Raw genomic sequence first — 143,618 nt, 5'->3', positions numbered from 1 at the left:
GTGTTATCTGACCTGAAATATATATAAATGAGGTATTTATTTACTGACCCTAAGGCATCTGTGCAAATGCTTCCACTGAAGATGAATTAGCCACGTGTCAAACAAGTAAACCTCCATTTGTCCTTATTTTGAGGGACATGGTTTCATTTTTACCATTGTTCTTCTTCCTGAATAGCCTGCCTACTCATGCTTCTTTAGGCCTCTCAATCTTTCACCACTTGAATAGCAGCTGGGCTTCTGTCAAATGGGAGTTGACTCTCAGAGGGACGGAGAAAAGGCAAAGGTATGCAGTGCTGACAGCCACATAATCTTGTTTGCATGAGAGAAATTTGCCATCATAAAAAACTCTCCCCCATCACCCCTGGAGTCTTCATGAAACACTGGAGAATATGTGTTTTTCACTGAAGGCCCATTGGCTCTAAACACGGCATTTCTTCTCAATGTCTTCAGAGGATGGATTTTATACAGTGCTCTCTCTCTGTGTGTAGAGAGAGATACCTCCCATTCATGTCTGCTGTGACTGCTACATTGCATCTGGGAGATGGTAGGCTCAGGCTGAGAGAGGGGTGTTGCCATCTTGCCAAATGAGTCCACATCAGAGGCAAGATTTCAGCCAGAGACGACCTGGTCCAGAGTTTACCTGCTGCAGTGCTATACACACTAAGAGCACAATCTAAACCCAAAGCACGCCAGTATGAGAGAATTTAGATTGGGAAGATTTTGGGCTTTTCTGGCTCAGCTGGGCTCAGTGTTAAGTCCCTCACTCTGGCTTAGCCAGGGCTTAGAAAGTGGAACTTAAGCCAGTGGACCTCCTGCCAGTGCAAATCCCCACAAAAGGGGTGTGGTGGAATGGGGGAAGGAGGGGCTTACACCTACTCCAAAACTTGTTCAGTTCAATCATGTGACCTAGGGCCCAATCCTGTAAGCTCTGGCCCACACTCACCTGCTGGTTCAGTCATCATCAGCCCCTCCCAAAGGTTCCTGAATGGAGTTTGGAATTGGGGTAACTTATACTGATGAAATTATGGGATGCTAGCTTCCCATAGTTAGGATTGCTCTTTAACCTGGAAGTAAGTCCCATTGGGTTAAAGCTATGGTTTTCCCAGTAGTGATGTATGGAAATGAGAGCTGGACCATAAAGAAGGCTGATTGCCGAAGAATTGATGCTTTTGAATTATGGTGCTGGAGGAGACTCTTGAGAGTCCCATGGAAGATCAAACCTCTCCATTCTTAAGGAAATCAGCCCTGAGTGCTCACTGGAAGGACAGATCATGAAGCTGAGGCTCCAATACTTTGGCCACCTCATGAGAAGAGAAGACTTCCTGGAAAAGACCCTGTTGTTGGGAAAGATGGAGGGCACAAGGAGAAGGGGACGACAGAGGACGATATGGTTGGATAGTGTTCTCAAAAATACCAGCATGAGTTTGACCAAACTGTGGGAGGCAGTGGAAGACAGGAGTGCCTGGCGTGCTCTGGTCCAGGGGGTCACAAAGAGTCGGACATGACTAAACAACTAAACAACAAAACAAGTCCCATTGGACTCACTGGGTCTAATTTCTGAGTTAGCATGTATAGGATTGTGCTACATTAGCTTAAGGGTTTTTCCCTTCTTGTGGCAATATCATTGCATTATTCTTCCTTACTATCTGCATTTTGAGCTAGGGAAATGTGTTAAACACACACCAACTAATAGAAAGGAATTTCACAGCAAAGTAATGGAATTCACGGTAGATTCTAACAAAATGCCTCTACAGTATGTAACATGCTAGTCTTACCACAGTTGTTGCACACTGATTCGTATCAGAGCAATAGATGAGTTTCAGATTGACCACTTCCCATGATAAAAGGGTTTCTTGTGGGGAAGGAGAGTTATGTTATTTTGTGTTTGGGGTTAGGATTTAGAATTCATCGAGTCTGACATTCTTTTGGTGAACTGGAGATTATTATTTTTCTGTATTACTTCTTAAATTATGACTTTATTTGAAGACCTACCTCTTGATTGTATTGCAAAATGAGTGCAGCAGATAGTCACAACTGCTTTTAATACTTTCAGATAGAAACGTGAGGAATATATCTATTGAAAGAAACTGACAACCCATTCCTGTTTCCTAGAAGTCAATTTCTATGGGTAAGTTCTACAAGCCATATTAACCCAGCACCATAACTAGAGAATTATGGGTAAGTTAAAATATATGCTACTACACAATATAGATATTTTAACTTACTCCTAATTCTCTAGTTATGGACCATAAAGAAGGCTGATCGCTGAAGGATTGATGCTTTTGAATTATGGTGCTGGAGGAGACTCTTGAGAGTCCCATGGACTGCAGGAAGATCAAACCTATCCATTCTGAAGGAAATCAGCCCTGAGTGCTTACTGGAAGGACAGATCCTGAAGCTGATGCTCCAATACTTTGGCCACCTCATCAGAAGAGAAGACTCCCTGGAAAAGACCCTGATGCTGTGAAAGATTGAGGGCACAAGGAGAAGGGGACGACAGAGGGCGAGATGGTTGGACAGTGTTCTCGAAGCTACCAACATGAGTTTGACCAAACTGCAGGAGGCAGTGGAAGACAGGAGAGCCTGGCGTGCTCTGGTCCATGGGGTCACGAAGAGTCGTACATGACTAAATGACTAAACAACAACACAATACAGTGGTACTTCAGGTTACAGATACTTCAGGTTACAGATGCTTCAGGTTACAGACTCTGCTAACCCAGAAATAGTACCTCGGGTTAAGAACTTTGCTTCAGGATGAGAACAGAAATTGTGCGGTGGCGGCGCAGCGGCAGTGGGAGGACCCACTAGCTAAAGTGGTGTCTCAGGTTAAGAACAGTTTCAGGTTAAGAATGGACCTCCAGAATGAATTAAGTTCTTAACCCGAGGTATCACTGTATAGATAATGCCCTGCAAGCATTTTCTAAAGTTATGGCATTTTACGAATAGAAGGTACTGTAAAAATATTCACCTGCCTTCATCAAAACAGTAAAGAAAATTAAGAAAGGAATGAAATTGCTTAAATATTGGCTTGCTAAATTACAATATAACAGTTGCTTGCTTCAAGTCAGAGGTCAATGTCTTTTCCCTTTTGCTAAATGCTGGCTTAGGTGAAAGACTATGTATACTGAATTTACTCAGAACAAGGTTTCCATTAGCAGAAATGTCATTGTTTCCACAAGATTCTTTTGCAGTAGTATATGGCAGCTATGCTTACTAGCCTTAGATCTTTCAAAGTGTGTAACTCCCCTTTCAAGCTAAAGTTGCCTTGAACTTAAAATGTCACTGTACATAAATAGAAACTCTTCCTTTTTAACTTGTGGATTTTTATTACTTCCCCCATTTACAGATTCCTGTTCTTCATAATGTCTGTAACGATCTTTACTATCACATGTGGATTAATAATAATAATAATAATAATAATAATAATAATAATAATAGATTATTATCTGTACCCCGCCTATCTGACTGGATTTCCCTAGCCACTCTGGATGGCTTCTAGCATATATAAAAACATAGTAAAACATTAAGCCTTAAAAAGCTTCCCTGTACCGGGCTGCCTTCAGATGTCTCCTAAAGGTTATATAATTACTCATTTCCTTGACATCTGAAGGGAGGACATTCCACAGAGTGGGTGGCACTATCAAGAAGGCACTCTGCCTACTTCCCTGTAGCTTCACTTCTTGCAGCAAGGGAAATTCCAGAAAGTCCTCGGTGCTGGACCTTAGTCTCTGGGCTGAACAATGGGGGTGGAGATGCTCCTTCAGGTATACAGGGATGAAGCCATTTAGGGCTTTAAAAGCCAACAATTTGAATTGTGCTCAGAAACATATTGGAAGCCAATGTAGGTCTTTCGGGACCGGTGTTATATGGTCTTGGTGGCTGCTCCCAGTCACCAGTCTAGCTGTAGGGGTATGCAGATACTTACAAAGTGTGTATCAGCCTCCTGTATCATGCTGTTGTGGATAAGCAACTGTGCAGACCTAGGATGCTTCTAGACTGTTAGTATTTTTGGGTGGGATACAATCACATGCCAGCAAATTTAAGTTGCAGAATTACAGTTAATTGGGAGATCTTGTGCATCAAATCCACTTCCCCCGAAGACTGATCTTTCTGCCATTAGGAAGGTAACAGGGAAATGCACTGGATAACATGTAGGATAACATTTGCTTTGATGCAAGATCATCTAAACTTGGCCGCCCTGATGGATGACCTTTATCAGGAGGAAGGCGGTGTGTGTTTGTGTGTGAAAAGTGTGACACTGTTATTCTTTCCTGATCTCTCCATGGCCTTTGACACCATTGACCATGGCATCCTCTAGAACCAGCTCTGTGAGATGGGCATTGAGGAGAAACCTCATTCCTGCAAACAAGTCAGAATGAATGTTTGTTAAGTGGCCAATATCATCTAATCTCCCTACAAGAAAACATGGATGGAGGCTCAGTAAACAGGTCATCTGGAAGTACCTTCTGACTGATCACTGTAACTTTCTTCCTGTGTTTAATTGATACTTTCCCAGAAGGTGATATACAGCCAAAATTTAAATGCAGATATGTTTTTGGTGGAACTTACACTGAACTGGCAGCTGTACCCACATGTGTAGATGTTTGATGGGGAACTCTACCTGAATAGTGGTGCTGTGCTCATAATAGCTGAGTACACTGCTCACCAGGTGGTCAAATGTTGCTGGCTCTGATAGCGCTGTTCAGCAGACTGACTGACTGACTGAATTCAGGGCATGTGGCTTCTTTGTTCCTTCCCAAAAAGTGAAGAGAAGGGAAGCAGGTGTGCACAAGAGCACCTCTAGATTGTAAGCCTTGTGTTTTCTCCACTCAGTGTTCCCTGAATGACACTTTTAAAGCAATGGAAGCACCCGTGGGAATTGTCACTAGTGTAACTATTTTTTAAAATAATCAAATTCATTTCATACATGAAAGTAAAATCAATTTTAAAAAAATTACTAAATAGACAAAAGGCAAGTAGAATTTAAACTTCCTTTGCTGCAATGGAGGGCTTGGGTTGTTATGGTGTTGTTGGGAATCTTTTCTCCTGGGTAACAATGTAAGGGTGTATGTTTCTAACAAAAGCTTTCCCAACAAAATGTGGAGTGATTCAAAGCCAAGGTAAAGGGGTCTTATGTCAGAGGGAGCTTTCTTAGTTGCTAGATCTCTGCAGTCACAGTTTAATTAATTCTTTCCATTAAGAAAAGGATGCTATTCATGTTTTAGCGTATTGACAGTGACAGCTCTAAGTGGAAGTATTCAACACATTGTATGGGAGACCACAGAATGAGATCTGCTCCACTTTTTATGAAAAGCAGCACAATACCATGAGAATAAAAGAGCTATGAACCTGATCTGTCCTTGTGGATGTTGTTATCAAATCAAGCTTGTTTACACATTCAGTATATTTATGTGCATAGATGGTATCCTTTTATAACTCAGACACTAGGTGGCACTGGACTTAGTTGTACCTAGGTTGAGTCAGGAGTTTCTTGTTCTACACTTGTTTAGGAAAGTTATTGTGCAGTTAGTTTCCTGACTAGTGTGCTTCCTAAGCCTTCCATGACTCCATGCATATTTTGTTACCCCACCCCAAATATCTAAGTGAGAGATTCCAGGGGTCCCAACACATACCTTGGGTTTGGTTTCATTGAAATGAAGGTGGCTCTTGGGCTCTGATGTAGCAGATGGACCTGGTGGCTTCCTTTTTTCTGTCGCAGTGGATTTGCAGCACTCCAAATCCAGCTCATTTGAGAGGAAAGAATCACCGGGGAGGCCTATCACACTCCACAGTCCCACTGGCATACCATGAAAGTTCTCACTGCACCCGTGGCATTGAAGAGGTTTCAAGATGGCAGTATGTGCCTTGTCCAAAATGGTGGTATTCTACAGGAACCAATGCAGCTATGTTCAGAATAGCTGCATTGACTCCTGGGGGGCAAACCAGTTGGAACGAGATGGCTCGTTTGTGAAGTACCAGTTAGCAACTGCTCTAGGCACCTCCTACCACTCAGTTAGTTTCTTCTGCTTCAACCGCCAAAAAAAGAAAAGAAAAGAAAAGAAGTGACGGTAGCAGTACAAGTGGGAGGACAGTGGCCAGAGTCAGGAAGGATGGAAGAAGGAGGCAGGAGGACATGAATGGCATGGCAAAATTAGGGCCAGACTAGCCACGAGGTGAAGTGAGACAGTTGCCTCAGGGTGACAGGCTTCAGATAGCTGGGAGGGGCAGCAGATCCAGCACCGCCGGCCACCTTTCTGTGCTTGTTGGCCTCCTCACCCTGCATGCCTACTGTGTGTCCACTGCCCTGTGTCGACTGCTGCTGCCAGCTGGGAGCAGACGGGGCATGAGACAATGGGTGTGTGGGTGGGATGCAGTGGGTGTGCACAGCAGAGGAGGAGGTGCGGGGCTGGGGGTGGTGGTAAACAGTCCAAGGCCAGCCCTGGATGAAATGTCTCCTTCTGGATGAGTACTGTACTGTGTCAGCGCATCTCAGAAGGGCTCACCTAGTTTTAGAACTTCTCCCCTGTCCACTTTCCTGAAAACATGATCCTCTCACCCAATGAGAGGGCGATTTTATCCTGGTTTCTAGCAAGGGGAAGGAACCCATCTGATCTTTTCGGGGAGTGGGGGGTTTCTGCTTATTTTCCTGGATCTCGCAGGAAATGTGCGTGTTGGTAAACTGTGGATAGAGAGCCAACTGCACTTCCTGGGCTGCCTCCCTGAAAGAGGAGCTTGCTTCCAGGATATGCAGGCTGATGGGAAACTGACCCACAAAACCACCCCTATTTTTTTATTACTACTAAAAATTGGCTCAACTCTAGTTTTTAATTAAGCAGATGAGGGCAATGGATTGCTTAATAATAATAAAAAAATGCTGCAGTTTATGCAAATAACCCTCCCTGATTTCTTACAGAGCAGTCATTTTCAGTAATTCTAAGCTTCCACCATAAACATCTTTTTCTTCAGGTCCAACATTCAACACTTGTTATTGTTGGGTTGTTTTAACACAAGACTTTGCCAAATAAATCTTCATTTTAGTTTGCTTGTGATAGTATTATTACCCCCTAAGAAAACAAATAGATAAAACAGCAACACACCACGCCAATTGCAGTTCAGGTGCCTCAAGGTGTTGAGAGGAGAACACACTATTTTTGTAAGTGGCAATAGCAGGCAGCAGACATTAAGCCAGAGGAAGTCTAGGAAGATTTCCTCCTCTGATCAGAAGGTGAGATAAGCTTGAAACTCTACCTGTCAGGAAGGGTCTTTATCCCAGTAGAAGGATCCTGAATACAAACACATCTAGCTAATGAATCTTCGCCTTTTCTCAAAAAGTGAAAGGTTTTAAAGTGTCATCACTGTGAATAAAGCCAATATGCCAATATCAGAAGTCATGCATTGTTCATTAGACTTATAGGAGAAATAGCTCTCTCCTGACTCTTTCTAAAATAAGTAATGGTGACTTGTAGGGATAGACAAATCTGTTAAGTTTGGTTCTCCAAGTTTCTCATTTTTTTCAGTCTTAAATTGAAGTCTTGGGATATTTGTTCAGGGGCAGTTCCAAGAGTTTGAGTGTTTTTGTGTAAACACAGAACACTTATAACTGAACCCTCACATAAGATGTGATTGTCCAGGAAAATGTATTTTATTGGGTATTTGTGTGCGCATGGTTTCTCTTTCTCTCTGCAAAGCTTGGGCTGGTATAACAATGGAGACTGGTGACAGTTCCATAAATTGCATTAGGATTGCAGGGGGAAGCCTTCCTCTTAACAAAGGGATAATAAGGTAGCAGTTTAATAGGTTGCCCTGTGTTCAGAAATACCAACAAGCTTTAAGTACATGCTTAAGGACAGTCCTGAGAATAGCTGGATTTAAGCATGTATTTAAATTAGGCTGGAGTGGAGGAGATGCTGGATTATATAGTGGACAGAAGCTATTTTTATCCTTCTGTTGTGGAGACCAACTTGATATGTATGGCCCATAAATTCCAATGGAATGTCATTTACAGCTCTGGAATTCCAAATGGATCAAAGTGAACAAGGGTGCAACAACTGATACAATTTAAACAATAAGATAGGTAGATGCATTACTGGCTCTAAAATCCAAGTTCTGTCACTATTTATTTTTTTCTCCTTTCCATGTTCTATAAACCTTAAAGTAATGTTTTTTTTTTTAAAAAAAATGATACTGCCATTTTGATGGGGCTCTTTCTCTTGTTTCCCTCCCTGTCAATAGGTTTCATGTCCTATTAACATGGCTGCTAATCTTTCTGCCCTTTCACTAAGCATTGTAAGTAAGTCCCACCACAGCTGTTCCATATAAGTTTAATCTACCTTACTATATATACGTACGGATGAGAAACTCCAAATGCCAGTTTCTGCTCAGATGTTAGCAGAAAGACATAGTGGCCTTGACCTTTCACGTAACTTTGTTGGACATGAAAGGTGGCAATCCCAGATTCTCAGCCACATAAATTTCATGCCTGTTACATCAGCTGCTCTAGTGTAGAAGAGTACATTATCCCCTCCTTCTGACATCTTCATTTGCCTACAGAGCTATCCTAGCCTGGCTTCAGGCAACCAGGCTTTTCCCAAGAAAAGCTTTTCCACATGGAATCTCTTCAGAGAACCTTGTTCCACTGCATTCATCCCATTTGGAGGTTACAAAAGCTACTACATACAGTCTGTATCTACCCAGTACAAGACTCCATGTGGATGTGCAAAAACTGGTACTGGGTAAAGTAGTAATCGGTCCTGTATGGGATGAGAGGCCCCTCTCTCTTTACCACATCTACACTTTTGTCCTCCTCCCTTTAATTCTTTTTTTTTGGGGGGGGGGGAGCCAGCAAAAAAGGCAGAGGTTGTTGCCTTAGGTGTCAGGTGCTAAGGGACAGGGGACCAGTAGTAAGTTGTTGGCAGACAAAGCTGGGTTTGCCATCTGGCCCCTAAACCATCCTATTGCCCTTCGCTTTGGTAGTGGATGCTGTGCTGTCCCTAGTGCTGAAGTTAAGTTTCAGTATCAGCCCAGCTGGCTTCTATATGTGGAATGGGGAGGAGTCTCTATCTCAGCCTTTGCCTTCTGGGCTGTGCTTATCTGGAAACTCCCACTTTATGAACTTTCCAGGGAAGGTGGATTTAGATGATGAACATGTAAGGTAATGCTTGTTGTAGTGATATCTCTCTTTAGAGTGGTGATCTGTTATTCAGTGCTGTGTCATCTACTGCCACAAGGCAAGTATGCAAGTATGCAGAGGTAGCTTAGGAAATCTGTTCTAGAACCAGAAAAGTTTAAGCATCCATATGCTTGCCCATTTCCTAGTAGTGTCACTACATCCATCACCAACTCTATTATTTATCTGAAACCTTCTTGCAAAGGTTGCTGCTATGCAAAGTTAGATGCACCACCACAATGTGGGTTCCAGGAGTCCTAGGGGGTGTGCCTGCTTCCGAGCCAGTGTGAGCCACATCACTTTGACTGAAGCGCGTTGGGCTTGAGAAGTGGTCAGAAGCCAAGTGCAGTGCCGGATTGAACCCTGTGGAGGCTCCTCGGCAGTCAATTATGTAGTTCAGCATGCAATTCTGTCTTATATTTTAGCCCCAGCAACTTGGGGGTATGATATACAAATTACATTAGGAAAACTCATTTGGGTATTTTCTATATCTGCAAAGATCCAGGAGCATTGTGGGAGGTAGCAAAGAGGAGGTCTCTCTATCAGAAATTTATTGACACAGCTAAGGCTGAATTCTCACACTAGCCTGTTCTTCTTCAATGGGCATGACAACTGATGCCACATAAGTTAAGCCACACATATATAATTTTTAAAGTATGATCACACATATTTTTAATCTGTGTTATATTTAGATTTTCTCTCAATCCCTATAGGGAGATGCAGTGTGATGCAATTTTATGACGAAGAGTTACTTTTGATTTCTTAATCCCTTGAAATGTAGTACTGTATGTGTTAGATGGTTTACATGTTTGATATTAATTGAGGGGAAGCAGATGGAATCTGTCAACATCAGAAAAGCACTGTGCTAAAGCCTCTGAGCCAGTAAAGAGATTCTTAGCCTGTATAAAAACACTGCATGTAAACTATTATATCGGGACTGCCTTTCTCTTGCAATTTGACATAACACAGCCTTAATCAACTATGTCATTAATAGCAGCATGTTTAAATGCATTATAACTCTCTTGCTAAGGTGCCAGTTATCAGTAAAACATTGTCAAAAGACCAGAAGAGTGCCAGAAGACCACCTGGTCATTCCAACATTATGGTCCTGTCCATGTGCAAGTCATATCTACATTACAGTCTTTTGATTGGCTGTTGTGGTGACAAAGAATCATGCAAATTTTAGTTATGTGGAAGGCTGTGAATTGTCTCTGAGCCACGGTTCCCTGAGAAGTGGGAGTAACCAGTTCAAATCTGTAGTATGGCTATGCCCAAACTGGTTTTGTGGCTTTTCTTGGATCATGGTGGTACCAATGATCACAGGGCATAAAGGGGCTGAGGACTGGGCTTAACATTGATACATCATTGAACCTATTCCTGTGATTTCCATGGGTGGAAAGAGTACACTTATAACTGCAGAACAGGCTGTGGACTTTCTCTGTACACACCCCATAAAAACAGTTCCCCTTGAAGTCATGGTGCTATGGTGACCAACACACAGGACTCACACTTCCCAGCATTCAGTCGGAAGCCCTTATACCTCTCCCTAAGGCTGAGGCCAAAGTCATACATTCAATGCACTATGATACCATTTTAACAGCCATGGCTTCTTCCAAAGAATTCTGGAAGCTGTAGTTTGTTAAAATTTCTGGGAGTTGTTAGAAGACCCCTCTTCCCCTCCCCGAGCTCCCAGACTCTGTAACTCCCTCCCTTGAGAAGTGTGACTGGCTCCCTCCTTGTTGTCCTTCTGCCAGCAGGCTTTTGGGAACTGACTGTTTTTCATGACAGGGGTGGTGTCATGTTGTTTTATGCAATTATTGGTATGTGAATGCTGCAGTTTTGTTAAGGGTGCTGAGAGTTGTTAGGAGATATATTTCCCTCCCAGAGCTACAATTCCCAGAGTGTGCTGTGAATTGGTTGTTAAACCACTCTGAAAATTATACGTTTATGTATTGCACCTTGCCTTTTAGTCTGATGGGACTCAAGGAAGCTTACAGATAAAAAGAACCACTAAAAACATAGAAGAAAAAATAATAATTTAAAAAAATGAAACATTGATAGAAGCTGTATATTTACTAGGAGTTAGGTACCAATGATACATCATTTTCATATAGTTCTCCTTCAAAGTGTAGCAAGCTGTAAATTTTAAGCCCAGTGAATCATAACCGATTTGACCTGTTCATCTTTCGTTTGCCAGTTTAATAAAAGTTTGTACATTTTAGAAATTAGCTTAGTTTTATTTTCTAACAGTTCCCTTTCAAACTGAGAGGTTTAATTTTTTTTTCAAACACTTCTTTTTGTCCAACTTAAACACTTCATTAAGTTTGTGATATTGCAGCCAATCAGTTACTAATTCTTTTATATCTTCAAACCTCCTTAATTTTAAATCTTTACCTACTTTTATTAATAGTTTTTATATGTTGCCCAATCATTTCTCATATTCTTTTTTTCCACCGATATTGCTTCAAGTGGAGAGAGCCACTATGGTGTTTTGAGTTCCAATAAATTTTTATATTTGTCCCATACATCATACATTGGTTTGCTCATAACATGATTCAAAAAAGTTTTATGAACTTTAACCTTGTTATACTACAAATAGGCATGCCAACTAAATCTGTTATTGTGTCCTTCAAGATCTAAAATGGAACGGTTTCCCAACGATATCCATTCCGTTAATCAGCAAAGACAAGACACCTCAAAATATAATCTCAGACCTGGTAAGGAGAATCCACATCTTTATTTGGCATCTGTCAGTAATGTATACTTTATTCTTGGTTTTTTTCCCTGCCAGATGAACTATGCCGAGATGGCAAAACTTGCAGAAACAATTAGAAACCAGGAAGAGGTGGACTTTAATAAAGAATGGGGAAAGTTTATAATCTATTTGAAAAACAATTGTAAACAATTGCACATATTGGTAGAATTGACAGAAAACTTGTAGTAAAAAATTGAACTATGGAATGATAAAGGATTTGTAAGAATAGAGATGCAGAGGGGGAAATCGTTATATTAAGATCCACAATGGGGGGAGGGAAGTCAAAGGGGATTTTCTGTTTATGTTTTTATTTTGTTTGCATATGTAAAATAGAAAATGCAAAACTAAAATTTAAGTAAGTAAGTAAGTAAGTAAGTAAGTAAGCAAATAAATAAATAAAGTGAGTGGCTGGGGCAACCCAGTAAGATGTGTGGGCTATAAATAGTAAAATTATCATTATGGAATGGGACATCCCTATTTTCAACTGAGAAATGTTAGAGGGTATGCATTACCCCCACAAGGGAATGGAAACATATTTTCATAAAATGGGCATTTGCTAATGTATTAAGAAAGGTTTATGTATTAAGGTGTGCATTAAGAAATAAGGACTACACATTACTAAAAATGAAAAATGCACCGTTAAAAAGAGGACTGAAAGGAACAACAATTTGCATAAAATTTGCATATTATGATCTATATTTACAGTTGCAGATTTAGTAATAATTACCATAATAATTTACAATATAAATGCAATGCATTTTATCCTATTAGGGAAGACTGTTTCTCCTGAGGCTGCTGCCCAGGTAATGGACAACTTCAAGGCCTCCATTCTCCTTCCTTATGGTTCTTTATCTTCAATCTGGACTTGGATTTGATAGCTCTTCAGAGAGAAGACTCCTTCAAATAAATAATGTCCTCTGGCAGCCCTTCAAACAGAGGACGGCCTTTCTGAACACATGACCACCCAAAAGACAACCCAACAGCAGATGCAATATTTAAGGCTGTTGCTGTATGCAGGGACAGTTTGTAAGAAAAAATGATAGATATGAATGCTCAGTTTAACTATTTTGCCCTGAATAATATTGCTTTACCTCCTTTCTGAATAGCATGGCCTTAGAGACGACTGTTTTCACACCAAATTACAATCTATTATCTCAAAGATGAGGTGCGGTAGGATTGTTTATTTAAACGGAGAGGCTCCCAGAGCTTTTTATAGCTCTTTGAATTCTTGTAAAGTAGACAGTTTTCTGAACAGCGGAGCCATTACTCTGTGGCATCACACAAAACAGCATGTTTGGTAAACAGAAGGAAAGAATGGGAATAAGCTCTCACTTCCTGGGCCTTTTTGAATGCATGACTGGATTTCACTAGTCCAAAGCCAAAACAAGAGCCTCATGGGTCTCCGAAACAATTTATGCTCTGACAATGTGCTCCTCCTGTGCAAGTCTTGTTCTAAGTGGAAATAAAGGTAAAGGTAAAGGTACCCCTGCCCGTACGGGCCAGTCTTGACAGACTCTGGGGTTGTGCGCTCATCTCACTTAAGAGGCCAGGGGCCAGCGCTGTCCGGAGACACTTCCGGGTCACGTGGCCAGCGTGACATCGCTGCTCTGGCAAGCCAGAGCCGCACACGGAAACGCCGTTTACCTTCCCGCTGGTAAGCGGTCCCTATTTATCTACTTGCACCCGGAGGTGCTTTCGAACTGCTAGGTTGGCAGGCGCTGGGACCAAGCAGCGGGAGCTCACCCCGCCGCAGGGATTCGAACCGCCGACCTTTCGTTCGGCAAGTCCTAGGCGCTGAGGCTTTAACCCACAGCGCCACCTGCGTCCCTTCTAAGTGGAAATACTGAAGTAGAAAAAATAGGTCTCAACATAGTTCTTTCTTGACAAATCCCTGCAATTTGGATGGTTTCTTACTAATTTGATGCTGATTTAGATCTTTACAGGAATCACGATGCCAGGGACTGGCAGGCTGCTGATGATTGTGTGTTGGGGGAAGGGTGGCTTGAGTTTGGCTGAGGAGAGGGGGCTAGTGGTTTCTGGGGAACTGTACTGGCCAGAAGGCAAGAGTCAGAGTCAGAGAAACTTCAGAGCTGGAGGGTGGAGTGCAGGATGGGGGGGAGGGAAGGAAGAGGAGGAAGGAGCAGGTCAGACACGAGAAGGGCCATGTGCTTCTCCACCCTCTCTTGCACTACTGTCTTCCAGAACCAGGAGGTGTTTGAAAGGGGATGAGCAGAGGAAGTTTCCATGCAGGTGTAGACTCCAGCTGCACTCATCGGGGGAAGGTACACAAACTGGTGGAGGGGTTCCCCGTTTCTGCAACTGCTCCATAGAGCGTGGACTTGGGAATGGCTGCCTAGAACCTAGACTGGTGGGCGTAGGTATCCAGAGATGTCGAAGCAACTGTGTCATCTTTGACAAGAAAGAGTTAACTATCTCTCCTGGTGTTCTTGGACTCCCATCAGCTCAGCCAGTGTAGCCAATAGCCATGGATGATAGGAGTTGTAGCCCAGCAACATCTCCAAAGCAACACACTTAGCTTCCGCTGATCTACTGGTGTTCAGAGAGTGGTTTTCCCCACCCCTACCTGGAGATGTCAGGAATGGAACCTGAGACCAGGAGATGCAGTGAGGCAGCAGTGCTCACTTGATCTTTGCTCAGGAATGTTGCTGGTGCTCATCAGGAGATGAGGGCAAAGCCAAACAGTAGCAAGGTTGGCATGGTGTAAACACACCAGCTGAGCCAAACTGGTGCTCCTTACCTCTCCCATTCTACCCCCTGGTAAGCAGCAGTAATACAATTGACTGGTGGTCAAGTGAGCCCCACCAGCACAACACACCATCTGCTACTGCCCAGGGCATCAAAGTATGCGCTGTACCACTGAACTACCTCTCCCTAAGGAAATCATACAAAAATACATCAGTTAAAACTCCCTGTCATTCAACATATTTTGCCTTAATTCTTGAATAAAATTGTTGCATTTTCATCTTCAGGCATAGATAATAGATGGATATATCACTTCCTTCCCCAAAGATCAGCATATAAAGACATCTATTTCAATAATGTTCAAATCTCCACACTTCAAAGAAAACAAACTTTAAGCCACACTTAATAAGGGTAAGACTAAAATTGGAACAGCATTCTAGTTTCCAAGGACACTTAAAATCATTTTCCTAATTGTCCTTGGCAATCTTTTCATTATAGGTACCAACATTAATTATTGATGTACTACCAGTTTTTTTAAAATCCATTATGCCTTCCTCACACAATAGGCATTTTAATCTCCAAGCATTCTTTGCAAGGGCTGTATCTACAGCAGGAGTAATTCACATTTACAAGTGTTGCCTAGATGGCTTCTACTATGTGGAGCACTCAATTGTTTGGGGATTGGATGGGATGAAGCCAACATTGATAATGCTATAAAATAGTCCTTTTCAAAGGGAGATTTTATGCCTAGATTAGTATCAGTGTTTAATTGACAGCCTCTTCAGTTAATTTATTACTGGGGTTATTGTGGCAGGAGGGAGAATTTGTACAAAGGCATTTGTGTTATGCCTATCACTATCAAAACAAAGATGGCAGGGTATGGTGCCCAAGGTGGGTGGGTGGGGGGAATCTCTCTGCATTTCCATGTAAGTACATGAATTTTCTTTTATGACTGTCAAAGGGAAGAAAGAATTTTCACAACAATGCAACATTTTCAAAGGAGAGCAGGCTGAATGTGTTTATGTTTTCAGATCCCTATTGAAAGAAACTCTTAGTTGAAGGCTACAGTTCAGCCTTTGTTACATGAAAACACAGAGGAAGAAATTGCCAATATGCACTCTCATAGGTGCACACACACAAAGTCAGATAAAAAGAGAAACATTGCTGGAAGCCTGCAGCCAAATAATTGACTGGTTAGTTCAAACTGATTCAACCCATGCTGCTCCCACACCATCTTTTGGTCCTTGCCATCCCCTTAGTGTTGCCATGTCACAATATGGCAGGGAGGGTAGCAGACACGACTGGCATATTTCCCTTGCCATGGTTTAAATTGTAGAGTAGGGGTAGACAACCTGTGGCCCTCCAGATGATGCTGGACTCCAGATCCCATCATCCCTTATCATTGGCCCTGCTGGCTGGAGATGATGGGAGGTGCAGTGCAATAACAACTGGAGGGGGACATGGGAGAATGATCTGAATTGCAAATTTGGAGAGAAAGACTGGGATATGGATGTGGCAAAGCAAGCCCTTCACGTCAATCTCAGCAGGATGAAAGTCTATCATGGATGGTTACTAACACCATGAAAATCAAACATGACATAGCCAGAGGAGTATCTAGGGGTTAACCAAGTTGGTCCCCACCAAGGGAATCATATAATTGTAGAGATGGAAGGTACCATGAGGATCATCGAGTCCAACCCCCGCAACACAGAAATCTCAACTAGTTCATCCATGACAGATGGCCATCCAACCTCTGCTTGAAAACCTCCAGGGAAGGAGAGTCCACAACCTCCTGAGGGAGACAGCTCCACTGTCGAACAGCTCTTACTGCCAGAAAGTTCTTCTTGGTGTTTAGTTGGAATCTCCTTTCTTGTAACCTGAATCCATTGGTTTGGGTCCTAGCCTCTGGAGCAGGAGAAAGCAAGCTTGATTCATCCTCCATCTGACAACCCTTGAGATATTTGAAGATGGCTATCATATCTCCTCTCAGTCTTCTCTTATCCAGGCTTTAGCCAATTCCCTCAACTGTTCCTCATACAACTTGGTTTTTAGACCCTTTTTATCATCTTATTTTGCTATCATTGCCAGCCTCTGTAACATCACTCTGCCAAGCCTTCTCTTACTTATTGGGCAATGCACATTCTGAATATAGTGCAAAGATTGCAACCCGTAGCAACACCACAATGATATTTTTCTCTTGTTTGGGTCTTTTGCATGGTTGGAGAGCAGTGCCGACTTGACTAGACAATGTAAAAATCCTGTCTTTTGCTTCTCCCCCTTTGGCTTCTGATCCTGCCCACCCCGGCATGAGATCCTTGAAAGCTTGTCTACAAGGGAAGGCAGCCCTTTGCCAAAAAGGAAGTTCCTCACCCCTGACTTACACCAATGATTAGAAATAATCCATTAGCTTGGAGGAGCTTGGCATTCCTCCGGAATAACAATTTGCCAGATGTTGAGTGAGCTTATACAGCTTTCTGCCCTGTTCGCCATGTTGCCGGCTCTTATATTATTTGCGCTCTCTAAATCTTGCCCATTTTGGAAATGCACAAGATTAGCTTCCCTATCAAATGTAGGAAGAGGGCTGTGCCCATCAATTTATGGGTCCCGTCTATTGCAGAGGCCTAGAATTCCACAAGTGCGTGCTTCTTAACCTGAAATGTGCGGCAGGTCACTCATTCTGTGTGGAGAGTTCCCCAGCAGACATTGCCGGCATTTCTCTCATCAGTGGTAAATATCTGGGAAATCACTCTCCACATTTTTTGGCACAGTAAATCTTGCAGCCAGCTATGTTTTAGAGATAAATTACAGCACATTCAATTGCTATTCAGTCCAATGCATCTGCATTGTATATTTTTAAAGCAAACTTTGCAAAGAGTATTAATGCCAAAGGATAGGCCATATATTAACTGTGTTTACTAATCCAGAAAAGATCCGGCTTTCTCATTCATGGGGATTTAGGATTGTTATCAGTGATTAAAGTAGGTTTATTGCTTGAAATACTAAGCTATATTGTTGACGACTGATTATTTTAGAAAAAAACAAACATACCAACATTTCTTCTCCTTATGTATGCACAATTGGTCTCGAGGGGCAGCAGAGAAATATCACAGGGTTTGGTAACAGTTTTAACCATTCTGAAAAATAAGCAAGCTTGTGGCCATATGAAACTATTGTGTGATTGTTCTGCCTTGAAATCAGGCTGAATGTAAGGTTGACATCTTGCAACATGGACCCCACACATAGACTTGAAAACATGAAGGCTTTCAACCCTTTACAGACCAATGGTCCAGAGTCAGGCCAATGGCTCAGAACTGACTGGCAGCAAAGGTTCACATAATTGTGTGAAGCAATTTCCCATAATATAAAGCATGTTTGTATGTTATATTCACTAATATTTGCATTTGTAAACACACTTTAATAGATGCATCTTTGTACACATTACTTGACTGGAGAACTGCACTGAAAAATTCAGAGAAGTGTGATTTTCAGAAGATGTGTTTGGTTTGTGTGTTATTCTGGAGTGTGTGAAATAGGTAGGTTCACCTTTTAATGCGAACTGAATTGAATTCCCCCTCCCATCCTTAGCTGTTCCCTAGCAATAGCAGAGTTTAAAGACAGATAGAAAAAAAGCAGCACAGTAAGTTCACATTTTATGCAAGGGTTTGGTTCCAGGGGTTCACGTGTAAATGCAAAACTGCATAAAACCAGGAACCCCCAGAACTGGGATCCCTGCAAGGTGGTGCAAAGGCTCTAAGATTCTTAAAGCCAGGTAAGCCTGGATCACAGTTATGTACTGGTGGGGGTAGTGGGAAGTAAATAAACAGAGAGTGGATTTATTCCCCCCATCCACCCATGCAAAGCTGCAATTGTGTAAATTAAATAAGCATAAGATGCAGGCTTACTGTACATCCTTACTGCCCCTCTTGAGAAAGATGTTTGCACCATGGCAGCAGAAGCTAATTTATAGGACTATGCTGCTGTCCATAGCATGAAGTTCTTTTGAAGCAGGACTACTACAGCAACTCTTGCCAGCCATTTTAGAAATGGGGAGGGGGGGGTTGTTCTCTCATCTGATGCCCTCTTCTAATGCTTCTGTTATAATCTAGCTGAAACCAAGTGTTAATTCCTTTAAAATGTAACTATGTTACAATACAGATCAACATTACTGCGTAATTTGAAATTAAAATAATAGGAGGACAAGCAGGCAAGTTTTGCTTGGCATCTGCTGTTGTGTCCTATTGAATCTGGCAAGCCCTCATCTAAGCAGGCACAAGGCCATCCTCAACAGATGGCCATGAGCTGAGCCTGCCAAAAGACCATGTATGATCATCAGACGTGTTTGCTAAGGGCAGGATTCCAGGCTGGGAATGTTGAAATTGTTTTCTATCCCAAGCTTACATGCCTATGGCTAAAAGAGCCATACATTCGCTGCCATCTCTCTCTCTCTCTCTCTCTCTCTCTCTCTCTCTCTGACGGGCAACCAGTCGAAATGATAAAATTGGTTCCATGATCAGAGGATGTGGCAGGTGATTATTAGCATCCTGGGAAAGGATGAAGATAAAAGCTATTAACAGCTTCAAGTGTTCCACTCCCTTTTGGGATCTTTGAAAGACTTCATGGCATTGGCTTCTAAAGCAGCCAAACCGGATGGTCTAAACTTGTTACACAGCTTTAACTACCAGGGCCAGATAAAGGATTGGGGGGGGGGAGCCAGTAATGACCATTAGGTGTTCTGGAATATAGGGACAAGTCCATAGTGCAGCCTGTATGCTAGCAATTTGGAGCATCAACACACAGCCAGATAAACCTGCCCTATTGTGAGGAGTCCAGTCCCTGGCTTGATAACACAGTGAGCGCAGTGAATTACAAATGATGCTTTGTTGTCAAACAAATAGATAGCTCTGGACAGCTTTAACACAGCCTCCGCCATCATCAATCAAGATGACCCTTCCCTGGGAGCTGGCTGCAAACCTTCCCTGGGAGCTAGCTCCTTCATGACACCTATAAACCTATGACTCTCCAAATCTTTTTGGACTCCAACTCCCATCATTTCCAGCTAGCATGGCCAGTGGTCAAGAATGTCAAGAGTGCTTGTCCAGCATTTTCTGGAAACCAACAGGTTAGCCACCCCTGCTGTAAACTCTAGAAAGTTGATTATACAAAGTACAGTATTGCAACTGCTTTTCAAAATAAATCCTGCCCGGATGTGCTCTAGATCTTATTCTATCACTCATAAGGTTTGTCTTTGGCTATTCTTAATCTGTTTTTGTCTTCATCTTTCCAGCTGATTCTTAGATTGTTTTGATTGGTAGGGGCTTTGATTAAAAAATAAAATTGGCACAGTAGAGATTGAGGAGAACTTCAGAAAGGGAAGATAAAATTTAAGATCCATTTCCTGCTTGGAGAATCAATTGCATACTTATGCACATGAAAAACACACACATCCATTTGTTTAAGCATGCCTGCAGATCATTCTCTGACCAAGTGTTTAGCAAATCGTGTGTGCTGGAGTGGGGGGAATGTACATCTATGCTAAGAATTGCTTAACTCATCACTGAAATGTGCAATCACCTCACCATGAGTTGTGGCACCTCTTCAACAATGTGCAGCAGAATAGCACAACAATTTAGGCCAGGAAGTAAGGAATGCCACATTGAATGAAACCCCCTGGAGGGGGTGCTAAACTTGGCCAAGCAAACACTGACAGTATTGGGGAGAAATCTTGGGAGAGGGCAAAATAAGGGTGAAGTAGATCCTGATGGTCAAATTCCCATTTCACATATTAAACTGTCTATTCCCCAAAAGAATGACCCTTTTATCTCCCACTATCAAGTTGGTCCTAAGTTATTATCTTCTCCAAAGCAAATTATGCTGAAATAAGATTTAGATCCAGCTAATTATATTCATTGTGCAGTCTTCCTTAATTTAAAATTCTAATTTAAGGTTGTATTATTATTATTATTATTATTATTATTATTATTATTATTTAGTTGTAAATGCAATTTAGTGCAAAGGTAAGCCTACCAAATCAAGACTTTCCAAAACAATACATGAAATTCACAGTAGTTTTGCAGTGTCATTCTTCAGCCAAGTAAAGTATGCAATAATGCATGTACTGGAGTAAAGTGTGTAAATAGCAAGAGAAAAGGTGTAAAATGTGTATATTAGGCAAAATTACATATAAAAATGTGTGCATTAGAAGAAATTCATACTCAAATTGGTTTAAGACTGGGAAAATAAGAAATAAGTCACAGATTAACCTAACACAGGCTGTGTGTAGGTGTTAGGAGGTGAAAGGTTTCCCCACCCGTGAGCAGTACAGTGGTACCTCGGGTTAAGTACTTAATTTGTTCCGGAGGTCCGTACTTAACCTGAAACTGTTCTTAACCTGAAGCACCACTTTAGCTAATGGGGCCTCCAGCTGCTGTGCCGCCACCAGAGCATGATTTCTGTTCTCATCCTGAAGCAAAGTTCTTAACCTAAAGCACTATTTCTGGGTTAGCGGAGTCTGTAACCTGAAGCATATGTAACCTGAAGCGTATGTAACCTGAGGTACCACTGTAAAAATTAATTGGAAGCCTTCCTTATCTGTGCTGTGTAAGTAGGCTTCATTGAGATAGAAATGGTTGACTAACAGCTACAAGGCAGAAATTCAAGCGGAGATGCCTTTCCTGGTATAGAGATAAGATGTGATGATGGAATCTGTCACCTGTTTAGTTTTGGGCTGTGACGCAGGAGTTCAGGAGACTGCTGTGCAGGCTTGTGATTTCCCCTTAGCAATGGCTAGGACAAAAACGATTTTAAAGAAAGCAGCAGAAAGCGTATGAGACCCTAGATTCAAAAGCAGCCAGATTCTATTGGAGTTCCTGCTGTGGAAACTTCAGAGGGTCCTTTGCCTCACGAAGAGTTTCTATCTGCATGAATCACATAGCATCCTATCGCCAATGTCCCTCTAGGTTTTCTGGGCTAGGACTCTATGGTCAGAAAAAGCGAGCAGCATTTTGTACCAGCTTTGAACATTTTTCAAAGTTCTGAACATTTCCAAGGGCAGCTGCACGCATTATGGAAAACACATTCAGATGTGCCGAAGACACATGTAGCCATTGTCCCTAAAGTAAGGATGCATATAGTAAAATACAATGCAGATGTTTCACACACCGTCCTTGCCAAATTGCAAGGCCTTATTTCACTGTATTAAGCAGAAATATGTGCCTGTGGCTGTAAGTGATTGATGGCGACTTCTGCTGCAGGGGCTTCCATACGGCCAAGGCAGTACTGCCATCTAGCGGTATGGTGGCTGCTTTCTAAAAGCTTTCCTCCATATTTTTTTAAAAACCTATCATTAATGATCTGTGGCAAGGCCTGCATGAACACATTATTGTCCAATCCTGCTGTAACCTAGTAAAAGAAATCAGAGACACCACATGATATGTCTAGTGTGACAGGCAATAGGACATAACTCGCATTGCAAGTGTGGATGGTATTGAATATGTTCCTGACAGCAGCAGCATCTGCGATAGAATAACGGCCGGCTAGACACACTCCAAATAGTTTGAACTTCCTTTCCTGTCTGGCCTGCATGAGAGTCTGGAGCTGTTTATATGGAAGTAATTTCATGTCACTCTTGGAAACAGATTTGATTATTACACACCTCTGAATGAGGAGCTGAAGACATTTCTGCACCAGTCACCACAATGATGATGGTGCAGAAAGGATCTTTCTGCAGATTAGAGCTGGCAATTGCCTTGTGCTTATTATTTATTTGTTTTATTTTACATTTCTGCCCACCACCCCACCTTCCCAGCAGATGTTCTCCAATGCAGCTTGCATTATTTACTTATTTATGTTAAATATTTGTAAACTGTTTCAATAGTTGCTTTTTTAAAAAAAAAGAAACACCCATGTTACAAGAGAAAAAGCATGCAATACATGATACCATGATATAAAAGCAAGATAAAATACCATCTCACAGTCGCACAGTGACCAGTAATATATGTGACCAACATTGCTACTCTTGACAATGCTTGGGTGAACAAAAACATTTTTTTTGCATAGGCTGAAAACATAAAATCGTCATGAGATGTATTTCTAAATTTATAAATGCTGGAAATGTATAAATAAATACTGCTGTATAGTAGTTTACTGGGGTGACTATTTCCATTGCTAGTGATAGTTCATGTCAACTAGATTGTGGGTTGGGCTCCAAACCAGTAGAGGGAGCCCAAGTATTGCTTTGCCCTCTTCCTAGGACAATGGAGCAAATACAGCCCCTCCATGCATGGCACACTCTGCCATATTTTGTCAGTTTGTCACTTGCTTATTTCCATTGAAGGAAATAATATTTGAAGCAATCTGTAAAATTGCTAAAACGGTCTGAAATCTCCTCAGCTATTAATAAAAGCAAATTTCATATTTTAAAGACCCCCCCTTGATATCAGACCATTGACCAAAATCCATTGGTATGTGATCTAAGGCCTTGAATAGAAAATGATAAGGTTTTAGGACAAAATCAGAGGGATTTCTCTTAACGAATGCTTATATTTTCACAGATATACACAGATGGTGGTCAGCATCATAGGCTTCCAGTTAGGAAAATGCATGGCTAGCAAGATGCACAAGGAACCACCAAATGCTTTTTCTCTTGGGTATATGGACTGAGCAGCCAATATTCAGGGCTCCCCCCCCCCCAGCCAGAACTCGCCAGAACTGAGTTCCAGCACCTCCGGTGGGCACCATTTCCCATCAAAGAGAACAAGGGAGGTGTTCATGGTGAGTTCTGGCACCTCTCTTTCTAGAAAAACAGCACTGAGTGCCAGTGAATCTGTGTGGGGAAGTAGTTAGTAGCTGCAGTATCAGCCACTTTTGTGTTCTGATCTGTATTTTCACAGCGACAGACGCAATACGAAGGCATGCACTTTGGCTTCTCTCTAATGTGGTAGTAAAAATTTAATAGAAATGTTAATACCTCTGCTACACGATGATTTGAAGTGCTAAAGTAATAGTTGGTGGGACATAGGACAGGTGGCAATATCTAAAAACCCTGCGATAACAGCCCCATTGACATCTGTTTAATGTCTTCTACGCATCCTCCTGTTGCTAGTCCATTTCCTCCAGCACCACTTCCCGACCAAGACATTTGGAGAGGAAAGGAAACATGAAAGAACCCAACATGTTTAATTTAAAAACAGATATAAATTTTAATATTGGCCATGAGAAGATGCATTTGTTCAGAGAATGCTTTATTGCAGGCTTCAATAGTTTTGTTGCCAACATTAACAGAAAGCTTTGCAAACCAAAGGCTTTTAAAACAGAATTATGGACCCTCTACAGCCATATCTCACCACATTAAGCACTTTTTAATGGTTTAAACAAGTCGGCGGGTCATGACACATTTTGGAGTAAGTGCTTGTTGGATAAACGGAAAAGTAGCAATGATCCACTAAGAGCAGTTCTCTACAAAATCCGGTCCTCTTCTTTTACTCAAGTTGTATGCAAGCTTATTCATATGTTGCCATTGCACTGTGGTCAGGTACCACACTGGCCTGGCAATCACAAAGGACCGCATGAAGTGGTTGAATGATGTGATTATTTCCCCTCATAAAGAGAAAAATAATAAAGTCCAAGAAGAATACTAAGTGATTAACAGTAGCTGGAATTTTCAGAGAGCGTTTCAGAATTGAGTACATAACACCCAAAAATGGTCAACCAGTATTCCCCTTAAAAATGATTTGGTTTTTCCTTCTTTCGCTGCACTTGCAAGTAGCAGTGAGACTAAGTTTATAGTTAAGTTTTATTATATGTATCTTATTTGTTATTATGTGTTTTCTATCTGGAAAAAAAATACTTTTAAAAAAACCCTCAAACGTATTAATTAAATAGGAAACTATTTAAGCTTGATCTGCACCTCCCTTGAGTCCTTTTTCCTGGCTGCAAAGTGTCCTTGAACAGTGGCAAACCCTCTTTCCTCCCTGCCTAGAGGGAAGAGTTGTGTATTTGTGTGTGTGTGTGTAGAAATTTCTGACATTACTTCAAAGACACATAGACTACTGCACAAATGTAAGAGCCCCATTTATACTCAAGCCACCTTTTTGTTTCTGGCCCTTGCCTGCTTCTACCACTGCCAGGCAGCCCTCGGAAAATCACCCCAAAGCAGTTCCCTGCTTCTGCTGCAAAATGTATTTGTCCTATCCTCTTTGGGTATCTGGAAGCAGCAGTGGTGCAGTGGCAAGATGGAGGAACCAGCATTGCTGCTGCTTACCATGTGGGTATACCAGCAGGAGTGTTGGATTGGCAGTGGAACTCCTTGACACACCTAGACAGCCCTAACCTTGCTCCCGCCCCAGTCCTGTTCAAGAAAGTAGCAGTTCTGGCAGCACTGAGTGGGCAGCTACATGACTTGACTCCACTACCAACCTGTCACTGTTGTCTGGCAGTAACACTCCAGTGTCTCAAGAAAAGGTGTCACCCAGCTCTAAAATTTAACTGAAGAGGCCAGAGACATCTGTATAGAAACCACTTGCTCTCCCGCTCCAGTTACAGCACCTCCTCTGAACCGAGACAGTGTTTTGGGTGAGGCCACTTCCCAGATACCTTCGTACAATTGTGCAATGGTGTTAAATGCTGCCCCCATGCACAGTGTTTTTGGATGGAAGAAACCCTTCCTTGTCGCAGAAACAGGAAGTCATTCTCATTTCCCCTGCAACTGGCCGAGGATTACGTGCTGAAGAACAGGGATTGTGAAGTCCTCAGAGCTGTGGGTTACAAAACAGAACGCAGGGGGTTTCTTTAGGCTTTGAAAAGAGAAAGTCAACCCCCAGCTATGGACCAGATGGTTTAAATATGGTGATTACCAAATCCTGAAGTTAAAATAGTTTAATTACAAAGTCAATACTGCGGCCAACCTCAACTAAGCCTTTAACATAAAAACAACAGACGGCCTAGAGCAAACGGTAAGGCAATGTTTAACCAGAACTTTGCATTAGCTACTGCAGTTGCCTTTTCCTGAAGATCAACTCATTTCCCAGTTTATGTTTGTTAATCATCCCTGTTGTGGTCCCAAGTCGTCATGGACAGCATGAATGAAGTGCATCTCATGAAAACAGTCTCCTGCAAGTACAATGTTATGTTCTATCTTCTCTAGCAGTGGAAAGGTGGCTGTGCTGCATCTGCCAATAGGGAAATTACAGGTTAAAGCCAGCTATGTTCTGCCCAGAATAGACCCACTGAAATTAATGGATGCAGCTAAGATAGATCCATTAATTTCAATGAATTTGCTTTGAGTAGAACTTAGTTGGACGTATGATTTTCTTATTAGTTGAAAAAGCACAGCCACCTTTGCACTGGTATAAAAGATTCTCTGCTACTGCTCTCCTAGTCATTTGATCACTGAGAGCACCTCTGCTGGTACCTGGTTCCATGAAGGAATTGGTGGTGAGGGATATGGATGGGAGAGAGGACTATTTAATGGCCCCTGCCACTTGCCAGAATGACCCCCTGGTTGCATCCAGTTCCTCAACCCTGGTTTATGGTAAACCTTTCCTTTCTGTTGTGATAGGAATTTTATGGTCTTAGATATATGGTAATGTTCATAAGTGTCCCAACCAAGCACATACATAGATCAGCACAGGAAAGCCAACCTGGAACCATTTTGATTCCTAAACTGACCAAATGTTTTCTCTGCAAGGTCAAAGTGGGAAACCTCCCCATTGTCTCTTTCCTAACAAATCCTGTCTTAAGGACACATTTAAGATATGAATAGGATGTGGGCCTGTGACCTGGCCCAAGAACTAAGTATTTATCACTACAAAAGAATGGCCGGGCTCCCTAGGCAATCCAATAAAGTAACCTGCCAGGCAGGAGATAAACAACAACAGGAGAAAAACAATATTCAAATGTTCTGTTTTGTGATGTAGGTGTGATGTATCTGAGGGGTGGTCTTAGGTAACACCCCTTCTGTGAGGTATGTATGATGTTTCTGGGAGTGGTCTTGATCTACAGGGTGACAATTTCAAAAGTCTTTAGAAGGCCTTGCACACTATTTTTCTAGGTCCCTCCTCTCTCCTGTGGGTGAGGGGAGCACCCTGTTGCAACAGATCAATAAAGATCAAGCTTACTAGCTGCTTTGTTTCTCAATATTCTCTGGTTGGCCTCTGTTATTCTCTCCTACCAATAGGGAACCTATGTAAGGACTCTATATGGGCTCTTTCCCCCCCCCCTCAAAGTTTTCCTTTCCCATGACTGCTTTTTTGTTTTGTTTTTGCAGGGAGGAAAAATAAGGGCACACAGCAGCCAGCCAGACACCTACGATTCCTAGGCTGCAGCTGGCAGCTTCGGAGGCTGCTCCCTGTTTTAGAACAGGCAAGGACAGAGAAAGGCTGCAAGCAGCCGCAACATTTGGCCCTAAGAAAAGATGTGCATTTTGAAAAAGGTTCTGAAATATGCTGAGGGGTGGATAAGTAAAGCATTCTATGTGGTTGCACTTTAACAAATTGCCTCTCCTGTGTTTTATCCTTTTGCATTGTCTGGTACTGAAGCCGTTCCTATCAGGGCAGATAAAATTGGGGGAAATCAGATTTGGCCAGTGGTGCGTGCCCATGGGTATCAGGTATCCAATTGTTCTCCCCACAGATGTCATAGTCACATGTAACACAGAGAGAACTCTGCTTTGATCTCTCCCTCCACTGCTTGTTTGGCTTTTGAGTCTCAGGAGCTCTTCTTGAGAAGAGCAGATAAAGTGGTGCTTAAGGGAGACAGGCTTTTTGTGGGCAGACAATGCAGGTGTTAAAGTAGAAATCCTAGACATTCATGATTGCCCACGGTGGGACACACACACATCACTGTTAAATCTTACCCAGACTGCTTCATGTTCAGATCCACTTTGCAGAATGCCGACAAAGACGAAAACAAAGTTTTTTGGGACCTGAGGAAAAGGTGAGCAGTGTAACCCAAGAACGCCGTCTTTAAAATCCCGCCCAGATGAATGGCAAAGTTCAATCCCTCATAAACCACGAAGGTGCCACTCTGGGTTCGTTGACAGGCGGAGGAAGATTAACAGCAAGATTCAAATAGCTGTTCTGAGTTAAACTTCCAAAAACAGAAGCAAAAAGCAGCATGTGTGGAGATTTTTGTACCTACATTTTTGTACTGATTCTTACTAGAGATGAATGCAAGTGGTGTTCCCCTCCCTGCCATCACAGATGTAATGCCAGTAAATAACACTTGCCGGCTTTACAGGACTATTGTAAGAGTGGCTAAGTTTGTATACAAGAATTGCTTTGAACACTCAAAATGTGCCATATCAATGTCCATCATTTAGTTACTTCAACAAAATGACCATTGTGTCAGAGACACATGCCTTGGAGATATCCAGCCTGGATCACTGCAATGTTCTCTACATGTGACAATGTTCTCTACATGTGACTGTCCTTAAAAATGACCCAGAAGCTTCAAGAGGAGCAGAGTGCGGCATCAAGAACACTTGTAGGACTTATTAGCACACCTATTCTCTGCCAGTTGCTCTGGCCGACTCTTGGCCGCTGAGCCCAATTTAAGGTGCTAGCTTTGGCCTTTAAAGCCCTAAGCAGTTTGACATGAGGCTATCTGAATGATCACCTACACTCATATGTACCTTCCTTGGCTTTAAGAATGCAATCAATCTCCTGGGCCAGGCTTGCTAAGTACCAGGGACAGCGCCTTCTTTGTGGTGGCCCCATCTATCTGGCCTGTCCTCCCCAGGGGAGTTTGTAAACTCCCTGCCTCTGCTGTCGTTTGGAAAACCCTAAAATTCCAGTCTGCATTTAGGTAAATCTTTAGCTATTATATTTAAGAATTAAGGATTTTAATTTTTTTTAATTGATGTTATTGCATATTGCAAGATTTGACTCTTGGGATTTTAACTGAATTTGTTGTAACCCACATTGGGAGGGCACGCACTCTAAAAGGCAGGTAGGTTAGGCTAACAGGCGGTGACTGGCCCAAGGTCACCTTGTGAGCTTCAGGACTGAGTGGAGATGTGAATCCTGGACTCAACACTCTTTGCATGGCACCATTCTGGTCACTACTACAACATCACTGAGATTTTCTTACAATGAAAGATACGCAAAAGCCTATTAGCATCAGGTAGGAATGATTCTATGGCATTTTATTATAAACACCATCATCATTCCCAAAGATGGCTTGCAATAATAAAAATTCAATAAAATTACACGGAGCACAATGGCAAATGTACATTATTCATTTTAGTTTCAAGCGTGAAAATTGACTCCATATTAGTTTCCTGTCAGAGCCTGATGTTTGTTTGACACTCGGCATATAAGTATATTTGTATGTGTATTTGACAGGGTTTTTTTTTTCTCCTTTGCCTTATGAGCTGACAAAGATGTGAGCCTTTTGTAGAGCAAATCTCCTGAGTAAAGCTTCTCATACAATGGGAGAAATACTCCTATTAACTTGCCACCACTGTGGGGTATACAGCGCATGAAGGAGACAAAAAGACTCTCAATATCAATCTCTTTTTAAATGCAGAATTTAACTGTGTATCTACCTTCACCATAGCAACCAGGGCATGGGGCAACCCGAACATGTGGCCTTTTATTTGATCAGGGATAATAATCAACTAAGCCAAGAGGAAGGGAAGTAGATTTTCCTATTTCAGCTGCTTACTAGAATCTTTCTGCTATTTCCAGGTGCCTATCTCAAGACCATTCTAAAAAGCATTTGGATGCTAAATAACTTGAATTCTAGAAGGAAGGTACCCAGCAGCTTGTAAAAATCTCATGTTCTCCTAAGCAGTTCCCTAGCTTCCTTGTTTTGTATTGGGAAAGTGTGACCTGCCCTGATCTCACCATTCTCCCCCAGTATCTAATGAATGGAGGTGCTAACACTTTAATCTCCTGGCCTCTGCAATACTTCTTCACATCCTAGCAAACTTATTCCACTGGTGTGAGAAATATTTAATATTGTTGGAAGATTGTTATTATTGGAACAAGCCTACTGGGATGGGGTAGGATTATAGAGGCCAGAAAAGGAAGCCATCTGCCTCAGACTGGAAGTCAGAGGGGCATGGTGAGATGATAGCTGGGGCAGCTTGTGGCCATCATAGAACTTGTGTAACACTGGCAAACTCAGTCTCTATCTGCAGAGATCCATCTCATGGTTCACCTCCCATTAATCTGAACAACACAGTCATTCCTTACATAAATACACACACATACACAGGTGTTTCCAGGCCCTCTCTCCTTGGATCTCTCCAAAACACACACACACACACACACACACACACACACACACCTTATCATGATGATGACACTCCATTAGCTTGTACATAAAACCTCAAAAGATTTGGTTGACACTGATGGGCTAAGAACAGAACAGAGCATGGTGTTCCATATGTACTAGTTGCAGGACTTAATTTAAAGCCTTTTAAAGGGGATTCTAAATTTAATGTTTGCAGAGCTAGGGTGATCTATCTTTGCAGCCTTACACTATGGATAAAACAGATGTGGTGCTGTGTGTCAGAACATCTGAGGATGAGGCAGTCAACAATTCATCCTCTGATCACATGCGCTGCAGGCCATCAAGCAGGTAAGGAGCTTGCCTTTCTATTATAATGCTAGAGATAGGCAGATGCATGTGCCAGCAGGATGCTGCTGTTTCTTTTCAGGGTAATAATAATAATAATAATAATAATAATAATAATAATTTGTACCCTGCCCATCTGTGGCTTCCAACAAAAGATTAAGAATACATTAAAACATCAAACATTAAAAACTTCCCTAAACAGGGCAGCCTTCAGATGTCTTTTAAAAGTCAGATAGTTGTTTATTTCCTTGACATCTAATGGGAAGGCATTCCACAGGATGAGCACCACTACTGAGAAGGCCCTCTGCCTGGTTCCCTGTAACCTCACTTCTTGCAGTGAGGGAACTACCAGAAGGCCCTTGGAGCTGGACCTCAGTGTCCTGGCTGAATGATGCGGGCAGAGACACTTCTTCAGGTATACAGGGCTGAGGCCATTTAGGGCTTTAAAGGTCAGCACCAATACTTTGAATTGTGCTCAGAAGTGTACTCAGTAGAGAGGTATGTATACACATCAGAACCATAAACTATGGTGATACCATGTAAGGCTACGGAAATATTGGCAAGGTGACTTGGGCATGGTTCAATGCAGTCAGGATTTTAGACTCTAACAGTGTTTCTCAAACTTAGGTCCCCAGCTGTTGCTGGACTCTAACTCCCATCATTCCCACTAGCTAAGGATAATAGGGTGTCTAAGGTGACTAAGGTCAAAGGGGCCCAAAGGAAGACATGTAGAATGCCTGGTTTGGACAAACCCTGGATACCCTTCATTTCATGCAGCATGTGGTAGTGCAGCTGAAAGATTCAGAAGTGAGGAATGTTTTCAGTTATGAAGGAACTCTGAGATTTATCAGTCACTGGAACTGAGAGACAATTTAACACATGGTGAATACAATTGTACCATGAGGGATTCAGAAGAAATGCTGAGCATGAAAAATGATGGCTAAAGATATTTTTTCCATGTGAAATATATGCTCAAACAGCCTGCCCTGTTCTGGTGCCCTCTACAAGTTCTGAAGTACAACTTATGATCCAAAACACCTAGTGGGCCTCAGGTTGGAAAAGAGTTAGGTCTGAACCAATCAGAGAACAACAAAATAACAAATGAGGCTGCCACTTGATAGCATTTGAAATAAACCCTTTAATCCACAAGATTAGAAAATGCAAGTTTGGTCCAGATAGGTTTGAAGTAATAAAATGAAACGATGAACTTGTGGCTCTGCAGATGTTATTGGACTACAACTCCCATAATCCCCAGCCACTGCTCTGTGTTGTCTGGGGCTGATGGGAAGTGGAGTCCCACAACATCTGGATGACTACAGGTTCTCCACCCCATCATAAAAAATGACCCTGTAAACATTTCCATAGGAGGTAGAACACATACATTTGACAATCTGCCAAACAGAATTGCAACTTGCAAAGAACTCTGCAACTCCAATAAATAAAGGTAAATAACATGCATTAAATAATGTTTCTTTGCTTTTACAAAATAAACAAAATGTATGTATGAAGATACAGGACAACTGCTTTTTAAATATAAATTAGAGGAATAATGAGGCAGTGGATTGTTCCCCCCCACAATTCATTGGAACTTATCGCTGGTTTTTCTTGCTTCAAAGACATGGCACAACAAAGCAGAGCAGAAAGACAAAAAAACAAGCAAATATTTCAGTGCTTTATGGAGAAATACTGTGAAAATTTCATCAGCTCACATGGATCATGGACTGGAATTCTGATTTTATATATTGAAAGGCTGACTCATATGGTAGGTGTGTTCATGTACACATGGGATGTTACATAGGCAAGCACTACAGTTCATGGCTGCTGTCACATTACTCAGGCACCAGATGTTTCACGTAAGTGCACCACTGTCACAGTCACACTGCTTCATGGACTTTGTGGTGTGGGAACATAGGAAGCTGCCTTCTGCTGCATCAGACCATTGATCCATCTAGCTCAGAATCTTCTACTCTGTGCTGACTGGCAATTGTTCTTCAAGGCAGGGGTTGTATCCAGGCCTACCTGGAGCCAGTAGCGGGCAGAGTGGTGGGGTTGTGCTGCTCACCTGACCTCCTTCCAGTTCAGTTGCTGGATGCCAACTGTGAGCAGTATGTACATACTAAAGATAACTAGGGCCGGTGCACAAAAGCTAGCAGACCTCCAGGTGTAAAATAAAGCTACTCTTCACTATGCATGCAGCAAATATAGATTACAAAGCACTTGGTATAATACAGTAGTGAACAAAGTGCATATTGGCACATATCCAGTGCCTGTACAAAATTAATTAGAGAAAGGATGGTAACTAGGACATTTAAGTTGAACAAGAGAGTTCACTCTGATTATGCCTTCTTTATAGGTTGGAGAGCAGCAACTGCTGCCTCAGAGCAACACCAGAACTCTGTGATTTAGGAGTGTTGTTGTTAGATGATCTAGAACAGTGTTTCCCAACCTTGGGTCCCCAGCTGTTTTTGGACTACAATTCCCATCATCCCTGACCAATGATATTGCTAGCTAGGGATGATGGGAGTTGTAGTCCAAAACCAGCTGGGGACCCAAGGTTGGGAAACACTGATCTAGAACATCATAATGGTGCAGCAAAGCTGTAAACCCATTGTCAGGTGTGAACCTGCACACTGTTGTAACCACGAGGTGGTGCATATGGTACACCATGCATCAAGGGGCAGCAAAGTGATCACCAAGAAAGGACAGCATCCTGATTACACGGAAAAAAGCAAGAATATTGGTTATAATTGTGACAAGGAGAGAAAATGCAATGGACAATCTCTTTTCCTGTGTTGAAGACCAGAGACACTTGAGACAGGATGGACTCTGCAACCAGCTGTAGTTGCTTTTTCAGTGCATCGTAAAATCTTCTTGGTAGTCTTAAAAAATTATGTGTAATACTTTTTCATCCCTATTCGCCATCAAGTCCTGGGACTGAAGATTGGGTGTGGCCACTTCTGGAAGTCAGGTGCCTCCAGCAGCAGTTCCCATGAAAACAGTATTGATTGGTGGCAAGGTGGAGACCATCTCACTGTTACCTTGCCCAGAAGAGTCCATTGCTTCCTGAGAAGGGCATTGTCTAGAATGCCCATACATACATTGGGAGGAGGATGTAGATATAGCAGGCTGCAGATCTGAAGCTACAAAGAAAATGGCAACAGTTACTACTTCCAGTGCTTAATTTCTAGGGGGAAAAGGAGACATAGGCTATGGCTTTAGTTTGCTTGTAAATAGCATCCTCTGATCTGCATGTTCCACCCTGCTATGGGAGGACTTGTTCTACTTAGTAGAGCAAGAAGTACAATGTGCGTAAGTTCGGAGCCCTTTCATCTATTACTTTCAAGGTGCAGTCCTGGGCCTATGAAGAATTCTGGCATAAATTAAGCCTTCTTCATTCTTCCTGCCTTAAGATTAAGTAAGGAACAGGGAGTTAACACTCTTGGGTGTGTGTGATGGTCATGAGGCCCTGTTGGGTTCCTCTGAACCCCAGCTTTTATTAAAAAGACATTTCTGACCATAACAACATTTCTGAAGAATGTTCGTGAGAAAATGTCCAGCATTTCCAAAGGGGAGCCCCAGAGGACGTCTTTGAACAGAAAAGTGGGAGTGGGTGTGATGCAGAGGAACCACCATCCCACCATAGCTTTCCAAATCACATAATCAATGGGCCCTACTTAGAGCTTGGGGGAAGGGGAAATCAACCATTCATTAGTTGTGATTAATTTCTAAAGAGACGAATGACAGCATTTCAGCCTTCCTAGACATTACGTCCTCTGAGCTGAAAGTCCTATGTCTGAGATACATGGGGATGGGAGAGGAAATGTACAATGCCTCCATTCTAAAGCTGGGGTCTGGCCCTGGCTGCAGGTTTTGCAGCTGAGATTCCCATGTAAGTTAAAACATAAACCCATTTTTCATGCTTGGATCTAAGGCTTGTATCCAATGTAGAAGGCATCCAGTCAGTGCAAAGGTTCTTCTACAATGGGACTCTCCCCAATCGCTTCTGGAGTTTTGGAGTTTCCCCCAGACATTTAGGTGCAGATTTGGGGAGGGAGTAGGAAGTGTATGTGGGGGAGATGGGAAGTCCCATTGCCCAAGTGAGAACTCTTGCACTGATAATATGCTTACTTAGAGCTGCACTGGATACAAGCCCATGCGTGGAGCAAATGCATGGAGACAAAGTAAGTTTGCGCTGACTGACTCCATTCTTGACCTCTACTTGTCTGCTGGCATTACACCTCAACTTTGGCATTTGGCCAAAAGTGAGAACAGACCCAACTCATATACTGTTGTATGTGCGCAGGCTTTACCAGTGCAGGTGGGCTCCACCATTCCAAGTACTACAAGTCCTATGCGCATACAGCTGTGCATGCACAGAACCTGCTCTCACTTTTGGTCAATGTGCATGGCCAGTCAGTACTATTCTTCTCCCCGTCCAGGTGTTGGCCCAGTCCAAAACATGAGAAGATTTAGAGTTCTTGTTCTGCCATCAGACCTACTTACTTAGCGGGTTCTGACAGGCTATCGAGGCATCTGCATAATATGATGCTCCCTGTTTCCTTCCAGCATCCTCTAAGATGCTAAGTGGATCGTGAATGTCACTGTATGGAGGCAATGGTCGAATGCTGCTGATGCTGCTGATGACCGAAACATGCTGATCTACCATTGACCCGAGTCGATGGGATTCCGGGTAATTTATATTATTCCCATAGAACCCTGTTGACAGAAAATAAGTGTATATTAGGTATACAGTAATAGACAACTGTTATATGAGCATTAGATCATCTAGAATTCTCCCTTATAGCACCCAAATAAAATTAAAGTTCCATGTCTACAGTGAATGTGTACAGATATTGATATGGAGATATAGTTATGGAGATGGAGATGTAGTTATGGATACAAGAAAGACAAAAATCTGGACAAGCTGCAGAAGCTAAACAGCATCACCCCTCCATCTGGTAGCTGCTTATGTGAAGTAGCATCCCTGTGATTTGCGGTAGTTTTAACTAGGGAAACTTGTGTACCAGTAACTTCTAAATACTGGAGCAGCAATGGCTAGTGAGATGATTTGCTGGAGGATACCAGCATCTGAATGGGGGGAGAGAGACCTGTTACCCTTACCAGAGGGTGACCAATGGTGGCAGAGAATAAATTGGGCATAGGAGGCTAAATTAACATTGTGTAGGTATGTGGCTGTTGAGAAGCTACCATAAGATCACAATTGGGCATAAGATCAGAGAGAGAGAGCTGTACTCAATTATGCTAGCCTCCAAGCAGCTGAATGTTTGCTTTCTCCATCATCTCATGATGCTGTCCAGTATTACCACCTGGTCTCCCTACACCATGCTGGGGACTCAAAGGCAGAGGCAGCATGCCTCACAGTCCCAACTGCTTGGGAACAACAGTGGAAGAAGGTAATTGGTTTTATGTCCTGCATGTTGGCTTCCTGGAGGAGGCTTTTGGTTGGCTGCTTTGAGAAACAGGATGTTCAACTATATATGGACTTTTGCCCTGATCCAGTTGGGCTCTTCTTAAGTTCTTACTCAGCAGCAGACAGTGGTATTATCTAGAAATCTATCCTATGAGCTCCTGCTGCATAGAAATCAGGGACCTTTTATTCATTTCTGTTTTGTTTTGAGCAGAGAACCATGAAAGAGAATTCTTGTCCTCAAAAACTTACTTTACAATACAAGCCTGGAAGATGCTACAAGACTCACGGCTGTTTATGCTGCTAGAGACTAACAAAGCAATCCAAACCACCCTTTATGCCAGGCTGGCTTGGACTGAGCAGAAGTGTCCCTCCACTGAGCTCTGTGGGCTAAGATGGCCTCTTGTCAGCACTGCTCTCCCTCTTCCACCCAGCAAATGGGCAAGTGGAAGGTCTATTGAAGACTCATTGCCACCAGGACCCAGAGGACAACCCAAAAATGGGTCCCAGGGGCAGGGAGAAGATGGGGTTCAGCTGGCCCAGGATCCACTGGACCCTGAGCTCACTGCTGATGCACAATTGTGTTAGGTCCAATTGTCTTGCCTCCATGAGCAGCAGGGTTGCAGATGCCATGGTGGCCCCACCACTCCACAAATCCCACCAGCAGGGAGGTCAGGTTAAGAATGTGTCCCAACATGCCTATCACTTCCAGAAGTTGTATTAGAGAGAACATACATAAATTTTGGAGCACTAGGGAAGAAGTACAGATCAATGGAAATCGATGATTTTAAAAATCTGAACATTTTAGTACCATTGGAAGCATTTGAGGAATATGATGATCCTTGACCAGAGCTAGCTGCTGGACTGTTCATGAAGTTGTAGCTCCCACTGTTCAGAAATTGCATGCTGTGTGCCTCCTGTACTGTCGAAGAGGACCCATAGTTAGGGGGTGACCTTGTGCTGTATGGAGATACAGCACAGCTGCTGCTGAAGTAGTCTCTGGAGAAGCGCTGCTGCTCATTGCTGGCTGCAAAATGGCTGGCCTCTGCCCTGTGCTGATAGGGTGCAGAAGATGGGTGAGTCTGGGTCCTGAACATGACTGGGTAACCAGCACTGACTCCATAAAAGTTTTGGTTGGTTTGTGGCACAGTCTGGTACAGGGGCTCCGGATAAGAAGCACAGTGGGAGTGAGATGACAGCGGTGGACCTACACTAGGAGGCCTGCCTGCCATCGGTCCCTGGTTGATGACGCTTCCTCGGCCAACCATGGCTGGAGATATGGGCGGAGTCATGAGATGACCTGTGCTTTGAGAGAGCTCCGTTTGACCTGGGGAAACAAACAGTAGAGTAGAGGAATGGTTTGCATGGTATACAGCTCCTTTCCATAGCACTGCCCACTACTACACAGGGAAAATATGAGGAAAGGATAAAGGGTGGGTGGTGGGGATTTGTTTCCTACCTGTTAGCTGCATATTTTCAGGGTTCCCCATGGAGAAAGGATTCAGACCAGAGGACATGCCACTGTGCTGATTGCTTGGCAGAGGGAAATAGGCTTGCTCCACTAGGCATTCATTTTTCACTGAAGCATCACTGGAAAGCGTACCAGCCTTGCTGCGGTTTGCTAGGAAGCAAGAGCTCGGGGATGCAGTAAAAGCAGCTTTACTGGCATCTGGAAAAATAAGACGGGATTCATAAAGTGTGAAATAAGAGTATGCACTGCTGTGTGTGTATACTGCTATATATTTATATGAATTATGAAGATGTAAGAATGGGTCGATCATTCAGGGACGCTTCTTAAATATCTGCTGTGAAAGAGCACACACTTGAAGTGTACAGTGGGCAGTGTTAAGTGAGGTTTTCCCTTGAGGGGAGACGCATGAGCAACCCTGTGTCTTTGGGACTCAGGCATATCACCAGAGAATCATAGAATTGTAGAGCTGGAAGGGACCACTAAGATCATCTAGTCCAATCCTCTGCAATGCAGGAATCTTTTGCCCAATGTGGGACTTGAACCCACAACCCTGAGATTATGAGTCACATGCTCTAGTGACTGAGCTATACAGCTAGCAGTGAACCAGAGAGGATTGTGCACAGTAATAAAACGTAATAGGAACAGAGTTGTTGGACAATATAAACCGGTTAGGTATATTTAAAAAGAACCATATTGCTTGGTGCCTGAATATTTTTTAAGTACTCTTTTACATATCATATACTACTTTTTAAGGGTTTACAACGGGTACCTATTCTCCCCAGGGTATTATTTAAAGGCTCAATATATCCAAGAGATGGCCTTCTTCTCTATGACCAGCTAGGATTTTCTCGAAGGTTACCTTTTTTGATTCATCATCCCTCTGCCATTTCCAAAAGTTGTTTTCAGAATCAGCCTCTGCAACTTGGAATTCCTCCCACCCCCAGAGGCTCACCAAAGCCTTAGCTCAAGCACCAACATGACATTTTGTAAGACCTTTTTAGGGTTGGCATTTTGTGACTGAAAGTGAATTAACAGGAACAAGCGGGGAGCAATCTGTTTTAATTTTAGTTTAGCTTTATAACAACAGTCCTATGCATGCCTGCTCAGAAACGTGTGTAGACACTGAGTTCAGTGAGACTTATGCCCCAATAAGTGTGTTTAAGACTGCAGCCTCAATCTCTCATTCATCCCAAGAGAAATTTAAATAAACAAATCACCCTGCCAATATTAGGTATGGAAGAATAATTGTTTAAATATGTCAAAACAACCAATCAGCTTGGCTACCGTTGCCTAATCACAAACAAGTCTGAACATCTTCAAAGCTTCAGAACTCTCAGGGTTATAAACGACCAATCCTAGTTACCCAGATTCTTCATATACTTGTCCAACAGATTCTGGAGTTCTTGTTCTTTGTCGTTGTTAAACTGGGTCTCCATGGCAAGCAAGATGTATTCGTCTAATAGCATGCGGACCAAATGAAATGAACCTTTGCAGGGGGAGAAAAGAGGAGAGAGAGAGAGTATGTCATAAAGTTATCTTGGTGACCATCTCTCAACACTCTACAAGAAGCAAATGAAACAAACAAATAATTGTTGGACTTTCAATGACCTGCTAAGACCAACAAGAAGCAGTGCTTAACTTCTCACTCTAATCTTGCTCTGCACTGGCCCCCCAAGCTCAATATGTTGACTGTCCTGTAGGTTATTTGGCCACTAATGACATCAAAGTACAACACTGATGAAAGTGAGATATGCTTGATATTTGAAGAGGGCATACATTAGAGTAAGATAAAGCTGAACTCTGTAGACAGAGTCCGGGTTTGCTATATTTCAGTTTCCCTTATACTAAACAACAAGAAAGTAGTTGGCAGACTTGCTAGCAAACTTCTGTAGAATAAGAGTAAGAAAATGAGCACATTGTCATGAAATCTTGACTTAGCAACACTTTAAAGATAATTCCCAGCAGTGGCTAGGGGCTCTTTGAGATGATAGAGCTGTCATTAAAAAAACAAAAACAATCATTTATTCCTGGTAGGGATTGAAGGATCTATCAAGATTGGTTCTCTCAGTTTCTCATTTCTCCAATCTTAAATTCAGTTCCCCAATTTTGGAGCAATTTTCAGTTTAAAAGTATGAAAAATTCATCAGCAATTTCTTCTTATAAACACGTTGATTCACAGTTTTTACTAACATGCAAGCAATTTTCCCTAACATGATTTATTTTTGTATTTTGTGTATTATTTGTATTCTTTTCACTAATATATTCCTTTTTGTGCATACATTACATGCATTTAGGCACCCAAATATATGCATTTTTTTGTAAATGCTGGTTTGTTGCAGAACTGCATCACAACATTCAGGTAAGTTTGAATTTTGAAGGGTAAATGAATCGAGTTTCTCCATCCCTAACTCCAGGGTTTGTATAAGAATTATAAAGGAAAAAGTGCCCGTGAACATGTAGAGAATAAAATGCTCTCTGAGGTGAAATCACCTCTTCTCTATACACTTAGGTATATAGGGAATGATTGAGGCCCATCTTGGTTGTGAGTCCTGGAAGACCTGCTCCCTGCCTTGCAGGCCTTTTCCTGCCTGGACTGGGAGGGTGGGGCTCTGACTGACTCCAGCTACAAAAGCTGAGGCTGCAGGGTGTTGCTTACGGCTGTAATTTTGTATCTTATTATTTATGTGGAAATTATTCAATTGGGTTGTGTAACATTTGATGTTTTGCTTATTATTTATGACTACTTTTGATATGTTTGTAGTTATTTTTGGATATGTTGTAAGCCACCTTGAGCATGATTTTAACTTTGGAAAGGCGGCATACAAACAATTGATTGATTGATTGATTGATTGATTGACTGGACATAGAAAAAACACAGTATATGGTTTGCATACAAAAGGTGACAGGTTTCTCCAGGCAGGGTTGGAAAATCCTCTTGCCTAAACCCCTGGAAAGCCACTGGCTGTCATTGTAGACAATACTCAGCTATATGAGCCAATAGTCTGACTTGGTCTAAGACAAATCCTATGTACACATATGTAAATAGGGAGGGACTTCTGTATGAGAGGTTGTGAGCACAAGTTCCAGACAAAGCTTAGTCCCATCACCTCTCATGTAGAAATTAAACATGGCATGAATCCTGGCATCTGTGCCTTTTAATGGAATAAATACAAACCCATTGCCAAAAAGCAATAACATAAGTACACCAACAGAAACATCAAGAAAAACTTGCTTCTAGTTACATAGAGGTAAAAGAAAATCACTCAGCATCTCTACAACAAAATCACTTTTTTCTCTAAAATTAAAAGAACCAATTATATAAACCACACAGATAAAGACAAAAGTTTGGTTGGAGCCAGGGCCTACCAGAGCCTAACATTAGAATTTATTTTTAATGCCATGGCTCAGTCCTAGAAAAGTAATGTAAGAACCACTGACCATGTGTAGAAAATACTTCTCACCACTGAATAATTACTACTAGTCTCTATATGTCTGGATTCGAGAGGACTGCTGTTTGGCTTCTGGGAAAATAGGCTTAGCTGTGTGACTTTGAGACCACCTAAATGGACTTCCCACCTCATTTCATTTGGTGGAGCCCCTGGTTACACCTTGCCATAACTTAAATAGGAAAACAAAGAATTTGAATAAAATCAAATACCAAAACTTGATGCGTTGTTCAAAGTGAGAGTGTGCATTACTCGGGCTCCAAAAAAGCTCCATTTGAGAAGAAAGTCTTGTGCCCTCTTCTTTAGGGATCGACCATTCTGCTTACTTGCCTAAACAAAATGGCAGGGAGATGGGGGGGGGGGGAGAGAAAAGAAATGAAAACCAAATCCACATATAGTGGACACTAGAACATACCCATCCTGCTGTGCAGTACAGTATTTCTGGAGGCCAATGCCTATGTATCTTGCTTATAGTGAGCTTGCTTGAAGACTGTGTGTTGACAACTGGCCTTATCAAAAACCAGTTATCATTAGTATAGACCAGGGGGTGACAACATGGTTGCCCTGTGGATGTTGTTGGACTCCAACTCCCATCAATCCCAACCAGTAAGGAACCTATGGTCAAGGATTATGGGAGATGTCGTTCAAAGCATCTGGAGGGTACCATGGTGGCTGTGTCTCATACAGGCCATAATTTTGTAACCTACTGCAGCAAGGTGAACATTAGTCAAGAGTGTATTCACTTGATGTTGGGAGAAAACAATGTTTTCTAAGAAGTGGAGAGCACATTCCAGGTCCCAAACTAAGGACCTTCAAGGCTGTGATCTTACACACGTTTATCCCACTGAGCACAGAGGGATTTGCTTCTGTGTAAACCCCACTGCATCATTAAGGCTGCAACAGCCTAAGCACTTTTACACTCCATTCTAAATAATGGTTATAGCATCACCGATGCGCCTGCAGAGACACTTAACAGATATCAGGGCCTGCTTCTGTCTCTTGTCATGCATGCATGCATGCATGCATACACATATACATACCGGTGCATACTTTTATTTGTATGCTACCTTTCCACAGTTTAAACCAAGAAGGCTTACAACATGAAAAAATATGCAACTACAACATAGCAAAAGCAGTCATAAACAATAAACAAAACATCAAAAAATACAAAACCAACCCAAATAAATCACAAAAAATCTAAAATAAAGATACAAAAAACCCACAGCAACAAGCCCTGCCCAGCAAAACCCCACAATACCCCCACAAGAAATTGTGCTATCAATCTGTCAGTCCTTTCTGTGTCCAGGCATTGAAAGAGGCTCTGACACTGCCTCCCTTGCCAGGATCCAGCAGCAGCTTGTGGTAACATGACGAGCTGCCCCTTTTTCAATCAGCAAACAAAAGGAAGCCATTTGGTGTGACGGAGAGAGGCCCTGCACTTTTAACTGAACAGAAGGTAGAGGGCAATGGAAGGATTACGTGTTCTGTAAATCATTACCTCTTACTCAGCTAATCTTGATTCATACAGTAAATTGTTCAGCATTTTTTTTCCAGACGTGGGAGGAAAACACTGGAAACGATACCTGTTTGCCTTAGAACAATGTTCTGCAACAGATGCTGAATGGTGGACAATTCTACCCCTCCCTTACTTCCTCTGTTTAACAGTGATTATCTAAAGATTAGCTAAACAGAGCTGAAAATGCCATTCTACTCTGCAATATTTCAATTCGTTCTTGAATCAGAAGAACGATCATTTGAATTAATGATCATTTGAATTGTATAGTGATAGTGTATGGATTTCCAGGTCTTAAGGTCTTCTCACAAAGTACAGGCATACCTCATTGACCCTTATGAGGATGCTGGTGCAACTGCAGTCAGCCCACCCCCCTGCTGCTGTTGCCCCCCCCCCTGACCATAGGGCTGGAGGTGGATAGGGCTGAAGCTGGGTTTTCCCCCTCCTGCCCCTGCAGGCAGGGAGCCCTGGCTTAATAGACTACAGTATAGTGTAAACATAAAATTTATATGTACTGGAACATACACAAAGAATTGGGTGACTTGCTTTATTGAAATATTTGGCCTGGAACCAAACCTGCAATATCTCTGACGTACGCCTGACTTATTTCTATCGTTGAAGCCTAACAATACATTGGATTCAGTTCAGATGTAATAGTGCCAGTCCAACAAACTGTTACCTTGTGCGCCCTCATCCAGTGTGTCTTAATGCATTGCTTTCTGGTTTGTTAAACCCAGGGCTTCCCCCCCAAAAATGTTTAGGGGTACTCTCATTTTGGCTGCTCCCCATCCCCTCTCCCCTTCCTCCCCCCAACCCCCGAATGAGGGACTCAAGGTGGCGGCGGCACTGAGAGGACAGGAAGGCCCCCGGCAATGGCGGGGTCAGCTTGAGCGAGGAGGGGCAAGTGCTCGCTGGCTGGCTCTAGCCCGGCAAGAGGAGGAGGAGAAGCGCCATTGCCTCCACTGCAGCAGCCCCAGACTCCCCTCCCCAGGCACTGGTGGGGAGAATGACGGAGCTCCAGTCCGTGCTGCTATTGAGGAGACAGCTGGCATGTCGATCAGTCGGTTGGTTGGTCAGAGCAACACAAAATGTTTAGGGGTATGTACCCCTGCATCCCCCCAGAAAAAAGCACTGGTTAAACCACAGTTTCCCATTGTATCCCCACCCCCAGGAAGGGAAGGTGCCAGTTGGCCACCATGAGAGGGAAGAATGCTGTTCACAAGAGGAATAGACTTTGTCAGGAACAATTTGATTTCAGTTGGGGCTTACCTTGATAACCCTTTGCTCAACCACAGTATCCAGCCATTCAATAAAGGACTCCACAGTGGCATTCTTCTTTAAAAGGTCCTTCAGTTCTTGGAACACTGTAATAGAGTCATCTACCATGTAAAAAGGAAAACATATAGTTGCATTCTACTCTGAACAGGAGAGAAAGCCACTCACCCATCATTGATAGTTTTGGAGCATGTAAAGGAAAGGAAAAGGAAGAATTAGAGCTGCAGAGGTGAAGTGAGAAGACAGCATCTTGAGTTCATCAAAATAAAGTCTATTGAATTCAATGGGCCTATTTTGAGTATGTCTTAGCTGGATGCAACCCAGTAGTTTTAGCTGTTGCTTGGAATACACCCTTATAGCAATTTTGAGAAACACAGGAATAAAATACCATAAACTCTTGATGGTTTAGTTGTACCCAGTCTTATACCAGCTACCCTGACTAAGTAGACTTTAATGCCTTGCCACTTTGGCATGTGGTCTCCAGAGGGTTTGTAACATGTCAATGTGACCTTCAGGCCAAAAATGGTTAGGCCACTCCTCTTGATTTTGAGCACCCTGTGGAATTTTTCTCCTGTGGATTAACCAGTCTTTTCCTGTCTCACAGCAATGATAAAGCTATGCAAGCAGAACAGAAGAATGGAGTAAAAAAAGAAGAGGAAAAGAAATGGCACTGAAAATGTAAACGTGTCTTAAAAAGAGAAAAAACTTTACTTTAAAAAAGGAAACAAAAACCAGTTCATAAACTATGAAACTTATTATTCCTTAGTGAAATACTTTTAACGACCACACAAAGATCACAGAGTGTAGCCAGACAAAAGGAAAAACTAGCCAGGTCGTCATAACAAGCAATCACCAAGGATAAAATCAGGATGCCAATGATCCTGTAATGATTTCAGCAAAAGTCTGAAATATCAAAAGTGGTGGTTCAGGAATAGAATGAAGCTGATTTTTTCCAAATATTATTTTCAGTTGTATACAATCAGCTGCCTCTATCACATTCCCAAACCAGGTTCTTCAATATCAGTGGCCACCATGTGCATGGAATGAGAAAGAGCTTCTCCCAACATTTAAGTGAACTGAGAAGCTCTTGCTTCCATGCAGCTTCAGGCATCTGTAGTAAACATCTACAGGTTAAGGCCTATTTTCACACATGAGACACAAATCACCTTAGGCTTAAGCTGTTGGATAAAGCAAAATTAAACCTATATTGCCTGGAAATCATTTGATTTTTCTTCTGACTTCTCTCGGACATTATTAACATCATTATTAGTATTTCTTTCTTTCTTTAAAACATTTCTATACCACTTAAGATTTCAAAAATCTCTTAAGTGGTGAAACGATTGTTACAGGACAGAAAAGGTTTAAATGTGATTTTTAATGTAACATATTTTAAAAGAAATTCCCTGGGTGTGGAGAACAGCAATGATTCCTCCCTTGACCAGCAACTTACATTCAACGTAGCCCTCTCCCTCAGAAACCATGCTTCCTGAGACTGTGAGCAATGCCTGAGATCCAATGCTGTGCAGATCTACTTTCTCAATATCAGCAACCATGGCGTTCACTATATGTTGATCAAAAAGAGCTGGTCGAGCAATCTGTGAATAGGCAACAGGGGAAAAAAACTATGCTGAAAATGCTAATGGGGATGGGTGGGGAGATGGCACTACTGTTTCTCTTTATGTTTATGTTCAGAAGACCATACAGAATCAGTATTATTATTTTTGGCCCCCTTAATGTTTTCTGACATAGAAAAAAATAATGGAATGAACACTGAAATAGCAAGCACAGTTCTTATAACTGGTGTCTGCTCAGTTTCAGATGCAATGAAATTAGCTGGGGGTTAAGCTGCACCATCAGAAAACACAGAGCAGGTCTGGGCTGCCTGAAAGCACTCAATCAGTGGCAGCAACTGTTCTTACCAGCTCTTGCTTGTGAATCTACAGCCCTGAGAGAGGTAGGTGGGTTGGTAAATAGCAATGTGTTAGTGAACATGGTCAGTTGGCCAGGACCAATTCAGAGGGGAATGAGCAAAGAGGGCTCCCCTGAGCGAAGAGCACCTTCGCCACAATGGTTTGTTACCCTTTCTGCCTAGAAGTGTTCCTTCCTCTCTTTGCCATTATTGCACATTCACCAAATGCATGGAGAGGAGCAGTTCTCTCTTAACCTACAGATAGCCACCTCAAGCTTTGTGAAGAATCCAAGCACAAATATATAATGGGTTGCAGGGTGGCCAACCTCTGATGTCTGCATGCTTCATAACACATTAAACAGAACACTACACATTAAAAACGTCCGAATACAGGGATGCTTTCAGATTTCTATGGAAGGTTGTATAATTATTTATCTTTTTGATATCTGATGGGATGGCATTTCACAGGGTGGGCACCATTACTGAGAAGGTTCTCTGCCTGGTTCCCTGTAACTTCACTTCTCGGAATGGTCTATCACCACTACTCAATGGATCTAAATGGTTTGAAAAGTGGTAGGGGATATATTATCCCATATGGATGGCCTTTGCTGATTCCCTGGTAGCCCACTGGAATGTGGAGTTAACCAGGGGCATTGACTGTCTGGCTCCAAAGTGCCCTCTCAGATGGAGCCTAGATGGAGCCCAGGTGGCCCCATGGGCTGAGGGCAATGAAGCAATTGCTGAGATAACTAGAGCACCAGTGGCAAAAAACAATGTCTCTTGTCAAAACTTTCAGGTCACTCTCTTCATCATGCATGCAATGCTATGACCTTTATTCTAGATTTACCTGAGCTAAGTGCAGAAAGGAGGTTTGACGCTTCAGCGAAGATACAAATCTTCGTGCTATGGGTAATTTCTTTGTTGCAAGGTCTTCTGGTAGATTTTCTAGTGATGAAACAATCCAGTGTTCCCAGTTTTTAGCAAAATTTCTTATATCAGCCAACAAACTAATGAAAAGGAAAATAGTAGAATGGAATCAACTTCTGTATTGATTTTTGTCATAATCAGGAATGACTGAACAAAAATGTTGGACAATCTAAGCTGCATACTTGATAAACCAACACAAGCCAAACTAGTTGCTTGAAGTCTCAAAAGCCACGTGGCCAAAACTCAAGACCCATTGCATTTGCAAATAAATGCACAAGACTAGCAACACTGTGGGAAGCAACTGCAAGTGTCACATGGTGTTATTCTGCACCAGCATAACAAGATGGGCCAAATCTAGTGTCCCAGCAGCCCAACTGCTATTGCCTGACATGGCAAAGTAGCAATGGGTTCTGGCTGTAGCTAAATCAACATTTGCCACTGCAATCCTATCCAATCAAAATATATTAAGCCTTCAACCATACTTGACACTGCATTAAACAACAGGGAATGAAACCATACAAAACAATTCAGCCTAAATAAATATATCCAACAGACACCATTAAAAAAACTATATTAATACTGCATATCACGGTATAGATAATGAACACTGAGACAGCTGTTTAGGAAGGGAAGGCTGAATGATTTTTTCCTTAGCTAGCAATCAGCATTGGCAAAGCTGAAAGTGCGAACTAACTCTTTGTTTTGTGGTATGTGTACAGTCCAAAACTAGCAAGGGGGAACTTGTGTACAGCTCTGTCTGCTGATGGCGGAGATTCAGCATAAGGAACCACTCACATACTGCCCTTTTGTACATAGAGAATTTGATTGTCCTTGCTGGATGAGAAGAAATAAATGCAACTGAAATTAGCAAGTGAAACACTACTATCCATCAAGCTCTTCCCTGTTCAACTACAATAATTCACGTCATTAGGTGTCGAAAGATCAACGTTTTTTAAAAATGGTAATTCCTCCCCCCCTTCCATATCAGTTATCAAAATGTCCACCTTTTTTATTCAATCAACATCATCTTATGCAAGTAATTGCTCACCTTTCTGGCATTTCTTGCATAGTTGCAGGGATGAGTACATCTGTAAGGACCTTGAATAAAATGGCAGGAAAATGAAAAGTTCTCAAACACCAACGCATTCTGATGTAGGAGGAATAAACTGGTGCTTACTAAAGCTTCCTTAAAATTGCTTCCTTAAAATAAGAGATTATTTCAACAACCATTCACAATCATTAAAAGTTAACAGACTGAAGAATTTGTAGAAACTTTAACACTTCACTTCCCTCCCCATCTACCATTCCACTATATGTGGTACTCCTAATAAAAAACTAGAAAGGAACCCTGACACTCCTGTTTTCTATCTGCGGTGATTTTAATGATTTTTGTATGGAGGAGTATTCAGTCACATGAGCCCTGTATGGATACTGAAGCTTCTCACTTCAGTGAGGACTTAGTTTGGGACAAGATTTCCATTCTCCACTTTAGTTAACATGGAACACACCTTGTATAGTATTGAGTCGCAAACACAGAAGATGTCAATGATCACAGGGTTTTCAAGCAGGGGGAGGAGGTGGTCAGGCATTCCTTGCCAAAAATGTAATAGGAAATGTTGGATCTATGGAAGAGCAAGCAGAGCACAGATATGAATGACATGGTGGCCATGACCTTGTACAGGTAAGTGCTAGGTGTGTACTCAAGTGAGCCTTACCTCTTCAAAGTTTCCATTAATGGCATTGTCGAGGACACACTGACAGTGGGTTTTGTACATCATGATAAGGGTATCTACCTATTTCAGGAATTAAAAAAAATAAAAATTAGAATCAAATGAAATTCAGAGACATAAGAAGCCACTTTATACTATCAGGCCATTGGTCCTTCAATCTCAGTATTGTTGACACCGAGTGCCAGAAATTCTCCTGGGTTTCAGGTAGGAATGCTTCCCATTCTTCCCTGGAGATGCCGGGACTGAACCTGGAATCTTCTGCATCTAGAGCATGTTTTCTACCACCGAGCTATGACCCTTCACACAAACTTTCACCTCTTCTATGGGAATTTAGTAAGTATCACAGTCCATTTCTGCACTAACTGTGAAAGCTGATCTAATACAAAATAATAATGTATGGAATTCAGCATTGCATTTAACATATATATGGGGTGAGGCAATCACTGAGTTGTTAATTTATTTGATTTACCATTTATGAAAGATTTTCAAAGTGCCTTGGAAGCCTCAGTTGCCCTCACAGCAAACCTATCCAACTATCATAAGCACATAGGACATTGCCTTCTACTTTATCAGACCATTGGTCCATCTATTGCTAGCATTGAGTGGTAGCATCTCTCATGGGCTTCAAAAACAAATCTTTTGCATGGAGATAAATGACTTAAGAAGGCTAAAGAGTGATTTGTCATGGCTAAGCCATTATTTCAATCCAGCACTCTCTACTGCAACACTCAGGCTGGAGCTAAAGCTTTGCCATGCTTTGTCATTCTGCTTCTTGATGTAATACAAAATAGAGTTAAAAGTATAGAGCAATAGTGTTTAACATGCCAAGATAAACTGTCTAATCAAAGTGACTAGCATTTGAAACTAAACATTCCAAGTTGGGTTCTTCTGTTAAAATGCTGATTTCTGACTTTGATCTCCAAAGTGGGCATTTTGGTAATTGAATGTTATACATCATCTTGCTGTAAAGGTTGATCTGAACCACCCAATCAAATAGAATCATAAAGATTTTGTCAAAGCTATAAAATTATTTTAAACACTAATTTGCCTGGCATATGCAGACTGTATCTTCTACAACAAGGACATGTTGTATGCTTTAGGTAGAGCACCTTTCCAAGCTAAACCGTCTCAATAGAAACCAGTGTCTACATTTTCATGGACTCCTGTGGGATCCAAAGCATATCTGAGACTTTTAATGGAGATTGGGAAAGTCTGGGAGATCCCAATGATCAAATGGACAATAAGCCAAAATTGTGAAACATTTTCAGTGAGATTGTTCATAAAGGTCTACATTTTATGTGATTGTTCACAAAGGTCTACAAAGAAATGAACCCGATCTGCTAGCTGAAATGCCCAGTGCTCTTTTCTGTCATGTAAACTCCACATGTACATAATTTAAAAATAATCAGTAAGTACAAGTGTGCTATCTTCTGTTCATTGACAAAACTAGGCAGGAGGAAAAATCCACTTAATAATTTGCCCCAATTGTTTGCTCCTATCTTATCAGTGCTAAATTAATCCATTGGTATTTCGAATGGATAGTACTCCTAACTATTTCTTTGTTTTGCCCTTCTTAAGGCAAATACCACCTGTTTGTAAAATATTAGGCAAGTTAATATGTAAATAATTTAACCACTTTCCACCGGAGAGCCAGTTAAAAGGAGATAATAGAGGTTTGCTCCCACTATAAATCAGTCAAGTTTGTTTGATTATAGATATTTCTACTTGTTTCATGTCACTACTACTGTGAAGCCTTCAAGGGAAGAGGCAGATTAAAAGGACCTGATTTAGTTCAATATATTATCACTTTACATTTTTACCTTGTCTTTGGAGATGCACCCATCCAATACAAGGTGTTGGGCGCTGGGGAATTCTGGAAGAAGAGTCCCAGTTTTGGAGCTCAGTGAATATTTACGAGTGAATCCACCCTATAAGATGGAAAACAATATTACATCTTCACGCCAACAACCAGCCGCAATTTTAGCAGGATAAAAGTTGGGCATTATGAAACTTTTTGCTTTTGTTTTGAGCAGTATTTTGTTTTTATATTTAGATTCCATTATTTTTATTTAAAGTATGTTTCTCTCTCTTTTATTTATTTGTACTTCAGATTTGGGTTTCCCCTCAAGTTTCTACTTTGCAAACCACTTCCAGATTGCTTATATTAAGTTGTGAATAAATCAATTAAATTAATAATAAATCTATGCATATGAAGACTAAATCAGAAATATATATATGGTGGTGCTTTAGAACACCGGAAAACACACACACACACACACACACACACACAGAGAGAGAGAGAGAGAGAGAGAGAGAGAGAGAGAGAGAGAGAGATTGAATTACAATAATAAATCTGCCCAGGCATTTTCTGGATCAACCAGATAGCTCCAAGTTCCCCACCTGCCTATGTTTCTACACTAACCCTAAGCATTAAAAGAACAGAAGGAGAGGGAAAAGGGGAACAGATTTTCTAAAAAAAAACCTGGATGCTTCTTCCTGAAATGATTCCAAAAACTGTGTTTTCTCCTTGTTGCCTTCTTTTGCATACCTCCCTTTAAAATGTTTGCATTATATTTTAATTTGTTTTTCTTTCTTTCTGTGTTGTTTTTTTAAAAAAATAAAATATTTTGAAACTGAAAAAAGTACTTTCCACAGCAAGGAAACTCATATTCTCGGGATAAATGATCAGAATCTGTATATTATGTGTAAATTATCCATTTTGTAGCTTTTGCAGACTTTTTAATTTGTAAGAGGGATTTGGGTGGGATCAGAGGTGGGAGGATTGAGAGCCATAGAGGAAGGCTCCCTTTGATTTCTGGGCCCTTAGCAGATGCTGGGATACAACATTTGTATGGAGTGTGGGTAACTATGTGTTGGTAACTACTGAAAGCTAAATTTATTTGGATCCCATATTTTCGATCCTACAGTTTACAACATGGAACCAGGAGCACAGAATGTGAATAACGGCAAAACATTGAAGAAGTGCAACATTAGTCTGGCTTGAACATTGCACCCCTTTATATTTATTCCAGTGACCCCAGCTTTTGACTTTGTTATATATCGGCACTCTCAGAATTAGCATGCTGGGTGACACAAATCAGGCCATCTAACTAAGCAGTCTATCCATGGCCAGTCTCATGATTCAAGGATAATAGTCAATGGATATTTTAAATCAGAAATTCCCAAACTGTAGTCTGAGAACCATCAGTGGTCCACAAGCTTCATTCAGGTGGTCCATGGCTTGTCTGTGGATTTGTGGTTTAAGACCACAAATGGCACATCCATCACATTAAATATTTGTGAAATATTTGTTAAATATAATGTGATGGCACATCCATCACATTAAATATTTTTATTTTATTTTTAATGGTTTATTATTGCTTCATTTACTTCTTATATTGTGTTTTATTGTGTTCCATGGAATTCAAATTGTAATGCCATAAAATGCAATATAAAAGAAATAAACAAAGCTCTAAAAATACTATTAAAGCATCTGGCACATTACGATTTCTATGAGAGGTGGAAAAATCAGGAAGTGGTCTACCAAGACCCTCAGCAATTTTCAAATGGTCCATAGAGGTAAAGATTGGGGAACCATTGTTTTAGATTTTCAACAATTTAAAGTAAAATAAAGTGAGCATGGATAGAAATATAGATAGTCAGGCTGCACCTCACCTAAGAATCAGGCTACACAAACACAGATAAAGAGCTAAATGAAAGAAGTGATGTGTTCACATTCTGTATTGACACAAACATTAGGTGGTTTAAAAGACTGTCATGAGTCAACATGGTTGCAGTTGAACAATTACCTATCAGCATTTGGAGACTGTTTTTTGTGTGTTTTTTTAAAAAAGAGTAATTTGGGAAACATCATGATGCAAGTACCCATCAAACATTCAAAAATGAGGGGCAAGGGGAGCTGAGGGAGGAGGTGTAGTGTGTGGGTTTGTGTCGAATGCAGAGAAAACATTGGCATGATGAATTCAATAATGAATCTGGAGACTTGGGTCTCAGCCGCACATTTGCCATGGGTGTCTTTCCCTTCGAAGGAACTCGTTGTAAGCCCGCTTAACGTCAGAGTCTATGACAGCAATTATTTGTGGCTCAATTAATCACAGAGTCTTGAATGGCACAATAAATGCTTTAGATAAAGGAGTTTGCTGATACTGCTGCCTTTGTGGTGAGTGAGGGGAGCCAACCATTTGCAAATCTGTGTGCTGCAGTGAAGCAAAAAAGGTTGTAGACGTGGGAGGCTTGGGAAAGTTCTGCCTATAATCAATTAGCATAATCTAATGAACATTATTGACTGTAGTTCTGTAAAATATTCATACTTTATGTTACCTAGGGGACATACTGCTAAACAATCTAAAATTTTGGTCCTCCCCAAACTTGGGGAAGCTGGCACTGAGAAGAGCTTCGTTAATGCCCCACATATATGGATTATGCTATTGTACAGTTTAGTTGTTAGGTCACCTTGAACTTGGTTGTATCTGAGTGGAGTCAAAAGTTTCCTGTAGCTGTTCTGTTCTTAAATCTCTAATTTGAGTTCACTCCCCCCTCTGGATCAAGAGCCTGCATTTTCTAGTCTTCTTACCAAGTATAAACAACAGGCCACAACTACATGAGGTTTTGAAGCAGACATCAAAAGACTGTGGAACTTCCACTATGGGATCAGCGGGGCTCTGTGTATCTGATGTTCCCACCACATTACAAAAGCATATGAAATATTACTCACCTCATTCTTCAACTTGCTTCCAGAAAACCTTTGAAAACAAAGATATTTCACATTTGCATTAGGATGTAAAATTTAGGAAATGTTGAGAAAAATACTACCACCCACTAGTTATCATGTTTCACAAAAGGGAGGGTGGTGCTTTTTTGAGGAGAGTGAAGCAACATCTATTTCCACTTGGTTAATAATAATAATAATAATAATAATAATAATAATAATAATAATGCAGATATATATTCAGCTATACTGAAATTCTGGTGGTGATGGAGACTGAAACATTATGTGACAACTTGCCCACTCAAACCAATGCACTAGCTTGCTTTCATACCACTGGTGACTGCAGACATATAGAGGTCTGTTTTTCCTTAAGAGGTTTTCTGCAGTCAGAGGAAATGTGGATTAAATGCAACAAAAATTATGGCCTGGCATTTTGATGTGAATGTTGCAAAAAGCTTTTGTGCATGAGTAGCAGTGGTTCCACAAGAAATTCCTGTCTGCAAGCAGCCTAACTCAGTCCCAGAATAGCTAAAAGGTTGCCACTTTTTTGATGACTGTGCCTTTTCTGTGGTGACTCCTTGCCTTTGGAATGCCCTCCCCAAGAGCACCTACTAGAGACCTCATTTCTCTCATTTAGGTGCTAGACAACACAATTCTGCTTTCCCAGGCATTTAAGAGCATGTTCCCCAAAGTGTCCCCAATAAGGGGTGTGTTGTAGAGTTATGCAATTATCCCTGTTGGCTTCAACCCCACCCACTGTCAGGATGTTCCTCCCACACACAGACTGCCCACAAGGCAATGAGCCCATAAACCAGTTGTTCTCAAAGGGTGTGATACATCACACTGGTATGGCCGGAGAGGGTAGCCATTAGTTATATGTTACTTATAACATATAACACAAATAGGGTCTGAATGCACACCCCTCCCCTGTCCACACTTTGAGCATTTGCATGTTCAAGCAAACACCTGATCATGTAATATAATAATCAAGTGGTGAAAAATCAAGTGTACATGTGTGAACTAGTCCAAGGTGATTTTTGAACATCATTCAACACTATATCAGTTATACTTCAAATGTTATTTTACCATACCTTGTCAAACCTTTTCCAGAATACACTGAGTGATAGTATGCACTGCTTTCTTTAATGCCAATTCCATAATAGTGATATCTGTAGCAGGGAAGAAGCCAACAAACAGATATAGAGATGATATATAAATAGATATAGATAGATGATATATAGATAGATAGACAGACAGATAGATAGATGATAGATAGATAGATAGATAGATAGATAGATAGATGATAGATAGATAGATATAGATAGATAGATGATAGATGATGATAGATGATGATAGATGCTAGATGCTAGATGCTAGATGCTAGATGATAGATAGATAGATAGATAGATAGATAGATAGATAGATAGATAGATAGATAGATAGATGATAGATAGATATAGATAGATGATAGATAGATAGATAGATAGATAGATAGATAGATAGATAGATAGATGATAGATAGATATGCTGTTAAAAGGGGCACAAAAAGTTGAGGACAAAGCAGAACTCAGACTTTCAAGTTTTATTTTTTTATGTTCATTAGGTAACCTTCATTCAGTAATCCTGTCCCCCAAGACAGAACATTATTAAAAGCTAAGATTTGAACTTAGGACCATGACTAGTCAAGGTGATGAAAGACCCCAAAGTGTTATCACAATAAGAAGTTTCACCAGTGTCCCTGAAAACAGGGTGCATGCCTTTCCTTAAGACTCATAAGCAAATAAGAGAAAAACAAGACAGTATATATGATAGCATCCATTTTGTCATTAGGTATTGACATTTAAGCCAGGAACCCAACTTATTTGGATTTTTAGAAACTGCTTATTTCCAGCAGTCTGAGGTGTGCAGAAGCAAGCTCACTCGCCATAGTGAACTTTAGCTATTGAATAGTTTACTATCTGTAACATAAAAAGTAATTTTTTTATATAAAATATAGTATGATAGAAGAGGGAGGATCAAGAAGAGGGAAACTGATTTATAGGATGGATAAGAGAGATTGATAGGTTTATTTAGTGTCTAATTGTTTTTATTGTACTGAAAATAAATAAAAGCTGTGATGACAATCTTCATATATGTATTTTTCATCAAAAATTACTGTAAGAACCACAACAATCTCTCTCCCTCTGTTTCTTCACTCTCCCATTTTCATGTGCATGGACATATGCTCCTGTGCGGCAAGTAGCCCTGGCCTGAGCATATGCTGACACAAATGATGGCTGATAAGGGCAATGATAGGATTAAGCTGCTCAGGCACTTGCAATAACTCATTATCGCAAGGCCAGCTGCCATATCAGTTTTATTAACCCCCTAAATCACTTTTAATAAATAAGATAATGCCTTTCAGAAATGGTGCAGGGAAGCTAAGATTTAGCATTGATCAAAGTCTACAAAGAAATTAAACTGTAACTCGAGCTCAAACAGCTCACAGCATCTGCCCTCCATGACACCTAAACAGGTCATCCCTCAACAGGAACCGCAGCTGCACAGCAGACCTTGGCCTTGGTCCAGAGGAAGTTACTTGTGTGGCTTAATTTAAGCACAACTAATTTATCTGTCACGTTGATTTCAATAGGGCTTATGTCCAACCGGCTTTCTCTGCGCTGGGCCATTTGTTTAATGGTTCCTACTAAGTTAACTGCCTGCGGGATTTCATGGACAACAGTTGTGTGGAAGGGCCTCTTCCTCCTGGGCTTTCCATCACTTTTGCCATTTCGCTACGCTTACTCTAACCTCTTCCATCTTTCACTCCCTCCCCCTCTTGTTCACCCAGCCTATTCATTCTGTCTTTTGTAAACCACTTTGTGGTTTTATTACAGTCAAGAGGCATATAAATGTTGGGAGAAATAAATACAATTTTCAGCCTTTTCATTAAACATCAAAGTAAATAAGGCTCAGTTATAGGAAATCAGTAGGAAATGAACCTCACCTGGGCTCACACAAAGGTATTTTTAAAATATCAGACCCAGAGTACATGGATCTGGCTGCCAATTAGTTTCTGGGCCTAATTCAAACTGCTGGCTTTGAGCTATAGAGCTTTAAATGGCTCAGACAGTAGCAGAGAACAGGCGGGGACGTGGCTGGCATGTGTCCCGGGGGCGTGGTGCGCCGCCTGTGGGAGCATGGTGCGCATCCTGGGGGCGTGGCGCACATCCTGGGGGCATGGAGCCCCGTCTGTGGGGGCGTGGTGCCCAGTGTGGGGTGGTGGTGCTGGGGACGGTGCGCTCCCCCTGCCCCCCTCTTCCTCTGCCTGTAGGCTCAGGGCTGCAATACCTCAAGGACTGATTCTCCCTATATGAACCAACCCAAACTTGCAACTATCATTGGAGGCCCTTATTCTGGTGCCGCCTCCATGAGAGGTCCAGAGAGTGGTGATATGAGAATGGGTCTTTTCTGTGGCGGCTCTCCATTTGTGGAATGCTCTCCCTAGGGAATGAGCCTGGACAGCTCAGTTGGTTAGACCACGGTGCTGATAACACCAAGGTTGCAGGTTCGATCCCTGTATGGACCAGCTGCATATTCCTGCATTGCAGGGGGTTGGACTAGATGATCCTCAGGGTCACTTCCAACTCTACAGTTCTATGATTCTATGGGAAGATCATCTGACACCATTTTTGTCTAGTTTTAGGCACTAAGCAAAAACTTTCCTTTTTACCCAGACTTTTGTCATTTAATCTGAAGGTTTTTAAGTACTCGTGGCCTTTTTTAGTGGGACAGGGTCTGCCAATGCTTGTGAATCATCCTAAAGACATTTTGATTTGCTAATCTGTTGCACCCCAGAATTTTCCATGTTGATATCCTGGTTGGGTTTTTTGTTTTCTTCAGACCTCATTTTGTTTCCTTCAGACCTGTTTTAGAGACTATTTATTAATTCATCTCATATGAGAATTCCCCGTTGTCTGATGAATGATTTTATGGCTTAACACACACATTTATAGATTGAGAAATCACAGCTCTGAAGCACTAGAGGTGGAATATCTCTTACTTTGAGTGGCCTCTGGTGCCCAGCCGCCTTGTGGTGAGAAGAGGAAATTTCTGACGAATAGTCTAGAGTGAAAGATCAGAAATTAAATATCTATAATGGGAGGGAAAAGGCTGTGGCATTGTGTTCATCTCCCCTGCTGCTCTCATTTCCCACATTATGAAACCTGAATGTAAAACCTCCATAGCTTAAGATTTACATCTAGGAACACAGGAAGCTGTTTTAAGCCAAGTCAAGCCAATAGTCCATCTACAACAGCAGGAAGAGATTTCCAGAGTTCCAGGCAGATGAATCTTCCATCCCTACCTGAAGTTTCTGGGGATTGAACCTGGGACACTCTGCACACAAGGCAGATGTTCTTCCACATTCTGTGCCACAAGAACAAGAATCAAACAATTTTGGACAAGTGGCACAAGAAAAGCCCAGTGTCACTTTTAGCATCCCACATGAATTGCCCTGGAAGCATCAACAAGACAACTGGGCAATAAGAGTAGCTGGACAGTTACCAAAAAGCCAGGTGGGCTTTAAAACAAGGGTTTTTTTTTTTTTAGCTTGGAGAACCAATTTATTCAATGTGGTTTGAGATAAGGAACTCTGAACTTGAGATGTGCCGATACTGGGTTGTTGTTTTTCAGTTCAGCAGCATAGCTAATCTTGTTTTGAAAAGGCCCTCCTTCGAACTGACTTCTGCAACCGCACAACTAAGGGTGAGCCAAGCTGCCAAAAGTCACAGACACCACAGCTCAGCAGCCAACAACAGAGCAAATACCCTGGAGCCGGAAAGCCCCGCATCTAATAGAAAGAGATAATCCCACTGTTGCCAAAATTCGGAAAAGGAAGTAATGTAGTTGGGGGTAGGAATTAAGGTTAATTCACTCTTGTTGGTACTGAAGTCATTTAATATCATTGGGAGACATGGACCCCCTCCCCCATTTCATTAAACTAATGTGTTTCAGCTCCACAAAGCAATTGGGAGATATCATGGGTGTTTTTTTGAACTCTGAAGCTTTCTTGGTATTTAGTTTCACTAGTTCCTAGTAGTTTGGATTTAATTTGGAAAGCCCACCTCTCACTTTGATTAAATAAGTTCAACATTAAAGTGTGGGTGGATTTTTGTCAATTGGGGGTAGGAGGGAAGAGGAAAGATCTGCCACCTGCAACTCTATCCTTTTCAATCTCTTTCATTAACTGTGCCCTGTTCTCACAGTAATTATTACAAAAGTTACATGCCTTTCAACTTTGCTGACTCCAGCAATCCTTTTCCTCTACCCTGCACCTCTTCAGGTGAAGGACTGATTATATCCTCCTGCAAACCCCCAGCTTCTACTACTGCCCCTTCTCAGTCCCATGTTGCAAAACAAAGAAGGACATTGAGCATATCCTACCAGGAGTAAGATTTAAAATAACGTTTCACTGAAAGCACAGAGGGCTTTGCTCAGTCCTGTTATCATGGGAGAAATCAGAGGCTCAAATCAAACGCCTCTTGAAGAAAATGAGGGAACTGGTTTTGTTTATTTCAAAAAAGCAATGAAATGAAAACAGGTGAATCAAATGCCTTATTTACCTTCCCAAATGTGGCAGCACAGGCAGGTTCAAGTTTCTCCTTCCTGCAGAAGTCCAGGTAATGTGCATAGAGGATGCACCTCGGCAAACAAACCCCTTCACATACAATATAATTCTCTTCCAACCTAAAGGTGGAAAACAAGCCAATAACATGAAATACTCTGTCCTATCCTTAATCCTAGTTTATCTACCTTTCTTATTATTATTATTACTGACCAGCCCAGAAATTGGAAAAAAAGCCCTGGGCCTTTTGTACTGTGTGAATACCTCCATCACTTTCTTCCAATCATTTTTCCTAAATGTTAATAGTCCAGTCTCTGACCTAACCCTAAGCCAAACCGTAGCCTAGCTGAAGGCAGAGGTGTATTGGCTTCCAGGAAACATATAACAACTGCCTGGCAGTCCTTTTAGCTCAACAGGGCACAGCAGTTTGCCCAAGCTTTGGTTTAGTGTGTGCCACCTGCATGCGGGATCATGGTTAAGATCACTCTTCCTCAACCATGATTTGTAGCCAAGGTTTGTTTAACCACAATCCTGCATGTGAACGACATGTGAAGCCAAAGCTTGGATCAGCTGTCACAATGAGCTAAAAGCCACCCAAAGAGCCACCCAGAATGACTGGGGCAACCCAGCCAGATGGGCAGGGTGCAAATATTATTATTATTATTATTATTATTATTATTATTATTATTATTATTATTGCAGTCCTGGTAATCCATATTTAGGCTTACAATGACATGGAAATCATGCTAGCCTAAAACAATTAAAAATGAACACATTAAATGGGAAAAAGTAACACTGTGTACACAGCATGGAGCACACTAGGTGCTTGAACTGCAGCTCCCATAACCCCCGTCCAGCATGGCTGATGGGCAAATATTCTTGGAATTATAGTCCATAATATCTGGAGGGCACCATGTTGCATACCCCTGGAGTAGCAGGAAAGGGGCATTGCGTGTCTACTCCAAAGCAAGTGCCATTGAGTTGAATGGGACTCACTCCTCAGTAATTGTGCAGAGTTAACCAGCACTCTGGAGTGGCCAGTGGTCTTACCATTGCAAGGTGAGCTGCGTCTGCTTCTTCTTATCCTTCATCATCTGAGTGATCGTTTTCTTTGGAGGCGAGTGTTTGTTCAGAGATTTTATCTTACTTTCGTGGCTCTTTCCATCTTCCTCTTCCAAGGAAAGGGGTTCACGGTTAAAATGAATTTCTGAGCACAAGGGAGTTTAAGAAGAAAACACAATGAATCAAAATGAACTGTGGGCTGTTGGTTCATTTTATTTTGCTATGCCTGTACCTGGGAACTCCACACAATTTTGAACTTGGATTTCTTGGATGGGAGCTTTCCCCTCTTGATGCAAATCAGAGCCACATGGGGAGAAGCCTAATCTAGATCAGGTGTGTTGCAAAGGCAAAGAGCCACATCATGCATACACACAACCACATCCCATAGTCCCAATGCAACAAGAGCAACATCCCCATGGCTGCAGCGGATGACTTCTAGTTTCGTCTTCTTATCATAGAGCTATACAGAGTTTTAAAAGGTGTGAAAATAAGAATGTTTGGTAGGCATACGGGAAGAGGTGAATATTTGGTCCAATCAATGCTGCTGTTTTAGCTATTCTATTCATATCTCACATGCAGACTGTTGAATTTTGGGTACCTCGGTAACAAAACCCCATACACCAATAGAAATTACTCCAGTAAATGTTCCCTTGCCAATTTGGAATCTGTAGATACCCAGCTGAGGGAATGTCCACCTCAGACTTGCAGACTTTAGCACCAGCAAACACTACACCACTAAAAGACACCATCTTGCACATCTGTATAGTAAACTGAAGCCAAGCTCTGTGACTGTAATTCTAAGAAGCCCAGCTAAAATCAGGGAGACTCGATTGTATTTATTTAGAAGGAAGTCCTGCTGAGTTCAAGGGGACCTCTTGCAGCCTTTCGCTTTCTGTAAATATGTTTAGGATCTGGGTTTCAGAGAGAGAACGGCAGCGAAAGGGAGGGAATTCGGTGGGAATGAAAGCCTTTGTACTTTTCTCACCAAACTGAGGGGGTGAAGGGGGGGGGGATGACCTGTGCGTCCTTTTCACTGCGTACTTGGAATGCAATGGAAACGAGAAAAACTCGGCATTGGCTCCGTGGCATCTCTTTCCACTGCAATTATTTGGAAAGACGTTCCCTTCGCATCCGTGGGCGGGAAGACAAGGAGTTTAAACCCGAGCATCCTCCATCCTGGTCTCTGCTCCCAGTGCCAAAGGCAGTACAAACGGGAGCAGGGGGTGGTGACAAATCCCCGGGGCTGGTGCAGAGTGCGCAACGGCATTGGTCCCAACCCAGCAGGAACACACGAGGAAGGACTCCCCGATCCGAGGCTGCCCCCACCGGCCCTGAGGGATTGTGATCTCCTCTCTCTGGGCTGCCCCTTCCCGCTGGCCGGCGTGCAGCTGCCCCCTCACCTGCCTTGATCCCAGCGCGGAGCCCCGGCTCGGGGGCCCCGCGGCGCCGTCCTCCGGGCAGCGAGCCGCCCTGGGGCGCCTCGTCCAGCAAACCTTGGGCCAGCAGCTCGGCGTAGCAGTCTTCGTCCTCCTCTTCGTCCTCTTCGTCGTCGTCCGCCTGCTGCGGAGGCTGCGGCTGGCCCGGCGCAAAAGCGCCCCGGGACGGGAACTTCGCCAGTTTCTCCATCCTCAGGGCGCAGCGCCCGCCCCGTCCATGGGTGGTCGGGGGCGCAGAGGGGCTGGAGAGCACGCGGGGAGGCGGCCACCCAACCCCACTGCGGCCCCAAGGCGGGGTGGTGGAGGACAGGTGCGCGATCTGGAACGGAGCAGGTGCTGGTCAGGTTGGCACAGACGGAGCCGAAGGGGCATGAGACGTGAAGGCTGTCTCCAGTCAAGCTCCTTTATGGGGACAGGAGGAGGAGGAGGGCCGTCGAGAACAAACCGCTCTCCCCCTTCAGCACCGCCAGGCCGGGGAGAAAGGAAAGCCCTGCCCACCCATTGTCACGCACTCTGCCCCACGTCAGATTCGCGACCTCTTTCCCTTTTCCTTTTAAGCCATGGGCAGGTGCCCCTGCAGCAACTCCTCTTTGCTCAGATACAGCTCCCGTTTGCTCTCCAAGGCTCGTCCCCAGAGGAAGGGACGTTCTGATAACGGTTCTTTTGAGCGCGTGCAAAGTGGAGTCACCGTAGTCGCCTCCTACAGACCTGGTCACTAAGATCAGGCTTCCAAGCCAGAGGGCGCGATTTCATAGAGTTGCAGGGGACCCTGAGGGTTCTATAGTTCAATACCATGCAATGCAGGAATCTTTTGCCCAACGTGAGGCCCACGGCCCCATGATTAAGAGGCTCTTGCTCTACCGACTGAGCGATCTAAGGGCCAAGGCTCCCGGCAGTTCTAACTAAAGTATGGATGCTGACCTCTGATGAATTAGAGTGGGTCGGTTGATACTGGATCTTTGATAAATACCCGGAGCAAACAGGTGATCCCCAGGCACTTTGTAGACAGTGATGTTCACTGCCAATTCACGGTGCCCTGCAGTGATGTTCACTGCCAATTCACGGTGCCCTGCAGTGATGTTCACTGCCAATTCACATTGGGTGGGGAGACTGTATCGTCCACTCCTGAATGTCCACTGCTGCGGGACATTTAAATAAAATATAATGTTCCCCAATATTAAAAGCAACAAGCAAAACCCACCACCCACAACTATTTACCTACTTTTGGAAATCCAACCAGTACTAGATTTTCATCTCTTTGGACATTATAATATTCAAATATGCACCTCTTTACCCTCAGTCTGGGAAGCTGCACAATTAACAAAGGATTACTATCCCCCCACATGAGGTGCTGCACAGAGAGTGCAGCTGCACCTTGCTAGATCACCTGCAGAGAACAGGTGGACTCAGGTGTCCACACAGACTTTAGGCTTCCCACCCTCACTCTGTGATCTCTTAGATAGGTACTTAGTATGATGCACAGCTCATTTACAAAATCTCTCCCAAATCAGTGGGGAAGACAAACGCACCACAAAAAGAAAGACCGGCAGGCAAATAACTGTATATGCTTAGCCAAGTCCTGTTAATAAAGCTCCATTGCTGTCCACCTGCCAGGAGGGTAGGAAGAGAGATGGATAATTCCAGTAACTTGTGCAGGTAGTTAGGGCAAGTTCAGAAGTTAGAACTTCCTTTTTAAATTGTTCATTTAAATTGATTATAATATCATGTTCTATATATTTTATTAATTAAAAAAATTGTTTCATTCAACTGCAGCTGGTACAGTCTGATTGGCCCAAGGAGATTCAAAACAGCAGCAGCAGCAGCAGCAGCAGCAGGAGGAGGAGGAGGAGGAGGAGGAAGAAGAAGAAGAAGAAGAAGAAGAAGAAGAAGAAGAAGAAGAAGACGACCCTTAGGTATTTCATTCCACATCTTTGCCTTGGAACTTTTTGCCAAGCTTCTGTAAAGTCCAACTGCTCTATACTCAGTAGGTGGTGACAAGTGACAGTCCATTGGCATGTGATATTTGTTCATGTGTTTTATTGCTTACATTTCTATTCCATCATTCCCCCCACCCAGAAGTTCAAAATTGTGTACATGGTTCTCCTCCTCCTTACTGTATCCTCACAACAACCTTGTGAAGTAGGTTAAGCTGACAGACTGTGACTGACCCAAGGTCATCTAGTGAGCTTCATGAAAGAGTGGAGATTTGAACCATGGTGTCCTAGGTTCTGAGCCAACACTCTAATACATTCTAATCTTTGGCGATCACTCGTAGCCGAGTAAGATTGTCTTCCATAAACACGGTTTTAACAATGAGTCCATAAGTGTCTGTGGAGGCCAATTCTGAACCCACACATCCTTCCACAGTGGGGACATTGGTGGGAGTGAGTGGGCTTGTACATTCCTTAGACCCTTGTGAGCGAAGCTGAAGCTCATACTCCCAGCAGGGTCACCCAAGGCAGTAAGTTGAAAGAGAAGGAGCTAGACAAAGAATGATCCAAGCCATTCTAATACACCACTGTGACCACTTAAGGAACTCAGACGCCCTGCTAATTGGTCTTCCAGGAGATGCCAGGGTGCAGGGAGAGGTCAGAACTCTCTCATCACACCTTCTAAGTATCATAAAAAATGCATTAATAATATCACTCACAAAATGCCAAATATAACATGTTGCTAGGATCTGCCCCCACAGGGCAGCCAAATATAGCTCTCTTGTGTGAACAAAAGCAGGCACCATATGCTTTTTCTGCCTTCCTCCTATGCACTTCTTTCTCACATATGTTAATAAGCACTGGATCTGATCATATTAGGGGCTTTGACAAAGATGATACCAGTGGCCACCCGCAAGGAAGTGGGGAGTCAAAGAGAAAGGCAAGAAACCTTTTTTTATTATTCCTTTCCCCATTCTCCTTGTTAACTCTTAACCCAGCCCCTCCAGTTTTTTGACTCTGAGCAATGGTATTGGGGGACTTTTTAGATGTGTTACTCCGCTAACTTCAAAATGTGGCAATCCAGCCTTGCTGCATTTGGTGGCATTTCTGCTCAACCTGGTGAGTGTGGACCTAGATGTTCCCAAAGTCTTTCTCAACACCAGAATACAAGAAGAACCCTACTGGATCAGGCTAGTAGCCCATCTAGCCCATAATCCTGTCCTCACAGTGGCCAACTCCAAGCAACTGACATTCAAAGGCATACTGCCTCTGGCAGTGAAAGGAGAACATAGTCATTATGGCTAGTAGCCAATGAGAGCCTTAAAGGTAAAGGTAAAGGTAAAGGTAAAGGGAACCCTGACCATTAGGTCCAGTCATGGCCAACTCTGGGGTTGCAGCGCTCATCTCGCTTTATTGGCCGAGGGAGCCGGTGTACAGCTTCTGGGTCCTGTGGCCAGCATGACTAAGCCGCTTCTGGCGAACCAGAACAGTACACAGAAATGCTGTTTACCTTCCCGCCAGAGTGGTACCTATTTATCTACTTGCACTTTAACGTGCTTTCGAACTGCTAGGTTGGCAGGAGCAGGGATCAAGCAATAGGAGCTCACCCCATCGCGGGGATTCGAACCACCGACCTTCTGATTGGCAAGTCCTAGGCTCTGTGGTTTAACCCACAGCGCCACCCACGTCCCTAATGAGAGCCTTATTCCCCCTTAATTTGCCTAGTCTTCTTTTAAAGCCATCCTGATGTGAGTACTGGTTCAGTATCCCAATGAGTAATAATTGAGAAGAAGGTACTGGGCTCAACAAGAAGATGCCAGTAACATGATCCATTGAGTGGTGATGATGTGGTTCAACTTTGGCATTTCTCTGCTCCTTCTTCGTGTCCACAAGGGTAGGCAGTCTCCTTTGCTTATAGGAACTCTCTCCAGCTCTGCCCCTTCCTCCCCTGCTTTTTTACTCTCTGCAAAAGTCAGCAGGCTACCATGTTACTTTGAAAATACATTCTATTAACGACAGTAGGTTATTTAGGCTGCAAGTCTAGGCACACTTACCAGAGATTCTCATTGAGATTAATGGGATTTATGTCTGAGTACATCTGCATCGGGTTCATTGTGATATTGATTTTGAAGGAAAATATCACCAGTAGATGGCAATGTTCAATGCTGTTTCTGTTTACTTCCCTCTCCAAAGGAACAATTTTTATGGTTCCTGAAGGAAATGAGATCTGTTAATAAAGGCCTGATCCAGAATCTGCACTTATGTGCAGAATCCCGTTGTCCTGTGAGTCTTAAAAAACACAACAAATTTAGTTTTCAGTTTTAGGAACAATAGTATATATAGAAGCTGATTACATATGCCTTTGTGGTATTTACTTATTTTGACAGTATGTTTATATATAGCTATATGCATATTTATGTAACCACTATAAAATACAGGTTCAAAATACTCACTAGACATATAAGAACCAGTTCAGCTTTACAGCGAATATTTAGCTCAGCTTTCTTAAAGGCCAGTTAGAGAACTATCACAAGCTTCATGAGATTGGGGAAAGGTTCGGAATCAGAATCAAAAGAAAGCAACCAAAAATTCTTTTCGTTATTTGTTTTTAAGTGGAAATTTCTTTGGACACTTTAGATTAAAACACAATGCATCAAACATTGGATACAGATTTCTGATTATTATGTTAAAGTCAAGGAAAATTAGTATACCTGGTCCCTATTTTCCCTGGATTAGCAATGGTTGGTATTACAAGGTGCATTTCCTAAGTGGATCTTGCTGATATTTGGATTCCCAAATCCAATATCATATAAAAAGATAAGGCATTAGTTACCCTAGATGGCGATATTTTTTCATAAAACACCCTGGAGAATATTATGGTACGTTGATACAAGTTTGCATCAATTTAACCAAAGCCTATCATTTTTGGAGTGTGTGATAAAAATGTAAGTTCATGTTAAATGTGACAAAGAAGCTGGTGAGCACATGGGGGAAGGGGGAGAGATATTTGCATACATTCCTGCCCCCCTTTCCCCCTTTCCTCTACATATTTAAATTTGTTATGCTAGTGCTTTAGCAAAAACCAGCTTCAGCTTGTCTGTTCATTTCATCTGAACTCTGCAAAACTTTCTAAAACACCACCTGCCCTGTCTTGGAAGTGTTTTGCAAACACTACAGAACCTTTTGCTATGTTTTTCTGTTCAACAGACTATGTGAGGTGGTGCGTTTGCAATGGGCAACTGGTTTTCCTAACAGCTCAGTGAAATCAGAATCCTGAATAGTTATGAAGATCCTTCAGTGTTTCTGTTTCCTTGGCTCCTGTTTGAAAATGCTCTCAGGAGGAAAACAGGAGCTCCAAAGGGAATTTTGTTTCATGGTTTCATGGGTCTACAGAGCAGAGAGATGCCATTTTTAAAAGCCAGTGTGACTGAGTGGGGAAAAAACAACAGGGATTATTATTTTTTACAAGGAGACATATTGGAATGGTGGGGGATCTTACTGGGTGTGACTTGTTAACAGTGGTGGCTGTTGCATGTTGGGATTGGTAGGGCAGAAGGCAGGAAGGCCAAAAGCAGGTGAAGCAGATCCAATGGCAGGCAGAGTCACTCCTTGACCGGCTGCAAAAAGGCACATAGGTAGGGGCTGGCTGATGGCAGATTGAGGTTGGTGGGGCAGCGCCCTATTGACCATAGTGGGCCAGGCTCTGCTGCTTGATGAGCAAGATTCAGAAAATCCCACTCATTTAAATTCACACTTCTGCACACATTTTAAAGTTCAGTTCTTTCACATTTGGGTCAACCTAATTAAAGGTCTTCCGGTATGACAATTCTCAACAGGCACCTATTTTTTTAAGTGTGATTCAATCTCATACCTGCAAATGAAAGAAGAGCTTGAAAGAAGAATGGGAGAAGAAATGATAGATGAGTAAAAAATACTTTGCAATACATGGGGTGGGAAGGGGGGGAATAGAAAAGAGCCTCACTTAGAGCCTCTGAATCAGCAAATTCTTCCTGAAATGGGGAAACCGAGTCACAGTGTTTCCAGTAGCTGCACTTAGCTTGAGGAAAGCTGAACTATAGAATTCATTTCCAGTAGGAAACTGTTGTGGCAAAGAATCTAGCAATTTCCCAAGATGGATTAGATACCAATAGAAAATGGTGTCCACAATTGCCAGCTGATTGTGCTAAACTGTCTGCTTATTTATGTATATCCTGCTCACCCTTTCATTGGAATGATAAAATAACTAAAACATCTTAACAACAATTCTAGTGACAACAATAGTGATGCCAACTAAGAAAAATCTCAGAAGGCTTCTTGAAAGAGGAAAGTCTTCAGCAGAGGCTGAAAGGACAAGCAAGATGGTATATGTGTAATAGTCAAGAGGGCTATATGACTGGTTCTGTCCCCGCACCTCCATTTTGGCAGCCCTGTTTAGGGAAGTTTTTAATGTTTGATGTTTTATTGTGTTTTTAATATTCTGTTGGGAGCCGTCCAGAGTGGCTGGGGAATAATAATAATAATAATAGCAAAATTAAAGGTGATTTGGTACTCTTGCATCACACCTCTGAATACCTGTTGCTGAGAATCGCAGGTGGACAAAGTGTTCTTGAGCTCATGTCCATCTTGCAGGCTTCCCAGAGGCATCTCATTGGCCACTGTAAGACCAGGATGCTTGACTAAATGGGCCATTAGCCTGACTCAGCTCTTATTGTCTAGCCTCTCCACAAACTTTATGCCTATAAATTGGGATTAATGCTCAAGAAGTAGGCAGTGGCATAGCGTGGGTTGTCAGCACCCGGGGCAAGGAAGTAATTTGCGCCCGCTAACCTGTGGATTTTAGCACTCCAGTCTCTTCCGCGCGCCCCCCAGATGTTGCGCCCGGTGCGGCCGGCCCCCCCAGTAGGTCATCTGGAAGCAACCATAGCTAGCGGGGTTGCTCGTTCTTCGTGTCACAAAACTGGCTCAGCTTCCGTCGAGCCCTTTTTTCTAAGGATGGATTTATGACATGTAAAAGGAGTATAGTTTATAAGTTGCATTTCACCTCATAGAAGTACTCCATGTGACATACAAGAACCCAATGAACTGATGAAATCTGAGCCATTGTTTCTCCTATCAACTAGAATTTAAGAAAGATATACATAAGATCCAGTCATTAAAAAAAAAAAATACACACCACCCATAGCACTCTAAAGAATGAGCTGTGGGAAACACCTGATTGCCTAATTGTTTGTAGGGTCTGGAGAAATGTCTCTGGAGAAATATTGCATTAGGTAAAACATGTCCTAATCCAGAGAAAGGGGTTTAAAAATACAGCAAAGACATGGTCTTATGAAATGCCACACATATGACATATAGCAGGCATATACAAACTCGGCCCTCCAGATGTTTTGTGACTGCAACTCCCATCATCCCTAGCAGAGTCCTGAGCAGCTCCCTCAGAATGCCTCGCTTTGAGGAATGATCCACTAGCCTAGGCCTTTTCTCAGAGTGAGGCAGGGAGAAGGAGAGAGGGTGCCACTAGCGTGGGTGTGGAGAAATAGGAAAAGAAAAAATGGGAGTGGCAGCAGGCAAGGAGAGGAGGAGCCGGGAGGCAGCACCAAGCAGGAGAGAGGAGGAGCACAGTCTTCTTCTCCCTCCCTGCTTATTGCTAAAATTTCAGAGGACTGTCTTTCACCTCCTTACCCTTTTCAAAGCCTGACCATTACACCAAGAGTGTGCTCTGACAACGTTTGCTCTCTGCTTTGTGTTTTCTTTCCTTTACTGACTGATGCACTGATGGCCTGAACAGATAGTAATTCAACATCTACCGGTAGTTTATATATCTCCAAAAAAACCCACACAAAAATATTATGTATGCAAAACACAATATGGATTTCTATGGCCAGCATTACATTATTTCATTCAACTCAATAATAATAATAATAATAATAATAATAATAATAATAATAATTTATTATTTGTACCCCGCCCATCTGGCTGGGTTTCCCCAGCCACTCTGGGCGGCTTCCATAGAAACCAGAAAACACTAAAATATCACACGTTAAAAACTTCCCTGAACAGGGCTGCCTTAAGATGTCTTCTGAATGTCAGGTAGTTGTTTATCGCTTTAACATCTGCTGGAAGGGCGTTCCACAGGGCGGGCGCCACTACCGAGAAGGCCCTCTGCCTGGTTCCCTGTAGCTTTGCTTCTCGCAATGAGGGAACCGCCAGAAGGCCCTCGGCGCTGGACCTCAGCGTCCGGGCAGAACGATGGGGGTGGAGACGCTCCTTCAGGTATACTGGGCCGAGGCCGTTTAGGGCTTTAAAGGTCAACACCAACACTTTGAATTGTGCTCGGAAACGTACTGGGAGCCAATGTAGGTCTTTCAAGACCGGTGTTATGTGGTCTCGGCGGCCGCCCCCAGTCACCAGTCTAGCTGCCGCATTCTGGATTAGCTGTAGTTTCTGAGTCACCTTCAAAGGTAGCTCCACGTAGAGCGCATTGCAGTAGTCCAAGCAGGAGATACCTAGAGCCTGCACCACTCTGGCGAGACAGTCCGCGGGCAGGTAGGGTCTCAGCCTGCGTACCAGGTGGAGTTGGTAGACAGCTGCCCTGGATACAGAATTGACCTGCGCCTCCATGGACAGCTGTGAGTCCAAAATGACTCCCAGGCTACGCACCTGGTCCTTCAGGGGCACAGTTACCCTATTCAGGACCAGGGAGTCCTCCACACCAGCCCGCCCCCTGTCCCCCAAAAACAGTACTCCTGTCTTGTCAGGATTCAGCTTCAATCCATTAGCTGCCATCCATCCTCCAACCGCCTCCAGGCACTCACACAGGACCTTCACCGCCTTCACTGGTTCTGATTTGAAAGAGAGGTAGAGCTGGGTATCATCTGCATATTGATGGACACCCAGTCCAAACCCCCTGATGATTTCTCCCAGCGGCTTCATATAGATGTTAAAAAGCTTGGGGGAGAGGACAGAACCCTGAGGTACCCCACAAGTGAGGGCCCAAGGGTCTGAACACTCATCCCCCCCACCACTTTCTGAACACGGCCCAGGAGGAAGGAGCGAAACCACTGTATAACAGTGCCCCCAGCTCCCAACCCCTCTAGACGGTCCAAGAAGTTTGGAGCTGTTCTGAAGCTGACAAAAAGGGTAAGATGCACAACTGACTCACATTTCCTGCTCTCTGCCACTTATCATTGCATCTTAAGTTAGAACATGTTTGGACTCTTCCTTACAGGTCTGCTGCATTGCTGTTTTCTCCTATGGCTGGGAACCAAACGAAAATTGGATTCCCAGAAACAGCAGTAAGAATTGATGTAAACAGCCGAGAGTGTGAAAAGACGGAAGCCATAATGTGATCAGAAGAGCAGATGGCAAAGCTTCAAGTTGCAGAATGAACCCAGCGAAATGACGTTCCTTGAATTGGAAATCAGTCTGTGAGGTCTGCTACATCCACCATCTTCAGACAAAACAGAAAACCTGCTTCTGTATCTTTGGCCCATCAAATATTTGTACTTTCCCCTTCCAATGTAGAAGATCCACATGGGGCAAAAGAACATAGATCTTAAGGCACCTCATCCTTGACTGGATGGCTTCTGATTTCCCAGGGAGATGGGAAATAACCCTGGAAATAACCCTAAGTGCCAAATAGTGACACCTGAATGGCTGCATTCAGCCCCTAGGTCTGATATTCCTCATGGCAGTGTATGTACATGCTGCCCTTGCATAAGGTAAGGTCCCAAATTCAGTCCCTGCTAGAAAATGGTCGTGGGAAGCAGGACTGGCAAAGATATCTATTAAGACCTAGGAGAGCACTTGCCAATTGGAATAGACACTAGTATACCTGAAGGAGCACCCCCACCCCTTGTTCAGGCGGGACACTGAGGTCCAGCCCCCAGGGCCTTCTGGCAGTTCCCTCACTACGAGGAGCAAAGGTGCAGGGAACCAGAAGGGGCCTTCTCAGTAGTGGCACCTGCCCTGTGGAACACCCTCCCATCAGATGTCAAGGAAATAAAACTCTCTGACTTTTAGAAGACACCTGAAGGCAGCCCTGTTTAGGAAAGTTTTTAATGTTTGATGTTTTATTGCATTATTATTATTATTATTATTATTATTATTATTATTATTATTATGTTAGGAGCTGCCCAGAGTGGCTGGGGAAACCCAGCCAGATGGGCGCAGTAAAATTATTATTATTATTATTATTATTATTATTATTATTATTATTATTATTATGGCCAAATGGCCAAATTATGTTGAGATCTGCCCTGAGTTCTGTAGATGAAGGGCGATATACAAATTAAATAAGTAAGTAAGTGCCCTGGAACAGAGTGGTAATGGTCATGCCAGTGCCAGTGTACCTGATACTGGCACTGCTGCGGCTTACCTGGATTGTGTTGTTTTGTATAGAATAAAATTGGTTAAATTGTTAAATGTAAGTTATGGGTTTGAATGCACACCCTGAAGGAAGGTATTCATGGTGAGACTATGATAATACACTTAAAAAAGCAGTTTGAAAAGAAAAAAATAAGAAAGAAAGAAAGAAAGAAAGAAAGAAAGAAAGAAAGAGGAAGGAAGGAAGGAAGGAAGGAAGGAAGGAAGGAAGGAAGGAAGGAAGATTACAAGGCAATCTAAACCCCTTTCTCACTCCAGCTGTATTCAATCATGGTTTACTGGTGAGTGTACCTGAATGATATACATTTTGCCAACTCATTCCTGTTCTTTTCAGACATAACATTATTTGCTCATGAATCAAAGGGTGGAGGACAAGAACCTAGAGGTCAAGCCAGGACTTTTCCAGATGAGGAATGACCTTCACAATCAGGGAACCTGGACAGGAATGTGCCATCCTCACCTCCGACTTCTCCTATATTCCTAAAGCATGTCATCCAGCGATCATAACCCTACCAAATCCTTTGCTTGTTATCCTCAGCACTGCTTGTAAACATAGCAGGATGGTAAAAATTTAGCTCACAAAATACTATAAAAGCCAGACTGTGAACAGCATTGCACAAGCCACCACAGTCCAAGAATTCAAAACATAATAAACAAAGGGGAAATATGCACATATGGGGTGTCAACTCACAAGCCCTTATCATGTGCTTTGGCTGCCTGAGCTAGCTCTTTCAAAAGTTATTATCGCAGCAAATCAGGGCACTAAATGCTGCTTCATGTGATCAAGCACACAAACCAGATACTGTCAATACAGAGGAAGAGGGAAGTGAGTAACATAGGAGATTTTGTGACACTGGTGAGCTGCTGCACTGGCAGGAGCTCTCATTATTTCAGTATTGCAACAGTATTTTCTGCTGATCTATATTCAGATGCCATTGAAAAAAAGTTTTTTTAAAAAGAGGAGGAAAAAGTGGAGGAGGGAATCTAATATAGGACTTCAACTGCAGAAACTTTGGCTCATATATCTGCTCAGCCATGAAATAAATCTGATAATTTGAAATACTTTGTCACTTGAAATAAGCCATGAAACGCACTGTCACTTCAGAAGAAAGCTAAGCTCTGGCTTAAATTATTTTAAAGGGTCACTATGCAGATGCACTGCTGGAACCTCTTTGAAGTCACGGTAGGATGAAAATCCGATAAAATCGTCATTCTTTCTAATAGCAAAACTGGTGGCCCCATGGCAATCTGTTTGGAAGTCAAAACAAAGCAGAGGTTTCTTCATATCCAATGGATCCTGATGTATACAGAGTTTGATGTATTTCTGCATTAAGTCCCCACAAAGCAAGACTCCTCATGCATGTGTGTCACAGCCTCCCTTTTCTTCAAGGCTGTTCACATTCCCCGAGTTCTGAGTTATCACACAAAGGAGGGTGAATATCATCCTGCACCCCACTCAAGGACTGGGCCAGTCCAGAACACCTCATGACAAGCAAATACTCATTTCCCTCCAAATTCTCCTGCACAAAGCCTCTCAGCTGATGTTCTTCCAGGGTCTGGGAAGCTGGGAAGCAGGAATCACAAAGAAACAGTCCTGGCCTGGCCGAGGACTTCTTTCTACCTGAGGTGAAGGGCAAGGCAGCATTTCTGCCTTCCCACATTTCATGCAGAGAAGCCAACTGAACTGAGAGTTGAATCTTACTACAATACAGGGTGTAAGATAATATCTTCCATCAAATCTGAGGGCAGCAAGTTTGTTTTGGACAAGTTACATGACTTGGAGCAGCGGGCAGTATCCAGAGCTGGAGGACAAGGCAATTCCAGCCTTCTGCAAGACAGCTGGCTTGGTGATGACGATGTTTGTGGTGGCTCTAAATAGAAGGCAGGGGTAGAATATGTTTGGATGTGTGGAACTACAAACCCCCATCATCTATCAGGAACCAGATCCTAGACTGCATCCTGATATGGCAAATGGGGATGCAGGCTAGGACTTGGGCTGTGCCATGGGGTGGAGCCGATGAAACAGGTAGGATTCCCTCGGATCCATCCCTTGTCCATTTAAGCAGCCTGAACCTGGGGCCCTGACTGTTTGTTCCCTTGCCAGTTTTCCCTGCCCTCCCACCCTCGGTTTAAGCTGATAGTCAGTGACTTTGCTGTGGCTACAGTGGTCACCGTTCTTTATTGGGGCTGGGTAGGAATTTGCCCACTGGGCTGATTGGCACCAACCCGGTGGTTTTGCCTACCTCATAGCAGTCATCACAACAGGTTGGGCATTGGGGCAATCCTTTGTTTTGGATGGAGGGGAGGTTGTAGTCTCTGCCTGCCCCTCCAAACGCTGGGGTATCCCGTTAAAGGGATCCAGGGGGAGGGGCCATGTCTGCGTGCCCAGGTGGGGCCAGGGCCGAAGGCAGTCTCCCAGACAGCGGTCCCTGCAAGGGTCACCCGATTGGATGTAAGTCTTAGGAACCCCTGCCTAGATTGACCACGCATCACTTCCAGCCAGTTGGTGGGCAGGCTGGAAGTAGTTAGATTGCCCCATTCCCAAGCCAACCCTCTTTCATCTGTATTCAATAAAGTTGTGGCCTGTTTTGACCCAAAGCCAGTCTTGTTGGTCTCTTATTTATATGGGTTGGGGTATGGTGAGCCTGATTCTTCGTCCTGCAAGTGTGCTGCTAAATGACCACTACATCTATACTCTACAAACTTTTCACAACTCACCAGATCCTGCAGAATAAAAAGGATTTGGGGGGAATCAAGAACTGCTATAACTACAGATAAGCAGTGCTTCCCCAAAAGGGCTTAATGATAATATAAAAAATAGATTTTCCATGGATAGGGTAAATCCGGATTAAATGGGGAAACTTGGGGAGTGGCACTTAGATGTCAAACAAAAGCTTGCATGCATGAGGAGCAATAGTCAAGATGCATCTGGAAGCTCCCAGACTTCGGTGCACCTTTTCCAGTCTGTGAACTAAGTTCTACATGATGGCGGTAATATAAGTCACAGTTTTCAGAACTTGCAAGACAATTATGCTTGGGCAGGGTTCTTTTTACTTAGCAACTGGTAAGAGCTGGAAAACCTGTCTTGGCTTGTGGCAGCAAGCTTGCTTGCTTTAAATAGAATTATAAGATTTAGATAAGGAAATCCTTGGGCCTTCACATTGGAAATTGAAGTTGACAGAATAAACAGTAGCTATAATTGGTACATAATTGGCTGTTATTTATGGAAACAACAATAATTTGATGTGATGAATAATCTTATGTGTTTGGAATTCTTTTGCAGTAAGAGAAAGCATTTAAAAAGACAATTTGATTAAACTGTGTGTGTGTGTCTAAACTTTGTGTGTGATTGTGTCCATCTACTAGGGATTCATTTTTGCTTAGCTATAGGACTGTACCTGTATAAGTGCAAAGCTGAGGTATGGTTAACGGTAGATGGGGATCAGTGGGTTCTAAGCAGTGTAATCACAGAAGATGGCATCTGCTCACTGGTAGGAATGATCCTGGCTGAATGGTTTATCTGGTTACACTGCTTCTGCCTTTTCCCCTTTGCTCCAACTTCCTCCTCCTCTAGCAATAAAAGCTGGAACAAAAAATATTACTAGCGCCCATGCAAGCAAACTCTACATTGGCTGAACCAATGAGTTATACAAGTCGGATCCAGCAACCATATGTTACAATGGGTCTCCAGGCCCTAGCAGCAATGTTCCTGTTCAGCAGTTCAACAATCCATGGAAAATCCATTTTTTAATATTATCACTGAGTCTTTGTTGGGAAGCTCTGCTTATCTCCTAAGGCTCCTATTTGCCTAAGGCAGGGGTCTGCAACCTTTAAGACAAAAAGAGCCACTTGGACCCGTTTCCGAAGAAAAAACAACAACTGGGAGCCGCAAAACCATTGCGACATTTAAAACAAATATAACACTGCATACATTGTTTCTTAGCCCAATGTTATCCTCGTCATTATAAAAATAACTTTTTTGACACTTTTTAATTATTTTTTGTTTGACCCCTCAGAATTACTCCTCCTCATAGAAATAAACGTTATATTAACAAGTTACCTTTTTTTGAGTGTGTGTTCTTCACTCCCCTTCAAAACAGTAGCTGCAAATTGCAAAGCAATAGCAGCAAATCAGCCAGCAACAAAGACATGCTATATACCGTATTTTTCGCTCCATAGGACGCACTTTTCCCCTCCAAAAATGAAGGGGAAATCTGTGTGCGTCCTATGGTGCGAATGCAGGCTTTCGCTGAAGCCTGGAGAGCGAGAGGCATCGGTGCGCACCGACCCCTCTCGCTCTCCAGGCTTCAGGAAGCTATCCGCAAGCCTTGCAAGCCCGGCGGGAGTTCCCACAGGCTCACAAGGCTTGCGGGCAGCAGCCTGCAGCCCCAGCGAGTGTCCGCAAGCCTTGCGCGCCTGGCGGGAGCTCCCGCCAGGCGCGCGAGGCTTGGGGCAGCAGCCTGTTGCCCGAAGCACAGGGAGCCCTCCGGAGGGCTCCCCGTGCTTCAGGCGAGTGTCTGCAAGCCTTGCGCGCCCGGCAGGAGCTCCCGTCGGGCACGCAAGGCTTGGGGCGGCAGCCTGTTGCCCGAAGCACAGGGAGCCCTCCGGAGGGCTCCCCGTGCTTCGGGCGAGTGTCTGCAAGCCTTGTGCGCCCGGCAGGAGCTCCCGTCGGGCGCGCGAGGCTTGGGGCGGCAGCCTGCCGCCCGAAGCACAGGGAGCCCTCCGGAGGGCTCCCCGTGCTTCGGGCGAGTGTCTGCAAGCCTTGCGCGCCCGGCAGGAGCTCCCGTCGGGCGCGCGAGGCTTGGGGCGGCAGCCTGTTGCCCGAAGCACAGGGAGCCCTCCGGAGGGCTCCCCGTGCTTCGGGCGAGTGTCTGCAAGCCTTGCGCACCCTGCAGGAGCTCCCGCCGGGAGCTGCTGCTGCTGGGAGCCCCCACAACCCCCGAAAGAGGACTCGCTCCAGAGATCCTGGCGGCTCCCAACCCGGGGTCGCTTCACCGCGCGGGGCAACAATGAGTGAAAGGAGGCGCACTAAAAACAATGGCTCACGGGGAAGGCGGGCGCGTGCCGCTCGGCCCTTGGGGAGCCTTCCTGCTGCCGCTGCCCTGCGCCCAACTTGCGAGGAGAGTGGCGCTGCCTTCTGCTCTCCGCCGCCGCCTCACAGATGACAGCGACTGCACGGGAACAAAAGAAAATGCGCCTCCTCCCCTCGCCTCCACCCCGGAGCCGCGGCAAAGGCGTTAAAGAGCCGCATGCGGCTCCGGAGCCGCAGGTTGCCGACCCCTGGCCTAAGGCAAAGCAGCATGATAATGGAAACTCATGTGAAAAACATAAACCTGTTGAAGAATGAATGCATTCAGCAATCACTTTGTCCAAGTGATGTTGTTGTAAGAGTTAAGATAGAAAATGGCGTATAGGCAGTTCTTGATTCCCCACAAATCCTTTTTATTCTGCAGGATCTGCTTGAGTTGTGAAAAGTTTGTAGAGTACAGATGTAGTGGTCATATACCAGCACACTTGCACAACCAGGCGTCGGGCTCGTCATACCCCAACCCATATAAATAAGAGAACAACAATCAGAGGTGCGGGCTGCTTAAATGGACAAGGGGCGGATCTGAGGGAAGCCTACCTGCTCCACCCCATGGCACAGCCCAAGTCCCAGCCTGCATCCCCATTTGCCATATCAGGATGCAGTCTAGGATCCGGTTCCTGATAGATGATGGAGGTTTGTAGTTCCACACATCCAAACATATTCTACCCCTGCCTTCTATTTAGAGGCACCACAAACATCATCAGCACCAAGCCAGCTATCTTGCAGAAGGACTAGGTGGCTGGAATTGCCTTGTCCTCCAGCTCTGGATATTGCCCGCTGCTCTTATAACTTTAAGAACTGGTGCCTGAGCTTGTTGTCCTCTCATCCCTCAAATCCCCTTTCCCCTCATGTGTTATATCTTTTTCAGACTGTCGGTCCGAGGCAGTGGCGGAGCATAGATTGCTGGTGCTTGTGGTGGGCACACCAGCACCAGGGAGACAGGGCACAGAGGGTGGATGGAGCCCACCATGCCAGCCCAGCCCTTATTGCCAATAGCACCAGGGGGATGAGCCCCGAGGCACACCAAATGCAGCACATGACATTGTCTCCAGTTGTCATGAAATTGCCAGGACCTTTGAAAAAACCCTTAAGCCCTCATGGCTTCTCAGTTCCATGCAGAATCCCAAACTTTTAAATACAAGCCTTTCCTTCCTCCTGAGTCCCCTCAACCAAACTCAAAGCTCTCTCAGCCTTGGGCATGATTCAATGAAAAGAAATGGGTATAAGGATGAAGACAAGAGTAAAATAAGAGATTAAAGGAAGAAAAGGGGGGTGGAACCAAGGCTGCAAACAAAGCATATATTTAAAACACCCCCCAAAGAATCCTGGGAACTGTAGTTTGCTAAGCATGCTGGGACCTGTGGCTCTGTCAGAGGCAAACTATAATTCCCAGTATAACTCCCAGGGATGCGTGTTTCAAATGCACAGTGTGTGTGCGCAACCCGAGAGATAAGGCACAGAGAAAGAAAAGTGGGTATCATGGGGTGCACAGGGGCCAGTGGGGTGAAGCAAGAGTGCGGGGGATAGCTATAAAAAGACAACAAAATAATCTGGACTCCTTGGAAGGTTTTGAATAAACATCCACAAATTTCTTAGTTGAACACGATAGATAAGGGAAGGATATGTACAAATTTGTAACATGCAGAGAACAATTTGTGCAAAGAAATCAAAGAGGTGAGCTGAGCAAGTCCTGGGGGGGGGATGGGGAAAAATAATATAATTGATTACTCGCACTGATATTTTGTTATGTTGAAATTGTTTAATAAAAATATTTTTTTTAAAAAAAGAGTGCAGGGGATAGCATGACAGAGAATGAGATGCAACAGAAGAGTGTGCAACAGGGTGCAGAGAAACAAGAGGTGAAGATGCAGAGACAGACAACAAAAAACGACAAGAGGTACTCTGAATGTGGGTACTGCAAACCTACATAAAAGAGTGGGAGCGAGTGTGTATTATAAAGAGGACCAAAAATATAGAGCTTCACCAAAATCCTTCTCCAGTTAATTTACTGATACAGCTCTCCTGAGTTTATAAAAAACAGTGGCCCTCTGGAGTGATTCCAGTTGTGTACTCTTATTTTATACATCCCTCCCCCCCCCCCCCAGTTTTCCCCAGACCTCCCCCTCCCTCATAAGTCCTCCAGTGGTATCAGTTAAACAGCATGACCCGTCTGAGCTGGTAACCAGCATTTGGTTAAGGCGTGCTTGGCTCCCAGAACAGCCCTGTGCCTTGCTGATGTTTACAGGTGAAATAGGAACTGTGTTGTTGGCAGGGCTGCTTACCTAATTGACTGAAGGCAACTAAAGATCAAATGAAACAGAAACATGGCAATATTTGGTGTGTTGATGCCTTTCTTCCTGATATGCTTTAATATCGGGCAGTCTTGCCGGAATTCTGATGACTTTGTGGGTGCCAGCTCTCCGGGAGATGTTGTCATTGGAGGCTTGTTTGCAATTCATGGCAAGATGTTGCATTCAGAAGAAAACCCCCTCAAGCCAGTGATTGCCAATTGTGCCGGGTGAGTAATAATATCAACTGTATCAGAAGAATGAAAAGAGCAGGATGACATGGACATGAATGGAGCAAATGAGAAAAGCAGGATGGGGGGAAGCTTTAAATTTTTGGAATCTTTAAATCACTGTTTCTTAAAAGGGTATCAGCAACGAAAAGTGTGTGTCTGATATGCCTGGGTAAAATCTAATGTGAATGACTGTGAAAGGCTGCGATTACTTTCTATCTCTTTTGTTGTGTAATGTTATATGTACTTAGCAGGAAGGTGATCCCATTAAATGTAATGGGACTTTTGAACAGGCATGCATAGGATTCCACTGTTAGTGTCTTATTGACTTGCACCTCTTTATGGTATATAACCAACCCCTGCATTTTTACTACCTCCATACACAACATATTAATATGGCATAAAACATAGTACATAACTGGAACCCAGTCTGTATATTGGATTTCTTCTGTGTTATACCACAGTATCCAAGATTTTCACTTTGGCCATGCTAAAGCCTGACAATGTACACCTATAAATGTCTTCTCATGAGAAAGCCCTACTAAGTTCAATGGGACTTACTCCCAGAAAAGTGTGCACTTACCTTTGAGTAAATCCCATTGAACTCAGTGGGACTTACTTATGAGTGGAAATGTATACGCTTGAACTATAGTGGCATAAAAAAATAGAGAGCATTTTTTACACAAAACATGAGTATTTTCAGAAAGTACAGCTGAATCTCTTTTTCTATCATTCCTTGTCAGTCCTTTCATTACTTTGTAGACTTTACATTGCATTGATGTGTCAACATTTTGACAGTGCCAGCAAAAAGGCAATTAACCTGCTGTCCATAGACTGTTTACATTGATGTTACCCAAATGAAACTGATGTGACTACTCAGTAAGAGAGTGTTTTCAGGATTGCAGCATAACTGCTTTTAGGATGGCTGTATAAGTAATCCAGAAATGTATTCAACTCATAATCACTGTTTACATTTAATGTAAGTTGTCCACTTTTAGTTTTAACAAACACATCTATTATATGTCAATATATGTGTGTATCACCAAAATCACCACATAGATACCCTATTGAATTACTGACTGATGCTTGGGATAACAGCTTAGCATAAAAAAAAACTCCAACTCCTATTGTGAAAAGGAAAGGCAATTTTTCATAACTGCTGTATATATTGAAACATCAGAACAAGAAAGACTCAAAAGTAAATACGGTAGGTATAACCTTCATACTTAACCCTACTAATAAAAATATATCCCAGTATATAATTAAAATCACCTCTCCCCAGTTAAATTGTCAAAAGCTCTAAATGGACCAGTTGAACTAAAGCTTGCAGTCTAACATAGTCCCAGTCATGTACTGTATGGAGGGGGAAGGGTCATGTATGCCACCTGGGGTGCCAACTTGAATTATCTGAGGGGGGCAGGTAAGCCCTGCCCTACATAATCACAAGATGCAGCACACAAACATTTATGGTAAATAGTAACACCCATCAACTTTGGGTGCCCCCAGCCCCCTCAAATATTTTTTTTGTGGGGGGGGCAAAGAGATCTTAGCTCCTAGGAGTTGGCTCCTATGTATGTTCCCCAGTACCCCTTGAAGGTAGGGCAGAAGAAAGCTGGAGCCTGTTAATTGCGTAAGAAACAGGTAAAGCTTTCAGAATTACTGTAGGGCAGTTACAGAAGACTCCTGAGGATGCAGCTCAGTGGTAAAGCACAGTAGTTCAGTCCCTGACCTCTACACCTCAGGTAGAGAGAGTGCTGCTGTTGACATTAAGAGACATGAATGGTCTGACTCAGTCTGAGGCAGGTTCCTTTGTACCTTCTGTTTCTTGTCCCTTCCCTTATTTAAAATGTAGGGCTCTGTGGGGCCAGACAGGTAGCAAGACAAATCAAAATTGTCCCCTCTCAACAACATGCAGTTTGAAGAGCCCTTCCCTGGATTCCATACAGCACAGCTTCATATGTGGTATTGTGAGATTTGGGGTTTGGGTAGGAGAGTGTTGTGCAATTGGCCCAGAATGACTGCAAATGCTACTTGATAGCTGATGACAAAGTTTCAAGGCGTATCTTCTATTAGGGAAATTGGTGGTAAATTGCCCAAGAGGGTTAAGAGATGATTGGAGAAGATGAACTCATTCTCATTCTCCTTCAGCCAGAGGGAAGGGGCATGCTAGATATGAGTGGGAAAACAACAGAAGCATATTGGACAACAGACAACAGACTCTGAGTGGGGCACACAGAGAGAGCCAGGGAGACAGCAATGTCTGAAAAGTGTGTTTTTGGAGGGAGGTGCCCCTCTCTGGAAATCTGATGTGGGGCAGTGGATTTGGCTGCCTGTTGGGATGTTAAGCCATCCCTCTACCTATGTTTGACCTGTGAATTTGAAAATAAACTCAAAGAAAAACCAAACCTGGGTTAGCACTGCAACCCAGGAACACTGTATCACTTGGAAAAAGCAAAACTGGCACTGGCAGTGGGACTTCATTTCTTTGGAGAGAAATTCTGGGTTGGTGTGGTTCAGCCATAATGAAGCATGTAGCAGTGGTTCAAGTTGTTTCAGCAGCAGCAGCAGCAGCAGTAGTAGTAACAACAACTTCACATTGACTTTAAGGTAAGCATGAGCAGACAGACTGGAGGTCTCCCAAGTACAACCTCTAGTCTAAGCATCATATAGAAACTCAACATGAGAAGTTTAGTGTTGGCTGTTGCCAGGGTAGTCAGGACATATTCAGAAGCCCAGCAACGGAGTACGCAGTTAGGCATGGATAAGAGGAGGGTGCAGGAAGCAGATGAGCTGGTGATGGGCTTAACTGGGAAGATTTGCAGTCTGTAGCAAAGAACCAAGAGGCTTTGTCTGTCTAGGATCCTGGAAATGGTGGCAAGAGGGGGCAAGGAAATGGAAGAGAAGTCCCACAAATGCAGGGAGGGGAAAGAATGTGCAGATGTTGATGCAAGGTTGTGGGGATACAGTGCATGATGGAAGTGAGAATGAATGGTCATTTGCAGATTACTGTTGACAGATTCTTTTTTCATCCCATTTGTGCCCATGGAAGAGAAAGAGCAGGAGGGAAAGCTTGGAAATGTTTCTGCTGGAAGAGTAGCCATTGTGCAGAGACCTGGGCAAGGAAATATATTTTATTGACTTCTTTACCCCATAGGTGCTTCAGAAATGTGTTACTAGATGGGATAAGGCCCCACCAATTGGTGCACCCTAGAGGCATGCTCCAGCAGTGAGATTAAGACAGGATCTTACAAATTACAGCAACAGAAGATCACTTCAAGTGACAGCCGTATTGAGCATTCATCCCAATTTATTTCTAAGGAGATTAGACAATGTCAGCTATTTATTAAAAAAATTATTCCATTTTGTTTCTGGAGAGTTCTGGAGATGGGCAAATCTGTCAGTTTTGGTTTCTCACCCTTTCTCATGTTTCCAGTCTTTAGTGCAGTTCTCATTTCCGTGTCAGTTTGCATTGAAAAAAGTCAACATGGAATTTAATAAGCATTCCTCCTGATACACACTTTTTGTGTGCAGTTTTGCCTAATGTAATGTTTGTAAAACAAACATTCACAAATATTGATATTTTCACAAATATTGATATTTTCCCCAGTACAGTGCATTTTGTATGTTACTTTCACAATCATATTCATTTTTATGCTTATTTTTACTGTAGTGCATGCATTGCACATTACTTGGCAGGGAGCTGCTTTGAAAAATTCAGAGAAGTGCAAATTTCGCAGGATGCCCGGTGTTTCAGTTCTCATATTGTTTTGTGTGAATTAGGTAGGTTCACCTTTAAAGGCAAACTGCAAAATTGAAAATGGTTTTTAAATTTATATATGGCTACCTGGTTTTTTTTAGGTATCTCCACATTTATGTCTTTAATGTCTATGAAACTGCTCATTTATCTTGTATAGAAAAAGGTGCTACTGTTTTAAGAAAAGTATGAGCTAGACCAATTTCTTGATAGTATGTGTGTTTGTGTTGTGAGACAGAGGAGGTGAGAGAAAGTTAATGAGGTCAGAATGACTGCAGATGCTCCTTGTCACCAGTGGCAAAGATTCCAGACACATCTTATGTTAGGTCAATGGCCCAAGAGGGTAGGAGACAGTTGGGGTGTGACTCATCCTTATTAAGCTGTGAGTGAAAAACAGCAGAAGCAGTATGGAGGAGAAAGACACACACAAAGAGAGCTGAGGTTTGGGGCAGTGTAAGCTAACAGCATTGGGAGGGGTGCCATCTTTCTCTAGAGATCTGACAAAATGTCTACAAAATTTCAAAGACTACAAAATGTCATAACCTTCCATGGTGGATACACTATCAACATATGCACACTGCACATATTAATTTCATATCATGTGAAGTGAATTTGGGTGACATAATGATAACTGACTTTATGTGTTTCTCGACAGCTTTGAAGTTCAAGTGTTTCTTCAGAGCCTTGCAATGGTCCATGCAATCGAAACAATCAACAACTCTACACTCTTACCTGGAATTAAACTGGGATATGAAATCTATGACACTTGTGCAGAGGTCACCAGGGCAATGGCTGCAGCTCTGAGGTTCCTGTCCAAGTTCAATGCCTCAAAAGACCTCGTGGAATTCAGGTGCAACTATTCAGACTATACGCCCAGAGTCAAAGCTGTAATAGGTGCCACCTATTCAGAAGTATCTATGTCGGTTGCAAGAGTATTGAATTTGCAGCTTATACCACAGGTAAGTCACTATAAAAAGAGCTTCTTGCTTTCAACAGGAGGAGTGTTTTAATGAAATTATAGGACTCTGAATATAATTATAAGATGGCTTGGCTGGTGGGTATATATCAACATGGAAGGGACAACATTCTAGAGTACTAAATAAACAATATGCTTATTTCTTGGTTATCATATTTTAACATGGGGTAAAGAAAGAAGGCCACAACTTTATTTCCATGAATTTGGTGTGATGTGGATCGTGAGACTTTGATGGGATTGACATACCTTTGGTGCTCAGTGGAATCACCCAACCTGTTGTTGACTGAGCAGGAGTTTCAATGACCTAAGACAGCACACAGAGTGAGACACCCTGGCAGCTTGCTTCTATGTAATTGTGCACTAAGCCTTAGTCTTTAATTCAGATGCACAGTGCTTTGCAATCCCCCTTTCAGCCAATTCTTTACCTGTCCCACACCAAACATCATATGTATGATGTCATATTTGACAGGTAGATATGGCTTGGCCAAAATGGCTGGGGCGGGGGCAGCTAATTAGGCTTGCAGGCTGAAGAGACCCCACCACTGCTTTAGAATACCAGGGGACTGTCATGGTTCTGAACTGGAGGAGGAGCCAGCTCAAACTGAGGCTGTTGTGCACCCACCAGCTGGGAGTCAAACCAGGCTCTTGATGCTGGTGTTCGCTTGCACATGGTCAAGATCCTAGGCTCCTCCCCTGTTGCACTGGCCTTCTGAATGTCAGAAGGCATGTTTATTGAGGTGAGCGACAATTCAACGATGTGATCTCCACAAGCAATCTGACAGAAAACAGCAGGGCTGTGTGCCAACAACATTTTTGCATCTTCTGACAAAGACAAATCATTTGGCACCACAGGTTTTTGTTCATCTTACTTGATTGTTTTATCTTGATTCACCCTGGTGCCGCAGCTATGGAGCTGCCAAGAAGGATAGCAAATGTGTGCGTAGGCAAACAAAACAAACATCAAACCCACCCCCCCACCATGCATACACACACACACACACACACACACACACACACACGTAGGGATTAGCAGTAAGTCAGGCTTGAATGACTTAATATCCCATTTGCAGTAATCAACCTGCCAACTGATTCCCCCCCCCCATATATGTGGTTGTGAGCTGTTTATATTTCAGTGAACCGCAATTCTAAAAGAAACACAAAACCCTGGATTGAAAGACTTAACAAAACCATATAATGATTTATGAACATAAACATGTTTTAAGATTCTCCAATGGAGTGCACACATCACAACTGGCAGCCACATACTGGTTCTGTCATGTGCTGAGCTGTTTATATGCAGCCCACTATCAGATCAGGAGACTTTACCCCACAACAAGGTATCTGCCCTCCTCGCTGCCTCAATGAACGCTTTGAGAAAGTTGCACAGTCTGTAAGGTGAGCCGCTGAATAGAGATTTCTTGCCATCACGTACCACATGTTGCAATTAACAGCAGCCACCGCATGGCAGCTGCCTCGTGTGTTCCTGCTTGAATTGGTAGGGGAGGGGCATGGGCTGAGTGCACAATATATCTTCAAAGTGCATTTGAAGAACATTTCCCCCCTCAAAGAATTTTGGGTGCTAGATTTTAAGGGTTGCTGGGAATTGCAACTCTGTGTGGGGTAAAGCACCATGCGCAGAATTCTTCCAGTGGGGAAATGTGCTTTGGATGTGCTTTAAAGATATAGTGTGTGCACAGTTAATCTTCAAACTGAACAGAAACTGTAGAGACAGTATGAATGGTATGTAGAAACAAAACACTGCATTAGCCCAGATGTTTTCATTCAATAGAATGAGTGCGTTTTTGTTTTTTCAGATGACCTATCCTTGGGTAACCTTTTCCATATCTCTTTGAATGTCAGCCACAGAATCTCTATGTGTTGCAGAGGGCTCTGTGGTGTTGGTGTTGGGGGTGTGTGTGTGCGTCATGCAGGGTACTGGCTGCCAGCCATGATACCAAACCTCACTCTGACCTGCATGAAATGAGTTAAAAATGCAAATGTAGAGTTTCAAGAAGCAGGTTTTGAAAATCCTTAATCTGAGAAAACATTTCTATCTGAATGCAAACTCTACTGTTCGCCTGGCAAGATGAAGTAATATGTTCATTTGCGTCTCCAGGCAAGTACAAAGTCTTGCTACCAGCCTAAAATACAGCTGAAGTTCAGTTAGAAGAAACTGCTCTTGGATTCAGCCCTCCATGCAGATAAGGATAGTGGGGCATGCTCTGTTGGACATCCTTACTCTGGGATATGCATTTTAAAGATAGCGGTGGATGAAACAGCCTATTTCCATCCTGTCAGTTTTTCCTATGTACAGAAAGAATCTATGCTACCCCATTTACATCATGTGGATAAAAAAAAAATACCCTTCAAATCTGTACAATTCTACTAAAAATAAAAACTGGGTACAATCCTACCTAGGGTTACAGATGCTTCAGGTTGTGTGTTTTCGAGTTGCGCACCGCGCCGATCCCGGAAGTACCGGAATGGGTTACTTCTGGGTTTCGGCGCTCACGCATGCGCAGAAGCACCAAATCGCGTCTCACATGTGAGCACACATGGCGCTGCGGGTTGCAAACTCTGGGGGTTGCGAATGTGCCTCCCGCACTGATCACGTTCACAACCCGAGTGTCCACTATACTTACGAGGGGATTAGAAGATTGTCATTGTTCTTACTTTCTTTCTTTTTAAATAATCAACTGCTTAGAACAACTAGTAACTTTACCATGTTTATCCAGTTAAAAAAGTATTTTTAAATGCTCTCAGGATGCAACCATATGTCATAATGTCCATAATGTATTGTCATTGTATTGTTGTTACATTGTTGGATCCATGTGTGTATTGGCTCATAGATTATGCACTCTAATTCACATTTCTGTGTCCAATCCATGCATGGGTTGTTGTTTTGCAAGGATGTGTGTGTGTGTCAGGTAAGTTTCAAAGGTAGAGCAAACCAGAATCCTCCAACATCCTTGTTAGAGGAGTGCATTGCTTGCAACCAATGAGGTGGCTAGTGTGAAAGCAGGAAACTGGACCAGCTAGGCCTTTGGTTTGATCCACCAGGGTTCTCTTTTCAATCATGATATTCCCAATGTTGAAATGGTGGTAATGCTTTGGGGGTCCTGCCCAGAAAATGTGTTGCAATGGCCCATAAGTGGAGAAGGCTTTTTCAAGCAGCTTTTGGTGGTGTCTGTGGCAGGAGGCCACCATGCTGCATTTCTCTCAAACTTACATATATCTGTTGGAGCGTAAGAGCACTTAGATAAAAAATGCAGCAGGAGTTGAGAGAGTGAATTATAGCCATCTCGGCTTATCCCCTTTGCAACAGCTCATTTGATGCTTCTAAGAACTTGAACAGCTCAGAGCTGTTCCATGTGTCAATAACGAAGCTGTTTTGTCATCTCCGCAGGTGAGTCACGCTTCAACTGCAGAAATCCTTAGTGATAAAGTCCGCTTCCCGACTTTTCTGCGCACCGTGCCTAGTGATTATTATCAGACGAAAGCGATGGCACGACTGATCCACAGGTCAGGGTGGAACTGGATTGGAATCATAGCCACCGACGATGACTTTGGGCGCCTCGCTGTGGAGAGCTTCGGGTTACAGGCAATGGCAAACAATGTCTGCATTGCATTTAAAGAAATGCTGCCAGCTTATCTCTCGGACAGCACCATTCATGGCAAAATTAATCAAGCTCTTGAGAAGATTGTCAAGGAAACCAGGGTAAACGTCATTGTTGTCTTTCTCAGGCAATTCCACGTAATGAGATTGTTCAGAAAAGCAATTGAGAGGAACATAAATAAGACCTGGATTGCAAGTGATAACTGGTCAGCAGCTGTCAAGATTAGCACCATTCCAAACATCAGTCGCCTGGGGAAAGTGGTTGGATTTACGTTCAAAAGTGGCAACATGTCATCTTTCCATGACTTCTTGAGCAATCTACATACAGCCCCCAATGGAAACAACACGTTCTCAATGGAATACAACACTCTTATGGCAGCATGCTCACATATAAATGATCAAGATTTGAGCAAGTGCATTGGTAATTACTCTGTTGAGAGAGTTCTACAGAACCGCACTAAACCAAGTAACCAGTTTCGGAGAGAGGAATTTCTCATTGCAAACATCGAACCAGGATTTATCCATAGCACCATGCTAGCCGTGTATGCAATTGCAAATGCCATTCGGAATCAGTGCAGGGCCAGAAACTGCAAAGACCCATATGCTTTTGCCCCTTGGGAGGTATGGTTTAAACATATTTTTATTACACATATTTTCCCGCACTTTTCATCCCTTCCTTTCCAACATTTCCAAGCACAAACCATTGGGCATTACTTCAAGTGGGTATTACTTGAACGATTTGATATTTACATCCTCGTTACTCTACAGGGGTTGCAGCAGCTTAAAGATTTGATACATTTGACTTTAACATTTGTATAAATCACTGCCAAAAAGTCTCAACAAGATTTTAAAAATCTTAGCTGAAACCTAGCCGAGCTTAACTCCTGAAAATGAAAGCCAGTTCATACAGGTGGGTCATTATGCTTCATGAACAAAGCTTTTGCTCAAGAATAGAAAATAATAATCATCAACTTTTCAGAAAGTATTGCATGCCTTATTTTATATTCCCTCCCAACAATCCTGTTATCTTCTTTACGATTATTTCTGCTTAATCTTGGGGAGAACTGGATGTTGAGATAAAGTTGCAATCCCAGGGCAACACAACGAATACATAACTGCAAAAGATCAAGAGTTTTTAGCACCTGCTGAAACCTTACTGAGGCCTGTGCTGGTACTGATGGCAGCTTTCCCTATAACTTCTTTAAAAGTTTAATTTTCATACAATCATATATTTGTATACCTGTGAGGGACCCCAGGGGTTCTAGTTCTACCCCATTCCATGCAGGAATCTCAGCTAAAGCATCCAAGAGAGATGTTAATCCAAGCTCTGCTTAAAACCCCCAGATGAAGGAGAGTCCACACCTTCCAAAGTAGTCCATTCCATTGCTGAACAGCTCATAACACCAGAAAGGTCATCCTAATGTTTAGTTGGAATGTCCTTTCTTGTAATTTGAATCCGTTGGTTCGGGTCCTACCCTCCAGAGCAGCAGGTTGCTCCATCGTCCATGTGACAGCCTTTCAGATATTTGAAGGTGGCTATCATATCACCTCTGAATTGTTTTGTACTGACTGTTAATGCTGTTGGGTTTATTTTATTGCCACTGTTTTTTTCACCCCGTGTTGTAAACTACCCTGATGTTTTCACAATAGGCAGCATATAAATATTTGTAATAAAGAAGACCACATCTGTCCAGAACAAACCCAACCAGCTGGTTTTGTTCCTTCTGCAAATCTCCTCACCTACATTTTGACACTGTTTGAGATACATTGATCCAGTGAGCGTATTAATATGCACGATTCTCTGGGTATTTGAGTCTTCATGCTGAAGGGTCATGTGGGGTCTGGGATCAGATATTGCTGCAGTGTTGAGAGGTTGAGACTATGTTGTGGTAATCACAAATTTTGCTCTAGTGTTGACACACAACTAATGCTGTTCTTCTTTACCTAAGAACCCAGAGGACATTCTTAAAATCACATCGTTACAACACATATATTGATATCCATTTTATGAAAACGTTACTGTTATGGCTTTCCCAAAACATTCTGGGTTTTGTGTTGTGTGGTGAGGGTGCTTTCAAGTCTCTCTCTCCCCCCACCCCGAGCTTCCCAGATCCCTCCAGGTGAAGAAGATCTGTCCGGTATGTCCCTTAGTGCTGTACAGTATTGCAGCTCTCCTTCCACAGCGTATTCAGTCTGAGTTAGGGATGGAGCAATAATTTGTTTTACATGGATCTGAGTGAGCATTGCCCTGCCCCAGACCTCTTCCTGTACTGGGTGCCCACTTATGACCAAGCCACTTGTGCAATTCAATGTGAAATCATTTGCAAAAAAATATGCACAACATATTTATTTCACAAAATTTATATAATGCCTAAAAGTGGTTTACATAGATGAGTCAACGCTCCTGTGGAACTATGTATTTGAAGCATAGTTTTGCAAGAATAAATACATCAGGATTTTTATACATACATACATGTTGTTGTTGTTTAGTCGTTTAGTCGTGTCCGACTCTTCGTGACCCCATGGACCAGAGCACGGCAGGCATTCCTGTCTTCCACAGCCTCCCGCAGTTTGGTCAAACTCATGCTGGTAGCTTCGAGAACACTATCCAGCCATCTCGTCCTCTGGCGTCCCCTTCTCCTTGTGCCCTCCATCTTTCCCAACATCAGGGTCTTTTCCAGGGAGTCTTCTCGTCTCATGAGGTGGCCAAAGTATTGGAGTCTCAGCTTCAGGATCTGTCCTTCCAATGAGCACTCAGGGCTGATTTCCTTAAGAATGGATAGATTTGATCTTCTTGCAGTCCATGGGACTCTCAAGTGTCTCCTCCAGCACCATAATTCAAAAGCATCAATTCTTCAGCGATCAGCCTTCTTTATGGTCCAGCTCTCACTTCCATACATCACCATAGCTTTAACTTTGTTGGCAAGGTGATGTCTCCTGTATACATACATACATACATGTGTTTGTGTGTTGCTTTCTTTAGGAAACCAGGAATGTATATGCATAAAATATTATCACTATCAGAATGCATATAACGATGTGCAAAACAAGGTTGGTCGGGGACATGGATTAATTGTTAAACCACTGTGTGAATTGTACCTCAGAAAACAGTTGTTGGGGAAAGGGGCATAGTGGGATTCCCAGCCATGCTCCTCTGTTGGAAATGTACAGCTATGAGTGCCATGAGCCTGTCCTGTGAGCCCTAAACTAGCTTGCTGTCCTCAGGTGCACCGGAGGAGACATTGCTATTGTTAAAGTAAGATTTAACTGCTAGTCCAGTCAGGTTCTATATGTAGAATGAAGGGGTACCATCTTGCCCTTTGCCTTGAGCAGAAAAATGTATTGGGCCTGGCCTGGGAAGCGGGTAATTTTATTTGGGACCGTGGGCTGTGGGGAACGCTAAGCACTCCCTATCCCCTCTCTGCCATCCCCAGCTGCAATTTAGATGGGAAAAGGAGATATAAAGGCAATGCTATTTGGAAAGGGAAGTGTTAAACTGGGGAGGTTGATTCCAAGAGAGGACAGACAGGGCATAGAAAAGTACAATCTGAAAAATAGAGCGACCCAATTGACCGGAATAGAAATCACACAGCTTTTCTATTGATTTAAAAAGAACTCTGATGTTCCTGACCTCTGAAAAGAAACAGAAGCTGAACAGGGGAAAACATGATATTTTGTTCAAGACACTATGCAGGTGCCCCATAAAAAGTGAGTGAACAAAGTGTGCCCATTCTGCAGTAAATGCCCAATGTGAGGCAGCCAAAGCTAGAGAGGGACATTAGGCAAAGAAATGAGAATTGACCACCTTTATTTAGGGACCTGGGCAGCAGTACTCTCTTCTGCATTTTTTACATAGTTAACCAACGTTTATTTTAAGATAAACAAAGTTGAAGCACCATGACTGCATGTGACCCTTTAGCTTTCTTTGACCTTCTGTGACTGAAGAAAGATTTTTGCTGTTGCCTAAACTTCTTTTTTCAGGGAAAGATATACTAAGGGGTGGAAGGATCTATCAATTTCAGTTCTCTCAGTTTTTCATTTTTAAGAAAGCTTTAATTCAGTTCTACATGTTTCTGGTGCAATTTATAATTTATTTATTTTTAAAATCAGCATCAGTATGGACTTTTAACTAATGTTTCTGGTGCAATTCTGGCACATTTTTGCAAGCAATTTTCCCTGATACAATGCATTTTTGTTATCTTCACTAATGTCTTCATTTTTTAAATGCACACTTTCCCCTCATATATACATTTTTTGTAAACATTATTTGGTTGGACAACTGCATCACAAAATTCAGAAAAGTGCAAATTCCCAAGGATAGCTGTGTTTCAGTTCTCAGATTCAGCTTTAAATGAGAACTGAATCTAATTTCTCCTCCACTCCTAGACCACAAGGTTACATTTTTTTTAGCAGAGGGGAAATGAAATGTCATAGACAAATAGGAAATTTATGAAACATTTGAATACATTTTTTCTTCATTTTGAATGTCTTCAATTTTAAACTTTTGCTTATGAAATTAGACTTCAGAGTACTTTAAAAAAAAAAATACCTTACCTCTTGTGCCTTGAAAGCAATAGCCATAGGGCAATAACGTTATACTATTAAATGTGAATATTCAACACTTTGACAACTTCTCCCCAGAACGATCCTTTTCCAGCTCTACTTTGTTAGTGGGAAAGCAGCTTCACAAGTGATTCTTAGAGCTGCTTTTCATGCCCATAATAAACACGATTCCAAATTGGAAAATGGAATCTGGACATTCTAAAATATTCAGGAAGGATGAATCTGGGAATAAAACACATCAGCAAAGAGGTGAGATCAGTCACACCGTGATCAGTTTGATGGAGATTAGTCACATAACAAGTAATTATACAGTCATTTTTTATTGGGAATCCTTTCTGCAAACTGATAAAACTCAAGTTGCCCAAATATGATTATGATGAGTGAAGTGATCTGGCCTCTGGAAGCATTTCTTTTTCTTCTGATATGTTTTTGAATTGTACTGCCCCTCTATAAAATGCTACTATATGCCATCTCTTTTCCCTAAGCACTGATTTGCATCACTATTCACTTTTATCCCTGCAGTTGCTTGAAGAACTGAAAGAAATCAGGTTCACTGACAATGAAAGGGAAGTCTATTTCGACTCTCACGGAGACATCAACACAGGCTATGATGTGCTGGTTTGGAAGGAAATTGATGGGCGGATGGTGATTTCCAACATAGCAGAGTACGACCTTGAGAAAGATGACTTCATCTTTGCAGATGAGGAAGATGAAATGGAGTTCCTGAATCTAAAGGTATTTAGAGGCACACAGATAAAACCAAAGGGGTTTTAAACACTTCTGTATTTATCCTCTTGTTTTCAAATTTTATGGTTGAAAGAATGGAAAGCAGAAACTGGGGAAACAAAACAGAAGAGGTTGTCATTACAACTGACTTATTGAACAGAATGGTATTAATGTGATGGTTACACCAACAGCATTTTATCCAGTAAGTCGGTTGTGATGAGCTTGTAATTCTAAATAGGCAGGAATTGGTGCAAGCTGCAAGTGGTGCAAACTGTATTTGCAAAATACAGTGTGCATGCTGAATGTACACCCAAGACCCACAATTTGCATATGTCATGCCTGCTTAAACTTGGGTCAAGACTTAGTCATGATTTGAGTAGACCCACTGAAATCAATGGGACTTAAGCTCAACACGACTAATGAAAGTTCCAAACTTTCCAAAAGTTTGTTTATGCAGAGTGCCCACCCCATTTCACCGCAACATGGAAGAGTGCTCTGACAACCTTTCAGTGTATGGCCAGTGACTCCCCTCAGCCTCTTTAACGGGGGAGCCAACTGTGTGCTGTCAGGTAGGCTCCCACCCCTTTTAACTACGCAAAGAGCTCCGCCTCCCCCCACCACAGATAGGTTCATTAGAACTGAGATTTGGCTGGAACCTCAAAGGGCTGTGACATGGGGAGGCGGACCAGGAACTTCTGCCGTTGTCTCAGGGATTGGGGTGCTGCGCGCAGCCACACAAAGGGTCCCTCCGGTTGATGGGAGAGCGGTCATTGTTGATTATTTTAACATGCAAGATCTCCAGGTTTCGTTTGCCTCTTTTGTTTTGCAGAACATTCAGTCCAAATGCTCCAGCAAATGCAGCCCAGGACAGGTGAAGAAAGTTTCCGCAAGCCCACATACCTGCTGCTACGAGTGTATAAGCTGCCCTGAAAACTATTACACTAATAAATCAGGTGTGGAATCAGAACAGAATGTTTACTTAAGAATAATAATTTTAATGTATTTTTCTGTGAATCAAATATATTGTTGATTGTTTCAGGAGCCATAGAAATTGTGGGGTGGCAGGTGGGGGGCAGACAAAAGCAACCTGCATTCGCATGCACAATCCAACTAAAGTACATTTTCTGAAAAAGCACTGAAGTGAAGTGCCCTGTGTTTCTAGTCATTGTGACTCAGTTAAGTGGCATGGGCAACAGTCCTCTGCTGGAATCCCAGTTCCAGTTGAAAAGGCCTGGCTTCTGTGTGACTACATTAACTTAAATCAGGGGTACTTGATTTACCTGAGGGCACATTTGGAAATCTAATAAACTGTTGTGGGCACCACAGAGCACCCATTTCACAGGGTAACAACTGGTGATTCTCAGACACCACCTCAAAATCATATGCACCCCTCAAAAACCAAATAAAAAACAGGCAACCCCCCCTCCAGAAAATAGGTACCCCCAACACCACAAAGACCAAAAACCCTCAGTTAAAACAACATTGGGAAATCAATGGGCTTTAGAAGGTGCCAAGAGAGGCATCTGAGGGTGCTGTGGTACCCATGGGGAGCCCCATGTTAAATATTGAATGTAATGGATCTAACATGATTGTATTATTTTTCTATATGCATTTTTACATTGCTCACAAAGAGAGGCTATTGATCAGTCTATAAATGCAGTTGTTGTTGTTTGCTAATAATATGTATTGGCTCGCAAAACAAAATGAGTTCATTATAATGGACCACAATTGTGCATTAAATTGCCCTAATCTCTTCAATAAGATGCACAGCACTGCTAGGGGCTAGTTGTCAAGAAGTCTCTTGTTTCTCTCTGCACAGATATGGATTACTGCATTTTATGCAACAACAGGACACACTGGGCCCCTGTGAACAGTTCGAGGTGCTATAGGAAGATGGTTCAGTACCTCAACTGGAATGACTGGTTTGCTATTTTGTTACTGGTACTCTCTGTCCTTGGAATTGTGTTGATTTGCAGCATTATCATAATATTTACTAGAAACGTGGACACTCCTGTTGTAAAGGCATCGGGCGGCTTGACTGTCTGCTATGTCATCCTTCTCTGTCATTTCCTTGCTTTTGTGAGCACAGGCTTCTTCATCGGCAAGCCCATGGCGTACAAATGTAAAACCCGGCAAGCTCTCTTTGGCATCAGCTTTGCGCTCTGCATTTCGTGCATTTTAATTAAGTCTCTGAAAATTCTGCTGGCCTTCAGCTTTGATCCCAAGTTACAAAAATGGCTGAAGGGCCTCTACAAGCCCATTCCCATCGTGTCCTTTTGCACGGGGATTCAGGTCATGATTTGTGCTGTCTGGATCAGCGTTCGAAGCCCTTTTGTGGATGAGAACTTCTCCATCCGGAGAGTCATTATCCTGGAATGCAATGAGGGTTCGGCTGTAGCCCTGGGGATCATGCTGGGTTATATAGCTCTTTTGGCGTTCATATGCTTCATATGCGCCTTTAAAGGGAGGAAGCTCCCTGAGAACTACAACGAAGCCAAATTCATAACGTTTGGCATGCTAATCTACTTCATTGCGTGGATTACGTTTATCCCCGTCTACACAACTACTTTTGGCAAGTACTTGCCAGCCGTGGAAATCATTGTCATTTTAATATCCAACTATGGGATCCTGTGCTGTACATTCCTCCCCAAGTGCTACATCATACAGTATAAGCAAGAGACAAATACCAAGTCGGCCTTCCTGAAAATGCTTTACAATTATTCGTCCAAAAGTGCAGGGAGTCTAAGCGTGAACCAAAGTTCTCTGGACTCAAAAAGTGAGTCGCCTCCGATTCCCAGTGCAAACGCTTGTTGCAAAACTAAGGGTCAGAAAAACTGGGTGAATGGCAGCTGCCATTTCCAGGCATCTGGATACAGGGAGATCAGGAGGGAATTGCAACCCACAAATGCAGCAGGGCCCACCATCCCAAGAAGAAGACTCTCTAGCATATGAAGCAGTTGTGGTAAGAAATGTAGTTTTAGGACAAGCAAACATTCTTTGATCTCCCCATAAGTCAGCTTTCCACAGCCTGTGGTCTTTCAAATGTTATTAGACTACAAATCACATCATCCCCAACCATTGGCTATGCTAGCTGGGGCTGATGGGAGTTGTAGTCCACTGCTTAGAGTGTTAAAGAATAAATTAAATGGTTACGCATGTAGGTTTATTTTGGATGGCAACCACACAGAAAAATGTCCAAAGAAAGAGTTCAAATGATGAAGCTTAATGGCATGTCCTTCGACAATAATTGCATTCCATACATGCTTCCATCCCAATGGAGAGGCTGAATGACAAAAGTTAAGGGGAAGATCTATTTTATTATACAAATAAAAACCAAATGACAATTATGCTTTGAAGACACCTAGCACCCAAAGGTAAAAGACCTCATTATAAAGTTTATGGTGCAAACAACCATGGATCAAGTACTTCATTGCCATTTGAATTGGTTGCACCATTAGCACTTAGTGTTGCTGGCTGATTAGCTTCCAATACAAGATCTCCCACAACTGCATAGATAACTTTTGTATGTTAATCCTGGTTTTACTTTTATGTTTGTAAATCAGAAGGGCATGTCGATCAGGGATAGTTGAATTCTTTGACAAAATAATCAGGTCTATAATGAATCTCACAGTAATTCCATTTATAAGTAATTATATGAGAAAACACATTTAAAATGCTTAGCAGGTTGTCTCTGTCACATTTGCTTTTTCTTAGTGGATTTGGGTTCACATGGCTGGAATCACCTATCATTAGACCACTATTTTCTTCATCAGTAACCCTATATATGGAACCATAGGGTGAAACAGTAACCTCCTTGGAGCAAATGAGAACTTCCATTGAACCTTTTACGGGGCAGTTCTGCACCCATTGTTCTTGCTGCAAAGCCACACATTATGTGCACGTATATGCACCTATTTAGGAGTAATGTGATTCACAGAAATTAAATTTGTATTTAGAAGACAATCCTGTACCTACTTACCTGGGAGTAGGCCACAGCAACCTCAGTGGGGCTTACCTCTGTGTAGGCTTGGATAGGATTGCACAGTACCTATGTGTGTGATCTCTGAGCCTTTGGGAAAAATGTGTGAAGATGCACACATACACACACACAACCACTTGTAAATATTTGTTTGTAAATGCTGTTACCAATACCTCAGAAGTCCTCAGTGTTAAGCATTTTGCCGTTGAAAGCTGGCTGTGTTTGTGGCTTTACATCCATCTGAAAGTGACAAAACTATAACACTTTAATAAAATATCGACTTTTTTCAGCAGCTGGCTACCTACAGCATTGTTGAATGGATGTATGTGTACTGGAATCTTCTCATTATAAAGGAATACAAATATACTGCTATTAAAAATAAACTTTTAAATTTATGTTCTTCCTGGACATTTCTTGTGAGCAATCTGTTATTGATTGATTGATTGATTGATTGATTGATTGCACTTATAGAAAGCTTTCCATCCATAGATCTCTTCATAATCTTCTGACATGTACATGAATGCTGATCAAGAAAAGAAGGAAGAAGTAAAGATTCGTGGACAGTCTAGGCTGCTTTGTGTGAACTGTGAACCAACATTAGCAAGACTCATCTGTGGATTGTGCATTGCAAGGGAAGATTTGTAGTGGTCAGCAAGCTTTCTTTCATGGAAGTTTGCTTCCAATTATTGATCTCGCTGATCTGCCCTGATAAGGTTTTTGAAGATGTCACAGTTTCCACAGAACACGGTTTGAGAATCAGCATGTTAGGTTAACAACAGAATTATTATGATTCTCTGTGGCAGCCCCTAGGTTGTGGAACTGCCTTCCCACAGAGGTGTGCTTAGCACCTCCATTATATAGGTTTCAGCAAATGCTGAAGACACACTTCTTTACTTTGTCCTTTGACACCCAAGGTGTGTATTTTAAGGACCCACCCTATTTTTGTGATTGTGTTTTTTAATTGTAAGCTTTTAATCTGTTCTAAACTGTATTTGAATTTGTTGTAACATTCCCGGGGACCTTAGTACTCTGAGGATGAGTAATAAAACAACAATATTTAAGAACAGCTCCACAAAATCACAAGATGTGTTAAATACTGCCCCCTCGTGGCCAGAGTTTGTAGATGCAGCTATTTGGGTGCGAACTGCAACTTGAAGTAATGTTGCCGCATTCGGCGACAGTCCTTTCCCCCTATTCCACTGCTGGCACACTTGGTCCAGACACCAGACATCTGACTAAGTCCATACCTGGTACAATATAATGTCAGTCTTCTACCACAATACTCCCCCACATGCACTCCAAAAGATATTATTCACTTTTAGCTTGGAAGTAGGATATCCTTATATCACCCCTATAAACGAGTAGCTCTGAAGTCCTTCTGGTATGCACTGTGGAAACTGAGTAAGTCAACCCATGCATTGTCTTCACACTCTCAAGACTGTTACTGTACTTCTCCTGAAGGGGAGCCTCGTTTTCTTTTCTAAAGAGACTGAACCTGTGCGGTCTCTTTCTGTGCTGCTGCTTATCAAAGTCATGTGTGAGAGAGTATCACTGTGGCTGGGCATTCCACAAAACTGTGCCTGTCCCTCCCACTCCACGCCCCCAGTGTTGCAATAAAAGTCAGTTGCCAGTCTGACAGGCCTCTGTAAATGGAGTGTGGAAACATCACCTCGTATTTCACACTAGGAAACAAAAAATGACTTGAGCCATCCCTGCATGCAGACACATATCATTATTGTGTTTGTGGGGGACCTCCTTGAACCCAAGAAATTAATAAATGGTAGGGTTTTGATTATTTAGGATGTAAATGAAAATACGTATAATATCACCTTAAACTAGGGACAGGCAAATTTATCAACACCAGAATCTCCCAGTTTCACATGTTTTCCAATCTAAAGTTCAGTTCCCCACACTTTCACACCAGCTTGCAATTTTTTTAAAAAAGTCCTCAGGTTAGTGCTATTTTCTTCTAATATGCGCATGTTTACATTTCTTTTACATAATAGTGATATTTTGCAAAGCACTTTCCTCTATTTGAACACATTTATGCGTTTTATTTTTTATTTTTTTAAAAAATGTGCATTCTTATGCACCATTTACTCTAATATATGTATTTTGCACATATTACTCACCTGGAGAACTGGACTGCAAAATTCAGAGAAGTGCAAATTTCGAAGGATGGCTGCTGTTTTGGTTCATGTAGTGTTTTGGAAGGTGCAAATTCAGTAAGTATGCCTTTAAATGCAAGCTAAATCAAATCTTTCTCCCACCCCCAGCAGAAGGTCTCAGGTTTAATTCCTGGCATCTACAGGTAGGGCTTAGAGAATTCATTGTCTGAATCCCTGGAAAGAAACTGACAGTCAGCGTAGACAGTAATGAGCTAGAACAATTAATGGTCTCTGTAGCAAACAGTTTCCTATGTTCCCCAAAATAATGTATTAAAATACAAAATAACCCCACTAATTTAAATGCAACAAAGACAATAAAATGCAGCATCAACCTTGCTTTCTAGCAAAGGTTAGGGAAACCTAGAAAGGGATCCTTTTTAAATTTTCATTTGGAACATGGAGAAACACAGGAAAAGAGGAGGAGGAGGAGGGGAGGAAAGGTTGGCAAATGATCAAGGAGACTGGAAATCGCTTCTGCTGTTCCCAGGCATGGAGAGGCGGTTCCAGAGATGATAAAGGCAGATGCTGAGGAGCTGGATGTCATTTCTGGGTTGTTGTTTTTTTCAGCTTGGACACTACTCGTGGGAAGCAAAGGGTTTGCTTGATTTCCTTCTTCACTCAAAAGGGCTGCCCTCGCCATGCTGGCTGCAAGCGGGACCCGCATCCGCGTCCAGTTCGGGCGGCTCCTGGCGGAAGTGGGGCAACTCAGTGCTCCTGTGCGCCGGCCTCTAGGACCGGGGCTCCTGGGCTCCACGGCATTGTCCTGCACGGATCAGAACAGAAGCTCGGGGGCAACGGGTTCAAGTGAGTAGCTGGCAAGGACTGTTAACGCACCACCCTGTAGTTTGATTTTGAGATCCCATCAGTGGTGCAGTTAGACGATTTTAGGCTCTGACCTTAATGGCGGCCCTGAGGTGAGGGAGGTCTGCCAGCAACACTCTCCAGTATCTGCTGCTCAAGGGGGCTCCTTCATTGTGTCTAATGGCAGGGAGGCCCGGATGTGTTGCCTAAAAGTGCACTGGAAGAAAGAGGGAGACAGGATTTTATTGATCCCTGTGGGAATTCTCTGTGTGCAGTTGCAGATTATCTCTCTCTCTCTCTCTCTCTCTCTCTCTCTCTCACACACACACACAGAGAGAGAGAGAGAGAGAGAGAGAGAGAGAGAGAATTATGGTTGTTTTCACTGCAGTGGTACCTCGGGTTACAGACGCTACAGGTTACAGAGTCCGCTAACCCAGAAATAGTACTTGGGTTAAGAACTTTGCTTCAGGATGAGAGCAGAAATCGCACGGTGGTGGCGCGGCGGCAGCAGGGGGCCCCATTAGCTAAAGTGGTGCTTCAAGTTAAGAACAGTTTCAGGTTAAGAACAGACCTCCGGAACGAATTAAGTTCTTAACCTGAGGTACCACTGTATTTATTACATCCGAATTAGAGTTCTTTGTATTTATTGACTTGAAAAGCTTTGCTTCTGTTACTGTGCCAAGCTCAGTTGCAATGATGGTTTAAAACTTTTTTGGGGGTTGAATGTTTTGACCTGGCATAAGCAGCAACCCACTATAAGCATACAGAGTATATCTGGGGTTTTTAAAATTTCTAATATATATATATCCTGCCTTTTCCAAAAAAACAATTCAAGGTGACTTACAACACACACGCACACACAATCAACATTTCTAAAACCAACCTGCAAAGACCAATAACAATACAGAAAAATATGCCCCATTTACAGTGCTGAAGTACGATTCAGCTGCCAGTCCAGCTGGCTTTTGTAACTGAATGTAGGAAAGGTGTCATTTTATCCTTTGTCCTAGGCAGCAAAATGTCTTGCGCTGGTTTCAATCTCAGAGGGCCCAATGCCATTTTAAAAAAATGATTACCCTTACTTGTAGAGAAGACAAACAGCAAGGGGGAAAGGATGATATTCCTCTAGGACAGTGGTGTCCAAACTTTTTTCAGATTTGGTCAGATTTGATGAAGTGAAGGGTCATGGGGGCCAACCAAGGGGCCAACCAAAGTTATTGACCATTTTTTAGGATTGTTGAGCGTGTGTGTGAGGTTTTTTTTTAGGATTTTACCCCAGGAAATAAACTGCCACAGATGGCCACATTAGGCCCCCGAAATGGACTTTGGACATGCCTGCTCTAGGAATAGATTTCAAAGCCTTGGGGACACTCAGAACAGGGAGGAAGGGAGACCATAACACAGAAACAGAGCTCAAGCTATGCATGCAGGAGCTCTCAGGTTCCTTCTTGACTTTTCCAATTAAAAGCATCAAGTAGAAAATGAGGCTTGATTTGGCCTAAAATAAATCAGACTTTTTGCAATAAGGAAAGTGATGGGGAATGGACCCTGCAAACAAGTCAGGATGAATGCTCCACACAGAGGTTGTTTGGAAGCGGCTGAAGTCTGTCTGTCTGTCTGAGCATAGACATTTATTTCCTTATCCTTTCCATGGCTGTGATTTGACATGATGTTCTGTCTACTGGATCTTGAAGCCGAGAAGGTGTACAAAGTGCCTGGCGGACACAAACCCTCAACATTTGACAAGAAAATCCTCCTGTGGACTGGACGCTTCAGAAAGGAAGATGAAATTCCTCCAAGGATCCCGTATGTACTTCATTTTATTCAACCACTGGTAACACCACGCTGAGGAAAAACTGCTGCCATATTTTAGAAGTAGTCACGATCTTTTAGTGGAAGGGAGGACAGGGGAGAATTGAAAACTTTTGAAAAAATAAAGCTATCCATCTAGCTCAGGAATAGTCGACATGGTTTTATCCAGATGTTGTTGGACTACAACTTCCATCATCCCTGACCATTGGCCATGCTGCTGGGACTGATGGCAGTGGGAGTCCAACAACATCTGGAAGGTCACAGGTTCCCTACCCCTGTTCTCCTTGTTCTGGAAGATGAACCTTGCATACACCATGTAGATCAGAATTAATTCCTGGCTTCCATCATTGAGTTGCACTAAACTTTCACAGATATGCACTCATGTATTTATATTTTGCTTTATTTATGTATGATTAGAACCTATGGCCAATCCAGCTTTCCAGCCTATGTTCTTACTGCAAAAGTCAGGCAATGGGAGTGTGACACTTGACTATCTCATGGTTTGCTAAACTAGTGCGCTACAGAGCAACTCCAATCAGGGTGGACCTTAGTAATATGCCTCCCTGTGCAAGGCCAACATTTGATGCCTTCTCTCCAGTCCTCATTGTGCTGGGGTTTGGGGTAGGAGGCGTAAGGGCTCTGAAAGGGTCCTCCAGCCCTCCCACCTCCTTCCCAATGCTTCTCTTGCTTTGGGAAGGAGACAGGAGGACTCTAGGACTGCCAAAGCCCTCAAGCCTCCTTCCTGAGGCTGGGCAAGTGTTTACCTGGCTTTGAGAAGGTGCCCTCCTCGGCAGGCAGTTGTGTGCCTAGTTCCACTGCACCACTCTATCCGCATCTTACTCCCTTAATCCCTGATTATTGGCCATGCCGGTTGGAGCGATGGGATGTGAGCTGCTAGTGATCTACAAATAGGCTTAATCCTACCAATATTTTCTATTAGGAAAATTTAAATTTTAGTTGAAGAAAATCAGCCTTAAGGATTTTGAAGCTTAGCTTATCGCATGTACAAGATGACATTTTTATTTTGCTTAGGGGCATGGGGGAAGTCTGAAACACAAACTGTGATCAAAAGCGGATGGTGTCCGTATTTGTTTATAAATTGCATGAACAATGTGTTCTTGTCATCTCCACATTGGACTGCGAGGTTCATATTCCACTTAAAGGTCGGAAAGGAACTGAGGAAGAATGTGTGTCAGAACATGTTTTATTGCCCTCTGTAGAAATGGCAACTTTGATCACAAACACACACTTATGTGAATGTTTAGGCTTACTAACTCATGGTTTGTGCTCTGTCAAGCACCATGCACATTGACTGTGACACAACACACACACTAATAAAAAATAATGGCTTTGCATATCAGCAGACTTAAACAATATATGTAAGTGAGATATGGGTATGGGGCAGTTTAGCATCAGACATGCACCAATGCACAGCTGAACTACACAGTCAACTTGATTTTTTCCAGCCTGATTTCTACATTGTTTACATGCCTGACGTGCAAGTAAGGGCCAGACTAGATGTTGCAATGGAGTACTGCTGTCGCCCCAAATGGCTATTGCATATCTCACTTTCCTCTCTAGTCTCTGTACAGTGGTACCTTGGGTTACATATGCTTCAGGTTACATACGCTTCAGGTTACAGACTCCGCTAACCCAGAAATAGTGCTTCAGGTTAAGAACTTTGCTTCAGGATGAGAATAGAAATCGTGCTCCAGCAGCGCGGCAGCAGCGGGAGGCCCCATTAGCTAAAGTGGTGCTTCAGGTTAAGAACAGTTTCAGGTTAAGAACGGACCTCCAGAATGAATTAAGTACATAGGGCATTTTTTCGTGTACACTCATCTACTCCCACATTCATTTCCTTGAAAAAAATCATTGTTTCTATCCTGTTGAAATACAAGCATTTGATAAGCTAAATGTAACATTTTCTGCTGGCTGTTCATCCCTGTCACCACAGAAAAGCGCTGTGCTTTTTATCTGTTTGTGTTCCTGTTTGCATGAAGAGATCATCAGCTGTAACTTTCTGACCTTTAATAGCAAAGGATTGTTGTAGTGTGCAGCTTCCCATGGCTGTTTTTATGAAAGCAGGCAAATACTTTTGCAATGACAAATGGGTCTTATGTACTAACAGCATTACTCAAAATTACAACATTTATTTTAGGGTTGCAATTTTTAGGAAGACCCCAAAATTGTTGAGATTTTTAGACAAAGGCCATTTTTTTTTGTTTTTTTACAAAAACACCAAAAAAACAAACAAACCCCAGGATTTTTCAATTGACTTGCCTAACATCCAGGACAAGGCACCAGGTGTCAATTCCACCTTTGAAATCCCAGTAATATCTGGGAAAATCCGGACGTATGGCAATCTTAATTTATTTACAGACTCTATAAGTGTTCCTTTTTTCCAGGCACATCAGGGCAGTGAGATGCAAATTAGGGTTTACTCTGAATAGGGCAAACATTGGCTACAGCCGTCCACTTCCAGTGCTCCTACCATTCTATAATATTCATAAGCTGTGACATTTCACTAGTTGGGATCCCGTTTGAATTTAATTTTTAATTTAATATTGGACCACTTTGAGCCCCTCCTCCCAAACAATTGGGGGGGGGGCCCTGAAACTGTTAGATCCTGCATTTAGGGAAAGATTACAGGGAATCGTAATAATGTCTGTCTCTCTTGCTTTTTTATGCCTCTGGTTTAAGGCACTGATCTGCCGCTTCAAAACGTTCCAATTAGTGGGCCATGAAATAACAATTAGTTGATTTAACCCAACAAGTTCGTGCTTTGCTCCTCTCGCGGCAAGTGACTTAGAGATTAATGGGTTTAATGGGCTGGCCTGTTTTTGATTTGTTCAATTCTAAATGCATTTAGTCCTTAATACTATGAAATCCATCTGCCCGCAGGTTTATCTATAGTCTTGTCTCCCCACACTGAGAAGAGAGGAGCTCTGAAGCTTCTTTCCCAATATTCAAGGCTGCTTTTGCAAGTGTTTTTGTGTGTGTGTGAGGTATTATAATAACAAACATATTTTGTTTGTGATGCATTCACACAGGAATTGGGAAAAAATTGGATTAGGTTTATATTTAAAGCCAAACCTACCTACCAGTAATTAGAGTTTTTCAAAGCAATACATGTACCAAAATACATAGAAACATGCTTCAAAAATTTGCATTTCTCTTAATTTTGAAATCCAGTTCTCCAGCCAAGTGCAGTAATGTGTACTGAAAGGTATAACCTAGGATTAAATATGCATATAAATGCATATATTACTGACGACAACCTACAAAAATGCAATATATTTGGGAGAACTGATCTGTAAAAATGTATGTTAGGTAAAATTGCATTTTAAAAATCTGTATGCCAAGAGAAATTCTCTCCAAGATGCTAATAAATTTTCACAAGAACTAAAAAAAAAAAGTACACTAATATGGAAATGTGAACAACTAAACTTAAGATTGGAAAAATGAGAATCTGAAATGAACAGATCTGTCCATCCCTAAGGGACGCTGCAGTTCCAAAAACTTTATTGGGGATTCAGCATACATAAAACCACATCCATTTCAATCAATTAAGTCACTTTGAGACTTCTTTGTATAATGTGACAAAAATACATAAATACTACTACTGATAATAATTATTCACAGGAGAAATTCAGTGAAAGCAGAGAAGTCAGTTGTGTTCACTCCCAAGTAAGGCAGGAATCCTAACCAAGCTTACTTGAGAGTGAGCTCCATTGAATTCAATAGGATCTACTTTCAGGTAGAAATGGTTAGGGTTCACAGCTCAGCAGATTATATCCAACAGGTGGAATGAGGAAGGCAATTTTGAGCATTTTCCCTGCCCTCCCCCCCATATTTGCTCTCACCCACATAACCAAATATGGCTTTAATTACAAATTACTAAAAAAGACCCCCAAAATTTAGTCCTTCTGTATCTTTTGTGGTATAAACAAAGCAATTAAAAACATTTCAGTATGTCACACATTAATTTAGTATTCCTTAGCCTTGGGTGCTCATCCCCAGAAGTTGGAAGACAATTCCCATAATTGCTTGCCAAATTTGGGTGCCCAAGGTTGTTGAAGAACGCTGCTCCAATTGGTTCCAACCCAATTTCTTTTGCAGGCCCGAGATGCTGGATGCTGCAAGGAACAAAGCCCGAGTCAAGGCCTGTTACATTATGATTGCCCTGACAATCATGGCTTGCTTTGCTGTGATTGCCTCTGCTAAAAGGGTATGTATTGTTCCATGGGAAACTTCTGGATTTTGATACAATTTTCTTTTTAAAATAGCAATTGTTAAATTGATTTCTGCCTAATGTTACAACGGCTTCACACTAAACAAAAAACACCTTTAAACAAACTAGAAATAAAGATCAAGAGAAGTAATAGCACTGCTCTCTTCTGCCTTGGTCAGACCACATCTGAAATACTGTGTCCAGTTCTGGGCACCAAAATTTAATATTGATGAGCTGGAATGTGTGTGGAGGAGAATGACCAAGATGATCAAGGGTCTGGAAACCAAGGCGTATGAGGAACGGGTGAGGGAGCTGGGTATGTTTAGCCTGGAGATGACTGTGATATGATAGCCATCTTCAAATATCTGAAGGGCTGATACATGGAAGATGGAGCAAGCTCCAGAGAGTAGGCCCCATGTCAGTGGATTCTAATTACAAGAAGAGAGATTCCAACTAAATGTTAGGTGGTGGTCTCTCCCTTCACTGGGTGTTTTAAAACAGAGGCTGGGTGGCCATCTGTAAGGAATTATTTAGCTGTGATTCCTCCATTGCAGGGGATTAGACAAGATGACCCTTCCAATTCCACAATGCTTTGATTCTGTGAAATATCTAGTCTGATTCTGTTTACTATCTGGGCCACAGTGTGACCATCAGACGTATTACTCCTGCACGTTTGTTCGGAACAAAGGCCAACTGCTGCAGCAGTTTGTTTCCAAGCCATTGCATTATGTTTTGGCACGAGGTATGTCAACGCTACTTAGGCTGGGCAGTCAACAGTAGTGCTCAAATGAAATATATTGCTGGGCAAAGGATTCATCTGCCGTCACGTCAGGAGTAAGGACAGTGGAGACTGGTCCATTTGTGCAAAAGGGGCACTGGCCCATCAACTTTGGTCTGCTCTCTTCCAGTCCCCACCTGCCTGCCTCCTTACTTGTGTCTCAGTGTTGCCCCTTGTAGAATTCAGCAGGTGGGATGGAGGCAAAACTAGAATTTGTTAGCTCTGCCCCTCTCTTGCTCTAGCGCCACCTACTGTTGGGCTCCCAGCCTTCCACCCTACTAGTCCCAATGGGCACAAGGCACCCCTGCTGCTTTCAGATGTTGCTGTACTCCAGCTCTCATACCCCTTCACTGTTGGCCGTACTGTGTGACTGATGGATATTGGAACATCATCTTGAAGGCACAGGGTTGCTCTAGGTTATTGGGGCCACCACTTGGTTTTCATGTATTACGTTCATACCCAATTCTTCCTCCAAGGAGCTTAGAGTAGCATGCAAACTCCACTCCTACAAGGGATTGGGTAGAGTGATTGCTCAAAGGGAGCTTCCTACTGTTTTGAACCCAGATCTCCCTTGTCCAACACTCTGCACTCTTACAGGTCAAATTTCTGAGGATGCTACGCTTGCAGTGCCAGCACATGGGGCACCCTATGTGGAATAATGTCTATCTTTCAGCTGTTCCTTTCGCTGTGTCACTATGATGAGGCGGATGCTCTACTTTTGCAGGCTGTTGAACGCCATGAATCCCTCACAAGCTGGAACTTAGCAAAGAAAGCCAAGTGGCGTGAAGAGGCTGCAACAAGAGCAGAGGAAAAGGCAAAATAAGAGTCATCTGCTCTTGAAACTGGAGCTGTGCTGGGAACGAAGAACACACGCAAAATTGGCAAGTTAGCAAAAGATATACCCTCCAGGGAAAACGCTGAAGTTGAACACAACTTACTACTAACAACTTTCATTTCCACTTGTGTAACAAATACTGGGAGAGAGATAATTATTTTTTTCTGTCACAAGTGAATAAATAAATCAAGTTCAGTCAAAAGTTGGCTCTGAAAGGCTTCATCTGCTATTTTGCTTCTATTTGAACTTTTGAGGTCTTTGTAGTTAAAACTGAAAACACAGAATTCCATCAACTGTAACAGTGGCTTTTCTGACTAAAATTCGTTACTCAACAAAATTTGTCCTGATGTTGTCGTCTTTGTCTGTTTGTTCCCTATACAGTGGTACCTTGGTCAAAACAAAAAAAATTCCTTCCAGTAGCACCTTAAAGACCAACTAAGTCAGTTCTTGGTATGAGCTTTCGTGTGCATGCACACTTCTTCAGATACACACTTAATTTGTTCTGGAGGTCTATTCTTAACCTGAAACTGTTCTTAACCTGAGGTACCACTTTAGCTCATACCAAGAACTGACTTAGTTGGTCTTTAAGGTGCTACTGGAAGGAATTTTTTTTGTTTTGACTATGGCAGACCAACACGGCTACCTATCTGTAAGTGGTACCTTGGGTTACAGATGCTTCAGGTTACAGACTCCACTAACCCAGAAATAGTACCTCGGGTTAAGAACTTTGCTTCAGGATGAGAACAGAAATTGTGCGGTGGCAGCGGGAGGCCCCATTAGCTAAAGTGGTACCTCAGGTTAAGAACAGTTTCAGGTTAAGAACAGACCTCCAGAACAAATTAAGTTCTTAACCCGAGGTACCACTGTACATCTTGATGCCTCTTGAGATAGCATTGCCAAACTTAGCATGAGGGCTGCCAGGGTGGGGGTGGCACTCTTCATTCATGTTTGACACCACCTGCCATTTTGAATCATTATGGCAGTTGAAGAATAAGGACTTTATAGGATTTGGTCCAAATGAATTTTACAAAATTTTCTCATGTCCCATCTGATTTTCCCAATCCCAAGTGGTATAGTTAAAAACTTAGTAAATTAAAACCGTAATGGCTCTACATACCTACATATGACCGAGGGCAGGAAATATAAATAAACTTACTTCTGAATAACCATGCATTGTGTTTGGCTGTAAGCCTTCCAGTAGAGATTTCTAACAGTGCAGTACATGCTTCTGGTCTGAAAAGTTATTATAACTTATGAAGAAATACTGCAAGTTCTAAATTCAGAAGACACACACTGCCTTTGCAAAATACCTTTATTAGTTTTGTATTGTAGCATTTATAGTAGTAACATTCCCTAATATTGCATACTGTTCTTATTTGTAAGTTTGTTCAGTTAGAGCCTCTAGTGTGTCTTTAAAGATGCAGTATCAATCAAATTACAAATAAATGTTCAAAAACACAGTAACAATAATGACCAAGAACAACTCTTATTGGAGATGTGAATCTTTGTAGCAGTTTCATAATCTGTATTTTTTCAAATAAATCTGCAGGTTAATAAGTTAATAAGGTTCAAGCAAATAAATCAATCTGGAATCAAATGTAAAAGTAATAATTATTTTCTGTTAAACAATCCAACTAATAATCATTTTCTAAATGTAAACCAATCATTGAATGAACGCCCATTATTTCTTTACCACTCTTTTAAAAAGGCAATACTATAAATGTAATAGCAAAATGAATAAATTATTCAATGATAAAAGTGCAGGGACCCAAACACAAAACAAAACTCAGATATGGTTTTCTATCTGAAATAAATACTTGGCATGGTTGCATAGACTGAGGTCATGTCAAAATGAGGCATTTATGTGAAAATCACACAACCTGCACCAGGGAAACACCATAATGGTTTAATTATACAAATTCAAAAACCCCAAACCATTTTGGATTGACTACTAAATCCAGGAGACTACAGTTGCCACTCACACATGTTTTGATAAAAGGTTTCACCTCCAACATCCCTCTATTAAGCATCAAGACTTCTCAGTTTCATGCATAAGAGTGATTTTGAAGTCAAATCAAATACTGGTATTTAAAAGATCCAAATTAACCATATTAAATCGTACAGCTTCAGCAATGATTCTCGGAAGTTTCCAAATTCATGCTATAGACTAGACTCAAAGAGACATACTTCCAAATTACACATTAAATTCATTTGTCTCTAATATGTCTATTTATTCCACGGTTTGTATAAAGTCTTGAGTTTGGCTCAGATGTAAATGTTTTGATGATAGTATCTACTGAATTCTCCAATTAAGAGCAGGCACAACTGGCAATTTTTGTAATATAGCAAAACAATGGGATACCCTGTCAACCCTGAACATTTATTTAACATACTAGAGCAATTCTGATAAATTTATCTTTTTTACTGACCACTTTCATTAACCTATATTTGGAATGAATGATATAAGACACTCAGGACCAACATTTCCAGTTAAAACTATTAAAAAAGGGGGCAAATTCACCCTTATATCAAGTGTTACCTGTTCAAAGCTACAAACAGAATTCATAGCTAGCTGCACAATTCTTCTCCCCACGATACATTTGATTTCCAGCAAGCATTCCTGCATTTCCCCCCTAGTTGTACCTCAGTATCTTTACATAAGCTACAGCTATTAATATTACAGCACCTCCACTGGCAAACATCAACTCCATAACCCTTTAGAAGTGGACATTGCTGCTACAATGCCTTTGTGAACCCGGCTACAGAGACCTGTGCGCATCACAGAAGGCTAGGCATGTATCTGTTACTGCATTTCCAGGTCTCACAACTATGGAGAGCAAAAGTCTCCCAGGGGGTGGAGCAAGATGTATGTGAGATACTGAAGTGTCTAACAGCCGACCGGTACTCTGAGCTGCTTCACACAGAAATTCCTCACAATACGCATCTGCCACTGAAGGATAATTTTTCAACAGCTATGCAAGATGCATAAGCAACACAGCTGCTTTGTCTAAACCCAGCCTGGCTATGACAGGTCCTTGCACTATTCATGCTCATAGGACTGGAACAGAAGATGGAAAGATCAAGATTTAAACTTTTAACATTTGGATTTGTTTGCAGGTACAATATAAAGAGCTCCCTTAGATTTTGGAGTGCATCTATTTTTGCTTTTGTTTAACATTACACAATACTATGAAAAAAGGCAATCAACTGCAATTATATACAAGTTGTTTTATATACGTCACGCAGATCAATACATTTTTGGTAAGCAAAATTAATCGGAGTCCTTTAATTGTGCTACCAAATAAATAAATAAATAAATAAATAAATAAATAAATAAATATCCATGTGGATTCAAACCTAGCGACAAAATGGTCTCTGGGTCTGAATTTAGGTTATTTTTTAAAATTGCCTGGCATCATATCATTTAAACACTTTGCATAAATTGTCAGTGAAATTTGCATTCTCAAAACACCTACTATCATATTTACAGTGTAACCGATCTGTATTTCAATTAACTGAAAAATATGTTCTCCCAATATAGCACTGCTGCAAACCGGAAATACTGTGACCGGTCTGTTGTTGGTGGTTTTTTTTAAAAAAAAAACTTCCCCAAAAAGTCGTATGAGATGCATTAGTGTATTTGGGTCAATGTAATACATGGACTGTGTGTAAATAAAGCATGTAATCATTGTTTCAAGAAAAGAGAATATTGCAGTTTCACACACTTTGGTAGCATTTAAGTTACAACATGGAGTCTTCTATACAGAGAAACCTTCCCTCATCCTCACAAGAACACAGAGGTCATTGCAAGGCAAACTAATTTTTAACCATTTTGTAATCAGGTTGCTAACTGACCAAAAACAGCCTAGCCTGCTCTCATGCCTTTTAATAGCAACTTGATGCACAAAAATCAGCAGGTAATACATTTCACAGCATGGAGGCAAACATTATCCCACTGCCCATCTAGCTGCTGTTGAAGGAGCCAGCTGAACACTTGGCAAACCTATTTGCAATACCACTGAAGAAATAAGAGGAAGAGGGAATTTTGCTGACATGGCTAGGTAAGGGCTATATAAATTACAAAGCTACCATCCCTTTTCACATAGCAGAAAAACCATTTTTTCCCTACATTGTAAGGTTATGTCATGTAACCAGCAGTGCACCCCAGTAAGTGTTATGCTTTTAAATATAAATATATTTCATCAGTTTATCACAAAGTATCACGCAGAAAACTATATTTCCCACTATTTAAATAAATAATGTTCACATTTTAAGCTTAGCTTTTACTAGGAGCTCATATATACGTCAGTTCTGAAACATCTTTCTTGCTCCAACGCAAAGAGGTAGATTTAGTGTAGAATGGGCAAGTGAACCCTACAGCCAAAATTTAAAATATCAACAGCTGTTTATGCGCAATTTTGCCTTTTTAACAACTGCTTGAAAACTCAGCATCAGTTTCCAGTGTCTTACTGAGGTCACTATTCAAGCCTTATTCTAAACTTTCAGTTGTGATTAGTCGGTTTTTCTGCACGTAAGACAATAGAAACATACACATATAAAAAAGAATGAACCAATACTTGTGTCTGACACAAAAACACATAAACGCACGAGTTTGCTTCTTCATCCGTCTCCAGCAAAAATTTCCACCTTTCCTGTCTTTGGCCCACAAATGGAGGCTACCATGATAAGCTACTGATTTTGCTTTAAACTGAATGGTTACAACTGGAATCCCTCCATTGGAGCTTCCTGCTGCTGGAACAAAAACTGCTGTTCATTTTCATCCACTGGTGGTACAATATTGGCATCCTCTTCTTCCACACCAAAGTAATGTTCAATAAGATCAAAAGCTTTTTGGTAGATCTCCTGGTTTTCATGACTTTGAAGAATTTCAATTTTATCTAGTCCTAAATTTGAGAGAGAGAGAGAGCGCACATGTGGTTTAAGATGTACATACTTTCTTAAACAGCTAAATAAACTGGCCATAATACGTGAGGATCATGTGAGTAGGCGGCAAAGAGGAAACACTAAATTCTAAATGCATCTGTAATATGTACTGAAACCTAAGGCTTCAATCTACAACAGAGTTACTCCAAAATAATCTCACTAATTTAGACGGAATACTCGAAATGTGCTTGTTACAGACTGCAGGCAGCATGCATGCCCCCTACATTCAAAATAGTATTTCTCTTCAAATATCTACCTAGTAGACAAGAAGTGAGAAATACACAGATCAGTGGTTGCTTACATAGAGAAAACAATGTACAGTTACACCCAGTGGATGATATCCAGTGAAATCATACTCAGAGTGGAGCCCTCAAAGCCTTCAATCTCAATGGGTCTACTCTAGAATATGACTAACACAGCATAACCCACTAACCAAAATCCTCAGTTTGAAATGTTACTGCACTCAGTGCATTATAATCAGGCTTCCATATTTTTGTACATCACTGCTGCTCTCTGGCCAGTGTGAGAAGCAACTAGCCTGCCGACCAACCACAGAGCTGCCTGGGTATTCTCCACCTCTTTCCAGCTCGAAGACAGGAGAGGAAAGCCTGGGGTTCTTTGCCTGCCCATCTGCTTAGTGCCTTGGTTATACACCTGCCAGGCCAGCAGACTCCATGCCAATCTTCCTGCTGGGAAGGCTGATGGGCTGCTTCCCAGGTTGCTCCAAGTTGATGCACTAGCACAACTTGCCCTGGAGCAGCCAAACCAGCAAGCAACCTACAGGAAAAGCAGATGGAGCACTAGCATGCGCTGGGATAAAATAGGCCTTAGCAACCACAACTGGCTTTGGCAGAAAAGCCAGCTAAGAATGATGACCTTCAGTTGTTACATCTTTTTAACAGCGAGCTCAAATATACAAGAACTCCCTTCAGGGCCTTCTTAAGAAATTTGCAATCCTCTCCCAAAGATTTACAAAGAAGGGTAGATTACGTTGGGACATGTAATATTACGAATGATTCCAAATTTGGAAGATTTGGTGATTCTATTGCTCACTAGCTCAATTCTACTGCTTACTGCTTGCTTGCTTACTTAAATAACTTCAGAAATTTTCTTCATTTATATAAAATACACTTCTGGCCAATGTGTGGGACCTGCCTTCACTACAGAAATTAGAGTCCTCTTGCCCACTCCTATGCATGTTTACTCAGGACTATGTCTCGGTGTTCAATGGGGAACAGTCTCAAATAAAACTGCATAGGGCTGCTGCTCTAATTTCTAAACAAAGATTTCAGCAGAACAACAGTAACCCAACTATTCAGTGGAATTATTTTATACTGGTAATAGGCTTGCAGCATTCACACCACAATTTCTTACCGTACGCTTCCTCTATACGGGCACAGTAAGGATTAACCCCAATCCCATTTTGTTTAGATTCTTGCTCTCCATGTCGCAGAATGTTTTCAAGTCCGTTCAGTGCCACTTGAACTATTTTAGAATCCATCACAGTCAGAAGATCACAGAGAGGCTTGGTACAGCCTAAAGCCACCAAATAACTTTGGTACAGTAGGTAAAAAACAAACCAAAAAAACAAAAAACAGAAAGAGCAAAGAGGCTTGGATCAGTACTTATTTGATGCAACACTGTCTCAGGATAGATGCATGAAGATACTTTCACAAACAACATAGAGGACACACTTGACTTTTTAGAGCATATTCCTGTGTATGTACACACACATTTTAATACGTGAAATATATACACACACACGTGCACAAGCACACATAATATCAATTAGCTATACTTCTACAATGAAAGCCATGTTGATTTTAGCTCTCCTTTCTGCATAAATCGAAATAAATTATAATTTCAAGTACTAGATACACAGAAAAGTATTCATGGCATCATACAATAGTTTAGAAAATGATCGGGGGAAAGTCAAAATATCCACTCCCATCACCTATGAATCAATTGCAATCCATTACCTAATCTGTTCAGGAGTCCCTCCGGATGTTGCATTAGTGATGGCCCATGCTGCTTCTTTTATAGTGCGAAATTCAGCTTTCTGAAGAATTTCAATCAATACTGGAAATATATTTGCATCTATAACAGCCTAGGAGAAAAAGGAATAGTGGAACACTGAAGTATAACTTAAAGTCGATAAACTAACCAGTGAACTTAACTGAAAAGTACATTTTAAATGCATTCCTTGAAAAGACACAGTGATAATTTTTCTGGAAAAAGAAAATGACCCCAGGGACTTTATGAAAAATTGGCAATTTATGCTTAGCAAGTTGTCCATAACACTTTGCTTACTTTCCCCAGAACACTGGCAAGTTCAGAATGGCCTTTACACAAATCTCATTCAGATAATAAGCCATGGGAATTTTAGTTTCTTTGGAGAAATTGGCAAATTGTATCTTACCCAAGAATACTCCTGTTTGTTTGACAAGCAGTGAACTGGATGTTATCCACTGTCATTTTTATCTAACAGACAACTGACTTTGAAAACTGGCCCCAAGTTGGAGTAGAAGTATCAACCCTTCTCACAAAGATGAGGACGTGAACTGGAGCTATGCCAAGATGACCGTTTGAAGCAAGGGTTAATCTTTTTTCAGAGTGAGGGCCTTACTGAAGACTGCCAACCCCTTCAAGGGCTCTACACACACACACACAGAGAGAGAGAGAGAGAGAGAGAGAGAGAGAGAGAGAGAGAGAGAGAGAGATACCCACATAGGAGCCTCTCCTATCTCAGAAGGTTTGCCACCCCTGATTTAAAGGCAATCATGAGCACATTCTTTTGCTATGATGCAGTGTTTGTTAAGATGTTCAGTCTACGTTCTGGGGTATTATATCCCAGCTATTCAGCATGTGGAAGATACAAAGATTTGCATCAGGAACAGATGGAGAAGTAGTTAAGAAAAGGCAAATATGACATGGTCCACTGCTATGTCAGCACTGTCAGAAAGACCCAAATATATTACCTGAATTTGGCCTCTGTTTCCTGCAGTAATATTAGAAACTGTCCAGCAAGCTTCTTTCCGTATAGATTCCTTGGGACTACTCAGCAAATGTAAGAGACAGGGTAATGCAGAGCAATTTAGAATTACCTAAAATAATTTGAAAGATGAAAAGTTCTGCCTAAGCAGTGTATAATCAAATGTAGTCCATATATCCAAACACAGCCCATATGGTTGAAATAAATAGTCACAGGTATAGTTACAACTGCAGAGTTATTTTTAAATACTATAATGGCATATGCGGTATATTTACAGAATAAGTTAAGATCACATGTTTTTGAAAAAAACGTTCTATTTTAGACCCCAATAAAGTCACAAGAGGCAATATACAGCGGAAATGGAGCACAAAAACAGAATGGGAGTTTTAGCTCTAACAGAAAATCTGACAGAATCTCATTGCTACCTAAATTCAAAGAGTTGGATCTAACTGTCAGAAAAAGAATTATAAATTCGCAGCCCTTCTCCACCAGCACTATAAGAATTTGCACAATGCTGTAACAGGTAAGCTGTACAGCAGGGATGGGGAATGCTTTGCAGTTTGAAGGTCATAGTCTCTTGCGGGCAACTTTCTGGGAGGCCAGAAACGAAAGTGTGGAGATCAACAGGTGTGACTTTTATTTTAACTTTCTCAAGTAAGCTACATTACTGGCATGTAAAAGCCAGAGGCTTCCACACACACCTACATCTTTCCGTTCAGCCAAGCAAGCAGCATTGTCACAGTTCAAGGGTGCACTGCAGTGAGACAACAGAGGAAGGAAAGGGTGTGTGTGGCCTGGGGAAGCATTGGGGCCAGACAGAAAGGTCTAGCAGGTCACTTGTAAGCCTCAAGGCCTGAGATTCTCCATCCCTGTTCTATAGCCATTCTCATGCTTCCAGTTACACAAGAGCATCATCACCCTGGGATTTAGTTTTGCTTTCCTTGAATGAGTCTCTGTGGAAAATTACACAACAGCCCTCTGGTGAACAGAAGACATCTTCCACTTGTCAAAAGTCGCCTCCAGTTTCAGTTCAAAATGTAAACAGAAATATGAGAAAGTGGGAATTTTATATTCCGAGGGCAGTTGCAAAGTACTAGAAAATCAGACTATGTAATTGAATTTTTTTTGGGGGGAGGGGGTTGATTACAGTCTGGGCACCTTACAAAAGAAGATTGTTTTAAAAATGGTGCTCAAGATTCAAAAAGGTATGACTGTGGAGAGGTGAGGAGCAGGCAGTGCTATAGCATGCACCATAATTATGTTTAATAATCTTGTACACTTGTTCAGGTGCCAACACCTTCTTAATTTGTACTTTGCTATAAAACCACCAAGGTCTGCTTTTTATGATGCCCTGCTTTAAAACATTCAGAATGACAAAAGTCTGACTTCAGCCACAGTAACTTTAGCATATAACTGCATTACTATTAATTATTGCTATTCTTTAGTTTCTAACTTAGTGAAGCAAGAAAATACACATTTCAGTTAAATAATGTCAGTTGCCGCAAAGAATATGGCTTTTTGATAGTTTAAGGACAGTTCTTCTGCAAGACAGGCAGATTTCCCCTCGACTATACATAAGTCTGGATAACATTCCATCTGTTCAATCAGCACCATCTATATCCATTGCAAAATATTAACAAAGTATCCTGTTGCAATCTCTTGAAACACCCCCCCCCAAAAAAACAAAGTTAAGCCATTACACGTTGTCACTGAAGTTTTTCAAAAAGCTCCACTGACCTGTGTTTGAATATCATCGCCCGTAACAATATTTCCTACTGCTCTTAATGCAGGCGATACCACTTTGTAGTCATTGTGCCTGGAGAAAACAAAAGTCCATAGAGCAGGTTAAATTATTCTCAGACCCTAAAACAGATTACCGTATTTTTCCATGTATAAGACTAGGGGTTTTTTACCAAAAAAATTGGTTTAAAATTGGGGCTCGCCTTATACACGGGTAGTGCTGAGGGGTGTTTTCTTAATTTGGAGTCCCCCAAAATAGGAGGTGTCTTATACATGGGTGCGTCTTATACATGGAAAAATACGGTTATTTGTTTGGAGATGTCACAGCATGCAAGTCTCAGACACAGACAAGAATGGAAGATTGAACACATGAGCTAAACCAGCAGCTGTTTGGATTATGGCTTATTATCAATTTATATACTAAATTCCGATGTTGAGTTATGACAGCTCTTTAGCCCAGAAGGGGCTACTGAGATATAAGGTAAAGGTTCTGATATGTTTGGGGGAACCCCAGGATTTACTGGGGAGGTGGGATGGAAAACATGTTGAAGATCTGTTAGGAGAGAAAGAGAAAACCAGGAGGAAGGGGGAATGGAATAGAGTATCCAGTCTGCATGGCTGGCACAGAACAGTTCCCACTGCAACAGTTCCTTTCAGGTCCCACTTGTACCTACAAATAACAAACTCATTTGGTGCTAAGACAGTACTATCTACACACAAGGGTGAAGGGTTAACAGGCTGGCAGGGAACTCCAAAGTATGTAGAAGTACAGAAGAACGTTTTTTGCGGGGTGGAGGGGGGGGCAGAGGGAATAAAGCAGGGAAATCCACAAAAAAAGCTGAATGAGGATTACGCATACTTAGGGGACACAGAATGCTGACTGTTTGTGGAGGGGGAAGACATGGTGTACTTTAGAAAGGGGAGAAATAGCCCTCCACACTGCAACATTTTGCTTCAGGTCCTATTGCTTATATAGTACAACGTAAATCCAGTTTTTGCTAATAGATAAAAATAAACTGGACTGGTTATATGCCTCTCAAATATCTACACTTTACAAGTTCCTTTCTTAGCATCTGGCAGAGTTTCAAATGTGCCACAGAATATTTAAGATAATGCAGAGGAGGAAAGGTTAGTGCTGTGACAATCACTGCAGATGTATTGGGTGGGTGAGGGAATCATAAAGGTCCTAAGGACAGAGGGAAAACTGTTGTGTTACAGTGGGGTTCAAAAAGACCACATTACTTTTGACACATTGGTTTGAGAACACAACTGCTGATATCTTTGGCTGCAGATTCCTAGTATCGTAATTCTTCTATTAAAAAGGGACTTACATCAGAAGTTCTACTAATCTTCGGCAGACTCCAGAGTCAATAACTGCTTGGATTTTATCGTTTGGTCCATCGGATAGGTAAGAGAGGGCCCAGCAAGCATCTGCTAATACATCTGGGTCGCTGCTAAACAACAATCTTGACAAAACACCTAAGCAAAGACGAACCTTCAGGAGTGTAAAAAGAAGAAAAGGCACATTATCAGAAATGTCCTCTTTTTAGAAATTTCATATCTGTTGCAAGCAGTTTTCTAAAGAGTTGAAACCCTTCCTTTGGTATTAGTTCAGTTCATTCCACAACAAAACAGTCTGACTAAAAATTGACCCACCAATTAAGACTGAAGAAAGATTGGTTTGTATTGACTTTGCATGGGGAAATTCGTTGTTTTAAAGCAATTTATGCTTTCGACCATTATAGCACCACATAAATTGGACTATACCTTGCTGAAATCAGGAGGTGGGTTCTTGCCTCTACAGAGGTTTGAAAGTGCCCAGACTGCATTTCTAGTCGTCGTAAGTCTGTTTGAATGTGTTAGCAGTCTGTCAAGAAAAACAAACAAATTTGAAATAGAATACAGCATCTAAATTACATAATAGCACAAACATGTGTGCTCAGCAGTAAGTGCCATTGAGTTCAATGGGTTTTACATTGCATGGGATTACAGCCTTAATTATTCATAACAGTTTTCAAGCTAACCTTTTAAAACCTGAAAATTAAGCCTATTTCCAATGTTTAAACATGTGTAAAATTAATATTTATTGCCAGAGATTATCAGTACTTACTGTAAGAGAGGGGGAAGTATTCCACAGCTTAACACGTAATCTCTACATTCTGCATTGTCTCCAGCAATATTACCAAGAGCCCACACTGCCTTAGAAACAAAGGGTTAAATTAATATTAATACATTTTTAAAGTCTTAAACTGCAACTCTTGTACACTGCTGTCTTCACATTACAGAATTAGCATTTTTTAAAAATAAAATAAAACTCAAGAACATATGAAAAGAAGCTATGACCTAAATTAAGCTGACTACGATAAAAGAATGGAAAGCGCCACCCTAAGAGTTTACCTCTGCAGCTCAATCTGTTGTAAATTTGAATATAATAAATCAGGCTGCTCAGTCCCAGCACAACAACGGAACCTATATGCCAGCACCAAACACAATCCCAATAGCAAAGGAGCAGTCACTGAAAAAATGAATCAGAAGCTTATAATTGCCATGGATAACTAGCTTGCCAAGGGTATGGAAATCTCATAATAGGCAGCATTGTCCAGGTACCTACATTGCATCCCAGGGGCCATTCAAGTGGTTCAGCATGTGCCTATTTTACTGAAGACAACTATCAATGGAGAGTGGCTAAAGCTCCATAAAAGTAAATAAAATTAGAGTGCTGTATCAGGCAGAGAAAAGTTTGTTTTGACCAACAAAAGACAAAGAAGTGCATAAGCACAAACAAGAACAAGAAAATCTGCAGAAGGGACATAGAAGAGACTTAATTGCCTCGGATATAAGATCACCACATTGATGGACTGGATGTAATGGGTAGAAGGGACTGACATAACCCGTGACCAGGAAGAAGGGATGTTGGATTAAAATTAGAGGAAAAGTTTATAATAAGAAAAAATTCTTTTTATTTTTGGAATTAGTGTAACACTAATGGAATATTAGGAAATATGCTGGAAAGGAACTAATTGGCTTTAGTAGAAAGGATTCAAGGAGTTATGTATAAACATGGTTTAAACTTTAAAATTTTAAGGTATTTTAGGTAAGATAAGATTAAAGAAACTAAGGCAAATTGAATAACAGAATATAGTAAAAGATGGAAAGGATATGTGGATTTAATTAATAAGATTGTTAAATCTTTGTTAAGACAAATCATTTAAATTAAAACTGAGAAACATGGGAAGAATTTGCTGGAATAACGAATTAAATTAGAATACAAAAAGGGAGGTGTGAGGAGGTCCAAGAAATAAGTAAATGAAAAGATGCAATTTGAGATTTGTATTTTTCTTTTTTTGTTTTTTTCTTTTTCTTTTATTTTTTCTTGTTGTGTTTTTCTGTTTTTCTGTTTTATTCTTTGTAATTGTGTACTCATGAAACTCTGAATAAATATTATTTTTTTAAAAAGAAAAGTTTGTTTTGCCTGATACAATTCATTTCTGCATGAGAGGCTGCATGAGAGGCTGTAGTTAAGTAACTTAAGTAAGATTTGTAACCACAGAACCAACCTTGGCTGCAGATCACAGTTAAGGGTGAGAAACCTTAACCACAATCCCAGCTTCTATCAACCCATTAAGCAAAACTCTGTGAAAAAGCCTCAAGCTCAGGAAATTAACACTAAGCCACAGTTTAACATTACTTTGAAACCAGATCAATGTGTTGGCGCTGGGCCTCATTTCCAAGTTTGCATGGTCCTGTCTCCTGAGGTTCTTTGAAGCCCAACACTTTTGTTTTCTAATTTAAGTGATAAAAAACCCCAGAAGTTACCTGTTCCTGGACATCTTCATGTTCAGAGTTCAGCAACTTGATAAAAATTGGGACAGCTCCGGTCTCGATTACCACTTTGGTGTGCAGAAATGTCCCAGATGCTATATTTGTAAGAGCCCATGCTGCTTCAAACTAAAAGACAAAAATATAGTTAAATAAAAAAACTGTAAAATATGGATTAAGATTAAGAACCTAGGAATAGCCTGCTCATGACAGTGGCCAACTAGATGCCCTTGGAAATTCAGCAAGCAAAACTGGAGTACAACAGCCCTCTCTCCATCTTATTTCCTAGGTACAAAATGCACTCTGTAACCACATTTTCCATTTCTTGTGATGAAACAAGCCAACATTTTATTTTGAAAGTAAATTAATGAAAATAAGTAATGTTGGACTATGATCAGAGAAATATGGCTTGAAATTCCTGCTGAGCCATGAATCTCCCACTGCTAGTCTTGGGCAAATCACTTTCGCTCAGTCTCACAGGATTGTTAAACTGATACTGGTGTATGTGGATACCTTTTCCTGAATGGTGGGAGGCAGATGTAATAGATAAACAGAATAAAATTATTTCACAAGTAGGCTCTGTGGAAGAAGCAAAGAAAAACCATGGCAGCTGCATGAGCAGCCAGAGGTCCAGTCCAATGTTGCCGCCACTTACATACCACTCTAGTGTTTGTGTATGTATGTTGTGACATGTTTGCAATGAAACATTGGGATATCTCCCAATGGAAGTATTCTGCAAAGCTGCCTCGTAGATGTACTGGGGCACAGATCACAATCTCTCTCCCACAACCAGTATCCCTCCCTAATACAGGAGGGGAGGAGAGAACTAGAAGCATGTGAAAAAAGCAGAATTCAAATCCTTATTTGTTTATATACCCTACAGCTCTTCATTTAAAAAAATAATAACCCCAGGGCAGTTGACACAATGTAACATTAAATTTGAGAAATCAAGTTAACATATACATTTAAGACCCACAAACATATTCAACACAGAGAAAAGCCAATACAGCAGGAGAAAACCTTATCATACAACCACATGACTACAGGAAAAAAGTCAACCATGCAGCTTATGGAGACCCAAAAGCCAAACAAAACAGGCACACTTTCAACTGGTACCAAAACTGAGCCACTGTAAGCACCTGTTGCACCTCCAGAGGCAGGAAATTTCAAATGTAGGATGCTACAATGGAATAAAAGCCCTTCAGGCTCTACCCAAAGGCAAAATTACAAGGAAAGTCAACATGGCTACCTTTAATTTGTATTTTTTATTGTATGTGTGGATTTGTCTCTTCATGTATGGTATGTCTGAGAGAGAAAAAACACCACCATCTCCCAGCAGAAGGATCTGAATTCTTCAAATGTCGACATTTTCCTAATGCCTTAGCACATATATTATTAAGCGAACTCACCTGAAGAGTGCAATTGTCATTCTTTTCTAGAAATTTCACAAATCTCTGCACAACTCCTGGTTTTTGTATGACTTCATCTATTGGAGGATTAGGTTCTGAAAATACAGGTTAATTAGACTGATTAAAACAAACGTTAGGCCAAAGTTCAGCTTGGAGCAGGTTAAAGAAGACAGGAAGGTGCAATTAAGGAAACAGGTAAGCAGCTGATATAGCTGCTAGGCTGCTGGGTTTGGATGAAGAATTCCAAATAACTGTTACTCATAGGGATATAATAAAGTTAAAATGTTGCTAAGATCTCCCTGGGTAAAGGTAAGGTAAGGTAAAGTAAAAATATAACAGATGATCTATGTTTTCCCCAGTCAGTAAAGGAAATAAGCTAATGTTATCAACCAAGAAAATCTAGTTAAACAATAAATCAGCTGAAAGATGACCAATCACATACTGTATATAATTGTATAACCTCAGTGAGTGAGCACAGATGCAAATGGTTAAAACATGAAGAGGTCAGTTGGATTTGACCAAAGCTGCTGCTTGTCCTGTTTTCTAGTTATGAGACATATGTGTCCGAGAAGCCCATAAGTTCTCCTCCTTTCTTTGCTCCTCCATACAATTCTAACATTAATAGTGCCACCGAACACAGGAGATTTGTGGCTAATAGCAATTGGTAAACTTAGCCACAATTCATTTGTCCTATCCTTTGTTGGATCAATGACTAGTCTTGCAAGGTGGGGGGGAAGTTTCAAAATCACGCTCGCTCACACAGCTTCCACAAATTCCAAAAACCGGCACAGGCTTATAGAAGCATGTATATATCTTTGGCAGCTAACACTGGAAATTCAGTTGGCTCAAGGGACAAAAACTGCCACCAGATGCTTCCTTTAAGCCAAGCATAAACCTCCATAATAACTACAAGGAAAGAAGGAGGTTCAAGCTTAACCCACCCTTTTGGCCAGAGCGCATTGTGGCAATTGAACACAGAGTGCCTTTGCCCCTTGAGCCCAAGACAAGCTCCAGTGATAAATGTTGAAAGTGAAAAAGGAAGGGGGAAGTAGAAGCAATCTTTCTTTGTCCCTCAAGCCATTGCAGGGGCTTGATTACTTTGTGGCCATGGGTGCTCAGCTCCTAAGCCCAAAATGAACCTCTCATGGGGCCCAGCAGCATAATCCTGTGGTTGGGATGTGTGTGTTTGTGCGCAAGCAGAGTTCCAAATTATTTTTGTCACTAGTTCAATTTATGAAAATAATTTCAACACAGTTGATACAAATAAGATTACTGCAGTAACAGAACACTCAACTTTGAGTACATCCAATAAAAACAATTAGTTTGAAGTCCCATACAACAAACTAGATGAATTATTGGAGCTGCAAAGAACAGTGGGATATTAAGTGAAGCGTGCAGTTGCTGTCCTGCTACCGTTTTGTTTTGTTTTCATAGAGTGAGTTTTGGCATTCAGCCATTATTTCTGAATGAATACAGGCACTCATGTGATGAAAAACACAGACCACAGTCCAACAAACTGTTTTAAAAATAAATCTGTTCCCCGCCCCCAATGCAATTTGAACCCGTGGGAATAACATTCACAACTTCCATTTTCTATGGAAAAAAATACAAATTACCTTTAGAAAGCAGTTTTCTAAATCTCTGAGTAGCTGCAAGTTGTTGGTCGGGATCTTCTGAGAAAACCATCTGCACTATATCACAGGTAATGACATCTTCCTAAAAAGTAAAAGCCGTTATCACTCTGACATCTTTCAGCTACAACTGTCAAAATGCTCTGTCTGTTGGGGGTAATTTACCTCAGGAATAGGCACTGTAGAGCTCACATCAGGATCCTGGATTGGACTTTCTTGCATTGACTCTTCATTTCCCAGTAGAGCAACATTTCTGCGTTTAAATAACTAAGAAAAAAAAATCAGGTTTGTTTTCAGATTGAGGAGGGAGAGAACTGCATTTAAAATTTGTTTACATAAATAACCCTCAATTTTAAAACCCATTTGATCAACCAACTCCATTTCCAAGTTGTTCAAACACGAAAATCATTCGCTTCCTCTGACAGCCTCTTTAAAATCAGGGATTTTAATATAAGTTTAAGCACACACCCAGTTACATTTTAACTCGATTTGGTAATGATCATAGGCAATGCTGGAAACAGCGAGAGAAGAGCCGGATCAAATTTTGCAGAAGAGGGGAGGCAATAGATATAATTCCACAACCTGAACCTGATCTCAGTCTTGGCTTCCACACATATCTGAACTGGCCGTAGAAGGTTTCCAGTTTAGGCGTATTACACAAACTCCAAAATTCAACATTGTAAACCTAAAGCTATTTTATCTAGTAGCTAATAATTCTCTGTCTCGAGAGTTAGATTTTGGTGGAGGAAGGGAAAAGAGGGCAAATTTACTGTGGACCAATAACTTATTGTCCTGATGTGCCCTACTGCATTTTTCAAACAAATACAGTTCTGACACCAGATGCTGAGAACAAACAAGACGGCAAACACCATCATGTTCTATTTGTGTCCAAATGCACCTGGCAGGCTACTGAAAAACAGCTGCCCTTGGGCTGATCTGCAAGGCAATATCCTCTACAGTTAAAATAAAATATCTTTAAACACTAACACTACTTTTCTAAATGCCAAACCCAAATATATGTGCACAATAGTCACTTACTGTGAACATGGGTCTATATGCAAGTAGAGGAATACCACAAATAAAAACACAGTGGTGTGTTAGCAAATAAGGGCTTTCTTTGGGTAGTAAAAACAACTGACAGTACATCACAAAAGCTGAGGTTTCGTCGGCTCCCTAATGCCTCTTGGTTTAGCAGACTTCGGTAACATACTTCCATATGTATAGATGCATAGTTCTCCTAAACCGAATAATGTCACTTATTTATCTATAAGTCTTTTATTCTGCAATTCAGCCAAAAAAAGGTGGCTAACAAACAAGACAATCACTAAACAACAAACGATCACTAAACAAGACACACATTTAATAACAAAATCCTATGCACCTCTATGCAGAGATAAGTTCCGCTGAATTAAATGAGATTTACTTCCAGGTAACTTGGATTGCAGGCATAGGGCCAGATTCAACTAAGTTGTTGTGCTAGAGAAAGCTAGTGCCAAGACTACTCCCAGGAAAACAAGGCTTTCCCCCTACCGCTACCCCTCAAATCTGCTTGGGAGGGTCAAGAGAATCCCCCCCCCCAAAAAAAAGCACAAGGGAGGAAAGGAAGTGAGCTCTGTCTGGCAAGCAAAAATGCTTGTGCTGATGGAATGATCACCTGAGCGTGATACTGAATCCCTCCCATACTCTTTAAAGACTTACTTGTTCTTCCCTTTTCTGTTTACGAAGCTGAATACCTTCCTCTTCTCTTCGTCGCCGCATCTCTTGGGGATTGAGGGCATTGTTTTTATAACTTTTCATTCTGTAGTGATCCTTTTCTGGGCTTGCCATGGTATCTACAATAAAGAGCAAGAGAATCGATTGCATTTTCTTCTCTGGACTGCCAGTAAAGTCCAAGGTAACAAGAGGCGATAACCTAGGGCCAGTCCACAAATCTATGTGAATGTTTCTTACATGAATTGACATCACAGACTTAATTCAAAGACAAAATGTTCAAAACACCTCAGATACAAGGATCTTCAACTGAATCACTTCAAAAAATTAGGTGCCAGACATCAAATGTATAGTTAGGGTTGCCAGTGGACTAGAAGAAACTAGCCTTTAAGAGTTGCTTGATATACAGTAAGCAGGAGGAAGCTTGTCACAGTGCGTGCATCACATGCTCAAGTCCTCACCTCAAGCTGCTGTTAACAAGACACAATTACAGAAGGACAAAAAGTTGTCACCCCCATACTATTTAAAAATTACGGGCAGCTATTGAATAAATCTGCTCGCCATGGCAAGTGAGGTGCCACCCTCTGGCAAGTGTGACCAGCAGCACTGTCTTCCCATTTTGAAGCTGCAGAGTTGGGTGGAGATTGCTGGACTGTTGCACCATGACACCACTAGCTCCAAAGTTGGGGGGAAGGCTGGGAATTGTATGACAGCTGTGTGGCCAAATCACCCAACACAGCCTTGGTCATTCAGGGCCAGATCTACAAGTCCCAGGGCCCCTGATTACTGACATGTCCCTGATTTCCTCCCTGAAGGAGTGCAAAGTGGCAGGTGGTCCCCTTGGCAAATGTGGAAAGAGGGCCACATTGGGCGCTGCTGCCTGAAGGCTACTGGGGTGTCTTAGTCACCAGGGACCCTCCCGCCTCCCCCCCCCCCCATGGTTTGGGGGGGGGCGCGGTGGCGCTTGACAGGCGACGAGAATTCTTAGAATTCTAGAGCGTGTGAAGAGTGTCGTTTTTGTTGTTTCCCGCAAAAAACCTACCCCTGCCCTACGTCCTGCCTCAAAGGCAACCAGCAAGTACAAATCACCAAAATCAAACGGGCAGATTCCTGGGGAGGAAGCCCGTGCCAGGGGAATCCCCGTCAAAACAAGACGGCCGAGTCCCCGCCTCGTGGAGCACCAGGACCAGCAAGTAGGGGAAGATCGCGTGAAAAAACGATGGTAAGAATAGCACTTGCAAACCAGTTATTAATATAGACAGATATATATGTGTGCGCGCGCGTGCATATGCCCTATATATACACATATTTGCTCGAAAATGACTCCCACCGATGTCAGTGTGGATTACGCGCACAGGACCGCAGCCATGAGTTGCCCGTGGGCTTTCCACCCGAACGCAACAGCCCAAAAAGGGGGTGGGGAGGGGGGTGCAGCACTGTTCCGCACGCCTGTGGGTCGGCAGGAGATATGGAAGCAGCGCCAGCGTCCTTTAAAAGAAATAGGGATGCGGAGGCAGCAAAGCGTCCCTTGCATTTTGAGCCATCCTCCTTTCCTCCCGCCCCCCCGGAATCCAGTGGCAGGAAGGAGCTCGCCCCGCGCCCCTTCCTTCACACTCACGCACCCATTGCGGGCAGCCCCCCGCCGCTTTCCCCTCCGCAGAGTAGCAGAGCGGGCAGATTCGCCGTCCAAGATGGCGGCTCCAGGCGCGCCGAAGAAGCCGGTCCCTCCTCTTCTATCTCCCCTCCGCCCAGCACCGCCAGGGCGCGCGCGCGGAGGGGGAACGGAGCCGCCAATGGCGAGAAACAGGGCTCGCGGTTCTCCCGCAGCCCACGGAAGGCACGCCCATAGAGCTAGGCAGCAGCGGAAGAGCGACACGCGGCTCTCAGCTCGCGGGTTAACTAGGTGACGTTTTGCTCCGCCTGCGGGGAAAAAGCAGAGCGAAACAAGGCACAGGCGCGACGGAACGTGTAGAGTGCGCATCATGCAGCAGAGCTCTGGACCGGGCTGTTTGGTGATCGAAACCACCATAATAACCCCTTCCCAGCTACCCATAAGAGGGAGATAAAGGCGCTCTCGTGAGAGGGGTGGGAGAAGGAGTCGGTCGGTTTCTATCGTTGCAGGGAAGTGATTAATTGGCTCGCAGTGCCGGATTTACATATAAGCTAAACAAGCTAAAGCTTAGGGCCCCACTTTTGGGGCCCCCAAAAAATATAAAGGGGAAAAAACTGAATGTAAATTTCCAAAATATAAGATTAAAAACATAAAACCTACATACAGCAACTGTGTTTTGTGTTGTGTAGGCTCTTACGATGTAAATAATGGGCCATGCCTGCTAGCCTGCTTCCTAAAATATCACTGGTTTGCTCATTTCTATATATAGGGTGTCTACATTCTGCATGGACTGGTTGCATATATTCATATAGCATATATTCAACACACAAAAAACAGCGACAATTTGTTGTTGACAAAGGGCAGCTGGACATATAAGGCGCCATTACTTTCAGTAGCTTAGGGCCTCAGCAAACCTAAATCCGGCCCTGTAAATATACGCTAGTAAAGAAGGACTAACAGTGCAGTCCTAACCATGTCTACTCAGAAGCCCTTTTGCGTTCCATGACCCCCCCACCTAATTATACTTTAGAGAGCTTCAAAGAGGAAACTAAATATAAGCAAGAAAGAGATCTCTGTAGGTCAGTTTTCCGCAACCTGGTACCTTACTGGATATTTTTGGGCTGCAACTGTTGCACGACTTTCGGTCCAAATCATATCCAGTAGGTTGCGAAAAACTAAAAGAAGTTTAGTTTAGAAGTTCGCTCTCTGGCTTATACTTCGTTTCCTTCGTGGAATTCTGCAGGAACCAGCATCCTGTCTCCGCAACCAGATGATGCCTACGGGAAGTCCGCGCAGTAGGATGGGAGCTGTAGCTCAAAGCATCTCCACGGCACCTCGTTGGGGAAAGCCAACATACACTTTTCTGGGGAGCGTGCGTAAACTGCGCGTGCGTAAGGGTCGGGTTACACAGCGGCTGCCTGTGAAACGAAAGTGTAGGCTTGTTTCCATTTTTAGTAAGTCTAGGAGTCACGTGAAAGGATAGAGCCGGGAGAGCGCGTCTGGGCGACGTATGCCGTGGGCTCTTCTCCGCTCGCGCTGGGCTCCTGGCAGCCGCCGTAGGTGTCGAGGTGTTTATATCCGCCTCGTGCAGAGGGAGCGTGGCTCCCGCCGGGAAGGGCGCAGAGATGGAGTTCTCCGGCAAAGCCCGGCAGGGACAGCAGCGGCTTCTGCAGGGGGCCCCGTCCGCTGGCGCCCGCGCACCGCCGCCTTCTCCCGCCCGCGGTGAGTGAGACCTGGAGGGATGTCGCTTCACATTTCAGAGCTGTCTGGCTTGAAAATGAATCATTTGCGTGCGGAGTGTCGAGAGAGACGTGCGACCGCACTTTCACGCGTGCGAGTCGCCCGCTAGATTGATATGCACGTGGGAACCGTCTCTGGTCGGAATATGGGTCTGGCTTTATAAACGCCAGGCGCTTATGTAGGGCAGCAGGATCCACCGTGCTCTCGTGCTACCTGCGAGCATGAGAGCAGAGCCTCTCTCATATATATATGCCTATGAGCTCTGACGCTCATAGGTGTGTGTGTGTATGGGGGGTGAGGGGCAAAAGGAGCTTGGCCCTCAATTTCCAAACTCTCTTCATTAATATATACTGTACTGTTGTTGTTTTTCCTTTGCCCATACACAATATCTTCAAAGCACACTAAAAACAGTCTTTCCCTTGGTCTGAGTACTTCAGTTTATTCCTCACAGAGCTACAATTTTAAGGCATTGGGAGCTCCAAGCCATCTAGCACTCAAGAGCAGTAACTACCAAGGGACTCCCCCAAACTTGGAACTGCCTTTTAGGTATGAGCTTAGCAAGCAAGCATTTCTTTCCAACAGAAGAATATGCAATGACCTCATCATTTACTCTTAATACTTTGCTTTAATGCAGAAAATGATCAGGAGCTGTATGAATGCCCAATGTGCAACCTTGTTTGTACTGATTACCCAATACTGCAGGAACATGTTGAATTACACTTGGAGGAATGCACCTTTTTAGAAGGTAAGGGGAAGATTCCAAAATAGGAAAGACATATTTTGTGTATTGACGAAAGATGTAATGTTTCATTCAGGAGAAGCTGGTATTATCCAAATAATGCAAGGTAACATGAAATCATATGACTTGGAACTTCATATATCATGCTAAAAAAGTAGAAAACAATGCAGTATAACAACAACAACACTTTCAGAACTGGTAGCAAGTTTGTTTTGTATGTCTCTTTCCTCTAAAGCTAGAGACTGTATTAGTAGAGACACCTAAATAGCATATATCTGTGCCCTGGGTGGATAAAAAAACTGAATTAAAGAAGACATTTGAGGAGTTGATTAAAACACAAATCACATATTTTTGTTTTTTAACATAGCACGGTTAAATCTGAATACAAGCATAAGCAACTTCTTAAAAGTCGAATCAGTGGCCTTCAATCAAATGAAATGAGTTAAGGCTGCCTTAAAAGAAATAACTGTTTTGGGCACAAGTGAGGTACTTATCATGGTTTTGGTACTGGGAACCAAGGATTGGTTAGTCACCACAGGCACAGAGATCCAGGCCCTGGATCTACAATCGTGTTTGTATGTCATTGAGAGGATTACCCCCTAAGCCCATTTTGGTGGACTCTGCAACTTGACCGGTTCCCAAATTATCAATATTATGGACTGCAAGAAGATCAAACCTATCCATTCTGAAGGAAATCATCCCTGAGTGCTAAATGGAAGGACAGATTGTGAAGCTGAGGCTCCAATACTATGGCACCTCATGAGAAGAGAAGACTCCCTGGAAAAGACCCTGATGTTGGGAAAGAGAAGGGGAGAAGGGGACAAGGAGAAGGGGACAACAGAGGACGCGATGTTTGGATAGTGTTCTCGAAGCTACCAGCATGAGTTTGACCAAACTGCGGGAGGCTCTACCAAGGAATTAACTTACTGGTCCTTACTTCTCAAAAATGCTGGGTCCTTAGCTAAACAGACAGGTACAAATGGGCTGCAATGAGCAAAATCTCCGCAGCATTAGCTACTATTCATTTGTGGGCTCAGGATGGGTGTGGTGCAAGGCATTACAGATATGCTGTGTAGAGGAAATGAAACAGAAAGCAGCAAGGTTAGACAGACATATATTTTGTTCATTTACAGCTAAATAGAGCATTCATATTAATGTGTTTAACCAATTTGTATGTATCATAATATCTGAACTACAAGTGAGAAGCTGGGTTTAAATCTGTGATCTAGGTGACTAGGAATGGTATTAAATAATACATTCTGCCTAGGAATGTAGGTAATTGAAGTTGCAATTCTGTACACTCTTTGCTAGACGTCAGCCCAATATAAGCACAATGGGACTTAGCTTCTCAGTAAATGGACATAGGATTGTGCTGCAAATTTAAAACATACAGGTTATTGATAAAAACCTGGAATTTTCAGAAATATTCAACATCATCAAAATATGGCAGGTCTTCTATGGGAAACGTAATGTACAACATAACCAATTGTTATGTGGCTGTAGCTCCGAAATATTCATTAGACTTTTATTTTATATAATATTGCATGACAGTGGAAAGAAACTTGACTGACCTAGAATTGGCACAGCATCTCCAGAATGAGGAAGACAGGCAAAGAAGAGCAGCAGCAGCAAAACAAGAAAGAGAAGATTTCCAAAAGCTACAGGTGTGGTATCGGTGTTCTAGTTGCAATGTACTTCGGTATAGCTTGTAAATATATGGAGTGTTTTGTAAATATGTGATACATTTATGTATTTCTTTTGTGCATAAAGAATTAATGTTTATCGTTAAGTGTCTCTTGGTAGCAGTTGGTTGAGGAGAGAGCCTAATGCCTTTGGTCAGGATGCATTTTATAAGCTAGGTCAGAGGTTCCCAAACTTTAAAAGGAAAACTGTAGAGACAAGTGTGCAGAGACTTCCAGCGTTCAGAGGTTACAAGTAGAAATGTGAGTAATTTCTCTTCTGAGAATTCATCACAAAGAATGACTCTGTAGATAATTGGCTGTTTCTTATTAATTATCATGGAATCTTGTGCCTAGATTTTTCAAGCTGTACTATCCTAGTTCAGAAGCAGTACAAAATGCAATATTTATTCTTATTTCTTTAGAGAAATACCATAAAGAGTGCATATGAGTGTGTGTGTGTGTATGTATACCATAAAGTGTGTGTGTGTGTGTGTGTGTGTGTGTAGATATATATAATTTATTAAGTTTATTAGTCACTTGCTCTCTAAAAGGTCCCCAATGACATTGAAAAATACATACATGAATACATCATACCATTGAAAAAGGGTATTCTGATTATAGTTACTACAAAGGTTCCGCTTAACCCTTAAATGGGCAGCTTTGTGTTCTGAATCAACTTCCATGGTTCTCTTGCATTCTCTCCTCTGTGCAAGGTTGAAGCAGGATTGCATGCGCTAACAATTCTTCTTTCTCCAGGAACTGCTAAGACTTCTTATTGCTTAAAGGCTTAAAAGTATAATATATCCTTAACAGAGGCAATACGGCTTGGATGGCTCCGGGGGATATAAGCAGCAGTCACTAAAAAATATGGAAAAGGAAGTGGCTTTTGGGAGAATGACCCCATCTGACTATCACAGGAGAAAAGCTGACATGATGGAATCTCTGGCTTTTGGTATTGATGATGGAAAGACAAAGACTTCGGGTGAGTAATTAAAAATGTGTGAGTTTCTTCAAAGGTCTGACTGAGGTGTCTAAAAATCATTTTGCCAAAAGCCATTGTTCAATAAGTGTGCTGCAGATTGCAAAATAATTTTTTTCTGCCTGCAGAGAAATAAGAGTATGGACTTTAGACAGGAGCTAAGTCTTTTCGTCTTGCGATGTTTTTCGTCTTGCGAAGCACGGTCTGTCGCAACTGCGCCTCTTCAAGCGGCTTTAGGAAAAAAGCGAACAAACTCGCAAGACGTTTTCGTCTTGCAAAGCAAGCCCATAGGGAAATTCGTCTTGCGAAGCGACGCAAAAACCGAAAAACCCTTTTGTCTTGCGCGTTTTTCGCTTTGCGAGGCATTCGTCTTGCGGGGCACCACTGTATATGGTAGGCTTGCTATCTAGCTAAGGGTGAATGATTTCATAAAACTTCCTCAGTAATTATGACCAAATGCTGTCTTGTTTCTGCTTGGTTCGCAGTATCTTAATATATTACACCTAGTCTCCTGTAATGATTTGACACCTTCATTAAGGAAACATTCTGCTTAAATAAAGCTGTACAGTGGTGGTGACTGGCTGTTTGCCTTGTCAGCCCTTCAAACTTGCAACTTCCTTTTCTGATGGCACACTCGTGATCACAGGTTTCACATATTATATCTTTACTCTTGGCTTCAGGCAGTTCTTCTTGCGTGACTACTTTGCCACTCTTGTGGTTTTTGCCAGATTTTTCACCTTTTAACCATTGGTTTAGCTTCAAAATTGAGATAATCATTAAATTCACTCATGCTGTGTGTCACTTACTTTGCACTCTTAGTTGCATGTGCCTTAGTCTCTCTCCATTCACCATAAGGCCTTGGACAACTTGCCTAACACAGGATAGTAAATCTATAGCTGAGGAACAGGCTTGGAGCCATGTCTTCTGTCAGCATGTTAAACTATTCACTACTTGTTCCCTGCTCTTTGTACAGTTATGTAGAATTTGGCAGTCATTATTATTACTTTTTTCATACTGGTTGCATCTTGCAAATTTGTGTGACTGTTGTTGATGTATCATCAGTAAATAGACTTGCATAAACTTAAGTCTCTTTCTCTCCCTGTCTCCCCTTTTTAAAACCAGGAATTACTGAAGTACTGTGCCAGTACTATCAGAATGAATGTAAAGACATAAAGCGTGTATGGCTTTCTACAGGAGTAGATCACTTCCATTGTTCTTTAGGAGACAGAGGTTGGGGCTGCGGTTATAGGAACTTCCAAATGCTTCTTTCTTCCCTCTTGAGGAACAGTACCTATGAAGAATGCTTGAAAGGTGGGTATTTTTGCATGGAATTGTGCTGCCAGTGGCACATTTACCAGCCTGAGCGCTTGCTAAAAATGTGTTCCTATGCTGATGTATATTACAATATCTGCATCATATAGGTTAAAAATTGGTGGATACAAGAACAGTTTTTTCAATTTTATAGCTTGAAAATGAACCTGCAGAATATGAACCTTTCCCTGTCCAGATCATAACTTCCTTAGGCCTTTTGTTGTTTAGTTGTTTAGTCGTGTCCGACTCTTCGTGACCCCATGGACCAGAGCACACCAGGCACTCCTGTCTTCCACCGCCTCCCGCAGTTTGGTCAGGCTCATGTTTGTAGCTTCGAGAACACTGTCCAACCATCTCGTCCTCTGTCGTCCCCTTCTCCTTGTGCCCTCAACCTTTCCCAACATCAGGGTCTTTTCCAGGGAGTCTTCTCTTCTCATGAGGTGGCCAAAGTATTGGAGCCTCAGCTTCACGATCTGTCCTTCCAGTGAGCATTCAGGGCTGATTTCCTTAAGAATGCATAGGTTTGATCTTCTTGCAGTTCATGGGACTCTCAAGAGTCTCCTCCAGCACCATAATTCAAAAGCATCAATTTTTCGGCGATCAGCCTTCTTGATGGTCCAGCTCTCACTTCCATACATCACTACTGGGAAAACCATGGCTTTAAGTATACGTCCTTAGGCCTTACTTGGGCTCAGGTCTAGGGGAAGTCCTTCCCACTGATATCATTTTTTGCTGGAAAGCTTTTATGTCAAACAAGAGGAAGTAATTCCCCAACAGTAAAGGCCGTCCCACTTCAGGACACTTAGAAATCTATTGTAACTTTGGTTTTGCCTTTTCATAGCTGCAACGTGAATGTTGTCCCGTTGTGGTTTTAGATAATTCATCAATTCCATGCATTCCAAAAATTCAGTCATTGATTGAAGATGCTTGGAAAGAAGGCTTTGACCCACAAGGAGCTTCTCACTTCAACAGCAGATTACATGGAACTAAGGCATGGATAGGAGCATGTGAAATTTATTCACTTTTAACTTCTCTCAGGATAAAGTAAGTGCTGCCTATTAAAGGAAGTAAAAAGGTTTTAGTTTTAAGCACATGACACCAATTATGAGAGTGATTTTATGTGAATATCACAGAAATTCAAGTTCGAACTGGTCCTATATAGAGATTGCATTTCCAGAATAAGAACATGAAATACTTAAGGGAAAAATTGTGCTGGCAATTGGTCAATCAGTTGCCTAGGAACTTCCTCCTTGCATCTTTCCTTGCAACTCTCTTTTTAAAAGAAGATTGCTACTTCCAAAGTTCTTCCAAGTATAAATGGTGCAAAGTTATTGCTTGCTATAGCATGCTTTCATTTCAATGGCTTGAGTTTCATACCAAGAAAAAGTATAAGCTGTATATTTATTTATAAAATATATATCCCGTTCATTAGTGTTTCAAATCAGGGCGGGTAACAATTAGGTAGTAAAAAAAGAAGGAAAAAGCCATTGCAGGAAGGGTTTTTTTTTAAGTATCAAGTAAAAGATCACTCTCACACTAGGGGGAGCTGTGTACTTGAAGTAATATGTGCTACTACAAACTCACAAATGTGACCATTGTTCTTACAGCCGAGGCAAAAAAATTATAACAGTGGTAGAACTTGGTGACTAATGCACTAAACAAAAGATGCTATCTGACATTGTAACAGTTTATAAAGGCTTCATTTAAACTGCATTATAGGTGTCAGGTCATTGATTTTCACCAGCCAACAGGCCCTGCAGGAACACATCCTCGTTTGTTGGAGTGGGTTTTCAACTATTACTCGGCAGACAAGGAAAACAGTGCAAAGGTTGTGTGTACTCCTAAGCCACCAATCTACCTTCAGCACCAAGGTCAGCGAAACTTTCCACTTCTCTCTTTTCTAAACATGAAGCTGTGTTACTCATGTATTGCTGGTGTCCCCATGTCCAGTTTTTTGTTTTATGAATTACGCTTCCTGGAAGAGCAGCACAATGTCTTCTTAACTGTAATTCTCAAATATAATTCTATTATTTATTTCATAAAATTTAAACACTGCTCACTTGTAAAAACAAAAACAAAAAAACCTCCTCAAAGTAGTTTACAAAAAAGATTGTAATTGTAGACCACAAGCTTAACATGAGTCAACAGTGTGGTGTAGCAGGGGTGGGAAGAAAGCAAATTCTATCCTATGTTGTATCAACAAAATTATAGTGTCCCAATCAAGGGAAGTCATGTTGTTGTTTAGTCGTTTAGTCGTGTCCGACTCTTCGTCTTCTACTACCTCCCGTAGTTTGGTCAGACTCATGTCCGTAGCTTCGAGAACGCTGTCCAACCATCTTGTCCTCTGCCGCCCCCTTCTCCTTGTGCCCTCCATCTTTTCCAGCATCAGGGTCTTTTCCAGGGAGTCTTCTCTTCTCATGAGGTGGCCAAAGTACTGGAGCCTCAGCTTCACGATCTGCCCTTCCAGTGAGCACTCAGGGCTGATTTCCTTAAGAATGGATACGTTTGATCTTCTTGCAGTCCATGGGACTCTCAAGAGTCTCCTCCAGCACCATAATTCAAAAGCATAAGGAAAAGGAAAAGCAAGTCATAGTAGTTCTCTATTCTGCCTTGGTCAGAGCACACCTGGAGTACAGTGACCAATTCTGGATACCACAATTTAAGGAGGATATTTACAAGCTGGAACGTTTGCAGAGGGTGCCCAAGATGACCAGGAGTCTAGAAACTAAGCCTTATGAGGAACGGTTGAGGGAGTTATGTTTAGCCCAGATAAGGGGAGACTGAAAGGAGATGTGATAGCCATCTTCAAATATTTAAAGGGCTGCCACATGTGGAGGATGGAACGAGTTTGTTTTCTCCTGCTCTGGAGACTATAGCCCATAGGTAGGCAAACTAAGGCCCGGGGGCCGGATCCGACCCAATCTCCTCCTAAATCCGTCCCACGGACGGGCCAGGAATCAGCGTGTTTTTACATGAGTAGAATGTGTCCTTTTATTTAAAATGCATCTCTGGGTTATTTGTGGGGCAAAGGAATTTGTTCACCCCCCGCAAAAAAAATAGTCCGGCCCCCCACAAGGTCTGAGGGACAGGGGACCGGCACCTGCTGAAAAAGTTTGCTGACCCCTGCTAGCCTAAACCAATAGATTCAAATTACAAGAAAGGAGATCCCAACTAAACACCAGAAAGAACTTTCTGATAGTAAAAGCTGTTTGACAGTGGAACTGTCTCCCACAAGAGGTGGTGGACTCTCCTTACTTGGAGATTTTAGGCAGAGGTTGGATGGCCATTTGTCATGTATGTTGTAGTTGAGATTCCTGCATTGCAGGGGGTCAGACTAGTGGGGTTTTTTTTTTTGTGTGTGTGTGTGTGTGTGTGTGTGTGTGTTTTGGTATATTAACAGATTTGAGGGGATGGCTTGTGTTATGAGCTGCTTTGAAAGTCAGAGAGAAAATGGTAGATTTTTAAAATAAAACTTACCTGAAAAAGACATTTATACAAGTAGTTTGTTTTTATAACAATTACAATTATCTATGTAAGCATTGAGTTATATATTGCAATTCTGTACAGCAGTTTGGGGTTTTGCTTAAGGGGTTCGTAGACCGTGTGTTAGCAGAAATGTATACTTGATGGGTGTGTTGTTTTTTTTTTAAAAAAATAGGTCATAGTCGTACTATTATTGGAATAGAAGAAAGGAAGAACAAAACTGTGTGCCTACTGATGTTCGATCCAGGTTGCCCCTCACAAGAGATGCAAAAACTCTTAAAAGGCATAGATGGGAACAGTCTCAGATTGCTTCGAAGATTTGTGGGCAGCTTAAAACATAAACAGTATCAGCTTGTGGCCATAGACGGTGTACTGTCAGCGGAGGAAAAAGTTGTGAGTATTACAGATAAGAGCCCATCTGATTAAATATCTTAGTGATCTACTGTGGTGTAAGTAAAAGTGTCAACGCTAACTCTTGTTTGTCTCCCACAAGACTCGTAGGCAGGCTTCTCAGCGCTTCGTGGCTCAGCGGATTTCTTGAAATTAGGAATCCTGAAGAATATCAAGGAAGCTGCAGGAGAGATTCTGGTGCATTCACATCGGTTCTTGAACAATGTACATACAACTTTTTAAGACTTAAAAATAAACGTTGGGGGAAAATGACTTGTTGGCATGTGATTTGTTGTATCAGATTGAGGAAAGGTGCAATCCTAAATTACCAAGTCATTATAGCAAACTATTTTTAAATATGTATGACAGGCAACAATACTGTGCTGCTCTTTTCAGTGTTTCAGAGAAAAAGAATATTTATGTGCTAATACAGAACCAGCCAAAGTCTGCCACATACTACAGTATCTTATAGTACTTGACATATTCTAAAATGGCTAACTCAGCCCTTATATTAGAGGGAGTGCAGCAGGAAGTCCCCAAAGGGAATAAAAAAAAGAAAGAATGAAATTTCTGGCTTAGTGGGATCTCTCACAACAGAAAGTTTACTTTGGCTTGAATTACAGTTGCCCCACTTCCCTTAAATGTACATTTTACCTCTGGTATTATAGGATCTTGTAAGTTCCTAGGCAAGCAGAGTAAGACTATCAAGGGCTGTAAGATCATAGGGCAGCTGAAAAGTTGGTGTCAACATGTTGATGCAGCCAGTATTCCTATAACCCTTCAACTCACTCGACTGCACAGTGTGTTTAGTTTTCCAAGCCACTTCAGGCAAGAACAAAAAATGCAGGGATTTAACAGCCAGGCTACAAGTTGCATTTAGTATGCCTTTAAAAAGATCTGAAGTACTTTTCTTTGGTATGTTTAACCAAGCTGCGTATGTCTGACATAAGACATTCTATTAAAATAATTGCAGCATAATCTAGCATCCCACTCAAGACTGCCTAGAACTTGTATTACTGGTCTGGGTGGAAATGTTCAGGATTGCATCTCTAATTATAATGTAATTCAAGTAAACTCTTGAGAACATCTTGTCAACTGCAGGTTTCAGCTGCAATAAAGCCATAATTAAATGGGAAGAATCTACAGGAGATTAAGTAATGCCTCCTTAGCTACCTTTGGAGCAGGAAGAAGCAACCTGTGATTATGAAGATGTTGATGAACTACAACTTCCCTAAATCACTGGTCATGCTGGCTGAAGTTGATGGGACAACAGTTGGAGGCCCATGACTTCCCACCTGTGTCTTAAAATGTTTTATTGTTTGCACGTGCTGGTTAACACATGTGCCTATAAGCATTTAGGCTGTACCGCTTGAGCCTTTTGTATCCCAGCTGTCTGTACTTAAATTTACCATATTTGTTATTTGATGGACATGCTCAACATGCAACCCCTCTCCTCTCTTCCTTCGCTTGGAGGGAGACAGCAACAGCATGGCAGTGCTAGAAGACCCAAGGCTGGCTTAAACTTGCTTACCAGCATCCCTCTGCATTTTCCAAGTCAGCTGCTGTTTTAAGTGCTAATACAAATGAGCTTCCAAGCGGTTGATGATGCCAGGCATGAATTACACAACTTCCAACAGTGATTGGTATAGAGTGTTGCACAGCAAAATGCTGGAAGCAAATATTCAGAAACTGGCCAGTTGGGTAACGAAACCTCTGTAGGGTACATGTAGCATCATTGTGAAGCATTAACTAGCTTGGCAGTTGGTAAGGGATAGTTTTATTCCTTACCACTACAGTCAGTTGCTTTCTTCCCAAAACTGACAGTTTGAGGTCAGTGCCTTGGTAGGCCAAGCAAGGGGGATTGTGGAAGGAGATTTATATTAACTGATTTTATCAGTATTGGTTCTCTAGATGGGATACAAATGTCATAACATTTTTTGCTAATGCAGTTATTACAAAACCAAACCTGGATGTAGACCAGCTATTGTTGGAACCAGTTTCTCAGTATCAAATTAGAGATAAAGGGAGAGTAAAGTCCACAGCAGCTGTGTCATGTCTACTATTTAACTGAAACTTTTCATTTTCAAAAGTAGTTGGTATTGGAGAGATTAGATATAACTTACTTTTATTATTGCAAACATATCACCAACTGAAAAACAAAGGGTGGGGGAGAGCAGAGGGCACACACAATCTAGATAAAGAAAGGTGAGTGGGAAAGGTTTTGTTTCTCACCACTATTAAAATGACTTCTACCTGAAGTTGCTTTTATTTTTTTCTAATGGGCCCTTTAGGGTGCATGTAATGGAGTTTCTCCAACAAACTCACCTCTCTGTTCCTTCATCTCTTAAAGTAACACAGCAGATCCTTAAAAGTTTGAGGCAGAAAAATGCTGATATACCTTAGCCCCTTTCCTATGAAAAGCAAAGAGCAGAACTGAGGTGGAGTAAGCGTTTGACAAAAGTGGGAGGAATCTCTTTGTATTTGCAGGGCTGGAGTATGTCCTTCAACTCTGATAATGTGCTCATGCTTGTCTGGATGTATGGAGGAGATAGGAGTATGTTTGTGTGTAAAAGGCAAAAATTAACATCCAAGTTAAATTTATATTGGCTGCTTTGCCCACCTTTGCCTATTACCTGTTGCCCTCAGAAAGTTGTCCGAAAGAGAATGTGGCCCACTGGATGAAAAAGATTCCTCACCTCTAGTTAAGAATGCCTCACCTCTGTTCCAGAGTACATCTTTTTTCTCAAGAAGCCTAGAATTTCACACATCTTTTGAAATGAAGCTTAAGACATCGCAAAGGGTTTTTTAACCCATACCAATACATATATTAGAGCAAAACATAGGGTGCATAGGGTGTGTACTCTCTGGATTACCTGAGCAGTTTGTGCATTTTCCCAGAGCGCAAAACTATCCTCCCTTCCTGCAGTGGGATGATCTTCCAGATCTAAAACAGTGCTTGCTCTTCAATAAAGATGCAGTGATATCACCAGGCCCCGTGTAGAAAATTTAGGGGTGGGCAGGAATGGTGCGTTTCACAGGGGCAAAAAATAGGAGCAAAGTATTGCCAGCTATGACAAAGTCTCTCAGAGCAAATGCATTTAATTGCAGAGTAGCTTCTTTAAGCTACTTCTGTCACATCCAAAATACAGGAATGATGAAAGATGCACCCCCAAGTGTCAGAACTTGGGCTTACAATTGAATACAGAATTATAAGGAAACCGGTTAACAGCTTTCTATAAAGCATAGAAAGAAGATATTGCAGAAATCAGCCCTTTCTTTTAAGAGGCTGGAAAACCCTCTTAAAATGATTTCAAATTCAAACTTGGAAGGGCTTTCTATTGCAAACAACTGTAATAATAAAATAGTTAATGCACCAGCCAAATAAGTGTCAAATTGAAGTTTTCAGCAATCGGAGAAGGTTAAAGGCATAGATGCACAATATACCTCTTAGGCTTGTTTTTTTGATTTAAGCTGAGGCGGCTGGATAGACGGGTAAACGGAAAACTTGCTAGAATAGAGAGCGAGAGCCCACTTGGGGATGGTGATGAACCGAGGTATGAGGCGGAATAAACCGGCCAGTTTGGGCATCAGCTCCGAGAGGATGTCCCGCACCGAGTGGTAGTTGAAGACTTCCCTGCCGTCCACATCCTTGAAGCCGTAAAGGCGGGCGAGGTCCGGGTTGAGGAGCACCTTCCCGCTGTGGCGCATGACGCGCGGGTCGGACGCCAGGCTCACCACGCACTTCCCGCTCACTTCGGGGGTCTCCCCCATGGAGGCCATCTTCTCCTTCAGCTTCGCCATCATGGGCCCCGTCCTGTGCTCCACTTCCTTCGCCAGGCTCTCGGTGCGCACGAAGCCCGGCCACAGCGCCACCGAGGCCACGCCGAAGGGGCGCAGCTCGACGGCGCAGTCGGCGGCCAGGCGGTCGCAGGCGGCCTTGCCGATCCCGTAGGGCACGTCGAACATGTAGCGCAGCCCTCCGGGCGACGAGATGGTGACGACCAGCCCCCTGCCGGCGGGCACCATCAGCCGGGCGGCGTAGACGGTGCAGATGTAGTGGCCCCGCAGGCCCGCGTTGTTGATCTGGTCCCACAGGGCCGTTGAGCTCTCCCAGAAGGGCAGCCCGAACTCCTCCACGATGGAGCCCACCCCGGAGAAGGCGTTGTTGACCAGCACGTCCAGGCGGCCCGCCTGCTCCTGCCGGACGCGCTCGAACAGCGCCACCACGTCTTCCTCCCGGGACGAGTCGCACACCACCGGCACGCACTTCCCGCCGCGGGCCCGCACCTCCGTCGCCGCCGCCTCCAGCGCCTCGCGGTGCCGAGCCGTGATGTACACGGTGGCGCCCGCCCCGGACAGCTGCAGCGCGATACCCTTGCCGATGCCTCGAGAGGCGCCCGTCACCACGCACACCTGCCCTGACAGAGGCTTGGCCATGGCGGCGAGGCGAAGCGTTACCAGGCGGATGAGGAGCGTGCAGGCCGCAGTCGGGCTGGAGCGGCGGCGGCGGTTGTCAGAGCTGCAGTGCCGGTCTGGGCGGTTGGGGAGCTCGGCTTAAAGGCCCTCCTCCTCCTCCCGCGGCTCCTCCCGCGAACAGGCAGGGCGGGATCGGGCGGTGGGGAAGGCACGCGCGCGCGCGCCATCCGCGAAGCTGCACTTCGCCTCCCCAACGCGGCGCTCCCTCCGCCTTCGCTGCTTCACCGGGAGGGGTCAGCAGGTGCCCGGGCGAGCTCTACCCACCGCTCTACCCGCTTACCTAAGCCTGCTCCCCAATGTTTGCAGGGGTGACAAGCCTCCCTGCCAAAGCGTGGGGAGCAACCCGCCTTGAAACAACCCTGGCTTACTCCTGACAGGTCTGCCGGATTTATGTATAAGCTAAACAAGCTATAGCTTAGGGCTCCACTCTTGGGGGCCAAAAAAAAAAAAAAAATTAAAGGGGGAAAAAAGCTGGAGATACATTTCCAAAATATAAAAGAAAAAAGAAATAATAAGAATAAAAGCTGCATACAGCAACAGTGTTTTGTGTTGTGTTGGCTTCTGTGATGTAAGCTCCTGCTAGCCTGCTCCCTAAAATATCACTGGTTTGCTCATTTCTATATATAGGGTGCCTACATTCTGCATGGACTGGTTGCAGGGTAACATGTGCAAATGGCTTTAGATAACTATAAGGTCCATAATTTATATTCAACACAAAAAACAGTGACAATTTGTTGTTGACAAAGGACAGCTGGACATATGAAGGGCCCCATTACCTTTAGTAGCTTAGGGTCTCATCAGACCTAAATCCAGCCCTGTTCCCACCACAAGCGAATAGTAAAGAAAACCCACACAAGTGGCGCTGACACAAAACCCCACACATACACTAAGCAGAATACAGTGGGACCTCTGGATGTGAACGGGATCCGTTCTGGAGCCCCATTTGCATCCTGAAGCGAACGCAACCCACTTGTGCGCGGGTCGCGATTCGCCGCTTCCGCGTATGTGTGTGACGTCATTTTGAGCGTCTGCACAAGCGGCGAAACCTTGTGCAGTAACGCACTCAGTTACTTCTGGGTCGCCATGGAGTGCAACCCAGAAAGGCTTAACCTGAAGCGACTTCAACCCTAGCTATGACTGTAGAAGCATTGCCGCCCAGCCCCACCCCACCCCTCATTTCCCCCTCCACCTCTTTCCCCCTTTTCTTCCTAATGTAACACTAATGTTTCAACAAATGAAACTGATCTGTAGGAGGAGGAGGAGGAGTTTCGATTTGGTATCCCGCTTTATCACTACCCATAGGAGTCTCAAAGCGGCTAACATTCTCCTTTCCTTTCCTCCCCCACAACAAACACTCTGTGAGGTGAGTGGAGCTAAGAGACTTCAGAGAAGTGGGACTAGCCCAAGGTCACCCAGCAGCTGCATGTGGAGGAGCGGAGACGCGAACCCAGTTCACCAGATTATGAGTCCACTGCTCCTAACCACTGCACCACACTGGCTCTCCAGTAGAAAATGTAACTTGAAAAAAGAGACATTGCAATACTTTCGTAAACCTAGAAATCTTTAATAAAAAATGTATTTTTTAAAAATGGCAACAACCAGCAGTGTGAGAAAGGCGGAGAGTTTCAGTGTAAATAATGGGCTACCTATGAATTACTACTTGGATCCAATACTTTGCTTGAACACCTTGTTCAAATCAAGGTGGATGGAGGACACAGGTATGTGTCAAAGGCAAAAATTAGCATCCAAGTTAAATTTAGATTGGCTGCTCTGCCCACCTTTGCCTATGGCCTGTAGTCCTCAGAAAGTTGTCCAAAAAGGAATGCAGCCCATCGGATAAAAAAGGTTCCTCACCTCTAGTTAAGAATGTAAAATTGAAAACTTAATAAAAATTATTATAAAAACAAACATTCCCCCAGTTGCCTGTAAATGACAGGACACTTGCTTTTATAGTCATTCCCTGGAAGGGAAGCAAACAGTCTCAGTAAGGTAGTGGTTCCCCTGCATTTTGGTTTGGTGACCCTCTGTAAGGTGTGTGCCCGTGCCAGACCAGCCCCTGCTTCAC

General features: G+C 42.4%; 6 protein-coding genes across 10 annotated transcripts; 3 read left to right on the top strand and 3 right to left on the bottom strand.

Moving 5' to 3' along the window:
• Positions 1-31,321: 31,321 nt before the first annotated feature.
• Positions 31,322-61,371, bottom strand: RFX6 (regulatory factor X6). 2 transcript variants are annotated; one of them, XM_083734000.1, is made up of 20 exons: positions 60,699-61,371; positions 59,287-59,443; positions 58,235-58,358; positions 56,674-56,735; positions 53,723-53,800; positions 52,638-52,665; positions 49,723-49,830; positions 47,888-47,965; positions 47,681-47,794; positions 47,221-47,270; positions 46,093-46,252; positions 44,787-44,931; positions 43,331-43,425; positions 40,761-40,878; positions 38,466-38,588; positions 37,091-37,300; positions 36,443-36,958; positions 34,707-34,919; positions 32,770-33,343; positions 31,322-32,629 (listed from the first exon to the last, which is right to left on the bottom strand). In XM_083734000.1, exons 1-19 carry the CDS (start codon positions 60,922-60,924, stop codon positions 33,168-33,170), a joined length of 2,781 nt encoding a protein of 926 aa, XP_083590126.1. In that variant the 5' UTR covers positions 60,925-61,371; the 3' UTR covers positions 31,322-32,629; positions 32,770-33,167. The 2 variants fall into 2 exon arrangements, with proteins under 2 accessions (XP_083590126.1, XP_083590125.1); XM_083733999.1 differs by having other exon boundaries at positions 43,331-43,440; positions 60,699-61,361.
• Positions 61,372-78,398: 17,027 nt separating this feature from the next.
• GPRC6A (G protein-coupled receptor class C group 6 member A) lies at positions 78,399-96,679 on the top strand. 2 transcript variants are annotated; one of them, XM_083733953.1, is made up of 6 exons: positions 78,399-78,657; positions 83,067-83,370; positions 86,794-87,624; positions 92,089-92,301; positions 93,122-93,245; positions 94,112-96,679. In XM_083733953.1, the coding sequence occupies exons 1-6, from the start codon at positions 78,464-78,466 to the stop codon at positions 95,242-95,244; spliced, it is 2,799 nt and encodes a 932-aa protein (XP_083590079.1). In that variant the 5' UTR covers positions 78,399-78,463; the 3' UTR covers positions 95,245-96,679. The 2 variants fall into 2 exon arrangements, with proteins under 2 accessions (XP_083590079.1, XP_083590080.1); XM_083733954.1 differs by lacking the exon at positions 78,399-78,657 and adding an exon at positions 79,837-81,264.
• A 2,255-nt stretch (positions 96,680-98,934) lies between these two features.
• On the top strand, positions 98,935-107,098 carry FAM162B (family with sequence similarity 162 member B). Its single transcript, XM_083731537.1, has 4 exons — positions 98,935-99,243; positions 100,935-101,046; positions 105,172-105,280; positions 106,786-107,098. The coding sequence occupies exons 1-4, from the start codon at positions 99,078-99,080 to the stop codon at positions 106,882-106,884; spliced, it is 486 nt and encodes a 161-aa protein (XP_083587663.1). The 5' UTR covers positions 98,935-99,077; the 3' UTR covers positions 106,885-107,098.
• Positions 107,099-108,190: 1,092 nt separating this feature from the next.
• Positions 108,191-127,044, bottom strand: KPNA5 (karyopherin subunit alpha 5). Its single transcript, XM_083731321.1, has 14 exons — positions 126,764-127,044; positions 125,130-125,263; positions 123,597-123,698; positions 123,417-123,516; positions 121,801-121,895; positions 120,389-120,520; positions 118,683-118,771; positions 118,340-118,439; positions 117,904-118,067; positions 116,570-116,648; positions 114,819-114,944; positions 113,820-113,947; positions 113,215-113,393; positions 108,191-111,800 (listed from the first exon to the last, which is right to left on the bottom strand). The coding sequence occupies exons 1-14, from the start codon at positions 126,765-126,767 to the stop codon at positions 111,613-111,615; spliced, it is 1,620 nt and encodes a 539-aa protein (XP_083587447.1). The 5' UTR covers positions 126,768-127,044; the 3' UTR covers positions 108,191-111,612.
• On the top strand, positions 126,258-137,350 carry ZUP1 (zinc finger containing ubiquitin peptidase 1). 3 transcript variants are annotated; one of them, XM_083731414.1, is made up of 9 exons: positions 126,258-126,363; positions 129,128-129,238; positions 130,784-130,896; positions 131,728-131,896; positions 133,016-133,204; positions 134,080-134,248; positions 134,924-135,075; positions 136,863-137,080; positions 137,181-137,350. In XM_083731414.1, the coding sequence occupies exons 2-9, from the start codon at positions 129,157-129,159 to the stop codon at positions 137,226-137,228; spliced, it is 1,140 nt and encodes a 379-aa protein (XP_083587540.1). In that variant the 5' UTR covers positions 126,258-126,363; positions 129,128-129,156; the 3' UTR covers positions 137,229-137,350. The 3 variants fall into 3 exon arrangements, with proteins under 3 accessions (XP_083587540.1, XP_083587539.1, XP_083587541.1); XM_083731413.1 differs by lacking the exon at positions 126,258-126,363 and adding an exon at positions 128,234-128,475; XM_083731415.1 differs by lacking the exon at positions 126,258-126,363 and adding an exon at positions 128,938-129,039.
• Positions 137,351-140,158: 2,808 nt separating this feature from the next.
• Positions 140,159-141,778, bottom strand: DHRS1 (dehydrogenase/reductase 1). The gene has a single exon (XM_083731459.1). It carries the CDS (start codon positions 141,512-141,514, stop codon positions 140,525-140,527), a length of 990 nt encoding a protein of 329 aa, XP_083587585.1. The 5' UTR covers positions 141,515-141,778; the 3' UTR covers positions 140,159-140,524.
• Positions 141,779-143,618: the final 1,840 nt, after the last annotated feature.

The sequence above is a fragment of the Podarcis gaigeae genome (genome assembly GCF_964106915.1).
Source record: "Podarcis gaigeae genome assembly, chromosome: 3".
In the NCBI taxonomy this organism is placed as follows: Eukaryota; Metazoa; Chordata; class Lepidosauria; order Squamata; family Lacertidae; genus Podarcis; species Podarcis gaigeae.
Note: the sequence above shows the minus strand (reverse complement) of the source record. Positions and strands in the feature narration are given on the sequence as shown.

Excerpts from the sequence above, each read along its gene's own strand:
- RFX6 (XM_083733999.1), bottom strand. The coding sequence starts at position 60,924 with ATGGAGAAACTGGCGAAGTTCCCGTCCCGGGGCGCTTTTGCGCCGGGC. Across the intron at positions 58,359-59,286 it reads ACGCAGCTCACCTTGCAATG|GTTGGAAGAGAATTATATTG; the intron begins GTAAGACCACTG and ends TTCCACCTTTAG. Across the intron at positions 47,795-47,887 it reads TTAATGGAAACTTTGAAGAG|ATCCAACATTTCCTATTACA; the intron begins GTAAGGCTCACT and ends GCTCTTCCATAG.
- GPRC6A (XM_083733953.1), top strand. The coding sequence starts at position 78,464 with ATGGCAATATTTGGTGTGTTGATGCCTTTCTTCCTGATATGCTTTAAT. Across the intron at positions 83,371-86,793 it reads ATTTGCAGCTTATACCACAG|GTGAGTCACGCTTCAACTGC; the intron begins GTAAGTCACTAT and ends TCATCTCCGCAG. Across the intron at positions 92,302-93,121 it reads TGGAGTTCCTGAATCTAAAG|AACATTCAGTCCAAATGCTC; the intron begins GTATTTAGAGGC and ends TTTGTTTTGCAG.
- FAM162B (XM_083731537.1), top strand. The coding sequence starts at position 99,078 with ATGCTGGCTGCAAGCGGGACCCGCATCCGCGTCCAGTTCGGGCGGCTC. Across the intron at positions 99,244-100,934 it reads CTCGGGGGCAACGGGTTCAA|CCGAGAAGGTGTACAAAGTG; the intron begins GTGAGTAGCTGG and ends TGGATCTTGAAG. Across the intron at positions 105,281-106,785 it reads TGATTGCCTCTGCTAAAAGG|GCTGTTGAACGCCATGAATC; the intron begins GTATGTATTGTT and ends CTACTTTTGCAG.
- KPNA5 (XM_083731321.1), bottom strand. Across the intron at positions 113,948-114,818 it reads GAAACAGAGGCCAAATTCAG|GCTGTTATAGATGCAAATAT; the intron begins GTAATATATTTG and ends TTTTTCTCCTAG. Across the intron at positions 111,801-113,214 it reads CCGTATAGAGGAAGCGTACG|GACTAGATAAAATTGAAATT; the intron begins GTAAGAAATTGT and ends TCTCAAATTTAG.
- ZUP1 (XM_083731413.1), top strand. The coding sequence starts at position 128,379 with ATGGAGTTCTCCGGCAAAGCCCGGCAGGGACAGCAGCGGCTTCTGCAG. Across the intron at positions 130,897-131,727 it reads AAGATTTCCAAAAGCTACAG|AGGCAATACGGCTTGGATGG; the intron begins GTGTGGTATCGG and ends TATCCTTAACAG. Across the intron at positions 137,081-137,180 it reads TGTCAGCGGAGGAAAAAGTT|ACTCGTAGGCAGGCTTCTCA; the intron begins GTGAGTATTACA and ends GTCTCCCACAAG.
- DHRS1 (XM_083731459.1), bottom strand. The coding sequence starts at position 141,514 with ATGGCCAAGCCTCTGTCAGGGCAGGTGTGCGTGGTGACGGGCGCCTCT.